Consider the following 144,179-nt stretch of genomic DNA (forward strand, 5'->3'; position numbering starts at 1 on the left):
CGCGCAACAATTTATATAATGATAGTCTATGGTGTCGCACTGCGACATGCGACATACTGCGACGCGACAGTCACAAAAAATCCATTCGAAATGGATTTTTCTGCTACTGTCTCAGTATGTCGCATGTCGCAGTGCGATACCATAGACTATCATTATAAAATTGTCGTGCGACATTGGTGCGACATCAATGTCGCACGACACATGTTGAAGTGTAGTTGTGCCCTATGTGTCTTGCGACTTATTGTCGTGGAACACATGTCGTCGTGTAGACCTAGCCTTACTGACAGGTAATCAGGGCCAGATTATAGGAGAGAAATGAGGCACGTTCCCTGAGGCCTTCACCACCTTGGGGATCTAGTAGGCCTCCACCATCCACTAATGGCCAAATGGTGATCCTACCCAGGGTTGGTCACACATGCACATGCCTCTCTTATTTTGAGTTGCTTGCTCAGATGCCTCCATACCTCCCACACACCTCAGTGCAGAGAGCTATGTACATACGAAGCCACATCTGATATATGTGGCCACCATACGGGGGTCAGGTGGGGTCTTGGTGAAAGAGCTATGATGGGGGACCCCCGACTCCTCAAAATTTTCCCCACAGCGGTCAAAGACCCTTAGTATAGCCTTGTCTGTAGCTAGATCCTGAGGAGCTTTGTGGAGGCCTCAAAGCATTTACAGCTCTCTCTAAAATGAGGCCTTGAACTTGGCTGAGAGACGGTCATGGTAGCCACGGATGAAGTTGATGAAACACACCTGCATTTTGGCTTTGATTATTTATTCATCTGTTTATTATGGGGCCACAATTAAACTTCATTGAATGTCCATATTGTACAGGAAGGGTATTGCCAAAGGGGAACGGGGAACTTAATATATTATGAGCCAGAGGAAGAAGTTCCTTCCCTAAACCAGACAAGGCCTTATTATCTCCATATATCATATTGACCTTGTTAAAGAGAACCCATCAGCTGGAAATCTATGAATAAATGGATATGTTGGTGTTTCCATTCGCCTTGTCAGCATGGTGTGTCTCTACACCGTCTGGCGCTGTCAGCACTGACTCAACAATGTCAGAATGTGTACAGAAAAATAAGTTCTAAGCCGAATCCTGAGCAGCTTGCATATTAAAGGGTCTGTGTGTGATGAGAAATCCCCTTTGAGACTGAACAACCCCTTTAAGGGCTCATGCACACGACCCTATGTATTTTGCGGTCCTCAAAAAAACGGATCTGTAAAAAATACAGATGATGTCCGTGTGTATTTCATATTTTGTGGAACGGCCCCTAATAGAACAGTACTGTACTATCCTTGTCAGTAATGCGGACAATGATAGGACGTGTTGTATTTTTTTTGCCGAACAGACATACGGAAACGAAATGCACACAGAGTAACTTCCATTTTTTTTGTGGACCCATTGAAAAGAATGGTTCCGTATACGGTCCGCAAACAAACGTAAGGGACACGGAAAGAAAATACGTTCATGTGCATGAGCCTTAAGACTGAATTCATACAAGTCGTTTTTGTGAATTTTTTATTGTTTTGCAGTTTTAGATAAAAACACAAGAAATAAAAGACTAGAAATAAAAAACACAACTTTGACATAACCCCATTAGAACACAGCCTAGCAATCATACAAACAATATTGTGACATCAGTAAGGCCTCTTGCACACAAATGTTTTTTTTTTCCCGTTTCCATTCCGTTTTTGCGGAATCCGTTTGCGGTCCGTATGCGGAACCATTCATTTCAATGGTTCCGCAAATCAAAAAAAAACGGAATGTACTCCGTATGCATTGTATTTCTGTATTTCCGTATATCCGTTCCGCTGAAAGATAGAACTTGTACTATAATTACCTGGAAATAACGATTCGTGGCTCCATTCAAGTCAATGGGTCGGCAAAAAATACGGAATGCATACGGAACACATCCGTATGTTATTTGTTTTTTTTACTGTTAAAACACATTGCTGTACATTACGGTAATGATTAATAATTTTATGTTTCTGTTTGCGATCCGCAAACAACGGATCGCATGCGGAAACCATACAGAGATTATTTCTGGATTATTTCTGGAACTACGGAACGGAAACACAATGGAAACAAATAACGGAACAACGGATCCGTTAAAAACGGACCGCAAAATACTAAAAAAGCCATACGGTCGTGTGCAAGAGGCCTGAAGGAAATAGGCCAGGACTGAGGACAAATGCTACTGTGTCACCAGAATAAAACTGCCTACAGATACAATCAAAGACTCTTCTGATGTCACCACAATAGAGAACAGCTTAAAAATGAAGACAGATTATTGTGATATTGTCACAATAGAAAAATGTTATGACCTCATACTGTTACATCATCATAGTAGAAGACAGCCTGAGATAAAGACTGCTGTGACATCATCAATATAGAACACATTCTGCGAATAGAGAGAAACTCTAGTGAGACATCGTCGCTGTAGAACACAGCCTAAGGCCTTATTCACATGGTCAGAGTTTGGCCAGTGTTTTGCACCAGTGATTGTGAGCCAAAACCAGTAGTGGTACCCACATGGCATATGCCATAGGCTATAATGGAACGATTTCCACCTCTTCTGTGTTTTTGACTCACGCCTGGTTTTGGCTCACCTTCTCTGATGCAAAACACTGACCAAACACTGACTGTGTGAATAAGACCTAAGTATAATGACACAGACTTTAGTGACATCACCAACATAAAACACATTCTGCGAACAAAGACAAACTCTAGTGTGACATTGCTACGTGCCGGGTCCGCAGGGGAAAACACGTGGGGCTCACGGTGGGCTGATGGGGGGGTAGTAGTTGTTTGTACTCACGGTTAGCAGAGCCTCCCTGGGCTGGCGTACAGTGGATGAGAAGACAGCACTAAATCCTCCGGGGCACTCTCTGTTGCAAGGAACACCAGTCAGATGGAAGTTGAGGTGCCATTGATGGTAGTGGTGTTTAGGGTGCTTGTGGCGGCTGGGCCCCTGGTTCGTGACGCCGGCACCATAAGGTGCAAATGTTAAGTGTAGTAGTAGTAATGAAGAGTCAGTTGTTGTAAAAGAATTCCAACCTTTACTTGAATCAACAGTCTCAAGGCAGATGTTACAGTCCATCAATAAAGTGCATTTATATGGCATAAGTACAATTGTATTCCACTTATCAGGTTTAGGCAATTGTTAGTTGAGGAATTCTCTTTAAAGCTGGCACTTTACAGTCAAGACTTCTGTAATTATTCTAGTCCAAACTATAGCACTCTGGTACTAAATATGTTGTTTTCTAGTCATCTTGAGCTATCCAATGAGGGTGTTCTCCCTCGTGGCAGGCATCAGTCTTCTGCTACATTATTTGCAGTAAACTCTCCTGAAGTAATCAGTTTTTGAGGTTTCCACTATATCCCAGAAGTCTTCTAGTGAATAAGGACAATTCTGCGCACTAATTATCCATTCGTGTCCCGGCACTCCTAAAGTTGCTCTCAGGCACTTGTGCTGATGAGGTCCATAGGCCGGGCTCAGCTGTAACCCTCACTAGGCTTACTTCATATCCAGACACAGACTCATGGTCTTGTGCTTGGCTGCTGTAGATAAATGTTCGCTGTACTCCCTTAGCCTGGCCATGACCAAGGGGTAGAAATAGCAGACTACATGGTGGACGATGCCTGTCTCTCTACTCCATACACACTGTACTAACTTCACTTCCTCTCTACAATCCAATTCTGTAATAACCCCTTAAGGACACGGCCATTTTTCACATTAAGGACTTGGCCATTTTTTGCAAATCTGACCAGTGTCACTTTATGTGGTGATAACTTTAAAACGCTTTGACTTATCCAGGCCATTCTGAGATTGTTTTTTCGTCACATATTGTACTTCATGACACTGGTAAAATGGAGTAAAAAATATAAATTTTATTTATAAAAAAATTTTTACCCAAAATTTGGAAAAATTTCCAAATTTCAATTTCTCTACTTTTAGAATAGATAGTAATTCCTCCAAAAATAGCTATTACTTTACATTCCCCATATGTCTACTTCATGTTTGGATCATTTTGGGAATGACATTTTATTTTTTGGGGACGTTACAAGGCTTAGAACTTTAGAAGCAAATCTTGAAATTTTTCAGAAAATTTCGAAAACCCACTTTTTCAGGACCAGTTCAGGTCTGAAGTCACTTTGTGAGGCATACATAATAGAAACCACCCAAAAATGACCCCATTTTGCAAACTACACCCCTCAAGGTATTCAAAATTGATTTTACAAACTTTGTTAACCCTTTAGGTGTTCCACAAGAATTAATGGAAAGGAACGCCATACGGTTTTTGGAAGGCAGATTTTGCTGAACTGGTTTTTTGACACCATTTCCCATTTGAAGCCCCCCTGATGCACCCCTAGAGTAGAAACTCCAAAAAAGTGACCCCATTTTGGAAACTACGGGATAGGGTGGCAGTTTTGTTGGTACTATTTTAGGGTACAATTATTTTTGATTGCTCTATATTTCACTTTTTGTGAGGCAAGGTAACAAGAAATAGCTGTTTTGGCATAGTTTTTTTTTTTGTTATTTACAACATTCATCTGACAGGTTAGATCATGTGGTATTTTTATAGAGCAGGTTGTCACGGACGCGACAATACCAAATATTACTAATATACAGTATGTGGTTTTTTTTTCAGTTTTTTATTATAAAATAAGGGGAAAGGGGCGTTTTTTTTCTTTTTTTAATTTATTAACTTTATTACTTTATTAATTTTATTAAAAACACTTTTTTAAACTTTTTTTTCTTTACTTTATTTCTGATGTTCACTTTTGGGGGTCTGATCCCCTCTGCAATGCATTACAATTTATCTGTATTGTAATGCATTGCCTGTTAGTGTATTACACAGTAATACACTAACAGGTTGCCTAGGAGACAAGGAGACCCAGCTCCCGTAGAAGGCAGTCCCCAATGCCGTGCAAGGCATTGGGCAGCCTCTGCACGGCATCAGGCTGCCTTCTGAGACATCGAGTCCCCGCCTGTCACGAGGGTATCAAGAGCCACGTCTGACTCCGTTATACCCGGGGTCAGGAAGTCGCAGCGGGTGGCTGCGCGCTCTATATCTAAAGATCACGTTGTTTCTTAGTGATTGTTTTCTGTGTTTGCCTTGCTATCCTTTTTGTCTCACTCAGGGATCCGTAGCTTCTCCTCCTCAGCTGTTTCTTGTCTGCCACTCCCAACTTCCTTATATTCTCCCCTCACACTTCTCTAGTTGCCAGTTATAGAGCTTCCTGCCTGGACATCTATACTGACCCACTGGAGTTGTGAATCCTGGTTGTCGTTCCTGTGTGCTACCCTCCGGATCCCTGTTGGGCTTCTTGTTGTCTCCTGTTGTCGCCCACCTGGGATTATATGTTGAGTCTGTGTTGTTTGTCCTCCCCTTGGTGTTTTCCTTTAGAGCTAGTGGTGCGGACTAGTGTTCCCACCGCCCTGTTCACTATCTAGGGCTCAGCTCAGGGAAAGCCAGGGTTTTAGGCACGTGATCGGCGTACGGGGGAGGAACCCGTCTAGGGACGTCAGGGCAGCCAGGTGCCAGCCGCAAGGTGAGTCAGGGGTCACCACCTTCCCTCTCACTTGGGCAGGGCCTTCCTCGTTCCCTCCCTCTGTGTCACGTATGTGATAGTCACGCCGATCGTGATATTATAACTGGCCCTTATTTTTTGAGAAAAAATAAAAATAAAAAAAATAAAAATTTTGTTGTTTTTTTTCTCTACTTAGAATCCAATATGGATCCTATTGCTGCCTTGGCAAAACAGCTTCAAGGCCTGTCTTTGGAGGTGGCAGGATTGAAGGCGTCTGTCCTCCAACAACAGCAGCAAATGCAGCAGACCGCAAGCCCAGCGGTTGCTATGGGTAACCAGGTTGTTACAGAACCCAAGGTTGTTCTTCCCGACAGATTTTCTGGGGGAAGGGACAAATTTGCGACGTTCCGTGAGGCCTGCAAATTATATTTTAAGTTGCGCCCTTACTCCTCAGGTAATGAAGAACAGCGGGTAGGGATTGTCATTTCCCTGCTTCAGGGGGACCCACAATCCTGGGCGTTCTCGTTACCCCCTGGTTCCCAGGCTCTCCGGTCAGTGGAGGGATTTTTTGGGGCTTTGGGTCTCATATATGATGACCCTGACCGAGTCGCCCTGGCTGAGTCGAAGTTACGGAGACTCTTACAGGGTGATCGGTCAGCAGAGGAATATTGCTCAGAGTTCCGTAGGTGGGCTACGGATACTCAGTGGAACGACCCGGCTCTCAGGAGTCAGTTCTGCTCTGGGTTATCTGAAAGGGTTAAGGATGCACTGGCGCTGTATGAGACCCCCCTTTCCCTGGATGCTGTTATGTCCCTCTCTATCAGAATAGATAGACGTCTTAGGGAGAGATCGAAAATTCCTGAGCAATTGGTTACCTCTCCCAAGCAACAGTTAGTCTGTACTGACTTAGATGAGCCTATGCAGCTAGGCGGAACTTCTCGTCAGGTCCGTCCTCCTGAGGTTCGCCGTAGGGGGGGGGGCTTGTTTTTTCTGTGGGGGGAAGGGTCATTTCATTAATGTCTGTCCCTCCTTTCTCAAAAACAAAAGACCGTCGGAAAACTACTAACCCCAGGCTGTGCGGAGGATGTCAGCCGGGGGGTATACGTTTCCTCCATACGAACATCTCAATTTGTGTTACCAGCGGTTATTGTTTTTGGTGTTAAGACGGAGTCTATTTCTTTTTTTCTAGACAGTGGAGCAGGGGTAAACTTGATTGATGCCCATTTTGCCCGCACTATGGGTTTGTCTCTCCGTACTCTGCAGAGACCTATTCCCGTATTCGCTATAGATTCTGCTCCTCTGTCTCAGAGAAACCTCACCCACATTGTTCATAATTTACACCTTCGGGTAGGGGACCACCATAATGAGTGTCTTTCATGTTACGTTCTGGAGGGCCTTCCCTCTCCTGTGGTATTAAGTCTTCCCTGGTTGGTAGCGCACAATCCAGTGGTGGATTGGCAGGGCAGGGAGATATTGGAGTGGAGTGAGCATTGCAGAGAGAATTGCTTAAATAACAATTGCTTAATCGCCTCCATAGCTTCCCTACCTACATTTATTTCGGACTTTGAGGACGTTTTTTCTGAAAAGGGTTGTCAGAAGCTACCACCTCATCGTCCTTATGATTGCCCGGTTAACCTGATTCCTGGTGCAAAATTACCCAAGTCCAGGTTGTATAATCTTTCGGGTCCCGAGAGACAAGCCATGAAAGATTATATCTCCGAGAGTCTGGCTAAGGGACACATCAGACCCTCTTCTTCACCCGTGGCTGCAGGCAGGGCCGGCCTTTGGGGTGTGCGGGCTGTGCGGCCGCACAGGGCGCCATAGTAACAGGGGCGCTGGGCAGCCGACAGCTCGCAATGTAATCTGCGGCAGGCGAGGCTGCACTTGTGTTCTCCCTCGGGGCGCCCCCTCCATCTCCCTCTCCCCTGTCTGACCTGCCTGCTGCCCCCGCCGCTGCCAATAAGAAGAGAGGCAGGAGGAGGAGGGGAGGGGCTGTGGCCACTGCGCCACCAATGAAAAAAACTGACCTGAAATACAAATACAGGAGGCGGGTGCTGGAATCAAATAGCCGGCACCCGACCTCTGTGACAGGGAGCTGCCATCAGCTGCAGTTGAGTTAACCCTTCAGGTGCGGTACCTGAGGGGTTAACTGCCGCTGATCGCAGCTCCCTGTCACAGAGATCGGGTGCCGGCTATTTGATTCCAGCACCCGCCTCCTGTATTTGTATAAGAAACGTTGGTGGCACAGTGCGCCCCCCCCCCAACACCCCAGTATAAGAAACGGTGGCACAGTGCGGCCCCCCCCCCCCAACACCCCAGTATAAGAAACGGTGGCACAGTGCGCCCCCCCCCCCCCAACACCCCAGTATAAGAAACGGTGGCACAGTGCGGCCCCCCCCCCAACACCCCAGTATAAGAAACGGTGGCACAGTGCGGCCCCCCCCCCCCCCAACACCCCAGTATAAGAAACGGGGGCACAGTGCGGCCCCCCCCCCCCAACACCCCAGTATAAGAAACGGTGGCACAGTGCGGCCCCCCCCCCCAACACCCCAGTATAAGAAACGGTGGCACAGTGCGGCCTCCCCCCCCCAACACCCCAGTATAAGAAACGGTGGCACAGTGCGGCCCCCCCCCCCCCAACACCCCAGTATAAGAAACGGTGGCACAGTGCGCCCCCCCCCCCCAACACCCCAGTATAAGAAACGGTGGCACAGTGCGGCCCCCCCCCCCCCCCCCCCCCCCCAACACCCCAGTATAAGAAACATTGGTGGCACAGTGGGAAGTGCCAGTGAGGGTTAAAAAATTATTTAAAAAAATTAACTCACCTCCTCCAGTTGATCGCATAGCTGCCGGTCTCCTGTTTTCTTCAGGACCTGTGGTGACGTCACTGAGCTCATCACATGACCCATTACCATGGTGATGGATCATGTGATGAGCACAGTGATGTCACCACAGGTCCTTTGACAGGTCATGAAGAAAGAACAGAAGACGATCAATTGGAGGAGGTGAGTTAATTATTTTTTAACCCTCATTGGCACTGCCCACTGCGCCACCAATGTTTATTATATTGAGGGGGGGCGCACTGCACCACCAATGTTTATTATATTGGGGGGGGCGCACTGCGCCACCAATGTTTATTATACTGGGGGGGCGCACTGCGCCACCAATGTTTATTATATTGAGGGGGGGCGCACTGCACCACCAATGTTTATTATATTGGGGGGGGGGGCGCACTGCGCCACCAATGTTTATTATATTGGGGGGGGCGCACTGCGCCACCAATGTTTATTATACTGGGGGGGCGCACTGCGCCACCAATGTTTATTATACTGGGGTGTTGGGGGGGCGCACTGCGCCACCAATGTTTATTATATTGGGGGGGCGCACTGCGCCACCAATGTTTATTATATTAGGGGGGCGCACTGCGCCACCAATGTTTATTATATTGGGGGGGCGCACTGCGCACAACGATGGGTTAGGGAAATTTCACAGCAGAGTGCGCATGCGCTGGGAGCCTCGCCGGCGGTTAGGGTAGGGAAAAATTATGGGCCAGTGCACAGGTGCGGTGATCGGATGGATGTTCTCAGCTGGACACCGGCCGACACTGCGCATGCGCTGGGAGCCTCACCAGCGGTTAGGGTAGGGAAAAAGCACTGGCCCGTACGTAATTTTTCCCTTCCCTAACCGCTGGTGAGGCTCCTGGCGCATGCGCACTCTGCTGTGAAACTTCCCTAACCTGTCGTTGTGCGCCTGCGCGGCGCTGCACACCTCCTCACGTCATGTCCGGTGCGACTGGAAGTGACGAGGGTAGGGAAATCTCACGAAGTAGGGAAGTATAACATTACACCGGCCTTTGGGGTGTGTGGGCTGGTAACTACTTGGTTGGATAGTCAGCCAGCCTATGCCATGATGCCAGCAACAAGCAGTGTTTTTTTTTTTTTTTGGGGGGGGGGGGGGGCGCCACAAGGTTAGCTCGCACAGGGCGCCTGAACACCTAAGGCCGGCCCTGGCTGCAGGGTTTTTCTTTGTTAAAAAGAAAGATGGGGGCCTGCGTCCTTGCCTAGATTTCCGTGAGCTAAACCAGATAACCATCCGAGACCCATACCCTCTTCCTCTCATTCCTGACCTTTTTAATCAGATTGCGGGTGCTAGGTGGTTCTCCAAACTTGATCTTAGGGGGGCCTACAATCTGATTCGTATCAAGGAAGGGGATGAGTGGAAGACAGCCTTTAACACCCCTGAGGGGCATTATGAAAATCTAGTTATGCCTTTCGGTCTGACTAATGCCCCTGCTGTCTTCCAACATTTCGTTAATGATATTTTTAGTCATCTCATCGGCAGGTTTGTAGTCATATACCTAGATGATATCTTAATTTATTTGGCTGATCTGAAAACACATGAGGTGCATGTCAGGCAAGTACTGCAGGTCCTACGGACGAATAAATTATATGCGATAATTGAAAAATGTGTCTTCGCCGTTCAGGAAATACAGTTCCTGGGATATCTATTATCTGCTTCAGGTTTCCGAATGGATCCTGGGAAGGTCCAGGCAATCTTAGATTGGGATCTTCCTGAGAACCTTAACCCCTTAAGGACACAGCCTTTTTACACCTTAGGACCAGGCCATTTTTTGAAAATCTGACCAGAGTCCCTTTAAGTGCTGATAACTTTAAAACGGTTTGACTTATCCAGGCCGTTCTGAGATTGTTTTTTCGTCACATATTGTACTTCATGACACTGGTAAAATGGAGTAAAAAAAAAAAATTTTTTTGCACCAAAAAATACCTAATTTAACAAAAATTTGAAAAAATTTTGCAAATTTCAAAGTATCAGTTTCTCTACTTCTGTAATACATAGTAATACCCCCAAAAATTGTGATGACTTTACATTCCCCATATGTCTACTTCATGTTTGAATTGTTTTGGGAATGATATTTTATTTTTTGGGGATGTTATAAGGCTTAGAAGTTTAGAAGCAAATCTTGAAATTTTTCCGAAATTTACAAAAACTCAATTTCTAGGGACCAGTTCAGGTCTCAAGTCACTTTGCGAGGCTTACATTATAGAAACCACCCAAAAATGACCCCATCTAAGAAACTACACCCCTCAAGGTATTCAAAACTGATTTTGCATACGTTGTTAACCCTTTAGGTGTTGCACAAGAGTTATTGGCAAATAGGGAGGAAATTTGAGAATTTCATTTTTTTGTCTAATTTTTCATTTTAACCCATTTTTTCCACTAACAAACCAAGGGTTAACAGCCAAACAAGACTGTATCTTTATTGCCCTGACTCTGCCATTTACAGAAACACCCAATATGTGGCCGTAAACTACTGTACGGCCACACAGCGGGGCGTAGAGTGAAAGGTGCGCCGTTTGGTTTTTGGAAGGCTGATTTTTATGGACTGGTTTATTTACACCATGTCCCATTTGAAGCCCCCTGATGCACCCCTAGAGGAGAAACTCCCTAAAAGTGACCCCATCTAAGAAACTAAACCCATCAAGGTATTCAAAACTAATTTTACATACGTCGTTAACCCTTTAGGTGTTGCACAAGAGTTATTGGCAAATGGCGATGAAATTTGAGAATTTCATTTTTTTGCCTAATTTTCCATTTTAACCCATTTTTTCCACTAACAAAGCAAGGGTTAACAGCCAAACAAGACTGTATCTTTATTGCCCTGACTCTGCTGTTTACAGAAACACCCCATATATGGCCGTAAACTACTGTACGGGCACACAGCGGGGCGTAGAGTGAAAGGTGCGCCGTTTGGTTTTTGGAGGGCTGATTTTGCTGGACTGTTTTTTTGGCACCATGTCCCATTTGAAGCCCCCCTGATGCACCCCTAGATTATAAACTCCATAAAAGTGACCCCATCTAAGAAACTACACCCCTCAAGGTATTCAAAACTGATTTTACAAACTTTGTTAACCCTTTAGGTGTTGCACAAGATTTAATGGAAAATAGAGATACAATTTCAAAATTTCACTTTTTTGGCAGATTTTCCATTTTAATATTTTTTTTCCAGTTACAAAGCAAGGGTTAACAGCCAAACAAAACTCATTATTTATGACCCTAATTCTGTAGTTTACAGAAACACCCCATATGTGGTCGTAAACAGCTGTACGGGCACACGGCAGGGCGCAGAAGGAAAGGAACACCATATGGTTTTTGGAAGGCATATTTTGCTGGACTGGTTTTTTTGACACCATGTCCCATTTGAAGCCCCCCTGATGCACCCCTAGAGTAGAAACTCCAAAAAAGTGACCCCATTTTAGAAACTACGGGATAGGGTGGCAGTTTTGTTGGTACTAGTTTAGGGTACATATGATTTTTGGTTGCTCTATATTACACTTTTTGTGCGGCAAGGTAACAAGAAATAGCTTTTTTGGCACCGTTTTTTTTTTTGTTATTTACAACATTCATCTGACAGGTTAGATCATGTGGTAATTTTATAGAGCAGGTTGTCACGGACGCGGAGATACCTAATATGTATACAATTTTTTTTATTTATGTAAGTTTTACACAATGATTTCATTTTTAAAACCAAAAAAATGTTTTAGTGTCTCCATAGTCTAAGAGCCATAGTTTTTTCAGTTTTTGGGCGATTATCTTAAGTAGGGTCTAATTTTTTGCGGGATGAGATGACGGTTTGATTGGCATCTATTTTGGGGTGCATATGACTTTTTGATTGCTTGCTATTACACTTTTTGTGACGTAAGATGACAAAAAATGGCTTTTTTTACACCGTTTTTATTTTTATTTTTTTACGGTGGTCATCTGAGGGGTTAGATCATGTGATATTTTTATAGAGCCGGGCGATACGGACGCGGCGATACCTAATATGTATACTTTTTTTTTATTTATGTAAGTTTTACACAATGATTTCATTTTTGAAACAAAAAAAATCATGTTTTAGTGTTTCCATAGTCTAAGAGCCATAGTTTTTTCAGTTTTTGGGCGATTATCTTGGGTAGGGTATGATTTTTGCGGGATGAGATGACGGTTTGATTGTTACAATTTTGGCGTACATGCGACTTTTTTGATCAATTTTATTACCTTTTTTGGGAAGTAAGGTGGGCAAAATTTCAATTTCATCATAGTTTTTTATTTTTTATATTTTTGGTGTTCACCGTTCGGGTAAAGTAACATGACCGTTTTATAGATCAGGTCGTTACGGACGCGGCGATACCAAACATGTGTAGGGAATTTTATTTTTTTCATTTTTTATCAGTGATAAATGTGTTTTTTGATTTTTACTTTTTTTTCACTTTTATTCACTTTTTTTTGACCCAGACCCACTTGGTTCTTGAAGATCCAGTGGGTCTGATGTCTGTATAATACAGTACAGTACAATATATATTGTTCTGTACTGTATTTTACTTACACTGAACAGATCTATGCCTTTCAGCACAGATCTGTTCAGCACCATGGACAGCAGGACGCCTGAGAGGCGTCCTGTTGCCATGGGAACCTTCCCCGTCTGCTCAGTACTGCTCAGAACTTCGCAGACGGGGAAGGGTAAGGAGGGGATCTCTCGGGGGGCTCTCTGGGGGCTCTCTCCCTCCCCATCGGGGGGCTGCAAAGGCACAGCAGCCCCCCGATGGGAGAGGGAGGGAGCTCCCTGCGCTGTTAACCTTTTCCATACAGCGGTCCGTACGGACCGCTGTATGGAAAGGGTTAAACGGCTGACATCGCATCGCAGATGTCAGCCGTTTATACCAGGGTGCCAGCAATGTGCTGGCACCCTGGTATCCCCACTAGACACCAACGATTATACAAGGGGAGGCGGGCGGGGGATCGCGATCCCGCCTGCCGCACCGCCCGCCTCCCGCACCGCCCACACCGCCCGCAACACCCCCCCTGCACCTCCCGCCACCATAAAAATCATTCGGGGGTGCAGGGGGGGTGAATAAAACTTTTTTTTAGGCATATAAAGTTTCTGATCCCCGCGGTCAGGGACCGCGGGGACCAGAAACTGCAGAAATCGCAGCAAACCGCAGGTCTGAATTGACCTGCGGTTTGCCGCGATCGCCGACATGGGGGGGTCACGGGACCCCCCCGCGCATTTAGCCTAGGTGCCTGCTCAATGATTTGAGCAGGCACCGGGTTCCGATCACTGCCAGCCGCACGGCAGTGATCGAAAATACACAGGGCGTACATGTACGCCCTGTGTCCTTAAGTACCAGGGCACAAGGGCGTACCTGTACGCCCTATGTCCTTAAGAGGTTAAAGCCCTACAACGGTTTTTGGGTTTCGCAAATTTCTATAGAAAGTTCATTAAAAATTATTCAGTGATCGTTAAACCCCTTACCGACATGACTAGGAAGGGGACTGATTTTTCCAAATGGTCTGACGCCGCTAAAAATGCATTTTCCTCTCTAAAAGAGAGGTTTACCTCGGCACCTGTTCTAATTCAACCTGATGTCTCCCAGCCTTTTATTGTTGAAGTAGATGCGTCAGAGGTGGGAGTGGGGGCTGTATAGTCTCAGGGTCCGTCTCCTGGCAAATGGCGTCCTTGCGCTTTCTTTTCCAAAAAATTATCTTCTGCAGAGAAGAACTATGATATTGGAAATAGGGAACTGTTGGCGATTAAACTGGCGCTTGAAGAGTGGCGTCACTTCTTAGAGGGAGCAATCCACCCCGTCACGGTGATTACGGATCACAAAAACCTTCTGTACCTAGAATCGGCTAAGCGTCTCACCCCTAGACAAGCTAGGTGGTCGCTATTCTTTACCAGATTTAACTTTGTAATCACCTATCGTCCTGGGGCAAAAAATATCAAGGCAGACGCATTATCTCGTCGTTTCCCTGGAGGGGGTAATGTTTGTGATCCGGTACCTATTTTACAAAGAGGAGTGGTTGTCTCTGCTGTACACTCTGTTCTAGAGGGAAAGGTGTTAGAGGCCCAGGGGGACGCCCCGGCCTCTTGCCCCTCAGAGAAATTGTTTGTACCGTTAAACCTGCGTCTTGAATTATTAAAAGAACATCATAATTCGGCACTTGCTGGGCACCCGGGTAGTAAAGCAACCTTGGAGCTATTATCTCGTCGTTTTTGGTGGCCAAGGTTGCGTCAGGATGTAATGGATTTCGTGTCTACTTGCTCTACTTGTGCACGCGCGAAAGTCTCTCATACACGTCCAGCAGGGTCTTTATTGCCTCTTTTCATCCCCAATAGGCCATGGACTCATCTGTCAATGGATTTCATTACTGACTTACCATTGTCTGCGGGTAAAACAGTTATCTTGGTAGTAGTAGACAGGTTTAGCAAAATGGTACACTTTATTGCGCTACCCGCACTTCCTAATGCTAAAACTCTTGCTCAGGTGTTTATCAGTGAAATCGTGAAGCTTCACGGGTCCCTTCCGATGTGGTTTCGGATCGGGGAACCCAGTTTATTTCTAAGTTTTGGAAAGCTTTTTGTTCCCGTTTGGGGGTACACTTGTCCTTTTCCTCAGCTTTCCATCCTCAGTCGAATGGACAGACTGAGCGTACCAACCAAAACTTAGAAACATATTTAAGGTGTTTTGTGTCTGAAAACCAAGAGTTGTGGTCATCATATTTACCGTTAGCTGAGTTTGCCATAAATAATCATTATCAGGAGTCCACTGGCAAGTCACCATTCCTTGGTGCATACGGTTTTCATCCCCAATTTTGTACTTTCAAAGAGGGGGGGTCTTCTGGGGTTCCCGAAGAGGAAAGGTTTTCTTCATCTCTTTCATCGGTATGGCAGAAGGTGCAAGCTAACTTGAAAAAGATGAGTGGTAAATATAAATGCATGGCCGATAAGAAACGGTCGCCAGGTCCGGACCTAGGAGTGAATGACTATGTGTGGTTGTCTACTAGGAATATTAAGTTGAAGGTTCCCTCTTGGAAACTGGGCCCTAGGTTCATTGGTCCTTATAAAATAGTAGCCGTCATTAACCCTGTGGCTTTTCGCCTGGAGCTACCTCAGACTTTTAAGATCCATAACGTCTTCCATAAAGCGTTACTCAAGAAGTATGTTCCACCTCTAGAACCATCACCGCTGCCACCTCCTCCTGTTATTGTGGATGGTAATCTGGAGTTTCAAATAGCCAGAATTGTTGATTCTCGTCGGGTCCGCCGCTCTCTTCAGTATCTGGTGCATTGGAGGGGTTACGGTCCCGAGGAAAGAATGTGGGTTCCAGCGTCAGAGGTAAACGCCAACAGGTTGATTCAGGCTTTCCATGCCTCTCATCCGGAGAGACCTGGTCCTGAGTGTCCGGAGGCCCCTCGTGAAAGGGGGGGGTACTGTCACGAGGGTATCAAGAGCCACGTCTGACTCCGTTATACCCGGGGTCAGGAAGTCGCAGCGGGTGGCTGCACGCTCTATATCTAAAGATCACGTTGTTTCTTAGTGATTGTTTTCTGTGTTTGCCTTGCTATCCTTTTTGTCTCACTCAGGGATCCGTAGCTTCTCCTCCTCAGCTGTTTCTTGTCTGCCACTCCCAACCTCCTTATATTCTCCCCTCACACTTCTCTAGTTGCCAGTTATAGAGCTTCCTGCCTGGACTTCTATACTGACCCACTGGAGTTGTGAATCCTGGTTGTCGTTCCAGAGTGCTACCCTCCGGATCCCTGTTGGGCTTCTTGTTGTCTCCTGTTGTCGCCCACCTGGGATTATATGTTGAGTCTGTGTTGTTTGTCCTCCCCTTGGTGTTTTCCTTTAGAGCTAGTGGTGCGGACTAGTGTTCCCACCGCCCTGTTCACTATCTAGGGCTCAGCTCAGGGAAAGCCAGGGTTTTAGGCACGTGATCGGCGTACGGGTGAGGAACCCGTCTAGGGACGTCAGGGCAGCCAGGTGCCAGCCGCAAGGTGAGTCAGGGGTCACCACCTTCCCTCTCACTTGGGCAGGGCCTTCCTCGTTCCCTCCCTCTGTGTCACGTATGTGATAGTCACGCCGATCGTGATACCGCCACAGCAGTGCGGGGACTCGATGGGCTCCCTCAAACACAAACCCCTTCTATGCCGTGGTAGCTATCGCCGATACGGGGTGGGGGGGGGGTCACAGGACCCCCCTCGGCATTGTCCCAGGGTGCCTGCTGATTGATTTCAGCAGGCACCCAGTTCCGATCACCACCGCTCGTACAGGTACGCCCTGTGTCTGTAACAGGTTAAACACTCCCAGGCTAAATATATATTATGTGGTGCCAGCACCACCTAGGGGTGAATGGGTGTAATCACATTGCCAGCCTGATAATAGGAAATACCATACAATGCAAACACATAAATAAGCAGATGTTTAAGGTGTCCCATTTACACACATATGTGGGACGCTGCATCATCACAATAGAAAACGTTGACAAATTAAAAGTAAACACTTTGGTGACATCATCACACAGCTTAGCAGTAATGACCCTTGTGATCTCAGGACAACAGAACACAAACTCTATTGTGACATCATCTAAATAGAGTAGACCACAGCCTAGAAATCAAGATAATGTGACAATTACTATTGTGACATCAGGACCATAAGACACTGCCTAGAGGCCCAAAACACATTAGATTATAATTTTATTAACTTATTATATGTTACAATGCATTTGGAAAGTCTTCAGACCCTTTTACCTTTTCCAATAAAAAAGTTTGAATCTTCTCAGTCCCCATAATGAGAACGTAAAAACCTACGTTTTGAAAGAAAAAAAAACTAAAATCTTGCACTGACATAAGTATTCAGACCCATTTCTCAGGCCTTAGTTGAAGCCCCATTGGCAGTGATTACAGTCTCCAGTCTTCTTGGGGATGAGGCCACAAGGTTTGCACATCTGGATTTGGGGATTTTCTGCCATTCTTTTCTGCAGATCCTCTCAAGTTCTGTCAGGTTGGATGAGGACCATCAGTGAGCAGACATTTTCAGGTCTCTCCAGATGTTCGATGATTAGGCTCAGGTCAGGGCTCTGGCTGGGCCACTCAAGGACATTCACAGACTTGTCCCTCAGCCGCTCCTGTGTTGTCTTTGGCTTTGTGCTCAGGGTTAGGGATGAGCAAATCGACTTTGGATGAAACATCTGAAGTCGATTTGCATAAAACTTTGTTTCAATACTGTACGAAGCGCGCGCTCCGTGCAGTATTAGAATGTATTGGTTCGATGAGCCGAAGTTATTACTTCGCAAAGTCTCGCGAGACTTCGGTTAATCACTTTAGAAATTAATTTCTACTGTAAAAAATTTTTTTAACGAACTTGGTTTCTGTTCCAAGTGAACTTTCGGCCCAGTCTGAGGTCTGAGCACTCTGGATCAGGTTTTCTTTAAGAATATCTCTGTACTTTGCTCCATCCAGCTTTCCCTCAACCCTGACCAGTCTCCCTGTTTCAGCCGCTGAAAAACACCCCCACAGCATGATGCTGCCACCACCATGCTTCACTGTAGGGATGGTATTGGGCAGGTGATGGGTAGTGCCTGGTATCCCCCAGACATGACGCTTAGAATTGAAGCTGAAAAGTTCAATCTTGGTTTCATCAGACCAGAGAATCTTGTGCAGCAAGCAGCTGAGGATCTGGTGCAGAGGATGGGAGTGGTAGTGGCCCTGATGAGATGTTGTGTCAGGGTGTACTCCCTAAGGGCTCATGCACACGACCGTATGTATTTTGCGGTCCGCAAAAACGGATCCCCAAAAAAAACAGATGACGTCCGTGTGCATTCCGTATTTTGCGGAACGGAACACCTTACCCCTAATAGAACAGTCCTATCCTTGTCCGTAATGCGGACAATAACAGGACATGTTCTACTCTTTTGCGGAACGGAACCACGTAAACGGAATGCACACGGAATAACTTCAGTTTATTTTTTGTGAACCCATTGAAATGAATGCAAAAAAAAAGAACGGACACGGAAAGAAAATAAGTTTGTGTGCATGAGCCCTTAGGCTGTTGCCTCCTGGGGATCGGTGCAGTGGAAAGATGGTTTGAAGAATCAGGACAGAAGTAAAACGTATCAAAGTCTCTCTTTACTTCTTTACTTGACAGCCTTCCCTGTATGCTAATTAATGTGGTTAGCTGTCAATCACTGAGTGGCCCCGCCCACATGAGTCCTATGCATAAAAAGAGCAGAGGTTAAAAAGCATAAATGACATTTCCTGACTCTTTGCCTGAAAACCATATATCAATCTGCTCAGCTTCTCCGGCTCTATAACATGCCGCCTACGGCTTGTACTGCATCTCGTGGAGACAGGTTCCCTTACTCAGTGTCGGACTGGGGTGCCTAGGGCCCACCAGTAAAATTTATTTTGGGGGCCACCGTACAGATACATTAATATGTTACCTGCTTATCCTGCAGCAAGATGCTACCAGATGATTGAATATGGGGGTCCCTGCAGCACCTCTGAGAAGGTAGGTCCTGGGGAGAAGAAGACACTGTCTAGCTTTCCTCTATACCTAGAAGTCATCTCAGCTCTGATCGTGTCTAGAATAATACACTGGGGAGTTTCTTTAATAATCTATAAGTTTTGTATATGAACATAGGCTGGTTGAGGTGCTGTACATTGAATATATGTATGTAGTGCAGTAAGTCTACTGTGTTATGTGCCACTTGTGCAGAGGGTGGAAGATTAGGGGTCCACCTTGCTCAGGGGCCCATCGGGGATTCATCTGTACCCCATTGGGCCAGTCCGAGCCTGCCCTTACTTATTGATGGCTGATTCTCAGGAGACGCCATCATTATCTGAACTCCACAGCTCCATCTATTGTGTAGTGGACAGAGCTAGTTACTGCAGCACGGCTCCCATTGAAGTAATGTTAGCGGACGATTTCGGAGGCGGCGATGAGGTGAGGGAGGCGGCGATGAGGTGAGGTAGGCGGCTCTATTGAAACGGAGGGCGGCGATTTCTAGTCGGAAGGCGGCGCTGGGCACCAGACGGGGATGGCTGCAGCCGGGCACCCTGCATGATGAGACGTCCCCTTGGACACATTTGGTACGCGAGTGACAGGTTATAAAAACTTGTTTTATATGCTAATAGAGCCACAGGCACATTTAACCACCTCAACCCCCAGTGCTTAAACACCCTGAAAGACCAGGCCACTTTTTACACTTCTGACCTACACTACTTTCACCGTTTATTGCTCGGTCATGCAACTTACCACCCAAATGAATTTTACCTCCTTTTCTTCTCACTAATAGAGCTTTCATGTGGTGGTATTTCATTGCTGCTGACATTTTTACTTTTTTTATAAATCGAAATTTAACGATTTTTTTGCAAAAAAATGACATTTTTCACTTTCAGTTGTAAAATTTTGCAAAAAAAACGAGATCCATATAGAAATTTTGCTCTAAATTTAATGTTCTACATGTCTTTGATAAAAAAAAAATGTTTGGGTAAAAAAAAAAAATGGTTTGGGTAAAAGTTATAGCGTTTACAAACTATGGTACAAAAATGTGAATTTCCGCTTTTTGAAGCAGCTCTGACTTTCTGAGCACCTGTCATGTTTCCTGAGGTTCTACAATGGCCAGACAGTACAAACACCCCACAAATGACCCCATTTCGGAAAATACACACCCTAAGGTATTCGCTGATGGGCATAGTGAGTTCCTAGAATTTTTTATTTTTTGTCACAAGTTAGTGGAAAATGATGATTTTTTTTTTTTTTTTTCATACAAAGTCTCATATTCCACTAACTTGTGACAAAAAATAAAAACTTCCATGAACTCACTATGCCCATCAGCGAATACCTTGGGGTCTCTTCTTTCCAAAATGGGGTCACTTGTGGGGTAGTTATACTGCCCTGGCATTCTAGGGGCCCAAATGTGTGGTAAGGAGTTTGAAATCAAATTCTGTAAAAAATGCCCTGTGAAATCCGAAAGGTGCTCTTTGGAATATGGGCCCCTTTGCCCACCTAGGCTGCAAAAAAGTGTCACACATCTGGTATCTCCGTATTCAGGAGAAGTTGAGGAATGTGTTTTGGGGTGTCTTTTTACATATACCCATGCTGGGTGAGATAAATATCTTGGTCAAATGCCAACTTTGTATAAAAAAATGGGAAAAGTTGTCTTTTGCCAAGATATTTCTCTCACCCAGCATGGGTATATGTAAAATGACACCCCAAAACACATTCCCCAACTTCTCCTGAATACGGAGATACCAGATGTGTGACACTTTTTTCCAGCCTAGGTGGGCAAAGGGGCCCATATTCCAAAGAGCACCTTTCGGATTTCACAGGTCATTTTTTACAGAATTTGATTTCAAACTCCTTACCACACATTTGGGCCCCTAGAATGCCAGGGCAGTATAACTACCCCACAAGTGACCCCATTTTGGAAAGATGAGACCCCAAGGTATTCGCTGATGGGCATAGTGAGTTCATGGAAGTTTTTATTTTTTGTCACAAGTTAGTGGAATATGAGACTTTGTATGAAAAAAAAGAAAAAATCAGCATTTTCCACTAACTTGTGACAAAAAATAAAAAATTCTAGGACTTCGCCATGCCCCTCACGGAATACCTTGGGGTGTCTTCTTTCCAAAATGGGGTCACTTGTGGGGTAGTTATACTGCCCTGGCATTTTCCAGGGGCCCTAATGTGTGGAAAGTAGGTAAATGACCTGTGAAATCCTAAAGGTTCTCTTTGGAATATGGGCCCCTTTGCCCACCTAGGCTGCAAAAAAGTGTCACACATGTGGTATCGCCGTACTCAGGAGAAGTTGGGGAATGTGTTTTGGGGTGTCATTTTACATATACCCTTGCTGGGTGAGAGAAATATCTGGGCAAAAGACAACTTTTCCCATTTTTTTATACAAAGTTGGCATTTGACCAAGATATTTCTCTCACCCAGCATGGGTATATGTAAAATGACACCCCAAAACACATTCCCCAACTTCTCCTGAGTACGGCGATACCAGATGTGTGACACTTTTTTGCAGCCTAGATGCGCAAAGGTGCCCAAATTCCTTTTAGGAGGGCATTTTTAGACATTTGGATACCAGACTTCTTCTCACGCTTTGGGGCCCCTAGAATGCCAGGGCAGTATAAATACCCCACATGTGACCCCATTTTGGAAAGCAGACACCCCAAGGTATTCAATGAGGGGCATGGCGAGTTCATAGACATTTTTTTTTTTTGGCACAAGTTAGCGGAAATTGATATTTTTATTTTTTTTCTCACAAAGTCTCCCTTTCCGCTAACTTGGGACAAAAATTTCAATCTTTCATGGACTCAATATGCCCCTCACGGAATACCTGGGGGTGTCTTCTTTCCGAAATGGGGTCACATGTGGGGTATTTATACTGCCCTGGCATTCTAGGGGCCCTAAAGCGTGAGAAGAAGTCTGGAATATAAATGTCTAAAAAATTTTACGCATTTGGATTCCGTGAGGGGTATGGTGAGTTCATGAGAGATTTTTTTTTTTGACACAAGTTAGTGGAATATGAGACTTTGTAAGAAAAAAAAAAAATAATTCCGCTAACTTGGGCCAAAAAAATGTCTGAATGGAGCCTTACAGAGGGTGATCAATGACAGGGGGGTGATCAATGACAGGGGGGTGATCAGGGAGTCTATATGGGGTGATAACCACAGTCATTGATCACGCCCGTGTAAGGCTTCATTCAGACGTCCGTATGCGTTTTGCGGATCCGATCCATCTATCAGTGCATCCGTAAAAATCATGCGGACATCTGAATGGAGCTTTACAGGGGGGTGATCAATGACAGGGGGGTAATCAATGACAGGGGGGTGATCAGGGAGTCTATATGGGGTGATCACCACAGTCATTGATCATGCCCCTGTAAGGCTTCATTCAGACGTCCGGATGCGTTTTGCGGATCCGATCCATCTATCAGTGCATCCGTAAAAATCATGCGGACATCTGAATGGAGCTTTACAGGGGGGTAATCAATGACAGGGGGGTGATCAATGACAGGGGGGTGATCAGGGAGTCTATATGGGGTGATCACCACAGTCATTGATCACGCCCCTGTAAGGCTTCATTCAGACGTCCGGATGCGTTTTGCGGATCCGATCCATCTATCAGTGCATCCGTAAAAATCATGCGGACATCTGAATGGAGCTTTACAGGGGGGTGATCAATGACAGGGGGGTAATCAATGACATGGGGGTGATCAGGGAGTCTATATGGGGTGATCACCACAGTCATTGATCATGCCCCTGTAAGGCTTCATTCAGACGTCCGGATGCGTTTTGCGGATCCGATCCATCTATCAGTGCATCCGTAAAAATCATGCGGACATCTGAATGGAGCTTTACAGGGGGGTGATCAGGGAGTCTATATGGGGTGATCACCACAGTCATTGATCATGCCCCTGTAAGGCTTCATTCAGACGTCCGGATGCGTTTTGTGGATCCGATCCATCTATCAGTGGATCCGTAAAAATCATGCGGACGTCTGAATGGAGCTTTATAGGGGGTTGATCAATGACAGGGGGTAATCAATGACAGGGGGGTGATCAGGGAGTCTATATGGGGTGATCAGGGGTGATCAGGGGCTAATAAGGGGTTAATAAGTGACGGGGGGGGGGGGGTGTAGTGTAGTGTAGTGGTGCTTGGTGGTACTTTACTGAGCTACCTGTGTCCTCTGGTGGTCGATCCAAACAAAGGGGACCACCAGAGGACCAGGTAGCAGGTATATTAGACGCTGTTATCAAAACAGCGTCTAATATACCTGTTAGGGGTTAAAAAAAACACATCTCCAGCCTGCCAGCGAACGATCGCCGCTGGCAGGCTGGAGATCAACTCTCTTACCTTCCGTTCCTGTGAGCGCGCGCGCCTGTGTGCGCGCGTTCACAGGAAGTCTCGCGTCTCGCGAGATGACGCATATATGCGTGACTGTGCGCAGCTCTGCCACCTCCGGAACGCGATCCTGCGTTAGGCGGTCCGGAGGTGGTTAATAAGGTCAGTTTCGGATTCAGGGTATTAGTAGGGACCTGGCCATATGTTTAGGTTATAGGCCTCAAATGTCATGACAGAATCCCTTTAAACTCCTCCACTGTATTTGCAGCTACCACTTCTGCAGGAAGGCTATTCCATGCATCCACTACTCTCTCAGTAAAGTAATACTTCCTGATATTACTTTTAAACCTTTGCCCCTCTAATTTAAAACTGTGTCCTCTTGTGGTAGTTTTTCTTCTTTTAAATATTCTCTCCTCTTTTACCTTGTTGATTCCCTTTATGTATTTAAAAGTTTCTATCATATCCCCTCTGTCTTGTCTTTCTTCCAAGCTATACATGTTAAGGTCCTTTAACCTTTCCTGGTAAGTTTTATCCTGTAATCCATGTACCAGTTTAGTAGCTTTTCTCTGAACTCTCTCCAAAGTATCAATATCCTTCTGGAGATATGGTCTCCAGTACAGCGCACAATACTCCAAATGAGGTCTCACTAGTGCTCTGTAGAGCGGCATGAGCACCTCCCTCTTTCTACTGGTAATGCCTCTCCCTATACACCCAAGCATTCTGCTAGCATTTCCTGCTGCTCTATGACATTGTCTGCCTACCTTTAGGTCTTCTGAAATAATGACCCCTAAGTCCCTTTCCTCAGATACTGAGGTTAGGACTGTATCACTGATTTTATATTCTGCTCTTGGGTTTTACGCCCCAGGTGCATTATCTTGCACTTATCAACATTAAATTTTAGTTGCCAGATTTCCTCGGGTAAAGGCCGTGATGAACTGAGACAGTAAGGTAAACGCTCGTTTATGGCAGTAGACTTTAATGCATGTGGAAAGGGTTAATTGCCACCGGCGACCACCATACTTTTGAGGTAAACTGGCAATCTGACAGACTGGGCATTGCAGAAAGTATATTGAGAGAGATTGCACACCAGTGGTTATTCTGGGAGGATTGCAAAGCATAATTAGAGAGATACTCAGGGAGGACTATTATTACCATCATTGTCACCTTCTATACACAGCCTTTGGGAAAAGTCTACTCTGTGAAATACTTGGGAACTGTGCCGACTGCATTTCTACTGTAACTCCCATTATCTGTTCAGTAGGGAGCCTCTATTTATTATGACCAAAAGGGACTTATCATTGCCTCCACCGTCCACTGGCCTTACATCTGTCCTCCAAGCCTTGGGTATGTCTCGAGGGGAAGAAGGGTTGCACCCCTCCAACCACTACACCCACAGCCTGGGGCAGCGTTGGAGTGAGGGATTAGCTACCGTGAGGACTATGACCACCCTCATTGCCACTGCCACCACTCTCATCCTCTCTGCAGCGTACCACTACGTGTGTGTGGGCACTGCTTAAAAGTACTTTTTGATCCTAACAATTGCATTGTACAGTATGGTATAACTTTGCATTTATGTATCTGCAAAATCCCTGTTAACAGGCCTATTAGGTGTAATTTATACATCCCACCACTAGATGGGGATAAAGTTCAGGTCCTATATATATCCAGGTCAGGCCTAGTGGGACAGGAGAGCTTTAGGCAGATTAAGAGTGGAGTTCAGTTGAGACCAGAGGTCAGTGTGAAGATCAGTAAGTAGACTTTTACTGAGAGAGTGGAAAGGTGCAGCAGATCCAGCACTTCAGCTCTAAAGAGAAGTTTTAGCCCAGAAAGGGACAAGGAAAAAGGACAAATTCAAATTCATCCAAAGGATAAAAGCCATAAACCAGGCATAAAGGACCTTTGGGACATTTTAGGTGAAGGATACCCTAGCCTCTGGCAACCTCACCAGAAGTTCCACTGACATTGAAGTAACCCACTGCTCCAAAGCCACGAAACCTAAACATCCTAAAACAGTGGATTTACAGAATTAACTCTGTACCATCTGGAGACTGCATATTTGTACTGCTGCAACCAAAAGACATCCAAAGTAAACGTTGTGAGTTGCATCTTACCACTGTCTACCTCGATATTACTACCTATGGTTGTACCACCATTAACGGTACTGGCGTCACGACAAAAACCATCAAGGGACTCAGCCGCAACAAGCACCCTAAGCACCCCTAACATCAGGGGGACCTCAACCTCCATCTTGGCTGATGCTTCCCTATCACAGAGCGTGCCCCGGAGGATTTCGTGCTGTCCACCTCAACACTGTGCTGCCAGCCCAGGGAGGCTTTCTGCTAACCGCGAGTAAACCGATGAACTGTGTGTTATATCATTTGGCCCCTCATCGGTCCACCGTGCACCTCGCGTGTTGCCCCTGCGACTGGCTGGCTGCATAACTTTTTATTGGCGTCACAAACAGGATGTTAACCCCTGCGCCATATTTGAGAGACTGTCGCATGTGAATAAGCCCCTTTATCTGATTGAGAGACTTTTGCTTATTGTGCGCTGTTTTGGGGTCCAGAACTGTTCAAACTGATTGCAAAGTATATGGAGGTGCTATACTAGCCCCCAGCATCAGCGCTGTAAAACGCTCAGGTGTGAACCTAGCCTAAATGTTAACCAGCTCCCTCCACTCCAAAATGGATGGAAATGTCTAGTTTTGGTTCTTGACCAATTTGAAACAGACAGACTCTCGCAGCTCAGAAATTGAGAACATCAGTGGACTCCAGTGGGCCCATATTTTGAAACTATAATGGCGCCCAACCAGAATGGGACACATGAGGTCAAGCAGAAGACAATCCCATCTGATGCTGTAGTGTAGCGGATCTAGAAGTTACACCTATTTTGGGTTATTTCACAACCTATTAGACCATATTTATGATATGACCATTGTGTACCACGATAATGCATATAGTGGACATGGCCTCTCTGGGTAGACACTTGCCTGCAGACCCCTCAACATATTCAGACCCCTGACAAGACCTCCTTAACCCCTTCTCAACATGTGACGCACTATTACATCACATAACGGGTCTTTAAAAATGGCAACCCAATGTCGCTGTTTCCTACAGCAGACACCGGCGGCTAATGTCCGCGACCAGCGGTAATGCAGATCGCGGAAGTTTAACCCCTCAGATGCCGAGGTCAAACCTGACCAAGGCATCTGAGTGCACTGAAAACCGGAAGCGCGTGCTTCCGGTTATGCTCCGGGTCCCCCGTGCGGCGATCGGAGGAGCCGAAACTTGTGTGCAGCAGCCCCTGTCTTTGTGAATGACAGGAGGCTGCTGTATAGTATTTCCTATGGAGCCCTTGCCTGTAATAGGGCTCCATAGGAAACTAGTAAAATCATCATAGACTCCAATGTATAATAATAGCAATGAAATGGTTGATTGTTAAAAAACACTAAACTAAAAAAAAGTGTAAAAAAAATTAAAGTTTTTACAAAAAATATATATATAAAAGTTCAAATCACCCCCCTTTCCCCAAAATGAGAATAAAAAATGTAAAAAATTAAAAAAATACACATCATGGGTATTGCCGCGTGCGTAAATGCCCATATTATCAAAATATGAAACTATTAATCCCATACGGAGAAAGGCAAAACTAAAAAAGGGTCAAAATGGGCGATTTTCCATTTTTTTGGTCTCTTCTGCTCCCACAATTTTTTTTATAAAAAGTGATCAAAAAGCCATACATGCCCCAGAATGGTATCAATGAAAAGTACACATCGTCCCTCAAAAAATGAGCTATCATACAGCTCCGCACACATACAAAAAAGTTATTGGGGTTGGAATATGACAGCAAAAAAAAATATTTACATTTTCAAGTTTAAATTTTTTTTTCAACGTCAAAAAAAGTACACATATGTGGTGTTGCTGGATTTGTACCGACCTGTAGAATGAAGATCACAAGTCATTTTTACCGCATAAAAAAACGCCTTAAAAAAAAAAAAGGGAAAAATTGAATATTTTTTTCCCACCACCTTTGGAATTTTTTTCTCACTTCCCACTACATTCTATGCAATTATTAAATAGTGGCGTTGGAAAGTACAACATGTTCTGCAAAAAATAAGCCCTAATACCACTATGTGAACGGAAAAATGAAAAAGTTATGGCTCTGGGAAGGCGGGGAGCGAAAAACAAAAAACGCAAAGTCAAAAAAACCTTAAGGGTAGAAAGGGTTAAATAAAACAATCCCCGACATCAGGACTTTGGTGGTGCCTAGGAGTGTAAAGGCCTGCAGGAACAAGAAAAGGTGAGTATTTATTGGGTCCCTGTCTCGTGGGTAAGGTGCTCCAATCCAGTACTGCACCCTAAAGGGTTACACTAGACGCTGGACTACTGGTGTTTGCAAAGCAGCTGCTCTGACTTTCCATATGTCACCGCACCCTGAGCAGGATGTGCACCTGTCCCTGCACCTTGTGTGCTTTTCTACTGACGGTGCCGCTGGGTGCGGTCGCTCTCCTGATGGGGTGTTCCCTTGTTACAGAATACTTCTATCAATAATATGTATGGGCTATCAGATAATCCACAAACACGTCCGGCAGGTCCTGAACCTCCCGTACACACGGATCTGGTATCGAGCCGAGGTCCCTGCTGTTCCCTATATGAGAAGATGTCATTGTGTTAGGACGTGGATAGTGAGGAAGGTAGCGGGGGCCTTACAGGGGTTGGCTATATTATAGCGATATGCCACCAATGTATGGGATGGGCGTCTGTAAACTGCTGGCAATTCATTCCTAACTTCTAGCAGGAATAATAGAGGAATGGCACAACATACAGACATAAGAATAGAGGCTCCAGAATTGTTAGTACACGGGGAATGCATATCGTTACTTTAAAGCCTCATGCTCATGAACGTAGTTTTCTTTTGTTTCCATTCTGTTCTTTTACAGATCCGTACGCGGAAACCATTCATTTCAATGGGACTGGAAAAAAATGGGCATTCCGTGTCTGTATGTCCGTTCCTCCAAAAAATAGAACATGTCCTATTCTTGTCCATTTTTCTATTTTTTTTTTGTGGATCCATGTTTTGCGGATCGCAACTTAAAAAAAATAATTGAGAAAAATCGCTAATCGTTCTTAGGGCTCATGCACATGACCGTAAGTAAATTGCAGTCCGCAAAACACGGATCCGCAAAAGAAACAGATGACATCTGTGTGACGTCCATGTTTTCCCCCCCCCCCCCCCCCCGATCCATTGTAACAATGCCTGTCCTTGTCCGCAAAATGGACAAGAATAGGACGTGTTCTATTTTTTTAAAGGGAACCTGTCACCTGGATTTTGGGTATATTGCTGAGGACATGGGTTGCTAGATGGCCGCTAGCACATCTGCAATACCCAGTCCCCATAGCTCTGTGTGCTTTTATTGTGTAAAAAAAAAACGATTTTATATATATGTAAATGAGGCTACTAACATTTCCGGAGCCCAGCCACGCCCACTGTGAAGCTCGTGCATTGCAAGATTACGGCGCTCTAGCTTTGTGATGTCGGGGAGCAAGGAGGAGATTCGGAGGATGCGGGGCGGTGCTGGGCTCAGAGTCAGAGAACGCTGGACTCATCTCTCAAGCATGGAGGAGACAGGACTCATCTAAGGTTCATTTACATATCTATAAAATCTTTTTTTTACACAATAAAAGCACACAGAGCTATGGGGACTGGGTATTGCAGATGTGCTAGCGGCCATCTAGCAGCCCATGTCCTCAGCTCTATACCCAAAATCTAGGTGACAGGTTCCCTTTAAGGAACGGACATACGAACACGGAATGCCCATGGAGTCGTTTAAATTTTTTTCCAGTCCCATTGAAATGAATGGTTCCATATAAGGATCTGTAAAAAAAACTGAACGGAAACTGAAGAAAAATAAATTTGTGTGCATGAGCCCTTAAAGAGGTATTCAGAGACCCCAGTGAATCTCAGAATACCCCTTTACTGTTCAGGGGATAGGGTAAGAAAAGGTGTAGCGCCACCTACTTTAAAGGGGTTCTGCACTTTGTTTAAACTGATGATCTATCCTCTGGATAGATCATCAGCATCTGATCGGCGGGGGTCTGACACCCGGGACCCCCACCGATCAGCTGTTTGAGAAGGTAGCGGCGCTCCAGGAGCACCACGGCCTTCCCACTGTTTACCGCCGGCCAGTGATGTCACGACTAGTATCACTGGCCTGGGCAGGGCTAAGCTCCATTCAAGTGAACAGAGCTTAGCCCAGGCCAGTGATACTAGTCGGTAAACAGTGAGAAGGCCGTGGCACTGCTGGAGCACCGCTGCCTTCTCAAACAGCTGATCGGCGGGGGTCCCGGGTGTCGGACCCCCGTCGATCAGATACTGATGATCTATCCAGAGGATAGATCATCAGTTTAAACAAAGTGCAGAACCCCTTTAATTATAAGACCTCATGCACACAAGGCCTCGTGCATGACTACAGTGCAGAACCTTCTTGTGCACCGTATTGCAGCCATTTAATTCAGCCCCATGTCAGGTTCTGTCGCATGGGTAGGGTATACCTCTAAGGCCTCATGCACACGGCCGTTGTGCAGCCATTCCGTGCACTGGAGACCGCAATTTGCGGTCCCCAATGCACGGGCCTCATCCATGCACCAGCCGCGACGGATCCAGACACTGTTTGTGGGCCGCAATACTGGCCACGATGGGCAACGGCCATGTGCATGAGGCCTAAAACTACAGAACCACAGGGAGTGCAGAGTGGACACAACACGGACAGAACACTGAGCCAATTCACATGTCCAGTTTTCTTTGGTCATCTTCAATGTTTTGTTCCAATTTTCATGCTAGATTTTCCAATTCAAGTCAATCTGTCTATGATCAAAACGGACAGCACGCGAACGCCATCCATGTGCGGTCTGTTTTTCTAGTAAATTCGAGGGGGCCTTCTTGACATGACAACTAGGTTTTCAGCAAGATCCCGCATTTCCAAGAGTGTCAAATGTAACATGGGAGTCATACATTCCTTCCAGGCCCAAGCGCTGTGCGCATATAAATACATTACGCCATAGCGATGTGTGACCTGAGCTGAAAGGGGCGCCCGACGCTTGAGGGTAGCACCCACAAATGATCTTAGTACCTGTATAGCGGCACTCTTATTAAATCATTTATTGTAGCACGTAGTTGGTTATGTTATTTGATCACTGTATTGTACAGTGTGACCTGTAGGGGGCGCCACAGATGGCACTTGAGGGTAGTGACCGTCAGCAATCTTGTTGCTTGTATAACGGCATTATTTAGGCATTGTGGTATGGCGCTCTAACTATGGATCTCGTATTTGGTCAGGGTGTGTGGGCATCACTTGAGCACTGTTTGGCGGTATTTACATGGTTTGTTACTGCTATTTAGACACTATGGGGGTCATTTATCAAACAAATACGCCTAAATTAGGCATATGTCTGGCGCCACCCGTCCTTTGCGTCGCCACCCGTGACTTCTACATAACTCCGGCAGATCCAACACCAGGCATAGCGGTTATTAAGACGCTGGTCCTAATAAATGTGCCCCTGTATTATTTTTGCACCGTATGGTGGCAGCAGCACTGTACAGTGTTCGTATTTAGGCAGCTGAATGGACTGATCAGTGTACGACACCGTAGGTCTCTGTTCACATCTGCATTGCGCTTTCCATTTATAATGCAGTGCCAGATCCGTTGCCAACTGTCCCGAATTTGGCAGGACTGTCCCTGATTTTCAGAGACAGTCCTGGCAAATTCGGACTGTCCAGGGCCAAAAATGAGCAGGGCTAAAGTAAACCCCGTCCATAAGTGAATGTTCCCGGTTGCGGATGGAGCGTTCCCAGAGATCGGGCTTAGATGCCCTTGATTTACCAGTTTAAACGTTGGTAAGTATGTATAGGACAGATACCAATGGCGCCTGACAGATTTCACTAACTGGTAATGGGGGTTCCACCAATGGCAAACAATGCTAGGAATCTGTGACGGAGGCACCTGCCCAAATGTGACCACTACACTATATGGCTCATAGAATTAGACACCATATGGTTATTTGTACACAATAGAAAGTACTACACAGTGCGCCATCCAAGGTAAGGTCGGCCCAGGGCCAAAATAACCCTATATGAGATCTGAGGCACACAGAGGCACAGCGAGGGCCTATAGGATTTCATATGAGTGCCATTGCAATCCGAGCAGCTACATTTTCCAATGGGATGGGGTGTCACACTACATTGTCATCATCTGGCTCCGGCTTTATAGAGATAGGTTATGTGATTCTCCTGCACCATGAAACAGTTAAATTGACATAATGATGCTGGGAAATGTGACTAATGATAAAGGATTAAATGGTCCATTATAGTACACTGGCTGAGTGCTCTTCAGATAGCATGAAGTCAGCTGCAATACCATTTCCCACCACTAGATGGTGGGGGAGACATGGTGATTCTATCTGTGACCTGGCCAAAAGTTTTCCATAACCTTATCGGGCCTTACATTGGAATTTACTAGACATGTAGGTGTAGTAAAGATTGGGCAGAGTGAAGGAGGAATGGAGCATGCGTGGTCCTGTTGTAAAATTGTTTCAATCAAAACCAGACCGGACGGCTTCAACGCATCCAATATCCCAAGAAGAAGCAGCAGCGCTCTGCAGGATCAAGTGAAATATTCAACTATGTTCACAAGCCAATGTTTCAGCTCTTCATCATGTTAAGATATTTCCTAGCTGCCCCCTCTCTTGGTGTCTCCTGAACCCAGTATTGTTGATCCCTTGGCCTCCGTCTGACTTCCCATTTCCATCCATGATCTTTTAGCTGGCCTCTCTCTGCTGCCCATGTCTAGCTTGTTGACTTCCATTTTCCCTGCTACCTTGCTTCCAAATTATTCTCTCCTCCAGCCATCTATCGGAGACTATGGTAGGTAACTGTGATCTAGGCACAATGTCCAAACCATCATAGGATTATTTAGAGTGAATGCCAGGGTTCCCATAGACTCCACATCCCAAGTATAGTTAGCGCCAGAGGTCATAAGGGGGTGTGCTGGACCTGGGCACACTGACTTGATGTGGCCTACCAGGGTTGCCAATCATTGATGACTGATTTTTCTTCTTTTTTTTTTAGTTTGCACTATGCATATGTAGTGACCCAGTGAATCACTGCTAAAAGGGTTAATATTGTGGATCACTGCGAAAACTAGTTGAGAGTCTGCCAATGAACAGGCAGCAGACAAGACCCGTTTTTGTAAGCTGCTGCAAAGTAGGCCTAAAGAATAGTCTCATCCAGGAAAACATCATTCCTGAGACTGGAAAACTGCCAGAAAGCAACCTTACTAAGAATTATCCACTAAGGGAAGGAATATTTACAGATGGTTGAGGACCTGAAGGTACCTTTACATGAGCCGATTATCGCGTAAATGATAGTAAAACGGCACATTTATCGAGCAGTCTAAAAGCAATGAACGATAGAGCAGTAGATTTATCGTTGGTTTGACACAAAAATCATTGTTGGATGTTAAAGATTTCATACGTGTAAACAGGGATCGTTCACTTCATGCACGATTACAGAAGACTAATTTGTCCACTGCACCATGCAACAGTCTGCTTTACAAACCATGGGATATAATTACGATTTTTTGAATGATAATCTGAGCATCTAAAGGGTCATTGTTGAAACATTCACCACCCCATGAAATGACTTACACATCGCTGAATTCTACCAATCATTTTATAGAAACATAGAATATGTCGGCAGATAAGAACCTTTTGGCCCATCTAGTCTGCCCAATATACTGAATACTATGAATAGCCCCCGGCCCTATCTTATATGAAGGATGGCCTTATGCCTATCCCATGCATGCTTAAACTCCTTCACTGTATTTGCAGCTACCACTTCTGCAGGAAGGCTATTCCATGCATCCACTAGTCCAGGACTGGCCAACCTGCGGCTCTCTAGCTGTTGCAAAACTACAACTCCCAGCATGCCCAGACAGCCTACAACTATCAGCCTACAGCAGGGCATGGTGGGAATTGCAGTTTTACAACAGCTGGAGAGCCGCAGGTTGGCCAGCCCTGCACTACTCTCTCAGTAAAGTAATACTTCCTGATATTACTTTTAAACCTTTGCCCCTCTAATTTAAAACGATGTCCTCTTGTAGTAGTTTTTCTTCTTTTAAATATTCTCTTCTCTTTTACCTTGTTGATTCCCTTTATGTATTTAGCAGTTTCTATCATATCCCCTCTGTCTCGTCTTTCTTCCAAGCTATACATGTTAAGGTCCTTTAACCTTTCCTGGTAAGTTTTATCCTGCAATCCATGTACTAGTTTATTAGCTCTTCTCTGAACTCTCTCCAAAGTATCAATATCCTTCTGGAGATATGGTCTCCAGTACTGAGCACAATACTCCAAATGAGGTCTCACTAGTGCTCTGTAGAGCGGCATGAGCACCTCCCTCTTTCTACTGGTAATGCCTCTCCCTATACACCCAAGCATTCTGCTAGCATTTCCTGCTGCTCTATGACATTGTCTGCCTACCTTTAAGTCTTCTGAAATAATGACCCCTAAATCCCTTTCCTCAGAAACTGAGGTTAGGACTGTATCGCTGATTTTATATTCTGCTCTTGGGTTTTTACGCCCCAGGTGCATTATCTTGCACTTATCTACATTCAATTTTAGTTGCCAGATTTCCTCGGGTAAAGGCCGTGATGAACTGAGACAGTAAGGTAAACGCTCGTTTATGGCAGTAGACTTTAATGCATGTGGAAAGGGTTAATTGCCACCGGCGACCACCATACTTTCAAGGTGAACTGGCAATCCGGCAGAGTGGGCATTGCAGAAAGTATATTGAGAGAGATTGCACACCAGTGGTTATTCTGGGAGGATTGCAAAGCATAATTAGAGAGATACTCAGGGAGGACTATTATTACCATCATTGTCACCTCCTATACACAGCCTTTGGGAAAAGTCTACTCTGTGAAATACTTGGGAACTGTGCCGACTGCATTTCTACTGTAACTCCCATTATCTGTTCAGTAGGGAGCCTCTATTTATTATGACCAAAAGGGACTCATCATTGCCTCCACCGTCCACTGGTCTTACATCTGTCCTCCAAGCCTTGGGTATGTCTCGAGGGGAAGAAGGGTTGCAGCCCTCCAACCACTACACCCACAGCCTGGGGCAGCGTTGGAGTGAGGGATTAGCTACCGTGAGGACTATGACCACCCTCATACTCTCCAACAACCTTCACCATGCCTTTCCTCCAGTGCATGGTATGACCTCTAAGACAGTCAGAGGTACCAATCCCTTATCAGCTTGCAAGTTTCCAGCCCCGACTCGCTGCCTACATCACGGAAAGTTCAGTTCAATATGTCAGAGGTCATATATACTCTACCGGCCAAACGTCCCACTATTGAACTCAGCATCAGGTTTGGTGCACTGGTGTAACTGGAGCTGTCACCAATTACACTTGAACCTTGGGCCCTCTGCTGACACTATGCGGGGCTCTCTTGTATGGGGAGGACTCTGCAGTCACTGTTTCTGTGTGGCACTCTGCTGACACTATGCGGGGCTCTCTTGTACGGGGAGGACTCTGCAGTCACTGTTTCTGTGGGGCCCTCTGCTGACACTATGCGGGGCTCTCTTGTATGGGGTAGGACTCTGCAGTCACTGTTTCTGTGGGGCACTCTGCTGACACTATGCGGGGCTCTCTTGTATGGGGAGGACTCTGCAGTCACTGTTTCTGTGGAGCACTCTGCTGACACTATGCGGGGCTCTCTTGTACGGGGAGGACTCTGCAGTCACTGTTTCTGTGGGGCCCTCCTGACACTATGCGGGGCTCTCTTGTATGGGGTAGGACTCTGCAGTCACTGTTTCTGTGGGGCACTCTGCTGACACTATGTGGGGCTCTCTTGTACAGGGGAGGACTCTGCAGTCACTGTTTCTGTGGGGCACTCTGCTGACACTATGTGGGGCTCTCTTGTACAGGGGAGGACTCTGCAGTCACTGTTTCTGTGGGGCACTCTGCTGACACTATGCGGGGCTCTCTTGTATGGGGAGGACTCTGCAGTCACTGTTTCTGTGGGGCACTCTGCTGACACTATGCGGAGCTCTCTTGTACAGGGGAGGACTCTGCAGTCACTGTTTCTGTGGAGCACTCTGCTGACCCTATGCGGGGCTCTCTTGTATGGGGAGGACTCTGCAGTCACTGTTTCTGTGGAGCACTCTGCTGACACTATGTGGGGCTCTCTTGTACGGGGGAGGACTCTGCAGTCACTGTTTCTGTGGGGCTTTCTGCTGACACTATGCGGAGCTCTCTTGTATGGGGAGGACTCTGCAGTCACTGTTTCTGTGGAGCACTCTGCTGACACTATGTGGGGCTCTGGTACGGGGGAGGACTCTGCAGTCACTGTTTCTGTGGGGCTTTCTGCTGACACTATGCGGAGCTCTCTTGTACAGGGGAGGACTCTGCAGTCACTGTTTCTGTGGAGCACTCTGCTGACACTATGTGGGGCTCTGGTACGGGGGAGGACTCTGCAGTCACTGTTTCTGTGGGGCTTTCTGCTGACACTATGCGGAGCTCTCTTGTACAGGGGAGGACTCTGCAGTCACTGTTTCTGTGGAGCACTCTGCTGACACTATGCGGGGCTCTCTTGTATGGGGGAGGACTCTGCAGTCACTGTTTCTGTGGAGCACTCTGCTGACCCTATGCGGGGCTCTCTTGTATGGGGAGGACTCTGCAGTCACTGTTTCTGTGGGGCACTCTGCTGACACTATGTGGGGCTCTCTTGTACAGGGGAGGACTCTGCAGTCACTGTTTCTGTGGGGCACTCTGCTGACACTATGCGGGGCTCTCTTGTATGGGGAGGACTCTGCAGTCACTGTTTCTGTGGGGCACTCTGCTGACACTATGCGGAGCTCTCTTGTACAGGGGAGGACTCTGCAGTCACTGTTTCTGTGGAGCACTCTGCTGACACTATGCAGGGCTCTCTTGTATCGGGGAGGACTCTGCAGTCACTGTTTCTGTGGAGCACTCTGCTGACCCTATGCGGGGCTCTCTTGTATGGGGAGGACTCTGCAGTCACTGTTTCTGTGGAGCACTCTGCTGACACTATGTGGGGCTCTCTTGTACGGGGGAGGACTCTGCAGTCACTGTTTCTGTGGGGCTTTCTGCTGACACTATGCGGAGCTCTCTTGTATGGGGAGGACTCTGCAGTCACTGTTTCTGTGGGGAACTCTGCTGACACTATGTGGGGCTCTCTTGTACAGGGGAGGACTCTGCAGTCACTGTTTCTGTGGGGCACTCTGCTGACACTATGCGGGGCTCTCTTGTATGGGGAGGACTCTGCAGTCACTGTTTCTGTGGGGCACTCTGCTGACCCTATGCGGGGCTCTCTTGTATGGGGAGGACTCTGCAGTCACTGTTTCTGTGGAGCACTCTGCTGACACTATGTGGGGCTCTGGTACGGGGGAGGACTCTGCAGTCACTGTTTCTGTGGGGCTTTCTGCTGACACTATGCGGAGCTCTCTTGTACAGGGGAGGACTCTGCAGTCACTGTTTCTGTGGAGCACTCTGCTGACACTATGCGGGGCTCTCTTGTATGGGGGAGGACTCTGCAGTCACTGTTTCTGTGGAGCACTCTGCTGACCCTATGCGGGGCTCTCTTGTATGGGGAGGACTCTGCAGTCACTGTTTCTGTGGAGCACTCTGCTGACACTATGTGGGGCTCTGGTACGGGGGAGGACTCTGCAGTCACTGTTTCTGTGGGGCTTTCTGCTGACACTATGCGGAGCTCTCTTGTACAGGGGAGGACTCTGCAGTCACTGTTTCTGTGGAGCACTCTGCTGACACTATGCGGGGCTCTCTTGTACAGGGGAGGACTCTGCAGTCACTGTTTCTGTGGGGCACTCTGCTGACCCTATGCGGGGCTCTCTTGTATGGGGAGGACTCTGCAGTCACTGTTTCTGTGGGGCACTCTGCTGACACTATGTGGGGCTCTCTTGTACAGGGGAGGACTCTGCAGTCACTGTTTCTGTGGGGCACTCTGCTGACACTATGCGGGGCTCTCTTGTATGGGGAGGACTCTGCAGTCACTGTTTCTGTGGGGCACTCTGCTGACACTATGCGGAGCTCTCTTGTACAGGGGAGGACTCTGCAGTCACTGTTTCTGTGGAGCACTCTGCTGACACTATGCGGGGCTCTGGTACGGGGGAGGACTCTGCAGTCACTGTTTCTGTGGGGCTTTCTGCTGACACTATGCGGAGCTCTCTTGTACAGGGGAGGACTCTGCAGTCACTGTTTCTGTGGAGCACTCTGCTGACACTATGCGGGGCTCTCTTGTATGGGGGAGGACTCTGCAGTCACTGTTTCTGTGGAGCACTCTGCTGACACTATGCGGGGCTCTCTTGTATGGGGGAGGACTCTGCAGTCACTGTTTCTGTGGAGCACTCTGCTGACCCTATGCGGGGCTCTCTTGTATGGGGAGGACTCTGCAGTCACTGTTTCTGTGGAGCACTCTGCTGACACTATGTGGGGCTCTGGTACGGGGGAGGACTCTGCAGTCACTGTTTCTGTGGGGCTTTCTGCTGACACTATGCGGAGCTCTCTTGTACAGGGGAGGACTCTGCAGTCACTGTTTCTGTGGAGCACTCTGCTGACACTATGCGGGGCTCTCTTGTACAGGGGAGGACTCTGCAGTCACTGTTTCTGTGGGGCACTCTGCTGACACTATGCGGGGCTCTCTTGTATGGGGAGGACTCTGCAGTCACTGTTTCTGTGGGGCACTCTGCTGACACTATGTGGGGCTCTCTTGTACAGGGGAGGACTCTGCAGTCACTGTTTCTGTGGGGCACTCTGCTGACACTATGCGGGGCTCTCTTGTATGGGGAGGACTCTGCAGTCACTGTTTCTGTGGGGCACTCTGCTGACACTATGCGGAGCTCTCTTGTACAGGGGAGGACTCTGCAGTCACTGTTTCTGTGGAGCACTCTGCTGACACTATGCGGGGCTCTGGTACGGGGGAGGACTCTGCAGTCACTGTTTCTGTGGGGCTTTCTGCTGACACTATGCGGAGCTCTCTTGTACAGGGGAGGACTCTGCAGTCACTGTTTCTGTGGAGCACTCTGCTGACACTATGCGGGGCTCTCTTGTATGGGGAGGACTCTGCAGTCACTGTTTCTGTGGGGCACTCTTCTGACACTATGTGGGGCTCTCTTGTACAGGGGAGGACTCTGCAGTCACTGTTTCTGTGGGGCACTCTGCTGACACTATGCGGGGCTCTCTTGTATGGGGAGGACTCTGCAGTCACTGTTTCTGTGGAGCACTCTGCTGACACTATGCGGGGCTCTCTTGTATGGGGGAGGACTCTGCAGTCACTGTTTCTGTGGAGCACTCTGCTGACCCTATGCGGGGCTCTCTTGTATGGGGAGGACTCTGCAGTCACTGTTTCTGTGGAGCACTCTGCTGACACTATGTGGGGCTCTGGTACGGGGGAGGACTCTGCAGTCACTGTTTCTGTGGGGCTTTCTGCTGACACTATGCGGAGCTCTCTTGTACAGGGGAGGACTCTGCAGTCACTGTTTCTGTGGAGCACTCTGCTGACACTATGCGGGGCTCTCTTGTACAGGGGAGGACTCTGCAGTCACTGTTTCTGTGGGGCACTCTGCTGACACTATGCGGGGCTCTCTTGTACAGGGGAGGACTCTGGAGTCACTGTTTCTGTGGGGCACTCTGCTGACACTATGTGGGGCTCTCTTGTACAGGGGAGGACTCTGCAGTCACTGTTTCTGTGGGGCACTCTGCTGACACTATGCGGGGCTCTCTTGTATGGGGAGGACTCTGCAGTCACTGTTTCTGTGGGGCACTCTGCTGACACTATGCGGAGCTCTCTTGTACAGGGGAGGACTCTGCAGTCACTGTTTCTGTGGAGCACTCTGCTGACACTATGCGGGGCTCTGGTACGGGGGAGGACTCTGCAGTCACTGTTTCTGTGGGGCTTTCTGCTGACACTATGCGGAGCTCTCTTGTACAGGGGAGGACTCTGCAGTCACTGTTTCTGTGGAGCACTCTGCTGACACTATGCGGGGCTCTCTTGTATGGGAAGGACTCTGCAGTCACTGTTTCTGTGGGGCACTCTTCTGACACTATGTGGGGCTCTCTTGTACAGGGGAGGACTCTGCAGTCACTGTTTCTGTGGGGCACTCTGCTGACACTATGCGGGGCTCTCTTGTATGGGGAGGACTCTGCAGTCACTGTTTCTGTGGGGCACTCTGCTGACACTATGCGGAGCTCTCTTGTACAGGGGAGGACTCTGCAGTCACTGTTTCTGTGGAGCACTCTGCTGACACTATGCGGGGCTCTCTTGTATGGGGAGGACTCTGCAGTCACTGTTTCTGTGGAGCACTCTGCTGACACTATGCGGAGCTCTCTTGTACAGGGGAGGACTCTGCAGTCACTGTTTCTGTGGAGCACTCTGCTGACACTATGCGGGGCTCTCTTGTATGGGGGAGGACTCTGCAGTCACTGTTTCTGTGGGGCCCTCTGCTGACACTATGCGGGGCTCTCTTGTATGTGGAGGACTCTGCAGTCACTGTTTCTGTGGAGCACTCTGCTGACACTATGTGGGACACTTCTGTATGGGGGAGGACTCTGCTGACCCTGGTTACAAGGGTAATCTGCTGATTTTATGTTAGGCACTTTGATGGCACTGTTTTACAGAAGGCAATCTGCTGGGACTATTTTACAGGGGCACTCTGCTTCCACACTTTTTAGGAAGCCTTTTTGCTGTTGGTATTTATTAATGGATTTTCTGCAAATTTAATATTGATGACTTATCCTTAGGAAAGTACCTATAAAAGACTACCAGACCGCATGAAGTCCGTAATACACTTTATTTGCAAAATTCATAAGAAAAAATACATGTATTAAAAACAAGTGCAGGGAAATGGCGGCATCAACCGGAAGCGGGCACAATGGTAACAATTCATACTAATCCAACAACAAAATCCAAGTTAAAGTGCAAGTGTAAAAAAATACAAATATGTAAAGGACAGAATCAATTACCCATAATGTGCCTCCTCCGGGATGGCGCTGAGCCTCTATTTTGGTTCTTATCCTTAGGAATCAGCGACCCTCAGGAATCAGCCAATCAGCTGTTTGAAGAGGCTGTGATTCTCAGACCTCCTCACAACAACCAAGCACAGCGCCGTACATTAGATAGTGGCTGTGCTTGGTATTGCAGGCCGGGCCCATTTGAATGAGACTAAGCTGCACATAGGCCATGTGACCAATGAACGTGATGTAAGTGGCCTAGAAAGAGGTCACAGCGCTCACCGGAGCACCGCAGCTTCTTCAAGCAATCGATGAGCGGTGTGTCGGCAGCTGAAGATGGCGTTATGATGCCCTGACGTCAGTCTTCACATGTATTTTGTCTGTGCCCCTGGTTCCAGTCTCAACAAGTCCTGATAAGACATTTAGTCTATTTCATGAAATAAGAATGATGACAAATAGCTACGGACAGCTGGCGGGACAGCGAGAGCGAAGAGCGGGATGACCAGTGCCCGGGTGACACATTTGGGCAGCATGGCAGCTGTCGCTGGTACTTCAAGTAGAATATCTCATCAATTTAACAGTCTGTCTTGAGTTACCATAGTTTCTTAAGGTCCAAGTCTGTACTCTTAGAGGGACGCTAATAAATAACTAGTGAAAAATTATATCAGTGGAGTGAATGAGATCTCCAGCGAGATTACAAAGCAAACATAGGCCGGGCCCATGCCTGACCCAACAATCCTGTATATAAAGCCAGACTATCTGCCTCATTTATCAAAACTGTCTAAGGCCTCTTTCACACGGGCGTCATGTTTTTGGCCCGGATAAGATGCGGGTGAGTCGCGGGAAAATGCGCGATTTTTCCACGAGAGTAGAAAACATTGTCATGCGTTTTGCACGCGCGTGAGAAAAATCGGCATGTTTGGTACCCGAACCTGGACTTCTTCACAGAAGTTCGGGTTTGGGTTAGGTGTTGTGTAGATTATATTATTTTCCCTTATAACATGGTTATAAGGGAAAATAATAGCATTCTTAACACAGAATGCATGGTACAATAGAGCTGGAGGGGTTAAAAAAAAAAAAAAAAAAAAAAAATTTAACTCACCTTAATCCACTTGTTCGCGCAGCCCGGCTTCCCTTCTGTCTTCTTCTTTGAGGAATAGGACCCTTGATGACGTCACTGCGCTCATCACATGGTCCATCACATGATCTTTTACCATAGTGATGGATCATTTGACGGACGATGTGATGAGCGCAGTGACGTCACCACAGGTCCTTTTCCTGTGCACAGCAAAGAAAAAGACAGAAGTGGATTAAGGTGAGTTAAATTATTTTTTATTATTTTTTAACCCCTCCAGCCCTATTGTACTATACATTCTGTATTCAGAATGCTATTATTTTCCCTTATAACCATGTTATAAGGGAAAATAATAATGATCGGGTCTCCATCCCGATCACCTCCTAGCAACCGTGCCATGAAAATCGCACCGCATCCGCACTTGCTTGCGATTTTCACGCAGCCCCATTCACTTCTATGGGGCCTGCGTTGCGTGGAAAGCGCACAAAGAGGGGCATGCTGTGATTTTCACGCAACGCTCATCTGCACAGCCCCATAGAAATGAATGGGTCCGGACTCAGTGCGGGTGCAATTAAAAATTGCCTTTCATCTTATGTGTATAGGGAGCTTTACACGAGAAAGCCACTGCTGTTCATAAGCAGTTCCTTCTCCATCCCTAGAAGATAGACCTTAAGGTTTATTGCACACGTGTGCGCTCCGTGCGCATTTCTCAACACGGACGCGGACCCATACACTTCAATGGGTCCGCAAATCCGGAGATGCGGAATGGTGTGGAACGGAAGCACGGAATGGAACCCTACGGAAGCACTACGTCCAGTACTTCCGTTCCACGGGGCGCACACGTTTGTGTGTAAGAGGCCTTATAGGACTAAGCTCAGGCCAAATGGGGTTGTCTTCTACTGGTCCTCTAGTGTGTTAAAGCCTGGGCCCAAAAGAGGATCCGGGCTGACTATAACTATATATTTTGACACTATCAGCTATCAATATCTGATTGATGGTGGTCCAAACACTGGGAATCCCATCAGCCCCCAGTACAATTCTGCCCCTGTTCAAGAGTTTCACTGTAATGGAAAAGGGCAAAGGAGCGCATTTTACCAAGCAATATATCCCTTTGACCCCTTCAGGACCCTGGGATTTTCCATTTTTGCGTTTTCGTTTTTCACTCCCCGCCTTCCCATAGTCCTAATGTTATTATTTTTCCATTCACATAGCCTTATGGGCTTATTTTTTGCGGGACAGGTTGTACTTTCTAATGGAACAATTTACGGTTGCATACCATGTAGTAGGGAGCGGGAAAAAAATTCCAAATGGGGTAGAATTGGGAAAAAACGCAATTCTGATAAAGGTTTTTATTTTTTATTTTACACTGTACACTATGCTGTAAAATTGACCTGTTTTTTCATTCTCCAGGTTAGTACGGTTCCAACAATACCACACTTAAATAATTTTGTTGCATTTTAATACTGAAAAAAAAAATTCAACCTTTGAGGAAATATATATATTTTTTCATAACCATATTCTGATCACTATAAATTTTTTGTAGCTATGTGTACGGGGTGTGTGAGGGCTCATTTTTTGCGGGACGATCTGTTCTTTTCAGTGAATTTTAAGTGTGTGCGACTTTTTGATCACTTTTTATTAAAAAATTATTAGGTAGTTGAAGTGACAAAAAATGGCAAATTGGCTGTTTTTATTTTTTTCCCGCTACGCCATTTGCCGTATGCCATTAATATTGCTATATTTTAATAGTATGGGCATTTTCGCACGTGGCGATGCCCATGATGTTTATTTTTTTTTATTGATTAAAGGGGTATTCCCATCTTGCTACTTCATCCTGACCTGCAGCCAGCTCTGCCGTTCACTTCCTGGTTTCCTGCTGCTAAGGCTGGGCCGGCCACGCCTCCTTATGACATCACTCAGAGCTCAGTCCTTGCGTGCTCATTCATGTGGATTGTATGTGTCATCAGCAGCCTGCAGTGTCTGTGAAGCCCCTCCCCCCTGCTGGGGAATCGTCACTCAATTCCATAAATGTGGCCCCTTTGTTCCATCCACTCCACATTTGTCTTCCCCCTATGTGCCTAGAATCCATAATGGAGTTCCTCAATTCCTGTTGATTCCCTGTATTATCATATATTATTATATCGTTGGTGGATTTGGTGGTGCATATAATATTAAAAAAATAATACTCACCTCTCTTGAACTTGCCTCCGGTCCTCTGATCCCTCTATGGCACGTCCTCACGCTCCTCTGTAGTTTCAGAAGTCTTTGGGTGGCCGCGCATGCGCAGATCTATATTCTTTTGCTCCGCTCCTAAAATTGAGCCGCGCATGCGCGGCTCTGTTTTAGACGCGGACAAAGGGATAAGCATCAGCACATGCACGGCCGCCCGGAGCCGTGCTCGTTCGCGATAACATGAAGAGGCCGTGCACTGGATGGAGCTACTTCTTCTGCGCAAGTGCGGCCCATGGATGCGGCGGCCAAGAGGTGTCCGTATCCATAGGATACCAAACATATACAATGAGGTAGGAAATTTTATATATGATATATTTACAAAAATGCTCAATGGGACATATTTATTAAACTAAACTATGATCACTGAGATGGGAATACCCCTTTAAGTATTTTTATTTTAAGGAAAGGGGGGTGATTTGAACTTTTTTTTTTTGTTTGTTTTTTTTTTTATATTTGTAAAAACTAAATAGCCATCATTGAAGACTTCAATTGCACTATATCTATACAAGGCTGCCACCTAGTGGCCTGTATTGATATATACATCTAATTGACTCAGAAGCCGGCTTGGGGCTTCGGTCAATTAGATCGTAGTAACAGGTCCCCCTATCTCAGCCGGGGAACACAGTTATCGGACCGGAAGCGTGCGACTTCCGGTCACGGTCTGCGCAGATGCCGTGGTCACATTTGACCACGGCATCTGAAAGGTAAGATGTATGCGATCAGCCTTATGGCTGATCGCATACATGTTCCGCGGGTCTCTGCTAAGGCGCCCGCTGCACGCGCCATGTTTAGGGATCGGACCCATGACGTACAGCTACGTCATGGGTCAGATCCGGCAGGACAGTCCCAGATTTCAGCTAGTATCTTGTGGTCCCAGTACGGCTACGGCATGTCCTGATTTCAACTGTATCTGCATCCTGAGGACACAGATACAGTTGAATGCAATGGTGAAGTAGAGAGGCTTCAGCTCCCTTAACCATTCAGGGGCTTGTGCTCTCGCCAGCAGCAGGCATGATGCAGTGATGTCATCGCACCTACTGAGCTGGGCAGGAGAGCATACAGGCTAGGGATCATTCCCGCAGCTTGTGCACTCTCTTGCTCAGTTGAGCAGGCGCAATGATGTCACCACGTCACGCTTGCTGCTGGGGAAAGCATGATTTGCTCCATTCATTGGGAGAATGGGGCTAGACGAGTATTACTTTTTTATTTTATTAAACACTAAGGCCCCTTGCAGACGAGCGTGAGCGGATTAGGTCCGGATGCGTTGCGGAGGCGTTCAGTGAAAAATGCGCGATTTCGCAAGCAAGTTCATTCAGTTCTGTATAGGATCGTGTTCAGTTTTTATCATGCGGGTGCAATGCCTAAGGCCTCTTTCACATGGGCGTTGCGGGAAAAGGTGCGGGTGCGTTACGGGAACACCTGCGATTTTTCCGCGCGAGTGCAAAACATTGTAATGCGTTTTGCACTCGCGTGAGAAAAATCGCGCATGTTTGGTACCCAAACTCGAACTTCTTCACACGTTCGTGTGTAAGAGGCCTAATAGGACTAAGCTCAGGCCAAATGGGGTTGTCTTCTACTGGTCCTCTAGTGTGTTAAAGCCTGGGCCCAAAAGAGGATCCGGGCTGACTATAACTATATATTTTGACACTATCAGCTATCAATATCTGATTGATGGTGGTCCAAACACTGGGAATCCCATCAGCCCCCAGTACAATTCTGCCCCTGTTCAAGAGTTTCACTGTAATGGAAAAGGGCAAAGGAGCGCATTTTACCAAGCAATATATCCCTTTGACCCCTTCAGGACCCTGGGATTTTCCATTTTTGCGTTTTCGTTTTTCACTCCCCGCCTTCCCATGTAGTAGGGAGCGGGAAAAAAATTCCAAATGGGGTATTTTTTATTTTACACTGTACACTATGCTGTAAAATTGACCTGTTATCTTCATTCTCCAGGTCAGTACGGTTCCAACAATACCACACTTAAATAATTTTGTTGCATTTAAAAAAAAAAAAATTCAACCTTTGAGGAAATATATATATTTTTTCATAACCATATTCTGATTCTTCACAGAAGTTCAGGCTTGGGATCGGTGTTCTGTAGATTGTATTATTTTCCCTTATAACATAGTTATAAGGGAAAATAATAACATTCTGAATACAGAATGCATAGTAAAAATAACTCACCTTAATCCACTTGCTCGCGCAGCCCGGCTTCTCTTCTGTCTTCTTTTTTGCTGTGTGCAGGAAAAGGACCTGTGGTGACGTCACTCCGGTCATCACATGGTCCATCACATGATCCATCACCATGGTAAAAGATCCTGTGACTGACCATGTGATGACCGCAGTGACGTCACCACAGGTCCTTTTCCTGCACACAGCAAAGAAGGAGACAGAAGAGAAGCCGGGCTGTGCGAGCAAGTTGATTAAGGTGAGTTTAATTATTATTATTTTTTTAACCCCTCCAGCCCTGTTTTACTATGCATTCTGTATTCAGAATGCTATTATTTTCCCTTATAACCATGTTATAAGGGAAAATAATAATGATCGGGTCTCCATCCCGATCGTCTCCTAGCAACCGTGCGTGAAAATTGCACCGCATCCGCACTTGCTTGCGGATGCTTGCGATTTTCACGCAACCCCATTTATTTCTATGGGGCCTGCGTTGCGTTAAAGACGCACAAAGAGGAGCATGCTACGATTTTCACGCAACGCACAAGTGATGCGTGAAAATCACAGTTCGTGTGAACAGCCCCATAGAAATGAATGGGTCGGGATTCAGTGCGGGTGCAATGCGTTCAACTCACGCATCGCATCCGCGCGGAATACTCGCTCGTGTGAAAGGGGCCTAAGGCCTCTTTCACACGAGTGAGTTTTCTGCGCGGGTGCAATGCGTGACGTGAACGCATAGTACCCGCACTGAATCCTGACCCATTCATTTCAATGTGTCTGTGTACATGAGTGTTTTTTTTTAAGCATCAGTTCTGCGTTGGGTGAAAAATGCAGCATTTTCCATATTCTGCGTTTTTCACGCAGCCCTGGCTCCATAAAACGCATCGCATCCGGAAGCAAGTGCGGATACAATGCGTTTTTCACTGATGGCTGCTAAGAGATGTTGTTTGTAAACCTTCAGTTTTTTATCACTAGCGTGAAAAACGCATTGCACCCGCGCAGAAAAAACTGAACACAATCGCAGACAAAACTGACTGACCTTGCTTGCAAAATGGTGTGAGTTTCACTGAACGCATTCGGATCTAATCCGTATCGTTCTTGTGAAAGAGGCCTAAAAGGGGCAGTACTACTGTAAGTGGGGCACTAAGGGGGCAGCATTGTTGTAACGGGGGCTTTAAGGAAGCAGCACTACTGTGTGGGCGCACTAAGGAGGTATTCTATTAAGTGGGAACACCAAGGGGATATAAGTACTGTGTGGTGGAATTAGGGAGGCAAAACTACTGTGTGGGGGGCACTAAGGGTGCATTCTACTGTGTGAGACACTAAGGGGGCATAACTACTGTCTGGGGCACCCAGAAGGTATAACTACTGTGTGGGGGCATTAGGGAGGCATAAGGGAGGCATAACTACTATGTGGGGGAGTAAATACTGTATGGCGGCATTAGGGAGGCATAACTACTGTATGGAGGCACTAAGGGGGCATAACTACTGTGTGGGACACTAAGACGGTATAACTACTGTATGGGGCATTAGGGAGGCACTAAGGGTGCATTCTATTGTGTGGGGCACTAGTGGGGGCAGTAATTGCCATAACTACTGTGTGGGGGCATTAGGGAGGCATAACTACTGTATGGAGGCACTAAGGGGGCATAATTACTGTGTGGGGCGAATAGGAGAGAATAACGAATGTGTGGGCCACAAGGTTATGCTAAATCTTAGCCCTTTAGCGATCTGACATCCACTTCTAAGGAATATTAGCTGCCACCACTTGTCATATTAAGCGGACAAGACGTCTTAAACTGGGTAACTCCCAATTACCCCCTCCAACCCACTACTCTCTCCAACCTTCACAGGGTTACTGCACCAATATACAGAATGCTGCTTCTGAGGTTGTGAAATCGTTAGAAGGCTCTTATTAAGGCCTCATGCACATGACCGTTGTTCTGGTCCGCATCCGAGCCGCAGTTTTTGCGGATCGGATGCGGACCCATTCACTTCAATGGGGTCGCAAAAGATGCAGACAGCACTCTGTGTGCTGTCCGCATCCGTTGCTCCGTTCCGGAGCCCCGCAAAAAAAATATAACCTGTCCTATTCTTGTCCGTTTTGCAGAAATAATAGGCATTTCTACAATGGGCCGCCCATTTCGTAAATTGCGGAAGGCACACGGGCGGACCGCAAAAAAACTGAATGGTTGTGTGCATGAGGCCTAAAGTGAAGTTTGCCATTTTTTCATTGCTTCACTTACCCCAAAAAATTTAAGAAAATGTGATCAAAAAGTCACACACACTCCAAAATGGTATCAATAAAAACTACAGATTGTCCCGCAAAAAAATTGAGTCTCCACACAGCTCAGTAGACATAATTATAAAAAAAAGTTATGGGGATCAGAATATGGTGAAGTAAAAAAAAAAAAAAAGTTTACATTTATTTTTACTAGGGATGAGCGAATCGACTTCAGATGAAACATCCAAAGTCGATTTGCATAAAACTTTGTCCTGCAAAAAATAAGCCCTCATACTGCTATGTGAACGGAAAAATAAAAAGGTTATGGCTCAAGGAAGAGAGGGAAGAAAAAAGAAAATGCAAAAATCAAAAAACCTCCGGATTCTTACCCTGGGTTCAGACCTGAGCGTTCTGAAAGGAGCGCTCTGTATGCGCGATTGTACGGGCGTTTACAATCGCTCATACAGAGACAAGCGAACACACATTGTCGCGCGTTCCCGAAAGTCTATGTACGGGAACGCGCGACAAAACGCCCCAAAGTTGCTCAAGTACTTGTTTGAGCGTTGGGCGTTTTACAGCGCGATCGTACGCGCTGTAAAAACGCCCAGGTGAGAACCATTCCCATAGGGAAGCATTGGTTTCTCCTTGTTGAGCGTTTTACTGCGCGTAGGAACGCGCAGTAAAACGCTCAGGTGTGAACTTAGGGTTAAGGGTTAATTTTGGCAGTCGGACCTCACCGATCAGAGACTGATAGTATATAACATGTTTATTACCGTCATATTACGGGTAGCGTTGAGCGAACTTGTGTTTTAAGTTCGGCGTCTAAAGTTCGGGTTATCGAAGAATCGTGTTATGGATTCCGCGTGTTTCGTGTTAGCGGAATCCATAACGCGATTCTTCGATAACCCGAACTTTAGACGCCGAACTTAAAACACAAGTTCGCTCAACACTAATTACGGGACATAGTGCTCATTTTTGCGGTCGCCATTCTTCTTTAGACCAAAGATGATGGATGAAGGTTGGACGTAAAAATAAAAATGTTATGGCTCAAGGAAGATAGAGAAGAAAAATGAAAACGCAAAAAATGAAAACAAAAAACCAAAAAAACTCCGGTACCTTAAGGGTTAATTCTGGCAGTCGGACTCCACAGATACTACCAAAAGTGAGGGGTGGATTTGGGCGCACACCATAGACTCCACGGCCGATGGCTCTCCACATTCCCAGGATTCTCCTCCACATTTCCTATTGTGTTGCAAATGAGAAAGAAAGGGAAATAACAAAAAGTTCCTCCAAAGAGAAAAACAAAAAGCGCACCCAGTGTATGGCCCTGCAGATGTGCTGAGGGAGCCCCCGCTGGGCGCCCTTCCCCTGCCCAGGAGCTGTGTGGGCAGGAAGCCCTGTCTGAACAGCTGCACAATACACTTTACTTTGCAGGTTTCCCATCACTTTTTTTTTTTGTTCTACTAATTCCCCTTCAATTTAGGACTGAACCATTCAACGGTAGGGGGGAGGGGGCGAAGGCAAAACTGCCCTGAATTCTGCTAATCTGCTATTTCATCTCAGTGGGTGTTGAAGCCCCCCTCTGTTTTTAGTACATACCGCAGAGGGGGTGGATGTAGTGCAGCAATTTTATTTTTATCATGTGCACACTAGGCATGCGGTTTTGCATGCAGGCAGGTTTACTAAAGGAATGAAACCTGTTGAGTGGTTAGAATTGGCAAGAATAGGGCTTGAATAGTGCCACCGATAGAGGGTAAGGGGGGGTGGCACATGCACTGGTTATATTGGGTGATAGGCATGCATTGTGTGGGCTTTGACCCTCCCTGCTCTGTGCAGTAGTACAGTCTGCTAGGGGGAGGGAGAGCAGAGACATGCCAGACAGCTGATCCTCTGCTACACAGGCAGAACAGGGAGAAGGCATCCTCCCTGCAGGATCACAGAGGCTCACTCTCTCACAGGGCAGGATTTAGGGGACCTGGCATGAACCCCCAGCAGTGACCGCTGCTGCCAGGACAGGGGGCGCATTGCTTTTTTGCTGTGGTATCTGGACCTAAGCTGCCAGCTGCAGGATGGCATTCAGCCCCTGGCAGATGTTGTCACCAGTCCAGTGGGCAAAATGGACATGGTCAGCGGTGAGAGGTGGCGGAGGGGAGACAGGAGAGGATGAGGAGGAGCAGGATTCTGGGTGAGTAGTATGGAGAACCCCAACAGTTAAATGATGTCTCTGTGTGGTCGGAGATGGTTAATGCTGGTTTTTACATAGGACTGCAGAGTTATGCAGCCTGCAAAAAGAGTTAATGACAGATTCGGCACTGCTACATCTGTTTGTGCCGCATAGAGCATTGATTGGCACGGCAGCGGACGATAAAGATGTAAAATGATAAAGTATATACTACCCATGATTTACGTAGTAGCGCCATCATACTACGCTGCGCTGTACAGTTCTTCCTGTGTATGAATGGGTTAACCGTGGCCATTCCGGTTGTCGTTTTGGTTTCTATACATCTGTGTATACTGCTAGGTCATTTCAGCTTCCCTTAAATTTGCATGCGTGTCCATACCGTAATCGATGGGAATTAAAGGGGTTTGCTGATCTTAGGGGATGGACCCCCGTGACCATGTCTTATCCCAGGGTAGTGCTGTGGCACTACAGGGGGTATGAGATGGGACACATATTGGTTTTGTGGATGACCGTGGGCCCCCCTGACCTGGCAGCTGTACTGGACACTAGAAGGGAGGGGGCACCAGTTCAGGCCTTATTGTCAATTTTTATGTCCCCAAAATACCAATGGTCACGTGTCAACAGGTAGATGTGTGTATATCAGGTCATGCGATCATATCGTCCATGGCCACCGGTTCTGTATGTATGCCCATGACTACTGGATGTGACGCCATATGACCGACCTGCGCCCATGGTCATATAGTTCACATGGGTATTTTGCTGCGAGGCTCAAGGGTTCGGATTAATACATACCTTTTTATTGGTAGGTTGCTGAAGAGGCCGCCTCTTCTAGATTCTCAGAAACCCCTTTAAAGGGCCTGACCCATCTGGAGAACGCCTTGCCTAATGGGACATATGGTCTTCATAGGATCCTGTGCAGAGGACCTGCCATCATGAACTGGTCAACTCAATGTGACCATGTATTACATGGGAATGGGCGGCTTATACTACGACTGAGCTGCAATACCACAAGCAACCTGAGGACAGACGTGGTGCTGTTTCGGAAAAGCAGCCACGTAATAAGTAAAAATGGAGCCCCAGCTTTATAGGGCATCTTAAATATGATTGTCTGTAGCAGTTGACCCCTTTAATTTATGCTCAATAGTACATCGCTGTAGTGCTGCTGTAGTAATAGTAGGTAATAAAATGGGAAAGCATAGTTCATTATAAAGATGGCCACCAGATAGGCATGTGGACAATCATTTCTGTGTAGACACATTTCAAAAAAATGTCGACTCAAAACCACCATGACGGTGGGGTATTTTTCACGCTGTCTGAAGCTCTCCCCTGGCCGCATTAGATGCGCCACAGTTATTAAGGGGAAGCATGCCTCTTAATATTTTTGGCAAGATCTACAACAGGAAGGGAGATTATAATAGATAAATGATAGATAAATGTGACGGGCCTCTTACTCCGGGTCCTCACCGCCCGCTATGTTTAAAAGTGGTAAACAGTGAATAAAGGCCCCAAAAAGTTTCAAAAATTAGCAATTTTGTAAATGTCTACCATTGTTCTTATTCTTGTGTTGGGCAGGTTGTCATGTCCCCATATGTGTGCCACCATATTGCAATTTTCTAACCACATGGCTGTGGCTTATGGTAACAAAAAATGGCGCCATATAACAGATAAATATAGGGGTAAATTTATCAAAAGTGGCCCATAGCAACCAATCAGATTTGACCTTTCAGATGCGGACCCATTCCGCCGACATGTGAATGGACCCTAGGTCACATTGTATGTAATAGTATTGTGTACCCTCGTAAGTGCATATTCGTGAACACCACATACCAGGGCATACATTTCATACAGCCGCTATGGGGCCCTTGCCTGGTTGGCCCCATACCTTTGCTACTGGGTGGCATAACCCTGGGCAGAATTCCTGTTGTTGGCATACAAGGTGGAGGAAAGTGGAAAATAAACACCGGGTGGCAAGGCCTGGCGCCATTACAAGGGACCTAATTTGGATGGATCAGTAGGCACGCTGCCGATGCCCATTATTCTCCTCTGGTTGTCACCGTCACAGAGAATCTGCAGAAAGGCTGAGACACTCAAGAAAACAGGAAGGAAATGTGACTAACTGCTAACCGCTCCATTGTCAGAGCTGCAGTCATGTGGTAACGTGGGTCTTCAAAAGGCACTCACTGGGTTTTAAATAAAGTTAGTTGAATTGAAGACATTTTGGGGGGAGATTTATCAAACTGATGTAAAATAGAAATGGCTTAGTCGCCCATAGCAACCAATCAGATTCCACCTTTCATTTTTAACAGCTCTTTTGGAAAATGAAAGGTGGAATCTGACTGGTTGCTATGAGCAACTGAGCCAGTTCTACTTTACATCAGTTTTGTCATTTGAAGGATTGTGGATTGTGATCACACACAAAACTTTATTTATAAATTTCAAGAGTACAACTGCACATTCTAGGTTCATATATCAGGTTGAGTGCGGCGTGTGAATCCCAAGGACGTGCCCCTTGTATGGAGTGCGGCGTGTGAATCCCATGGACGTGCCCCTTGTATGGAGTGCGGCGTGTGAATCCCATGGACGTGCCCCTTGTATGGAGTGCGGCGTGTGAATCCCATGGACGTGCCCCTTGTATGGAGTGCGGCGTGTGAATCCCATGGACGTGCCCCTTGTATGGAGTGCGGCGTGTGAATCCCATGGACGTGCCCCTTGTATGGAGTGCGGCGTGTGAATCCCATGGACGTGCCCCTTGTATGGAGTGCGGCGTGTGAATCCCATGGACGTGCCCCTTGTATGGAGTGCGGCGTGTGAATCCCATGGACGTGCCCCTTGTATGGAGTGCGGCGTGTGAATCCCATGGACGTGCCCCTTGTATGGAGTGCGGCGTGTGAATCCCATGGACGTGCCCCTTGTATGGAGTGCGGCGTGTGAATCCCATGGACGTGCCCCTTGTATGGAGTGCGGCGTGTGAATCCCATGGACGTGCCCCTTGTATGGAGTGCGGCGTGTGAATCCCATGGACGTGCCCCTTTTGTGCGTCACTCTGCCCATCATTTTGAACTTAGGGTGATCCATATTTCCGTATCCAATGCAAGAATCTGCAGCACATATAGGGAAACTTTGTCTATTTCTCTGCTTGCTGCAAAATGTCTGTGTGTTGCCTTTAGCTGAATTGCTGCAATCGATACAGCAATAGTAACAATTTCAATCCAACATTGCTAGTTTTGTCACAATGTATCAGTCTTGTGTCCAAGCTGTTTCACTCACAGAGGATTGTGTAGACTGGATACATTGTAGCAACACCCCCCCCTCTTCCCTCCCCATTTATGAAATCCTGTGGATGAAAACCAGAACTCCTCCATTCACTGACAGCAAGCAGAGATCTTGACAATGGTGAGAAATTAGAGCAGTCTATTAGCGATTAAAAAAAATTTCTTTTCTTTTTCATCATAGTAATGGAGACCGGTGACACTTGTGCTTCCCTGTCAGTCTCCTCGGGGGTGTGGGGTCATTAGTTGGGTTGTCACCTGCTGACAACTGTGCGAGGTCAGGTCAGACAACAGCTGCAATGCCAGAGTTCAGAGGACGGCATCGGCCATGGATGGGCTCACATATCCTGCTAATCCACACATACCTCGGGGCATCCTCCATGATGTGCGTGGTGCAGACTTTGTTTTCTGCTTGTGTCCTTGGCACTGTTTATGGGGTTATTGTATTACTAGGACCATATGGTTGTCATGTAACTGCCAGGACCCGAGGGCAAAAAACAAAATTCTGTGCGGTTGTTTTTGACTCCAGGTGACTAGGCTAACATATAACCGCCATACCGCTCCCATGATACCCAGCTTTATCAGAAGCCCGAATGGCAAGTCTGCCTAGTTACACCGTGATCTATCCACCAACCTCTGTTGGGCAGATTTGTTTTACAGGACTCTAAGCGCTCATGCACACGAACGTATTTTCTTTCTGTGCCTGTTCCGTTTTTTTTTAAAATTCCGTTTCCGTATGTCTGTTCCCTCAAAACATAGAACATGTCCTATTATTGTCCGCATTACGGACAAGGATAGGACTGTTCTGTTAGGGGCCGGCTCTTCCGTTCTGCAAAATACAGAATGCACACGGACATCATACGTATTTTTTGCAGATCGCAAAATACATATGGTTGTGTGCATGAGGCCTAAGGCTGGGTTCACATGACGTTTTGTGCCTCCATTTGACGTGTACGTTAGAAAAAAAAAGATACAAAAACTCGGCACACCAAGTTCTTGTATCCTACACAGTCTGTTAGAAAAACGTATACCGTATATTATTTTTATTTTTTAATTTTTTTTACAACGGTAAAAAAAAGTACATATTTTTTATTTTATTTTTTTATTCAATGGAACGGATGCTACCTTATGGCATCAGTCTGAGGCATCTGTTTAACATATACGTTAAATGGATGGGAAAAACTTAATGTGAACCTCGCCTAAGAAAGGTGGGTTACAGCCCATTGGGGAACGATATTGGTGGCCATATTGGCTGTTTTTGCAGAAATATGTAAATCAACTTTAGAGGACATAGACAAGAACGGTCCTAAAAGGGTTTTCCTGGAGTTCAATATTGATGACCTATCCTCAGGATAGGTCATCAATATGTGATTGGTGGGAATCTGACTGCCAGAACCTCCCCCCCCTCCCCCGGCGATCAGTTGTTTGAAGAGGCCATGGTGCTTGGGTGAGCGCTTTATTGTCACGTTTATTGGTCGCGTGGCCTAGGAGCAGCTCAGTCTCATTGAAGTGAATAGGCCTGGGCTGCAATGCCAAGCGCGGCCACTATGCAACTTACGGCGCTGTGCTTGGTAAGCTGTGAGGAGGCCACAATGCTCACCGAAGCTGATCGATGGCGGTACCAAGAGTCAGACCCCCACCAATCAGATACTGAGACCTATTGGGAGGATAGGCCATCAATATTGAACTCCCGGAAAACTCCAATAAAGGGTAGTTATTATTGACAGCCTGTCCTCTGGATACGTCATCCATATCAGATTGGCAGGGGTCCAACACCCAGGACCCCGCCGATCAGCTGTCAGAAGATTCTGGCGCTCTGTGACGGCTGCGGCCTCTTCCTAGGCCATGTGATGTCATCTCACATCCGTTGCTTGGCCTAGTTGGGGCTGAGCTGCAATACCAACCACAGCCACTATCCAATGTGCGGCGCTGTGTGTGAAAAGCTGCCGGGCGCTGGCTGAGCTCACGTCAGCCTGGCAGCTCTCTGAAACGGCTGATCAGCAGGGGTACCGGGACTCGGACCCCCACCGATGTGATAATGATGACCTGTCCTGGGGATAGGTCATCGTTTCTTTGATAATCCCTTTAAGTTCCTTTATTAAATCTTTTAACATTGTCACATCTTAGTACTTACTGTGCCTGAGCGGCCATTAAGGATCCCACTTGAGTTGTCACCCACTTTCCTATGGTACTGAAGGAATTGGCAAAGAAATGCAGATGTATCATGCGTAAGTTGGCATGTTTGCTGTGCAGATAAGGCAGTATGCTTGACCGAGCTGAGTGTGTATGGGGGCGGTCAGTAGTAGTGTTTATGGGGGTCAATTACTGTATGTCGGTGTAGGTAGATATTCCGTTCTGCGCTCTGCAATCACTTTTATATGGCGCCGACATATTCCGTGGTGCTTTACAGACATTGTCATCACTTGCTGTCCCCCTATGGGGCTTGGAGTGCCCCCGAGGAAACCCACGTAGACACGGGGAGAACATACAAACTCCATGTAGAAGTTGTCCTTGGTCGGATTTGAACCTAGGACCCAACCACTGAGCCACCGTGCTGCCCATGAAAATCCAGCTTTCCCAGGAACAGATGTCACTTTAGCCTCTATCAGAACTTGAGCAGTTGAGGGAGGAGGACGCCTCCAGGACTTCTGTCTTAGATAAAGTTTACTCTTGGCTGTGAACTCTTAGCTGCTTTTGGGGACACAATTCTGATGTCTCATTAGGCAAAATCTGTTTGTCTCTTAAGGAACAATGCCAAGAATCTAACAGAACTGGTTTCCTGTCTTCTGCAGATCAGACTCGGAAGGAAACTTTGACACACCTGAAGCCGAAACTCCGATCCCGTCACCTGTCAAAGAACAAACTCAAGGTAACCGGCCGTCCGAACGTGAATCTGATGTGCAGCCTGTGACTGTGCGGAGTGTGAAGGTGTCTCCTGGGGTTGGGGATTCGCGCTCTCCTCTACACGTTTGGGTATTTGTATGTTCAGACAGAGGATTGTGCCTCCATGATGCTTCTGCGTTCAGCCTCGGAGCCGATAACCCCCAACTGTCCTAACTTCACGACAATTAAAAGGAGAAACTCACCTGTCCTGTCCACGGTCCTGTTGTTCCCCCACAACTGCCCAATTTCAGGCTGCTTCTGGTCCCCGCCAGACTGGAATTGGCATGGTCCTGTAACCACTGCGGCCACCACTGGTTTCAGTGGTAACATATACTAGAATGGCGTGGCACTAGGACGTCAATAGCAATGCTGTGACGTTGTAGAATGTGACCGCTAAGGCCATTGGACCAAGCCATTTAAGGTCCAGCAGTAACCAGAAGCAGCCAGGATCGGGGCAGCTGTGTGAGAACTGCAGGACCACGGACCGATGAGTTGATTTTTTTAATTGGCCAGGAGAGGTTATGACCATTGCGGTTGTCGGTTCCTAGGCTGCACTTTAAGGTGCTCGGCTAAGGTGCCCGTCCCTGCCAATATCAACAGAGCCAGCTGACCAAACATGTATTAGATCCTTCAGCAATGTTTATTCAGCAAATCTTAAGAGGGATGAGGCCGCGACGGTGACAAGCCTCCCTAGTGTCACAGGTGATGCTAGGGAGGCTAGTCCCCGCCGCGGCCTGCTATTGGCCCAGACGCTGTATGTTTTTATCCGCGCGACGGGGAGATGCAGCTTCCATGCCGGTATGAGAAGCGACGTGGGTGCCGGGCAGCGAGGTATGGGCACTTTTACACTAGCGTTTTTGTTTTCCGGTATTGAGTTCCGTCCTAGGGGCTCAATACCGGAAAAAAACGGATCAGTTTTATCCTAATGCATTCTGAATGGAGAGCAATCCGTTCAGGATGCATCAGTTCAGTCCCTCTTACGTTTTTTGGACGGAGAAAATACCGCAGCATGCCATCCAAAAATACTGCGGATCCGGCATTAATTTACATTGAAGTGTATTAGTGCCGGATCCGGCATTAAGTGTTCCGGCAAAACGGATCCGGTTTTCCGGTCTGCGCATGCGCAGACCTTTAAAAATGCAAAAAAAGAGTAATACCGGATCCGTTTTTCCACATGACACCGGAGAGACAAATCCGGAGAGACAAATCCGGATCCGTCTGACAAATGCCATCAGTTTGCGTCCGGATTGCCGGAATCCTCTGCCGCAAGTGTGAAAGTACCCTTAGTACAACCTCTGTGAGGGGCCCGGGGATACAGAACTTGGATAACCCCTGTAATTGAATCAGTGATACTTTCTGTATCAATTCCCTGCCAATTGTAAGATCTCTGATTGCTGTGGTTGAATGGGGGCTTGTCATCCAGAGGTTGAAAGGCTTGCAGCTTCTCAGTTTTACTGATTTAATGATATCATACCTTACAGAAGACACAGAGTTAATTGTTGAAATTTATTACCTAAGCATTCTTATGCCAAAATGTACTCTTCTTACTTGTGGATTGTATTCCTATATGTACGGCAACTCTCATCGTTTACTCGGTAAAGATAGACTTTTTAGATATTGTAACCAAACAGGCCTGGTCATTGACTCCACCGTCCCCCTCCGGCCCTGTCATCATCCTACCCTCCTGCCTTACACCCTGCCAGTCACCCAACATCAAGATCACCCCAACGATCACCAGGCAGGAGCCTCTAAAAATAGCCCAGGGCGTGCTGCGAGGGAATAAAGGGTGTGCTGTCCATTCACTGCACAGCACCAGGGAGCGTAGGTTTGAGGACAGCCACCATGAACCACCACAACTTCAACTCCCACCCTCCTCCCGGCTCTCCCCCTGTGGGTCCCTGCATGTACATTATAGCATATTTGCCAACTCTTCTGAAATGTTCAGAAAAAGGGGAGACCTTGCGGAGTCTCGGAAGACCTGGTAAGTCTCCTGATCGCGCCTGGAGGACCGATTTCTCCTGAAAAGCAGCCCCCCATGAGCTCTGACTGTATGTGGCACCGGGACGCTGTCCTTTGTGATGTAACTGGATGAGAAGGAGGAAACAAACTAACGATTGTGGCAACATGTAAATGCCATTGTATCGCCGATCACCACTCGTTTCGGCCAATTGTCGGCCTGTGCAAATGGACCCATTTCTCAGCTGTGAGAAGTGTTAGGCCTGTGCAGGTTTTCAGTATCTGGATGAATTAATTCACTGACAGCAAGGAGATGTGAACTGATCTACAAAGTATTGAGAAAGCAGTAGAACTTTTCACTGTACAATGGTTAAAGGGGTTGTCATTGTGCAATGAGTGCCTCCCCCCGGGGCCCTTTAAGAAGGAAAAAAGTACTTGTTTTCGGGATGCCAGTTGCAGTGAAGCAAAAAGGGCACAGGGCCCCTTTTTACTGATACTGTGGATGGTACCCAGGTGTAGGAATGCCAGAGTGGTGTAGGGTAGCCTACACTGTCCCTTGATGTCTTGTGCACGTGTCACAGTTCTCCTACCTGGATACGCTGGACCCCAGGCGTTGGCTCTGAAGCAATGAAAAGGGTTGTTAATGAAAGGGATGGAGAAATAAATTGAGTCCAGACCTTGTAATGATAACAACTTTACTTTGCATAAACGTTCCTCAAAACAGTCTCAAGCTTTATCTTGGTTCCCAGCAGGCGGTAGCATGCAAACTCTGGCAGGCAAACAAGTCTGCTACATCTGTTGCTCTCTGGCTTTGCTGTGCTGACAAGCTTAAATAGAATCTCTGCTTCTGCAGGATACTGCAACTTCTCTCTTGTAGTCTGACTCTAGGTTTGTCCAGGGAAAACTCCTCCTGGCTTCAGAGGCTCCAAGCTGTGGCCTCCACATCCAACAGAGCTAAAGGTGCTCTAGCTGGCTTAGATAGGGCTTGGCATAGGCACATCAGACGGTGACGTGCCCAGCCCTTTGCTTTCTTCCCCAAGCAGGGGGTAAGCTAGACTCACTCTAACTAACTCTACGTAAATGTAGCTCTGCCTTGTTTTCTGCCACCTTCTGGTTAACTAGGTAAATTACATGATAAATTAACAGTTACAAGAAATAGATATGCACAGTGTGACTGTCCTGCAATAAATACACAGAATGACATTAGGTTAACCATAGGAGACAGTAGCGGGTGCAGAAGTGGTAATGGCACTCTGGGTCAATACAATTGTCCAAGGCTTGTCTGAAATCACATTAATAATGGCCATCAATACTGCTACATTTTTATATGTTGCATGTGTCAAGCCGGACCTAATATGGGTTAATGCTCTGGCAGCATTAACCCCCCGATCCAAGGCCTCTGGTGTATGCGTGCACACAGAGCCGCCGCACTGTACTCATAGGCCTGTGAATTCACATTTTCATGCTCCATTCTCTGTATCGTGTAAGTGATCATCTCCTCTCCAGAATATAAAAGCCTTCACGCTTCCCGACAGCTTGTTTTTCTTGGTTTATGAATCAGTTATACAGCATGTGGGCGAATGACTCATAGGATCTGAGGAAACTAAAAATATTCACATTCTACACAATGACTCCAGTCCAAACCTTAAAAGGGTTGTCGGGGAATATATTATTTCCTGGACATCCTCTTTAATACTCACATTAACAGTATATACTATGTCATCTGATATTAAAGGGGTTGTGCTAAGTTTGCATATTATTCCCTATCCACAGGGGAATGGGGGTCTTGTTCCCCCGATCTAATGGTATAGCAAGCCAGGCATATGCCCTGGCGCTCCATTCATTCTCTATGGGACTACCAGAAGTAGCTGAATTCTGTACGGTCTCCAGCAGACCCATAGAGAATGAATAGATCGGCAGGACATGCGCCTGGTCTGCTACTCCATTAGGATGGGGGATAGGGACCCCCGTTCTCCTGTGTATAGGGGCTAACGGCTTTAATGCTTACTTTATATGTTCACATTACCTCTACCTTTTTATTTCCTTCTGTTATTCAATATAGCCTTTTTGTATATCTCCCCCTCCTATTACTCCATATAACCTCTCCTACATCTCCTCCTATTACTCCATATAACCTCTCCTATATCTCCTCCTATTACTCCATATACAGTGCCTCGCAAAAGTATTCGCCCCCCCTTGACTTTCTTTTTCGTATTTTGTTACATTACAGCCTTAAGTTCAATGTTTTGCTAATCTGAATTTTATGTGACGGATCAGAACACAATAGTCTAAAGCCTCATGCAGACGTCCGTGGAACGCGGTCTGTGAGATACCGGACTGGCATTGCAGTAGCGCACAGCGTCATTGGTTGCTATGATGCCGTGTGCTCCTGCAATGCCAGTCTGGTATCGTGCGAACTGTGTTCCACGGACGTCTGCATGAGGCTTTAGTTAGTGAAGTGAAATTAAAAAAATATATAAATAAAACTATCGTTTAGAAATAGAAAACAGAAAACTGGCCCGTGCGTATGTATTCACCCCCTTTGTTAGGAAGCCCATAAAAAGCTCTGGTGCAACCAATTACCTTCAGAAGTCACATAATTAGTGAAATGATGTTTACCTGTGTGCAATCTAAGTGTCACATGATCTGTCATTACATATACAGTTGCAAGAAAAAGTATGTGAACCCTTTGGAATAATATGGATTTCTGCACAAATTGGTCATAAAATGTGATCTGATCTTCATCTAAGTCACAACAATAGACAATCACAGTCTGCTTAAACTAATAACACACAAAGAATTAAATGTTACCATGTTTTTATTGAACACACCATGTAAACATTCACAGTGCAGGTGTAAAAAGTATGTGAACCCCTAGACTAATGACATCTCCAAGAGCTAATTGGAGTGAGGTGTCAGCCAACTGGAGTCCAATCAATGAGATGAGATTGGAGGTGTTGGTTACAGCTGCCCTATAAAAAACACACACCAGTTCTGGGTTTACTTTTCACAAGAAGCATTGCCTGATGTGAATGATGCCTCGCACAAAAGAGCTCTCAGAAGACCTACGATTAAGAATTGTTGATTTGCATAAAGCTGCAAAAGGGTTATAAAAGTATCTCCAAAAGCCTTGCTGTTCATCAGTCCACGGTAAGACAAATTGTCTATAAATGGAGACAGTTCAGCACTGCTGCTACTCTCCCTAGGAGTGGCCGTCCTGTAAAGATGACTGCAAGAGCACAGCACAGACTGCTCAATGAGGTGAAGAAGAATCCTAGAGTGTCAGCCAAAGACTTACAAAAGTCTCAGGCATATGCTAACATCCCTGTTAGCGAATCTACGATACGTAAAACACTAAACAAGAATGGATTTCATGGGAGGATACCACAGAGGAAGCCACTGCTGTCCCAAAAAAAAACATTTCTGCACATTTACAGTTTGCACAAGAGCACCTGGATGTTCCACAGCAGTACTGGCAAAATATTCTGTGGACAGATGAAACCAAAGTTGAGTTGTTTGGAAGAAACACACAACACTATGTGTGGAGATAAAGAGGCACAGCACACCAACATCAAAACCTCACCCCAACCGTGAAGTATGGTGGTGGGGGCATCATGGTTTGGGGCTGCTTTGCTGCGTCAGGGCCTGGACGGATTGCTATCATCGAAAGAAAAAGTGAATTCCCAAGTTTATCAAGACATTTTGCAGGAGAATGTAAGGCCATCTGTCCACCAGCTGAAGCTCAACAGAAGATGGGTGTTGCAACAGGACAACGACCCAAAGCATGGAAGTAAATCAACAACAGAATGGCTTAAACAGAAGAAAATACGCCTTCTGGAGTGGCCCAGTCAGAGTCCTGACCTCAACCCGATTGAGATGCTGTGGCATGACCTCAAGAAAACGATTCACACCAGACATCCCAAGAATATTGCTGAACTGAAACAGTTCTGTAAAGAGGAATGGTCAAGAATTACTCCTGACCGTTGTGCACGTCTGATCTGCAACTACAGGAAACGTTTGGTTAAAGTTATTGCTGCCAAAGGAGGTTCAATCAGTTATTAAACCCAAGGGTTCACATACTTTTTCCACCTGTACTGTGAATGTTTACATGGTGTGTTCAATAAAAACATGGTAACACTTAATTCTTTGTGTGTTATTAGTTTAAGCAGACTGTGATTGTCTATTGTTGTGACTTAGATGAAGATCAGATCACATTTTATGACCAATTTGTGCAGAAATCCATATTATTCCAAAGGGTTCACATACTTTTTCTTGCAACTGTACACACCTTTTTTTGAAAGGCCCCAGAGGCTGCAACACCTAAGCAAGAGGCATCACTAACCAAACACTGCCATGAAGACCAAGGAACTCTCCAAACAAGTAAGGGACTATGTTGTTGAGAAGTACAAGTCAGGGTTAGGTTTTAAAAAAATATCAAAATCTTTGATGAGCCCCAGGAGCACCATCAAATCTATCATAACCATATGGAAAGAACATGTGTACCACCCCAGAGTTGTGTTACTACACGCATCTACCCCGCTACTATCTCCTAAGTGCCTTTATACTGTCATCTGATGTAATTTACATTATGTCTTCCACAAATGTGCATATAAATCCATGTTAAATTCAATTGTTCCTGTAATTTGCCTGGTTACCAGTAGGTGGCAGCAACACATTGGCAAGTACAAGTCCCAGTTTAGTGTATCTAGGCTGGAATGGATTATTCCAGCTTAGCTCCCCCTCTGTGAGAGAAGTGGGCAGTTCCCACATCTTGCAGCATGGGTGGAGAAGGAAGTTAGTCAGAGTAGCCTTCAGTTCTGCTGGATGAGAAAAGCAGAAAACTATAGACAACCTCCAGAGTTCCAGGAAGAAAGCATCCCCTGAGAATCCATCTGTGAGATAAGTCCAGAGTCCTAGGAGAAGCCAATTCCTCAGCTAGTATGTCCCCATACAGCAGAAGTTACCAGATAACCCTGCCATAGTTACAGAGCCACCAAGCAGACATTTATCCTGCAAGCTCCACATTTAAAGCAGAAGTACTCATTCCTGCCAATCATTGCCAAAACCTGCTGGGACCAAGAGACCAAAGCTGTATACTGCTTGGATGAAAGTTATGTCAAGTAAAGCAACGTTTGAACTTCATCTAAAGGTCTGGACATCATTTCTTCTGCAAAATTCCTCTATTACTCCTACTATTACTACACTCAAATTTGTTGCAAGTGAGCCAGGAGTCCGGCTGTACCCAGGTAGGAGACACCTTGACACAACTACCACCAAGCTATAGAGACCTTATAGGCCATTACACCACTCTGGCATTCCTGATCTGTGACTTGAATTATAACGCCTTGGAAGGGTCCTGGGATAGCACCCTGAGCACGCTGCAATTGGTGTCGCAACAAATGCAGAACATTAACAATCCGTATCCTGGCCATTGCACATGGCACAACAGCAAACCTGCAAAGAGACGGCCGCCCACCAAAACACACGGACCAGGCAAGAGGGCGTTAATCAGAGAGGCAGCACAGAGAGCTAAGGTAACCCTGGAGGAGCTGCAGAGTTCCACAGCAGAGACTGGAGTATCTGTACATAGGACGACAATAAGCCGTACGCTCCATAGAGTTGGGCTTTATGGCAGAGTGGCCAGAAGAAAGCCATTACTTTCAGCTAAAAACAAAAAGGCACGTTGTGAGTTTGCGAAAAGGCATGTGGGAGACTCCCAAAATGTATGGAGGAAGGTGCTCTGGTCTGATGAGACTAAAATTGAACTTTTCAGCCATCAAAGAAAACGCTATGTCTGGCGCAAACCCAACACATCACATCACACAAAGAGCCCCATCCCCACAGTCAAACATGGTGGTGGCAGCATCATGCTGTGGGGATGGGACTGGGAAACTGGTCAGAGTGGAGGGAGAGATGGATGGTGCTAAATACTGGGATATCCTTGAGCAGAACCTGTACCACTCTGTGTGTGATCTGAGGTTAGGACGGAGGTTCACCTTCCAGAACAATGACCCCAACACACGGCTAAAGAAACACTTGGGTGGTTAAAGGGGAAACATGTAAATGTATTGGAACGGCCTAGTCAAAGCCCAGATCACAATCCAATAGAAAATCTGTGGTCAGACTTAAAGATTGCTGTTCACAAGCTCAACCCATCCAACTTGAAGGAGCTGGAGCAGTTTTGCAAGGAGGAATGGGCAAAAATCCCAGTGGTAAGATGTGGCAAGCTCATAGAGATTTATCCAAAGCGACTTGGAGCTGTGATTGCCGCAAAAGGTGGCGCTACAAAGTATTGACTTTAGGGGGTGAATAGTTATGCACATTGACGTTTTCTGCTATTTTGTCCTATTTGTTGTATGCTTCACAATAAAAAATAAAAATAAAAAACATCTTCAAAGATGTGGGCATGGGGGGGCGTGGCCAACTGCCGACATGAGCGCACGCATTTGAGAGCCGCTCCGTGCCCCATACTTAATCCTGAGTAATCCTGCCAAGCTGACTGCCTCAAGTACCGAGTGGCAAGTGCAGAGGAGACGGAGGAGGCCAAGGAATACAGACATGGGTCCTAGCAAGGCTCAAACGGCGGCAGACAAGCTGAAAGAGTATGCCAGGAACGAGGCCCAACATGGCGACCAGGCGCCCTCTACCCCGCGCGCCGCGGTGACTCGCGGTCAAGCTGCTGCGCAACTGCCACCCGAGGACTCTGCTGATCCTGAACCCACCTTGAAAGCGGTCTCGAATCAGCTCCTCCTGGCGATATCCGCCTGCCAGTCTTCCCTCACGGGCAAAATAGAGGAGGTGAGAGTGGACTTGGGCCTACTACGCCATGATGTCCAGCAGCTCCGGGAGCGGGCGCGCCAAACGGAAGATCGGGTATCCGCCTTGGAAGACCTCACCAGACCCATGAACGTCCGTCTGCAGGAGGTGGAGAGGTCGGTGGGCCTGTGGCAGCAGAAATGCGACGATTTAGAGAATCGCGCTCGGCGCAACAATGTAAGAATCCTGGGCATGCCGGAGAGGGCGGAAGGCCCGGACCCGGCCTCATTTCTGGAGCGCTGGTTTAGGGAGCAGTTCCCTGAGGCCCCATTTTCGGCCGCGTACGCAGTTGAGAGGGCCCACCGGGTACCGGCCAGACCCCCTCCCCCAGGAGCTCCGCCACGACCGCTGCTGGCCCGACTGCTCAACTGGAGGGACCGGGACCTCATACTCAGCCAGGCGAGGAACAAGAGAGTCATCAAACATGATGACGCAAGGGTATCACTCTTCCCGGACTTCTCCGCCATCCTACAAAAGAAAAGGGCTACTTTCGTCGCGGTGAAGCGACGCCTGCGGGACTTAAACATTCAATACTCTATGGCCTACCCTGCACGTCTCCGAGTGGTGGACGGAGATCGCTCGCATTTCTTCACCGATCCCAAGGAGGCGGACGACTGGATCCTACAGCGACCACGACCGCGCTGACAACGGCGATTCAGTAAGTTCTCACTGGCAGCCTGAGAGGCCTGCTGACATGTTGCGGCGCCATGCACGCCACCCGCTAGCCGCACCTTCGGCCGGCGCGTGAGGTACACTTGCGCTTTATTGTGGCCCGAACGGGTACAGACTCCTTTCCTTTTCCGTTTTTTCCTTTTATTTTTCTCCTCTTCCTCATTTAAAGTGCTTAGGCTGGGCAACATCACCCGGAAAGACTTTATCATCACAGTGACTCTTTCTCACTAGTCATTGCTGGCCCAGTTCAGCTTGGACATTTATCCTCCTGGAAGGCACATTTCGGCTACCTGCATAACCTAACACCTTACCACATGCAGGTCCCCGAATACACAGCCACGATATGCCACAGCACATATGACAAGATTCAGTATATGTTTAACTATGTTTGTAGTATAACAAAAAGTTCTCTGTTTCAGGCACGGACACACCTTTGCTATGCGGGAAGGGAGACTCGGGGTATGGGAGGGAGAGGGGGGGATAATGCCCGCCTGATGGGTATCACATTGCTCGATCGGATATATATGTCAATAAGCTGGTTATTATGGGGTCCCTGACGGTGATGTCCTGGAATGTGAGGGGCCTGGGGGCCCCGGATAAAAGGATATCCGTCTTTTCACAGATCAGGAGGCATGGCCCTCACATTCTGGGACTTCAGGAAACTCATCTGACCTCAGAGACGGGAAGGCGAGTGTTAAAACCATGGGTGCAGTGGTCTCTTCAGGCATACGGGACCTCTCATGCTAGAGGGGTTGCCCTCATGATACATAGGAGTGTGAAATGGGAGGTTAAACATTCTGTAGCTGACCCGGAGGGACAGTATGTTTGTGCTTTTGGATTTATTAATAACGTTGCACATGTTATTGTTAACTTATACAACCCCCCGCCTGCCAGCATGTCCCTCATTCAGACAGTGCTATGCTATGTGGCTCAATACCCCACAGCACGCTTGATATGCATGGGGGACTTTAACATGGTGATGCAGGAGGAGCGGGACAGGTTTCACTCGGACCGAGGGGAGGAAGCGGCAACTGCTTCTGACACCCCTCTGTCTCGATTGATCGCGGAGGTTGGATGGCTGGACATGTGGAGACTCCGACACCCCTCACTAAGAGAGTACTCTTGCTATACCCCCGCCAGGGGTGCCCTGTCTAGAATTGACTACATCTTGGGGAATGCTATGGTGTATAATGACTTAGAGGACATAGAACACGCACCCCAGGGCCCGTCAGATCATTCCCCGGTACTGGCCCACATCAGACTGCCGCGGTCGGGCACTGCGGGGGGAAAGATGCGAGTGCACCCCTTCTGGCTGTCCCTGCTGACTCCCTATGACAGAATTCCGGATCAACTGGAAATGTTCTATGAGGTACAAGGGGAACATACAGATGACTTATTGCTGTGGGAGACCATGAAGGCGTACCTTAGGGGGTGTCTTAAGTCCTCCATTTCGTACATAAAGAGGGAATCCAGGAGAAAGGAAGTTGAGTTGCACAACAGATGTAAGGATGCTGAAGGAGCTTTTAGACTGGACCCATCAGAAGTAGGAATGGATGGAAAAAGGCAGAACTTATATGATGCACATTAAAGAGAAAAGTGAGAGGAAGTTATTCTTCCAGAAACAGCAGGCCTTTGAGGCAGGAAATCAGGCGGGAAGGCTGCTGGCGCTAATTGTCAGGAATAACAGCGCGTCTCCCCCGGTTCTCCGACTCCAGGATCCCGCGGGGGACACGGTGGATTCAACTGAAGGTATACTGGAGTGCTTTAGGAACTTCTACCTAAACCTATATACATCAGCAGTAGGCTATGACAGTCAACAATTGGGAGATTATGTAGCGGAAGTGACTCACCCCCTGCTCAGCGTCGAGGCAAGGGATATGCTAGATGCTGACTTCACCCTTGAGGAGGTCCAGCTAGCGGTTAAGAACTTACCCTCCGGGAAAGCTCCAGGGCCTGATGGGATCCCAATAGAGGTGTACCGCAAGTATCTTGAGATTCTGGGCCCAGGGCTCCTGGATGTGTACAGGGCATCCCATGACTGCCACCGCCTGCCTGAGTCCTTCTATGATGCCACTATAGTGGTTCTTTTGAAGCCGGATAAAAATCCCTTAGAATGTGGCTCTTATAGACCCATATCATTGCTGAACTTAGATTACAAAATACTCACCCGTCTCCTGGCTACCAGGCTGAATAAGGTGATCACCACCATCATACATGGCGATCAGGCGGGATTCATTCCCGGCAGGACGACATCTGACAACGTAAGAAGGGCTCAGGCAGTGGCGCAAATAGGGGCTCTGGAAAAGAAACAGTGGGCGCTAGCTTCCCTAGACACAGCTAAAGCCTTTGACTCTGTGGAATGGCCTTTCCTGCTGCAGATCCTGAAAAGTTTTGGGTTTGGCCCGCAGTTTATCAAATGGATAGCAATTATATATCAGAGCCCAAGAGCAAACATACTTGTAAATGGGGTGCAATCTGAGTCTTTCCCACTTCGGAGGGGGACGAGGCAGGGGTGTCCCCTCTCGCCTCTGCTGTTTGCTGTAGCCATTGAGCATCTCGCTTTAAGGATTAGACAGGATGACTCCTATCGTGGGGTGACAATAGGTGAAAGGGTGGATAAGGTGGGACTCTATGCTGATGACCTTCTCCTATTTATGTCCGAGCCTGAAACCACACTACAAAGATCCATCACCATAATTGAACAATTTGGGGTCTTCTCGGGCCTGCACATAAACTGGACAAAGTCAGCCATTATGCCCCTTTGGCCCCATAGCTGGCCGTCACGGGTACATAATTTACCTGTGGTAGACCACTTCAAATATCTAGGCATTGTCATAACTAAGGACCCACATGGCTATATAGCCAAAAACATCACCCCACTGGAGACCATGCTCGCAGATAAGATTAAAACTTGGAAATCACTGCCCCTATCAGTGATGGGGAGACTCAACTTAGTCAAGATGATACTGCTCCCCAAGGCATTGTACCTCCTCACCCATGCCTGTATGCCTATACCCCGAACCTTCTTCAATAAGTTGCACTCCTCAGTTGCCACCTTTGTCTGGGGGACAGCCAGAAGGAAGTTGTCCATCAATGTACTGCAGCGCCCTAAGCTACAGGGGGGGGCCGCCTTGCCTGACTTCTTCTTGTACTATCTCGCCAGCCAACTGAAATACATAGTATCCTGGATGTCCCCGGGGACAATTCCTGGGGCTGAGTACTACCTCCTGGAGCATCTCCACATGTCCACCCTGTGGCCTGTACTGGAGGACCTCAGGACTGTACCTGGTAAAATTCTGCCACTGCATAAGCTAGCGAATCAAGTGTGGGCGGCGGCAAAGCTGCACTCATTTAAAGACATACCTGACGAAATCCCCCTATGGGACAACCCTATGTTTACGCACCTGGTGAATTTGGAGGGCTCTAGAGTGTGGCAGACGTCTGGGATTACATTGTTGAAAGACCTGTATGTTAACGGGACCCTGCGCTCATTCCAGCAACTGCAGGAGATGTTTGAGCTGCCCCGAGTCCACTTTTTCAGATACCTCCAATTGCGCCACGCTTTAGCGACGCAGTTTGGAACCAGGGGCGCCGAGATATCGAACTACCCTTTAATTGGTGTTTTGAGGTCCCAGGGCCCCAGGGGTGTCATTTCGGCACTATACACACACTTACTCAATGCCTGGATTGCTCTTCATCCCCTGGGGGTGGTGGATAGATGGAGGCTGAACATACCATCTCTAACGGCCGAGGAGTGGGAGGAGGCACTGCAAGTGCCAGCTAGGGTTTCCCCGTCCATCAACAACAGATTGACTCAGCTTTTCATACTACACAGAAGCTATCTGTCCCCTACCAGGCTGTATAAAATGGGTAGACTCCAGCACACCGAGTGCCACAGATGCCATACCCCTGGCGCTGACTTCTGGCATTTAATGTGGTCGTGTCTTTATTTACAGAGGTTCTGGAAAGAGGTACTGCAGAAACTGTCCACCATACTCCCCTCTCCTGTCCCGATGTGTCCCAGGATCTGCATCCTGGGGGTGTTAGATGAGGAGGTGTGGCCCCACTATCAGAGGAGGTTCCTCGACGCCACACTATTTCTGGCTAGGAAGGCTGTAGCCTTGAGATGGATGGCAGATGGGGCACCCACTGTCAACCAATGGATATCACTAGTTAATCACACAGCTGCCATGGAAAATGTTGTTTACATTCATAGGAAACACCCAGAGAAATTCCATAGGATATGGGGGGATTGGTGCTCGTCCTCTGTCTTTGCAGCCCACTCACATGTATTCTGTGTCGGGCGGGCCCGGTTTTGTGGTCCCTGGACCTCTTTGAGACTCTGCCTTGCTAATAGAAGTGAATCTGTTTTATTATGATAAAATGTGATGCCTTGGTGTGCTCCCTAACCCTTTACTGCATAACAATGTCACATGTTGCCTCCCCTGCGAGGGATGGACTGATTCTGAATATGGAAGTGTCGTGCCTTTTTGTTACTCTTCAATAAAACGAGTTTAAAAAAAAAAAAAGATGTGGGCATGTTCTGTAAATTAAATGATGCAAATCCTTAAACAATCCATGTAATTCCAGGTTGTGAGGCACCAAAATACAAAAAAAGTTAAGGGGGTGAATACTTTTGCAAGGCACTGTAACCTCTCCTACATCTCCTCCTATTACTCCCTAGAACCTCTCCCTACTGTATATCTTATTCTATATCTTGTGGGGTTCTGGAGAGGGTTACCCATTCCCCTATGTTCTGGGCCTATTTATGTCTTGCTCACACTGAATATTGGGTGTTTGTCAGGGACTACATACCAGCCCGCACTGGAAATAAATGTCAGGAACATTCTCTACCGAGAGGATTCCTGGCATTTTTCTAGGGCTGCCTCAGAAGGCATCTGACTGTTTAACCCTTTGTTGGTCAGGTGCCTGTTATCTCTATAGAACTGATAATACTAGATGCATTACATGAAAAAGTCCTCCTTGACCACAGTCCATTCAGGGGTCAGCTTCAAAATTTTTTATAGGATAGCTGCCTTACATCTGGTGGCATCAGAGGCAGAGCTTGTTAAGAGTTCATCTGCATCCCTTTCATTCCAGAGGAGCATGTATGGCCTATGATCCTCCTCGCGTCGATTAATGTGCTCTCCCAAAGGAGAGAGAGTGCCCCCCAAATCCTGAGTTAGGCCTCTCACCCAGTTAAGCCAGTACTCTCTGATCTGCACTGATGAGGGGCAATCACCTCGAAACAGCTGTCTGCAGATGAGATGCTGGCTTATTTAATATCCAAGTCATGTCTCAAGGCCTATTTAAAGTGTCGAACATTGACTTATAGGATAGCTGCCGTACATCTTGTGGCATCAGAGGCAGAGCTTGCTAAGAGCTCATTTGCATCCCTTTCTTCCCTAAATTCTCAGGGAAAGAGATGGAGTGCCATGGGCTCTTAGGCCACCTGCACACGTTGCGAATACGTGTACCAGCAAAGCGTATAAGAATAAACCTCTCTTGTCCACTTTGCTAATTTTTCACGTGCAGAAATTGAATTGCTGTGTGGATTTCAAACTAAATACAATGTCAATCGTGTTTGGGGTATTAGCTGTGGATTTTACCTTTTTTAATGGAAGGGTGAGACCTGCGGCAAAACCGGATCAAATCTCCGAAGCATAAAAATAGCAGAGGTTTAAATGAATAAAGTACAAGTTCATCGACCTAGGAAACACACAGTCTGTGTGTTGTCTGCATCTGCAGCTCTTCTGACCTGAACCAACTGCATCATTGTAAGTTATGATACAGGCAGTTCCTATCTGACCATGGATCTAATATACTGTACTCCCGTAATAATATCAGCACACTGTAATAGTCCCGCGATCAGACATAGAATGACTGCTCAAACAATACATTGTACACGCACTGCATTTGATTAGAATTTTGGCTAGAAGGGTCTTTAACTTTTTTTCCTGCAGCACCTCCGCAGGTGAAGATAAGCATTACACACTTCTCAGGTCCTCCAGAGTGTGAAAGGCAGTTTTAGCTGTTCTACACAGGGCCGGACTGGCCTGCCGGAATACCAGGAAATTTCCCGCCAGGCCGGCAGACCTGAGTGCCGCAAGACCGCGGCCCTGGTGACAAGTGGGGGCGGCCGGCGGCAGGGCACAGCAGCGGGAGATGAGCGCTTCCATTGTGGAAGCGCTCATCTCCATAGTCATCTGTATCGCCGTCCTATGCTGCGGCAGGGGAGGGAGAGGCGTGTCCCCTCCTGTTCCTCTGATAGGCTGCCAGCACTAGGCCGGCAGCCTATCGGAGGCCGGTGCAGGCGGCGCGATGACATCATCGTGCTGCCTGAGCCTTATAGCGAGGGACACAGGCCGGAAGAGGCCTGCATCGCATCGCTGGAGGTAAGTATACGTGTTTTTTTTTTTTTTGTTTTTTTTTTATATAGGTACAATACTGGCACATTAGGGGGGACTACTGGGCTGGCACATAAGGGGGACTACTGGCACATAAGGCGGGGGCTACTGGCACATAAGGCGGGGGCTACTGGCACATAAGGCGGGGGTTCTGGCACATAAGGCGGGGGCTACTGGCGCATAAGGGGCGGCTACTGGCGCATAAGGGGCGGCTACTGGCGCATAAGGGGCGGCTACTGGCGCATAAGGGGCGGCTACTGGCGCATAAGGGGCGGCTACTGGCACATAAGGGGCTGCTAATGGCACATAAGGGGGGTTACTGGCACAATAAAAGGGGGCACTCTGGCTACTGGCACATGATATGGGGGGGCTCTGGCTACTGGCACATGATGGTGGGGGGGCTCTGGCTACTGGCACATGATGGTGGGGGGGCTCTGGCTACTGGCACATGATTGGGGGCACATCTATTGGGGCATTTATTACTGGCAAATTATTGGGTGGCACTATAGGGGCATCTACTGAGGCTAAAAAGAAGGGGTATTTTATATGGGGGGCTCTGTATAGGGGCATTTTATACTGGGACACATGGGTACTATGGGGAAGGGGGGAGAGGAGTACTATGGGGTCATCTACAGGGTCACTGAGAAGGGGTATTTTATATGGGGGCTCTGTATAGGGGCATTTTATACTGGGTCACATGGTGGGTACTATGGGGAAGGGGGGAGAGGAGTACTATGGGGTCATCTACGGGGGCACTGATAAGGGGTATTTTATATTGGCACATTATGGGAACATTAGCTCAACTGGGGGCATTACAAAGGGGTATGTTTTGCACATTTATAAGGAGAATTATTACTACTGGGGGGGGGGGGGGCATTATGGTGGGCTTTATTACTCCCCCATGGTATGACCCCCTAGTAGCAGCACCATCCTCTCCCTGCTCTGCTATCCCTCTGCCCTTTCTCCAAATCCTTATTATGAAATCTTTCTCATTAGGATAAAACACATCAGCTCCGCCGAGCCCCCGGCCAAAGTGTGGAAGTGGTGTCCGAGATCCCCAAGGGCCAAGCCAAGTAACTAAGTTTTTATGTGAAATATGTTTGTTTGTAGTTGATCTTTATTATCGATTTTACATTGCAGATTTTTTTAATTTTTTTTTGCAGCATATGGGTGAGATTTTATAAATATTTTTATTATTTAGTCGAAAGGGGGGGGGGATGGTAACAGGACTGCCGTAGAATATCTAAAATAGCTGGTCAAGTAAAATGTTGCATGCAACAATCATTAAATAGGTGGCCAACAAAAAAGGGGCGGGTCAAAGGGCGTGGTAAAACACTGTCTGAGCATGCTGAGAGTTGTAGTTTTGCAACAGTTGGAGGCATCCTGGTTGGGAAAACACTGATAATATGAACAATGGGGGTTCTACAAAAGAGCTATCGTGGGGCAAAGTTCATATTCGTGTTTACACACGTGTTTTAAAATGAATGCTTTCTCCTATTATAAACAAGTAAATAATGACGCGATGCTGTGGGGCTGGTATGCAACTTTTTCCAGGGCTGGTTTTTATCCCCAGTCCGGCCCTGGTTCTACACTATGGCTAATAGATGAGGATCCTAAACATTGAGCCCCACTATGTCAGAATAGAGTATTTAGGTTACATTTTTATGTGGGAAATGATGACTCGCACTCATTTTGTAGCATTGAATATTCTAGGTGACTTGAGGTCAGGAGACTATTTCATAAAGGATGTATGAACAATGTAAGTAGTGTCTGAAAGGCAGGCGAGGGACATGGGAAAATCCGTACAGAGGAAGACAAAGCTGTGAGTCCCAACCACAGCTTTCTACCCCACCCATCACTCAGGTTTCTGAGAATCTGCAGTAACTTTAGTGCATAATATGTAGTGTGGTGGGACTCTGGTGGAGCTTGTAAATCAGGATGCACGGCTTTATCTGAAGATGATGTCAGGGTTTGAGAAACATGGCTGATTCTTCTGGAACCAGTGTCTCACCTGTCCATGTGTTGTATCTGGTAATGCAGCTTGGCTTCTTTGACGTGAATAGGGCTGATCTGCAATACCACACACCGCCTGTGGATAGGTGAGGCACTGTTTTTAGAAGAAATCCATGTTTTTAAATCCTAAACTACTTCTAAGGCGATAGTCTTGTAGAACAAAAAAGAAAGAAAAAAAGTAGCAGCACTTATGAATCTATAGCAAAAAGTCTCTATGGTGGTGGTGCCCGCAGTGTTGGATACCAGTCTGTAGTATCCCCAAATCAGATATAAATCAAAAATAAAACTGCAGCACTCGCCGACCTTCCATTCATGCTGGTTTATTCACCAAAAATTGCAATGTTTCGACCTTCTCTGTCTTTCTCAAGCAAAAAAAAAGCTTTTGCTTGAGAAAGACCGAAAGGTTGAAACGTCGCAACTTTTGGTGAATAAACCAACATTAATTGAAGACCGGCGAGTGCTTCAGTTTTATTTTTGATTTATTCTGGAGTCTTGTAGAACAGCCACATTCTATAGAAATGAACACCTTTTATGTAGTCATGTTGGGCACCTCTAAAGCAGGTGTCTCAGGGTCAGTCTGGTTCCACCAGGAGCGTATTGGCCATAGACCTTACAGGGAAATTTCCCGGTGGGCCAACCCCTGAGCTCTCCTCACAGCCGGCCAGTGGAAGTTTTTGAGGATATATTTTGTGCTGCTGGCAGTATTTTGTGATGGACTGTGGTATTTGGCTCTGTTGGAGTGGTATAATGTGCCTCAATATGGTATTGCTGGCACTGCCTTCCATCACTTTGGACCCGACTACAAAACAGGGCCACTTTTAGTATTTTTTCCAGGGCCACTTTAAGTTGCCAGTCTGCCCCTGGGTTCCACCACCTCTTACCCATGCACATAGACAACCTGTGCTTGGCTTCCCCATTTCCGTAGTTAAACAAATGTTACCAAAGAACAAAGAGTTGAGCTAATATGAAGGTAATCCTGACGAATGGGGGATTACGGTAGCGGAGATGCAGGACTAGCAGTAGCACTTGGATCCTGGTTCCTAAGGGAGCCCAAAGGACCATTGCTATAAATGACACATGGTAGGTCCACAGATTTTGGATTGGGGTTTGATATGGTAACTACCTGGTTTTACCTTGTTCGGCAGAATTAAAGGTATTTAAAACCGGCTTTTACATTTAATTGCTGTAATTATAGTTTTTACATATGACAATCCTGGTTTTTGGCTTCACATGAAAGCAGTGTATTTGTAATGTAATTACAGACTAAAGCTCCCCGGGGTCATTCTTACAGAGTGCTTGTGTTGTGTGTTTGGAAAGAGAAGAGGCATTTTAATATATTACAGATATGGGAAACATGAATTATGATGCAAGTCCTTATAGTCATCCCTTTTTATGCACTTTTTGGAATTACCTTTTCATATGCTTCAAATTCTAAAGACCCTTTATATATGGGATATTGTGCTGATCCCTCATTTGATACGAACATCTGGCACTAGGATATCTAGACTTAATATTTATTATGGGTGCCAGCGGTTCAGACTTCTTGCACATGAATACTGTTTCTCTGGAATATCCTGTCTTCTCGTTTGATCTTTTGATTCTGGATAATAAATGCCTCAAAGAGGCTTGGTTCTTACCTAGAAGGAGAACAGTGGTCCCACGACCCTTGCTTGCTTATCTGTGTCTGCCTCCATCTCCGTAGTGTTCGATGAAGGAGTCCATGTGCAAGCAGTGCTTGGTTTTCTCTATAACTCCCATAGACATTTATGGAGAGGGACTTCATTGGACACTGCAACAGGTTTGAGTCAGTAAACAGGGAGCAAGTTACCCTAAATATCCTGTTAGTTGAGGTTCCCCCGAGGTGGGATCTCAACCTTTTGTGCATTTGCAACGGGTTGCCTCCACCCAGGGCCCTCCTATAACGCATCCCAGGTGTAGGAATGCTGAGTGGTGTAGTGCGGCCTAAATATCTCTCTATGCGTGTCACGGTGCTCCTACCTGGATACCGCTGGACCCCAGGCGTTGGCTCCGCAGCAATGGAAAGGGGGAATAATTGAGGGATTGGAAAGAACTTGAGTCCAGACCTTGAGATGAAGTTCAACAGCAGCTTTACTTTGAATAAACGCTTCATCCAACAGTTTTCAGGCTTTGTCTTAGTTCCATCAGGCTTTAGCATAAACTGGCAGGCAAACTCAACTCTGCTCTATTCTTCTCTCACTCTGCTGTACTTGACAAGCTAACTTGATAACTTGGTTTCTTCTCTGTGCTGCACTTCACACTTATAATCAGACTTCGTTTCAGCCGAGGAACTAATCTCCTGGCTCTTGAGGCTTCTATGCTTCAGCCTCCCTGGCAAGCAGAGCTTAAGGTGCTCTGGCTGGCTTGGGCATGTCCAGCAGAGAGTTGCCCCTGCACACCCTTCCCCTTGCAAGGGGTTAACTACACTACTCTAACTGGTCCCTACCATTCCTGCAGGAAGTAGGACTAGCCCACTTCCCTACAGAGGGGAGTTAGAATGAAATAGAGGGTTCCATTCTATCTAACATAGCTCTGCCGTGTTTGCTGCCACCTGCTGGTGAACCAGGCACAGGACATGAACAGTTACATAACATTATTATAAATTTACAGTGTTCAGGGACCTGGAAATAAATATATAGATGACATACAGGGTAGACCATAAAAGACAGTAGCAGGGTGCAGAAGTGGTAACACCACTCTGGGGTGTTACACATTTAAGGAATGTAACGTGCACCCATAATAGAAATGCCTTTTCTTGTCCGCAAAACTGACAAGAATAGGACATGTTCTATTTTTATTGCTGTCCGTATCTTTTGCGGCCCCATGGAAGTGAATGGATCCGCATCAGATGCGAACCAAACAATGTTAGTGTGCACGAGGCCTTAAATGGAACATAATTCAATTCTCATTGAGATCCTCCGCTGTTCTTGTAGGACAGACATACTAGTTCCTCTAGATCACGAGACACTATTTGTGACCCATCTTTACTCTAGTGGGGTGAGATTCCAGAATGTGGGCTCCCACTCAGTTGACTCTTTTTTTGACCTTTCACAAGCCTCAATTTAATTAAATATATTCCTATACTAAAGTACTGGTCTTTTGGAATCCTTAGGCCTCTTTCACACGGGCGTTGCGGGAAAATGTGCGGGTGCGTTACGGGAACACCTGCGATTTTTCCGCGCGAGTGCAAAACATTGTAATGCGTTTTGCACTCGCGTGAGAAAAATTGCGCGTGTTTGGTACCCAAACCCGAACTTCTTCACAGAAGTTCGGGCTTGGGATCGGTGTTCTGTAAATAGTATTATTTTCCCTTATAACATGGTTATAAGGGAAAATAATAGCATTCTGAATACAGAATGCATAGTAAAACATTGCTGGAGGGGTTAAAAAAATAAAAATAAAAATTTAACTCACCTTAGTCCACTTGTTCGCGGCCCGGCATCTCCTTCTGGCTTCATCTGATCTCTGTGCAGCAACAGGACCTGTGGTGATGTCATTCCGGTCATCACATGGTACGTCACATGATCTTTTACCATGGTGATTCACCATGGTAAAAGATCATGTGACGTACCATGTGATGACCGGAGTGACGTCATCAAAGGTCCTTGACCTATAATTAATGCTCACCACAGGTCCTATTCAGTAAAGGGGACAGAAGGAGATGCCGACATCGCGATCAAGTGGATTAAAGTGAGTTAAATGAATTTTTTTTAACCCCTCGCACCGCATCCGCACTTGCTTGCGGATGCTTGCGATTTTCACGCAACCCCATTCATTTCTATGGGGCCTGCGTTACGTGAAAAATGCACAAAGAGGAGCATGCTGCGATTTTCACGCAACGCACAAGTGATGCGTGAAAATCACCGCTCATGTGAACAGCCCCATAGAAATGAATGGGTCAGGATTCCGTGCGAATGCAATGCGTTCACCTCCCGCAACGCATCCGCGCGGAAAACTCGCTCGTGTGAAAGGGGCCTTACTGTGTTTAGAAATGTGTATTTGCCCACTCGCATCAAATTTTCATTCATCTTAGATTTGAATGTCTGTGTGGAGTTTTATGTTGACTCAATGTTTGGGTTTCATCTGAAATTAAATTATAAGCTACACTAAAAATTCCTGTGGATGTCCACAAAAGGGTGCAGTCCACTTTAAACAATTCTTTTGCAAAGTTCTTCAACAATAAGCTGATCACAGGCTGGAACCCTTAGAGTTTGGTATAATCTGTGAGGGTACCTGGTGGCAAATTTCATTTCCCCTACAGTGCCTCTACAAGAAAAATTGAAGCATGGCACAGTTGTTTTTTAAATGAATAGGTTTTCTGTGTAACACATGGATATGCCAGGTCCTCCAGAGCACGAGACCTTCCTTTATGCTGCTCTATGCTATGCCCTAAAATACACTCACCTAAAGAATTATTAGGAACACCATACTAATACGGTGTTGGACCCCCTTTTGCCTTTAGAACTGCCTTAATTCTACGTGGCATTGATTCAACAAGGTGCTGATAGCATTCTTTAGAAATGTTGGCCCATATTGGTAGGATAGTATCTTGCAGTTGATGGAGATTTGAGGGATGCACATCCAGGGCACGAAGCTCCCGTTCCACCACATCCCAAAGATGCTCTGTTGGGTTGAGATCTGGTGACTGTGGGGGCCATTTTAGTACAGTGAACTCATTGTCATGTTCAAGAAACCAATTTGAAATGATTCGAGCTTTGTGAGATGGTGCATTATCCTGCTGGAAGTAGCCATCAGAGGATGGATACATGTTCTCATTCTGTTTACGCCAAATTCGGACTCTACCATTTGAATGTCTCAACAGAAATCGAGACTCATCAGACCAGGCAACATTTTTTCAGTCTTCAATAGTCCAATTTTGGTGAGCTCGTGCAAATTGTAGCCTGTTTTTCCTATTTGTAGTGGAGATGAGTGGTACCCGGTGGGGTCTTCTGCTGTTGTAGCCCATCCACCTCAAGGTTGTGCGTGTTGTGGCTTCACAAATGCTTTGCTGCATACCTCGGTTGTAACGAGTGGTTATTTCAGTCAACGTTGCTCTTCTATCAGCTTGAACCAGTCGGCCCATTCTCCTCTGACCTCTAGCATCCACAAGGCATTTATGCCCACAGGACTGCTGCATACTGGATGTTTTTCCCTTTTCACACCATTCTTTGTAAACCCTAGAAATGGTTGTGCGTGAAAATCCAGTAACTGAGCAGATTGTGAAATACTCAGACCGGCCCGTCTGGCACCAACAACCATGCCACGCTCAAAATTGCTTAAATCACCTTTCTTTCCCATTCTGACATTCAGTTTGGAGTTCAGGAGATTGTCTTGACCAGGACCACCCCCCTAAATGCATTGAAGCAACTGCCATGTGATTGGTTGACTAGATAATTGCATTAATGAGAAATAGAACAGGTGTTCCTAATAATTCTTTAGGTGAGTGTATATGAGGATCCACATCTATGAATTTCCCCAAAAAAGTGCATTCAATGAGGGCTTTAAAAAAAGACAACCTCTATGGCGATGGGAATGCTCAGAATTGTACTTTGACCACTTTTTTTATTTTTATTTTTTAGGTTTTGTTCTTGTTAAATAATCAACATAAACCTTGCATTTTTCCCCCTGTTGTAGGTTTGACAGAAACAAAGAAAGATGTCACCAAACTCCTATCTCAATTATCTCTTAATGAAAACAACAATATATCAAGTAATGGAACCTCAGAACTAGACTTTGAAACCAAGGTTGACAGATTTACAAGTGCACCTGATGTCTCCTGTGACAATGCCACCAAGACATCAAGTAATACAGTCCAAGAATCTATTCCCGAGAATACAATGGTGCAGCCACCTGAAGATCAATGTGTAGTTAAATGTCTTTTTCCATCAAGTGACAATGATACTCAGAAAAAAATGGTAGATGGAGAACATGTGGAAGCAGGTGATGAACAGTTTGGTAATAATAATGACCTACAGAAAGAGAATAGTTTAGTAATGGATTCTTCTGAGAGAAATGTTGACCAGGACTCTTTAAAGGAATCTTCTGAAAATGTCAAAAAAGATCCACCAAAGGAAGTTCGGAAATCTGTCAGTAAACTTCCATCAAAGATACCACAGGAAAACATTCAAAAGAAAATAACCAAGAATGGAGATATCACTACCAACCTAGAGGATGTCCCTCTTTCAAAATCTTCCTATAATTTTGACCCTAACCAGTGGGATGACCCCAACTTCAATCCATTTGGTGGAAAGTCTGCATTGCCTCCCTCTCCTACTGTCACTAGGGCACCAACTGGATTCAAAGACTTCAATGATGACTCTCTGGATCATCCTAAGCCTTGCAAGACACTGTCCAGCTCTGAAACCGATCTTTCCAAGGAACCTAAAGCAAGGAAAGGAACTGGAAGTGCCCAATCTTCTCCAAAGTTGGGAAGATCACGTCTAATCACGTACGTATGACAATACCTGTATCTTTTGACAACTTTCTCTTATGTGATCGAACTAGCATATGATTATATAAATATGTTTTCAAAAATGTATTTATGATTTGTGATGAAACTGCTAAACTAAATATGCTACCGTGTAACCTTTTTAGATGTATTGTTGAAGACCACATGTTTACAGTCACATCCGTTTTTTGAGAACTTCTCTTATTTCTAGCCCGTTCACTAGATTATTTTAGGGTTTCAGGAAGCATTTAGTTATCTTGGTACTTAATAGATTAAAATTTACTTGGATTTGGGGATAAAATATTTTAGTGGTGTTGTTTTCTTATATAGCCTGGTATAGGAACCTTGTAAAACCTTATACAAATGGTAATAAAGGATTGTACAACATTAGAAAAAATGGTAGCTGTTTTCAGAAATGGCACCACACTTGTCCATGGGCATACATGGCAACAGTCTAGATTTTGACCATAATGGGGGCAAGGTTTATTTGAAGACCACACAAAATGGGCATTCTAGTCGGTTTGGGGCCTTTCTTGGGGCTTAAATGTTCCGATTTTGTCCACGAAAATGGCCAGTATGCATGTGTTGTGTCTGGTCTTGCAACTCGGCCAAATTCGCAATACTGCATACAACCTTTTGGACAGGTGTTGGTTGCACTGTTTTTGAAAGAAATTGGCCATGTGTGGCCTAATCCTGTACGACCCTCTTTAATAGTCCACATTGTAGGACTATTTTAAACTCCATGGTCCTAGTTATATACTTTTATTTTATTGGAACAAATTGTATTAACGGGTTTTTCATGCAGATTCCTTCTTTACCCCCGCCTGTTACTTCACATAACCTCTCTCTAACACCATATGGTTTTATAACTTCTCCTCCTATTCCCTCCTTTGCTCTGCACACTTTCTGCTTTTATGAATTTTTCTTCCTTTACTCTTAAAATGTACTCTGTCAATAGAGGCAGCCATGTGGAAGGTTAGTAGGTTAGGTAGTAGGTTAAAGACCTGTGGAAAGTTGCTCAGCGTGGAAAGTTGCTGCCTCAATTGTGTGTATTTTGTATGGGTGCATTTTAAGGTCTCCTGTTTACGGATCCAATTGCTCGACCAACCATATAACTCCTTTATTACTGCATCTACTAATATAGCCCTCTAATGCCTCTATTCATGTCAAAGAAACCAAGCTGGCTGTTGCTATATCGCAATTCCTCAGTCTCTCCCGGTTGAACTGTCCTCTCCTCTTCTTTTTTTTTTTTTTTTTTTTTTTTCTTTCCTTATTTGCCTCAGGACTTCTGAGCAAGTGAAATTTCTCTGTTTTCTGTTGTAAGTATCATCTGTATCTTGTCCTGGGATTGGAGTATTTTTTAGACTCGTATGCAAAGCATGTTCTGTGTAGACATGGACCAGAAAACAGCACATCAGTGGCATTGGAGAAGGGAACATGGCGTCCAAAGAATTTTGTTGGTAAGAGGTTGTATGAAGTAGCAGAAAAAATTACATGGGGAGGTTACTAAGGAATAATTATAGGAGCTATAGGGAGACTTATGGGATCTTAGGAGGTGTCGCGGGGAGAAGTTGTATAGAGAAGTATTAGGTGGAAGTTATATGGGTTAGGTAACGGGAGAGCTGGGAAAGTCATAGGGAGAAAATACATGGAGGAGGAGCAGTTGTATGGAGTAATAGGATGAGCTTAGGTAGAGGTTAGATAGTGAGGTATGTGTAAAAATAGGAACCGGTAAAGCCAAGAAAGGCTAATTGGTTGGACTCATCAGCTTAGGACCCTCATAGTCACATGGTGTACTCATATTACTTTCAACATAAACTTTGGATGTATTACCTTAATTTGCATTGGCATGTGATCTCTCTGGTATAAGAAGGTACAAACCATCATGTCAGACCAGAACCTTGCAGAGTTGTTGGCGTGTATCAGTTGTATAATCTAGTCCTTAATGTGGCCATACACATTTGATCAACGTTTGCAGAAACCTGCCAATTTTGGGTTAGACTAGCCAACAATGTGACTGTGGGTCTCCCAACTTTCCTCTGAAGGCAGATGACAGAGGAAATCTTGACCAGATTTTTTAATACGCATCATATAATTTGTACACTGGCCATCTTCATTGAGAGAACCCAATCTAGAAGACCATTTGTCAATACAATTTTTTGGGTTGTTGTCTCAAAGTGGTTTCCCTGTATTCAGATTTTGGAAATCCAGGAAATTCATATTTTTCTTCTATAAGGCATAGTATAAATACACAAATGGTTTCCCTAATCACCATGGAAACCGTATATTGAAATGGTTTGTGTCCATGGTTACGAATTCTTCCACTGCAATGTCTGATATAAAGGTACCCAATCTGCTCATGAATGTACATTTTACTTATAGGCCTAAATTATTTCAGATGACCATAATATAGTTGCCTATTATGGTTTGTATTACAGCTGACATACCTGGACCTCCAAAGTTCTATTAGATTAACCTTTTTTTTAAATAAAAAAAATTTGTAGTATATGCTTTGTCTACCCAACAAGTGCTGTGTAGTACACAACAATGTACACAAGGCTGTTCTCTATGACAAATCCTCTCATAAAGGTGCAAGACCTCTACAAACCTTGCTCAGCACTCCAAGCCAGAAGGCCCTGCGGAGTGCAGGATCGATGGCCATTGGCCTCCATTCACCAAAGCCCATCTTGCTACTGCCTTCTACCTGGGCTGCCATCCTAGTATCCTCCAGGAGCCAAAGTAGAGGTTTGGCTGAGGTTTCGAGATGATGACTTCACCTCACAGACCTCCAGTAGGGCCTTTGCATAAGAGTACCATACCCCAAAAGGATCTTGTCACAAACCAGCACAGAAAGTGAAAATGCAATCAGATGGATATTAAATAAGGATCTGTACCATGTCATTATCACTGAACATCTAACCGGAATTATAAAGTCCTGCATATCCATTCTGGCCACAAGGCAAATAGAGATGTGGGCACTCAAAAGTGAGAAAGTGTGTCCAAATGTGCCAACGCTCAGTTGTATCTCACCACCAGTTAATTCACGCTCCCCAGGGTTACCACTCCTCTGGTACTTCTGCACCTCAGGCTCAGATTAATGCATGATCTTTGGTGATATTAATTGGATCAGGAGAACTATGGGGTGTTGGAGTTGTAATATTTGTTAATATTCTGAAGACTCAGACCGTTGAATTATACAGTCTTTGTGATTACAAAGCAAGTCCCCTCTTGTGACTGATGCTATGGAGACCTTACATGGGGTTGGAGATCCGTTCTGTTCTCCTCTTCTTCTTTTTTTTCTTGAGCTAGAAAAAGCCAACAGCTTCCTGTGCCAGCCCAATAAACCGCACCCGGCTCTTCCTACTGGCAGACAGCACAAATGTGGAACTAGAGGACAGATTAGCATGCTGACCAGGCTTGTCTTGCATGGTACGCTGCACTCATTAGGGAAGTAACGAGCCTGAATAGCATTGCTAATTGTAAAAGGCACAACATTTCTTTCTGCTGATTTTTATCATTTACAATTTTTCGATTTTATAATCTTCTATTTGCCACGAACACCCATATTGCCTGTAGGCTTTGGCTGAACGTCTCATGCACAACAGTGCTACCTAATGGATAAAAAAAATCAGCAGACCAAGAGAGCTGGCAATAGAAACTGTTTAATTGGCATCAAAAGAGAATTAAATAATAATCCCTAACTATGCTCGGTTCACATTACCGTCATGGATTGTACTGAATCCATTTTTCAAACTGATCTCAATTCTGAAGATTCCATTCAACATAGGGGTATGCGGGGGAATGTACAATGATGTCCGTAGGATAGGCCATCAATTTGTGATTGGTAGGGGTCCCAGAAGTCCAACATCCGTGTATCACCCAATAATGGCCTATCCTTAGTATCATGTTTTATCACATGAAAAAGCTCTTTATAGGGTTTTTCCGGGTCTTTGTCATTGGCTTAGGATTGGTCATCAATATCAGATTGGCAGCGGTTGATCAACTCTTCGAGTAGACCGCTGCTTACCGAGCTCAGCGATGTCCATTGCTTAGGGGCTGTGCTCGGTATTGCAGCCCAGGCCCATTTACCTGAAAGGGCCGGAGCTGCGTCTAGGCCATGTGACCAATGAACGTGATGGTCACTGGCGTAGTAGGAGTCCAGAGTCTCGCAGCCCCTTAAAACTGCTGATCAGCGTGGATGCTGGGTGTCGTACCCCCCCATCGATCTAATATTAATGTCTTCTACTGAAGATAGGATATCAGTTGGCTCAGTTAGCCCTGGTGCCTTACAGCACTGGGGACCTAGGTTTGAATCTGACCAAGGACAACATCTGCATGGAGTTTGTATGTTCTCCCTGTGTTTGCGTGAGTTTCCTCCGGGTTTTCCAGTTTCGTCCATATACGCCAAAGATATACTTATAAGGACTTAGATTGTGTCCCCTATAGGATGGCGGAAAGCAATAATGTCTGTGAAGCGCTGCAGAATATAGTGCGTAAAACAAGCGTGTAAAATAAATAAATAAAATCTCAGAAAATCTTTTATTTGGGTTTTCTGGTTCAGGATGTTGATGGCCTATCCTCAGGACAAGCCATCGATATCAGTATGGGGTGGGGAGGCCCAACTCTTGGCAGACCCGCCAATCAGCTGTTTGAAGGGGCCACGGCGCCAAGTAGATGACGTGCAGGCAGGTGGCCCCATGTAATCAATGAAGAGGCTGCAGCGATTCAAGTGTCCACATCCCCTTCAAACAATATATTACATATTTGCCGGGTAGCGGCCGGATCCATTATAGTCAATGGGACCGGCGGGGCAATTGCGGTACATCCGGCAATGCTGGATCTTTAGAGCCTCCACAGGCTGTGCTCTGCTGGAACAGCCTACTGCAACTGATAACGTTGATTTGAAAGTAGCCTAAGATGTCTGGTCTCCTTCTCCCAGGGTCACTCTGGTAGTAGAAGTGCTTCTTTGGAAGCTGTGGTCTCAGAGACAGAGGTTCTCTGATCTTGGGCCTGGTCTTGAGGAACTCTCACACAAATGTCCTTTCTGTAGCTCCTCTCAGACTAAACTCCTTTACAAACTAACCAGGGGACGGACTAAGTCCATCACCCTGGTAACCTAAACAGCCTGCCAGTGTTAACATAGCTATCGGTGTACATAATCCATAAACAAATAAGTACTTTAACCCTAAATCACAACATTTCACCCAATAACTATTTTTTTACGTAATTGTCCCTTTTTCACTCATCCTCTGGGGTACTGCACTTCCTGCTGGATCCACTTCTGAGATCTGCTCAAAAACTGTATTGGCTTTAAAAATGGTATAAAATCATCCTTATAAAAAAAAAAAAGGTAAGAAAAAAAATGTACCAGTCTTAAAAGCAGGTGAATGGCTCCACATTTGTCAATATGTAAATGCAATTTTTTCACTGTTGCGTGATAAAAAATTACAACATTTTTTCACCGTTTTTAGTAGAGTGTGACTCTTTCACAGCAGTGTAAATGTATCCAGGAAACTTGGCCTTGTCCCCTCGGATATTTCCGATTCCCCTAGGGGAAGCTCATGTGACAAAAATGCCAGGCATTCCAGCTATTTGTTTTGTATATTGATCCTACATCAAGGTTTTCCTCGTCCTCCACCTACCGATTTAATAGGGCCACAGTACCCTGACCAAACCATACCAATCTGCAGTGAAAATTCACAACATAAACAGACGTGCTATAGATTTAACCCCTTACCGCTCAGTGCTGTGCTGTTTTATGGCTGCAAGTAGCCAGTTAACGCTCAGTGCCGTAATAGTACGATGCTTTGATGGCTCAGGAGCTTTGTCTGCTCCATCACTTGCGGGTGACAGAGTTAACTTTGATTCGGCCGTTTAACCGCTTAGCATTGACAGCAGGACCTAAGTGGTTAAAGAGAGGGGGGGGGCGGGACCAGGAAGTAGAGCGCAGAAGGGCCCGGAGTACCAGCATTGGGGGATTGGTGTGGTGTTCTGCCCCCTTTTTAAAAAAATAAAAAATAAACATGGTTAGGACATACCTATTTAAAGGGACTTTTATGAGATCAGAATATTGAATGCCTACCTCAGGATAAGCCGATCAGTATCAGATTGGCGGGAGTGTCAAGAGTCAGACTCCCGCCCTTCTTTACTGATTGAAGCCATCAATTGTTTGAACCCAGAAAATTCCTTTAAAGTGTTGTAGGAAGGCTGTAATCTGAGAAGAAACCATGGAAGTAAGTGTTCAATTTCCATACAAGTGCCACCACAGGGGATTTGATTCTATGTATTACACAGTTCCATTTAAATAAATGGGTTGTCTGTCCTAATGGAAGACATGAAAGGTCCTCAGAGTGAGGGGGGTGCTCCATGCGCTCCACAGTGAGGGGGGTGCTCCGTGCGCTCCAGAGTGAGGGGGGTGGCTCCGTGCGCTCCAGAGTGAGGGGGGTGCTCCGTGCGCTCCAGAGTGAGGGGGGTGCTCCGTTGCGCTCCAGAGTGAGGGGGGTGCTCCGTGCGCTCCAGAGTGAGGGGGGTGCTCCGGCGCACCAGAGTGAGGGGGGTGCTCCGTGCGCACCAGAGTGAGGGGGGTGCTCCGTGCGCTCCAGAGTGAGGGGGGTGCTCCGTGCGCTCCAGAGTGAGGGGGGTGCTCCGTGCGCTCCAGAGTGAGGGGGGTGCTCCGTGCGCTCCAGAGTGAGGGGGGTGCTCTATGTAGTTGCTCTTGGTTGAGGATTCTAAACAGATGACCCCCTCTAGTTAACTTACGATTCCCAAAGAGGGTGTATGTCAACAGTTCTTGTAAAACTGGACAACCCCCTTTTAATCAGTGTGTGATGAAAAAAATTGTATTCTTCTATTACACTTTGGGTTTTAATTCTTCACAATTTTCAAAAACTGCTTTCTGTAATTATGGATCGTCATCGTTGAACCCACCATCACCTGTGGGTCTTTGACTAAGGCTTATGTTTTGGCTACCTGCCGCAGAAAATAAAATTGCTAATTTTGACGCCATTTGTGCACAAAAATTGACAACTTCTTGTGGCCTTCTGTTGCTCCCGCGACTCTCGAAAGTGTGCGTGGTTATCTAGGCAAGTAGGTTACTCCATAAATGGCACAATCTCATGAGGTAGCGTATAAAGGAGTAACATCTCTAGACCAAAAGTGCTTCTTTTTTTTAAATTTTTTTTTTTTTTTTAAGATGTGCCAAATTCCTCAAACAACATGCGGCTTTCATAAATTTGCTACAAATTATGGCAACACAGGGTTGAAGCAAAAAACACATCAAAATTCCCCCTCACAACTCTCTCCTATACAGTATGTCTACTTGGTGCAAGATCACCTTACTTCTTGAGTTTACTGCTATGAAGCTGTATGGAGTGGACACCTTTTAGTTAAGATCCGTTCACTTATTAGTTTTTCTCAAAATAAATGAATTTGTAGACTTCCATCTACTGCCCTTAGCTTTTGAAGGAAACATAAATAAGGAGGACTATGGAGGACCTAATGATTGCTTATCTCTCAAAGATAATGAATTCCTCCAACCAACTGCACCTAATCTTCTAAACTTCTTCTGGGAAACCTTTAATCTGTTAAAAGTTAAAAGTTCTTTTGGAAATTGAAATCATGATTGGCATGTCGTAAAGCCCTTTCCTTTGAAGCTTTTTCTTCGTTCTTTAGATCTATGAATCCCTCAAGTTTTTTTCCTTTTTTTTTTTTTCTTTTCTCCATTACTTTACACGTTTGAAATGTGTGTTAAATCTTCCTTTGCCTCCATAACCTCTTGTCATAGTAGATGATATTTTTATTTTTTTTAACTTTCTAGCTGCTGCCTGACATTGAGCTGTTTTCCTTAGTGGCTAGTTCATTGAAACAAGCCAGATGTTGAAAGGCTTTGCTATAATTTGCTGCTTTCTCACTTTTCCCATGTGGCTTCTACTGTTTGATTTCTGATATGACTTTAAAGAACAGCTGAACGTTGGAGGAAATACGAGGCAGCTGTAAGACAAGGTTTTAAAGAACAGGGTGTATAGCGCAGCAGTGGGGCTATAGCCAATAAAGCGCCTATCGGAGACTGCATGAGCTTTAAAAAAAAATACCAGCATGAAAAACAATTCCTTACTAAATAAGGATGCTTTTTGTATGTGCTGCCCCCTATAACCTGTGTACCGCTCCTATGACCCTATGTACGATGACATAACCATCTTGTATTACTTCCCATATTGGTGAGCTAAGTGATACTGGATACATCTTCCATTGTTTTCCTCGTGGTACTGAACCTTTTATCTCCAAGCATGGCAGGATGTCTACAAGAACATGCATGGACACAGTTGGGTCAACCTGTTTGCCGAATCTCAACACCTAGACTAGTCTGTGACCGAGGCTGAAATCCTTCAGTAATAAAATTCTTTATTTTTTTAGGAACAGCTGTAAAGTGCAGAGTTATGAAGGATCCAGTTTGGTGTTAGATGTTTGCAATCAGGTAGGTAGACCTCATACCTTGGGTAATGTAATTTCTAAATTACCTTCATTGAATCCTGGTTATAACTTTATAAGTAAATGTTATAAAATAATAAATCAAAGGTTCCTCCCTTCTTATACCTCCTGCCGGTCTACTGTGCTACTTTGCCTTCAGCAATGATTTCACTACATTAATGTGACTCCTGCAGCCAATCAGTAGCCTTAGCGATCGTCTGGTGCTGAGAAAAATGAGGTTTTAATACATGCAAATGAGCCTCTAGGAGCAACGGGGGCGTTGCCGTTACACCTAGAGGCTCAGCTCTGTCTACAACTGTCGCGCCCGCTCCACTTTTAATTGACCGGGCCGGGCAAGTGTAAACCTCATCACAACTGGCCCTGTCAATCAAACTTACCTGCTCCATGCTGCTCCGTCCTCCGTTGTCTTCATCTTCTGGTCTCATGCCGTTTACATCCGGTTGGCCATAGGCACGGTCACATGCACCGATCCAGTCAATGGCTGGCTTTCAGCCAGAAGCAGCACATCACCCCTGAAGCCAGTCATTGGCTGGAGTGGTGCATGTGACCATGCCTATGGCCAACCCAGTAAATGCCGCAACAAGAGTATGCTTTACATGGAACACCGCTGAGGATAGTGAGACACGTGGCATTACTGGTTACTCAATGCCAGGCGGATGCTGCAAAAGCAAATACAATTTTTAGTTTGATTACAAATCTTTGTCGCGGGTTCCCTGAAAACAGATTTTATACTGAAATTTTACCTTGTACTCACAGCAAGAAGATTGTTCCCCCAGCATCGAGAAGCGAGAAGGTCATGCTACAGATGAGGAGAAGCTGGCTTCTGTTCCAGCACCTAAGCCGACGGGCACTGGGATCAAAAGCCAACAAGAGGAGAACAGGAGTTCTTTGAGTGCCCCAATGACTCTACCTCAGGTAAGGGGGCACAGTCAGTAGCTGTTGATATCTCTTCGGACTACCCTATTTACACATACATTCAATTTGGCCAAGCGTGTATGTGTTGTCAATGAGAAGGCAGAAAGCCGCTACCAGACACTTCTGGTGGTGGCTTATTATCTCCAAGGAGAATATAAGGATTGGTGAAAATATTCAGTTGGCCCAATCCTTCTCTCCCCTGACATTATCTGTTGGGGAAAGTCGGAGCTCCCCTTACACATTACTGATGTGTCCAGGGGTCTTAGCTCTGTTTGCCTATATTTGACCATTGCCTCTCTGTTTTTACTTCCAGGATCAGAAAAGGCAATCATCTGTGGAGGCGTCTGAACCTTCACCTCAAGTGAGTATCTATATGATATACCATCTAAGTGATATCATATATTTCCTATATCCCTTGGATGAACCAAACCTGGAGGTGCAGTGATTATGGACTGCATGGTTTATAGGTCATACCCCATTTTTCAATCCACAGAATGTAGTCCTTTTTATATACCGAGAGCTGAAAACAAATTCTACTTACACAGTGCAACGGTGCTGCTGGATCCAGATTGGATATCCTCCTAGACCGCCATATGAATTCCATCTGTAGAATTGGATTTCATATATTTCTTCAAATCTTTATCTTTTCTTATAAGACCGTGCTGGGAAGTTCAGTGTGTTTGATGCTGCCCCCTTGTGGAAAAAAAAAAGGATTGCAGCTGATGTATTTAAAAATGTTTTGCCTTCTGCGGTTTCAACACGATGTGTCACTTTGTGAATGCATTGAGGCAGATTTACTAAGCGTTCCTCCCCAACAATCGCCTGCTCGTCAGCGGAGGAGACCGCTGCATTGACATACAGAGATCTCCATAGTATGGGGCGCAATGATCGCTAATGCCATCGCTTGTCCCCATACTGACTTTTTGTTTGGCAGCAGCAAAGCATGATTACACAGCACAATCTGCTGCCGGCAAACAACGATTTTTGTGTCTACACAAATGAACTATTACCCAAAGAACAAGCATTTGGCTCGTTAATTGGGTAATTGGCGGCACTTTTCCTATGGACGTTCATTAGCGATTATCTGGCGGATTCTCAGGCCGTGTGAAGGGCCCTTAAGGCCTCTTTCACACGAGCGTGACGGATTGGCATCCGGGTGCGTTCAGGGAAACTCGCACCATTTCGCAAGCAAGTTCAGTCAGTTTTTGTCTGCGATTGCTTTCAGTTGTTCAGTTTTTATCGCGCGGGTGCAATGCACTTTGATGCGTTTTTCACGCGCCATGATAAAAAACGGAAGGTTTACAAACAACAACATCTAGCAACCATCAGAGAAAAACGCATTGCATCCGCACTTGCTTGCGGATGCGATGCGATTTCACTTAAGCCCCATTCAATTCTATGGGGCCAAGGCTGCGTGAAAAACGCCGAATATAGAACATGCTGCGTTTTTTACGCAACACAGAACTGATGCGTGTACACAGACCCATTGACATGACTGGGTCAGGATTCAGTGCGGGTGCTATGCGTTCACGTCGCGCATTGCACCCGCGCGGAAAACTCGCTAGTGTGAAAGGGGCCTAAGTCACAGCTGGTATTATGGTCCTTAGGTAGGTTCACAATTCTACAGGTTCCCTTTAAGGCCTCTTGCACACGGCCGTGGTGCGGCTGTGCCGTGCATTGGGGACCGCAATTTGCGGTCCCCAGTGCATGGGCAATGTCTGTGCGGTGGCCGGGACGGATCGAGACCCATTCAACTTGAATGGGTCCGTGATCCGTCCGCACCGCAAAAAAATAGAACATGTTCAATATTTTGTGGTGCGTAGGCACTGACGGAAACAGCACGGAAGCACTCCGTAGTGCTTCGGTGGGGTTCCGTGCCTCCGCTCCGCACCGCAGCTCCAGATTGTGGACCCATTCAAGTGAATGGGTCCGCATCCGTAATGCGGGTGCACACAGCTGGTGCACGTGTATGCGGGCTGCAATACAGCCACTGCCTGGCAACGGCCGTGTGCATGAGCCCTTAAGTTGAAAGCCACCAGTAATCCTTAGGCCCTTTCACACGGGCGAGATTTCCGTGCGGATGCAATGCGTGAGGTGAACGCATTGCACCCGCACTGAATCCGGACCCATTCATTTCTAAGGGGCTGTGCACATGAGCCGTGATTTTCATGCATCACTTGTGCGTTGCGTGAAAATCGCAGCATGCTCCTCTTTGTGCGTTTTTCACGTAACGCAGGCCGCATAGAAATGAATGGGGTGGCATGAAAATCGCAAGCACCCGCAAGCAAGTGCGGATGCGGTGTCGATTTTCACGCACGGTTGCTAGGTGACGATCGGGATGGGGACCCGATCATTATTATTTCCCCTTATTACATGGTTATAAGGAAAAATAATGGCAATTCTGAATACAGAATGCTTAGTACAATAGGGCTTAAAAAAAATAAAAAAAAATAAAAAATATTTAACTCACCTTAATCCACTTGTTCGCGCAGCCGGCATCTCTTCTGTCTTGTTCTGTGAGGAATAGGACCTTTGACGTCACTACGTTCATCACATGGTCCGTCACATGATCCATCACCATGGTATGGATCATGTGACGGACCATGTGATGAGCGTAGTGACGTAATCAAAGGTCCTATTCCTCACAAAGAAGACAGAAGAGATGCCGGCTGCGCGAACAAGTGGATAAGGTGAGTTAAATATATATTCTTTTTTTAAACCCCTCCAGCCCTATTGTACTATGCATTCTGTATTCAGAATGCTATTATTTTCCCTTATAACCATGTTATAGGGGGAAAAAATACAATCTACACTACAACTAACCCAAACCTGAACTTCTGAAAGTCTGTTTTTTAGCACGCGCGTGCAAAACACATTGCACCCGTACGATAAAAACTGAACATCGTAACGCAATCGCAGTCAAAACTGACTGCGATTGCATACCTACTCGCGCGGGTTTGCCCGCAAGGCTCCAGGACGCATCCGGACCTAATCCGGACATACGCTCGTGCAAGGGGCCTTACTGGCTAAATCAACCTGACCATGTCTCAATAATGTGTTTTCTTTTTTTTTGCAAGTCTATTGCTTTAGGCCTCATGCACACGACCGTTGTGTGCATCCCCGGCCGATGTTCCTTTTTCCGTTTTTTTTCGCGGACCCAGTGACTTTCAATGGGTCCGTGGAAAGTCCGGAAAATGCACCGTTTTTGCCAGCCCGCATCCGTGATCCGAGTTTCCTGTCCTTCAAAAAAATATTGACCTGTCCTATTTTTTTGACGGACAACGGTTTACGGACCCATTTAAGGTCAACGGGTCCGTGAAAAATTACGGATGCACACAAGATTGCCATCCGCGTCCTTCATCCTTGTCCGTAGGCTACTTTCACACAGATGGATCGCTGATCCGTCTGCATAAAGCTTTTTAGATCTGATTTTTCACTTCGTGAAAACTCTGATCCGACAGTATATTCTAACACAGAGGCGTTCCCATGGTGATGGGGACGCTTCAGGTTAGAATATACTAAAAGAACTGTGTACATGACTGCCCCCTGCTACCTGGCAGGTGCTGCCAGGTAGCAGGGGGCAGCCCCCCTCCCTCCCCCCCTGTATTTAACACATTGGTGGCCAGTGCGGCCGGCCCCCCCTCCCCCCCCTCCCCCCCCCCTCCCCTCCCTTGTATTTAACACATTGGTGGCCAGTGCGGCCGGCCCCCCCTCCCTCCCTTGTTTTTAACACATTGGTGGCCAGTGCGGCCGGCCCCCCCCCCCCCCCCTCCCTCCCTTGTATTTAACACATTGGTGGCCAGTGCGGCCGGCCCCCCCTCCCTCCCTCCCTTGTATTTAACACATTGGTGGCCAGTGCGGCCGGCCCCCCCCTCCCTCCCCCCCCCTAATTAAAATGACCGACCCCCATCATTGGTGGCAGCGTAGAGTTCCGATCTGAGTCCCAGTTTAATCGCTGGGGCTCCGATCGGTTACCATGGCAGCCAAGACGCTACTGCAGTCTGGGCTGCCAAGGTTACTTAGCAATTTTAGAAGCATTATACTTACCTGCGATGTCTGTGACCGGCCGGGCGCTCCTCCTACTGGTAAGTGAAAGGTCTGTGCGGCGCATTGCTTATAGCTTATATTGTGGATCGGTGTTTCAGCAAAAACCTTCAGTTTTTGCCAATTGTACATCCACATCCATTCTGTTTTTCCGCAAAAAAAAAAAAAACGGAAGGAGGAATGTATGTTGCTAGGGTACTGAAATTTATTTATTTTTTCTATTTCTTGAAAACAGATCCGCAACAAGTTGCGGATGACATATCGATGTATCCGCATGTCATCCAGAACGGAACAACGGATGTGGACAGCACACTGAGTGCTGCCCGCATTTTTAAATGAATGGGTCGGCATTCCGTTCCACAAATTTGAGGAACGGATGCGTATTACCAAATACTGACGTGTGAATGGACCCTTATGCACATTCTGCATCCGTTTTAGGCTACTTTCACACTAGCGTTTTTGCTAGATAATACAACCGTCTGCATTCGTTATGAACGGATCCGTTTGTATTATCTGTAACATAGCCAAAACGGATCAGTCATGAACGCCATTGAAAGTCAGTGGAGAATGGATCAGTTTTCAATTGTGTCAGTTTCTTTCCGTCATGGATGCGAGGCAAGACGGATCCGTCATGACCCACAATGCAAGCCAATAGGGACGATCCGTCTTGCTCCGCATCCCATGACGGAAAGAAAACCACAGCATGCTGCGGTTTGCTCTCCGGTATGAGAACGGAACGGAATGCATTTGGAGCGCTCCATTCTGCTCAGTTACGTTTTGTCCCCCTTGACAATGAACAAAACGGAAGCATTTTTTTCCGGTATTGAGACCCTATGACAGATCTCAATACCGGAAAATATTAACACTAGTATGAAAGTAGCCTTAGCTATTTCCATGTGAAATCTGTTTTTTTTAGATGGGGGGGAGGGGAGTTTTACATACAGGACTTTTTTTTTTCTGTCTAAAAAAACGGATCTCAGACAGAAATAGCTAAAATGGATGCAAAATGTGCATAACGGATGCTTAAAATACAGGACAAATCAGAAGAACAGAAAATGAAACAGTGATGAGCCTTAGGGTCCATTCACACGTCCGCAAAATGGGTCCGCATCCGTTGCGGACAAGATTAGGCATTTTCTATTATAGTGCGATGTCCGCAAATTGCTGAATGCACATTGCCAGTGTCCGTGTTTTACGGATCCGCAAAACATTTACGGCCATGTGAATGGACCCTTAGGGGTCATTCAGACGGCCGTATGCTGTCCGCAAAAATGCGGATCCGTTTTTTGGCGGACAGTGCAGCATGTCCGCAAAAGGATTGCATTCCGTTTTTTTGCTGATCCATAGACTTCAATAGGGCCATGTCCTGATTTTCACTGACCAGTATAGGACATGTTTCATTTTTTTTCTGAGCCGTGCAATGGAAGAAAAGGGGACCCATAGAATTGAATGGGACAGCATCTAATCTGCAAAAAAATGGATCCGCATTTTTGCGGACAGCATACGGCCATCTGAATGAGCCCTTACGATGATTGCACAACAGTGTGTGACGGTGTATTTATAGGCTGAGTCCTATTGTGATCATGTCACAATGGTGTATGTGCTCCTAGTTTTGTTTTCATTCTGAGCATTTCCTCAGTTAGGATACTTTCACACTAGTGTTTCTATTTTCCAGGGTCCCTTTTTAGTGAAAGTTTGTTGTGACGCCAGTTGCAGTGAAGCAACAAGGGCACAGGGCCCCTTTTAGTGATATAGTGGTTGGTATCCAAGTGTAGAAATGTCAGAGTGGTGTAGGGTGGCCTAAATGTCCTTAAGGTGTTGTGCACGTGTCACGGTGCTCCTACCTGGATACCCTGGAGCGCTGTTATCCGAAGCAGAGCAGATAAGGGGAATAATGAGGGATTTGAAGAATAAATTGAGTCCAGGCCTTGTATATAGTGGAACAGCAACTTTACTTGAATAAACGTTTCTTCAAACAGTTTACAGGCTTTGTCTTGGTTCCAGCAGGCTTTGGCATGAATGGTGGCAGGCAAACTCCTCCCTGCTACGTCTGTTACTCTCTGGCTCTGCTGTGCTAACAGGATAGCTATAGAACTCGGCTTCTTCTTATGCTGTACGTAACTTGGTAATCTGGTCGGTCTCTAACTTTGTCCAGGGAACACTTTATTCCTGGCTTCAGAGGCTTTTAGCAGTGGCCTCCAGATGCAGCTGAGCTGAAGGTGCTCTAGCTGTCCTAGATGGGGCTTGTCCGGGACGGGCTCCTGCTGCACACCCTCCCTTGGCAGGGGGAAAAACTGAACTTGACCTCTACCCTAGAAGGGGTAGGCTAGACGGACTCTCTAACTAGCTAAACTCCTCCCTAGAGGGAGATAATAGAATGGAAAGGAAGGTTCCATTCCATGTAAGATGGCTGTCGTGTTTGCTGCCACCTGCTGGTGAACCAGGCATATTACATGTGAACAGTTACAAAATAAGAAATATAAATACACATTTTGCAGGATCTGGAAATTAATACCTGTGATGACATGTGGTTAACCATAGGAGACAGTACTGAGGCACAAAGGTGGTAATGCACCTCTGGGGCGTTAGTCTCAATACCGGAAAAAAAAACGCTTCCGTTTTGTCCCCATTCATTGTCAATGGGACAAAACGTAACTGAACAGAATGGAGCGCTCCAAAATGCATTCCGCATGCTGCGGTTTGCTTTCCGTAAAGACAGATCCGGCATGACCCACAATGCAAGTCAATAGGGACGGATCCGTTTTCCTCTGACACAATAGAAAACGGATCCGTCCCCCATTGACTTTCAGTGGAGTTCATGACGGATCCATCTTGGCAATGTTAAAGATAATACAACCGGATCCGTTCATAACCGATGCAGACGGTTGTATTACCAGCCCTGGCCCCATAACAAAGATTAAAAGGGGCTTCCCTCCTCTCATGAGGGTTATCACTATTCCCATAACCACCTGGGGCAATAGGATTGGTGCTTTTTTTGCCCCCTCTCTTTCATTTCCTTGATCCTTTGGTTAATTCCCCATGCCCTTGATGAGAGGATATCACTACAGCCTCTCAGCATCTATTAGGAAAAGGGACGCAGCCAGGCTGTTCTGTGTCCCCTCTCCCCAGGGGCCCCACAGCAGCCTCATGGTCCTCCTTTATAGTACCTAGGTTCTTGCTCTGATTATGACTTTGTATACGAGTCCTAACTTTTCCTAACACGTTATGAATGAAGGTCACAAGACAAGATGTTCATGCACAAAAGAGGATGGTGGTGTTACCATGGCAACACCAGAGCAAGCACGATATGTACTTTACTGCTGCAGTTTAGCCCCCAGGTGAATTGAGATATTAGAAAGTGTTTAAAATGTAGGCGATTGCATTCATAAATGTATAAAACCTCTTTGTAATCGATAAATGGCCCATGGACTTTTGGGGAATGACCCCTGAGCTCAATGCAGGGGGGCCTAGCTAAAGAAGAGAGCTGATCTCTACCAAACCATCCACTATACAGGCGTTGTCACTACTAGAAAGCTATATTCTGGTCTACACACCTTAGGTTACTGCTCTTTAAAATAAATAGCCAACGAGTGCGTACATTGCTGACATGGGTCCGCAAAAGCTGTTTTCACCAGCTAATAGATGGGGTCCCAAGTGGGAGACCCCACCTCCTCCATCATGACACCCATATGCCCTTTTATTCTTTTTTTGTTTTTCCGGGACTTACATTGTGCTGTTATTCATGATCTAACACCAGGTGGCAGCAGTTCTGCACTTCAATATGTGCAGCCACTTGGTGCCCAGCATGTTGTGTAGCTTAAGCTGCAGACTTAACCCATTGCATGACACAGGCTGAAATTCACAGTCAATAACCGTGGCAAATACATGATGTATAGGATTTGAAAATCCATCACGTAGCCCAAAATCCACCCTGTTCGCATGCACTATAGCGTAATGCTGATTTTCGGGCAAGGAGAAAGTAGTGTAAAGGTAGGTAGGTCGGGATTATGAAGGAAGGAAAAGATGCAAAGGACCTTTTGTCCACATGTGAAATCGCACCACTAGTCTACAGTCTGACCAATGGTTGTGCTCAATTTATTTTTTCATTGCTACCTGAAGGGGCGACAAAACGCCAATCTGCCTTAGTCAGAATATTCCACATTACTTTGCCCTGGGTGAAGGAAAGCCTAAGTATGCTTCAGCGACTTACTGACAGCGTCGTATAATACTACAACACCCATCAGATTGGGGGAAATCTCCTCGTATACAGCGGGTGCCGAGATCCAGATGGGTCCGATATCTGTCCTATCAGATTGTGTAGATTCTGTGTGCGCTTAGGGGCTGCAGATTAGGACAAATCACAGGACTCAGCATTCTCAGAGACACTTTTAAACAGGATGATCCCTTCAAGGGCATTTAGGGGGCAGAGCTTATCCCGCAGTCAGAGTGCCACTGCCATCTATCTGACTCACCTGTCGGAGCTACTGATATTTTGAGGATTTTTTTTTTGTGTTGTTTTTATTTTTATTTTTTTTATTTTAATGACTTTTAAACCACAGATCAGTAGTCTCCAAACTGTAGTTCTCCAGCTGCTGCTAAACTACGACTCCCAGCATGCCTTGAGGTGTAGTTTTGCAAGTCTGAGACCACTGGTATGATGTTCCTGACGGGCAGCTTCACACATGGGGAAGGGAGGTAGCGGAAATTAGGAAAAACGGGGCTGCTTGTGAAATACCAAATGCCGCCTATGGAAAATTAGTGGCAAGTTTCTGAGAGAAGGCAGCCGTGTTTTTTTTTTGTTTTTTTTTCTCCTCCTGTACAAACCCTTTAAGAGGAAAGACTTAATCAGCGGCTGACTTTTTCCATTTTATGCAGATTTTACTTTTGTGCAATTAAAAGTTCTACTGCACTTTGTGTGTTGAATACTCTATAGTTTCAAGACCTCTGCTTGCTTTCAGTAAATTGAACCGACCCTAAGGGTTAGCTATGATATATCCAGTCTAGGCAATTCTCTGTGCGCTAAAAGGGTTTAAAGGGCTTGGCTCCCATGAAAAAATATTCAATTTTTTTTTCCCAAGCCAGCACCTGGATCTGAATCAGATGACTGTATGAATGAGTCTGCATCCGTTCCACAATTTGCGGAACGGGTGCGGACCCATTCATTTCAATTGGGGCCGCAAAAGATGTGGACAGCGCCACCGTGTGCTGTCCGCATCCGTAGTTCTGTTCCGCGGCCCCGCAAAAGAACATGTCCTATTCTTGTCCGCAAAAATATCATAGGGCCGGCCATGTGTGGTCCGCAAAATGCGTAACGCAAACGGCCGATATCCGTATTTTGCTAAACACTACAGTCGTCTGAATGAGCCCTAATAATGTAATACTATGTCATTAAAAATGAATTATAGCCAGGGAGTTATAATAAAATGTAACTGTATAGCGCCACCTGCTGCTCGCTCTTTTCCTTATTTCTCTGTCCACCTACTGCTCAGTTCCACCTTTTTGTACAGTTAGAAGCTGTGACCGTTACAAGGGGAGAGCCGACGCACCCCTGAGCTGTGACAGAGAGAGAGCTGCAGCGAAAGGCCCCCCCCCCCCTAATCCACCAGCTTGAATTAAATCTATTAGAGCAATGAATGTGGAGATCTCTGGATCCAGTGAGGTACAGGGCTGGTTCTAGCTTTGTTTTAGAAAGAGATATGTACGATGTGATTTCGTTTTTATACCGTTAATTAATTAAAGGATTCTTGAGGAATCTCCAACAGACCTAATTCTGAGAGTTTGCTATAGTTGTATCCAGTCTAGACAACTATTTGAAGTCTTTAAAGGGGGTATTCTATGGCGTCAATATTGTTGACATGTCCTTAGGATGGGTTCATCAATATCAGATTAGTGGGGGCTGACTCCCGACAACCATGCCAGTCTTCTCTTTGAAGGGACTATGGAACTTGGTCTCTTTATTTTGTATCGGGCAGGGCGCCATACACTATGTAGTGGCTGGGGCCAGGTACTGCAGCTCAGTACAATTCACTTGAATAGGACTGAGTTGTAGAAAGACCATATGACCAATGAAGATGACCTGTCACGTCCAAAGAAGAGGCCACATGTTCACCTGAGCAGCATAGCCCCTTAAAACAACTGATTGGTAGTGGTGTCGAGCGTCAGACCCCGCCGATCTGATGTTAGATAGGTAATCAATATTACCGTCCGGGGCCACCCCTTTGAGTCTCTTCATAATGGTCACTGACGGGAGACAGACAGTGAAAATGGCAGATTTATGAAATTGGTCTACAAGAAAATGGTCTCTGTTTCCCATGGACAACCAATCACAACACAGCTTTGATTTCTTATGGTGCTCTTGCAAAATGAAAGCTGCGCTGTGATTGGTTATAAATCTGCCCCAGAATTTTTGAAAATGGAAAAAAATCCCTTACACATGAAGTCTCCATAAGGGAGTGACACAGGAGTTTTCTGTCTCTGCAGGAGCAGCAGCTTGCTCAGTTTGGGGAGTCATAATCCCCTGGACGCCTTCTATCTGATGTGACCGAACTGCGGTGCTTACTCTCATCCGAGAGGAGGTAACTTCCATCTGAGACTTCACGGACCCATTTCTGTCTTCATTCGGCGGCCATCTTTACTCCCGCAGAGATCTCATCACTGTCATTGACCAGAATGTGGCTTTATATCGGATGTGGGGGGCATAGTCGTGTCCTAGTCATATCGTCCCTTCCACTGCTTTATTCACTTCTACTAAGGCTGGGCTGTCCGGGTGTTTGTATGTAGCTGTGACGGACAGCATCTACCGTTTTGTGTATGCATCCCCTTTACACAGCAATGTGCCTCTGCGGTTACAGACTACAAGCCAACGCTGTTTGTGTGTTACTCCTTTTCCTCTGCCTGCTCTTCTATATAACACATGAACATAATGGGGAACTATCTGAGCGATAGGTACCCCAAAAATGGAGAACATTCTTTATATCCCACCCCTGCTCTATAGCCATGAATGAGAAAGTTCTGTAATCATTATTATCCGTTATCTGTAGTACTAGTTTCAGCCATCACCTGTTACGTTGTCTGTGCACATACGTGTACCATGCCACTTACATGATCACGTCGTTGGCCCATATTTAATCACCTAAAACAGCAATTCCTTCCAAAATTGGTACCCATAGTACAGATCATGAATTGCAAATATAGGGTCTGTTCACGTGGCCAGTTGGCGACGCAGAAATGGTCTCCGATTGTTTTTAGTGGAAGGCAGCGTTTTTTATAGCCACGGCCTCGCCAAGAACATGTCCTTTCTTGGGGCAGTTACGGCAAAAATGTGGCCACCAGTGCTAACGTGGCATCTCATTGAAGATATTGGGAGACAGTTTCCATGTTGCCACCTGGCAGGTTTTTGGCAAAAGTATCTGCATCAAATGGCACTCGGCAAAATACTTTGTCTGAACAGCCCCTTACCCCTGAACCCTGTATATAATGATCCACAGGATACATGTCTGGTCTCTGGGGGGCCTGCCAACAGAGGTCCTGGAGTCCCATGCATGACCACCTCTCCATTCAGCTCTATTTGACTGGTGGAGGCCGAGTGGTATCTCAGTCAGTCCCATAGAAGTGAATGGAGCAGCGGTCACACATCACACATTCATATGGGGACTCCTGTTCTCTGGCTTGCTTGGGGTCCTAGGGGATAACCGTTCTTTGTGGGAAAACTTCTTTAAAGGAGACATATTATTTTACAAATCTCTTGACATGTCCTAGTGACATTTTTAGAAGTTTTGATGAGGATCGGTGTACTGACAACCCTACTGATCCATAAAACAAAGTGGCTAAGCATTGTTTCCCTTGGAGCTGCAGTTGACTTTGCTTGGCTGTCTATGGAGAGCCTAGGATGCTATGTACCAATCCTTATACTTCATGCTTGGTTTCATAGTCGATGGATCATAGCACTCATCTTACCACTTAATTTCTGTGATGAGTAGGAGTCTCGGCACCTGGACCCCACCGATCAAAGCTTCCAACATGTCGCCATGATAGCAGCTAAATTTTAATCATTTTGTAGAGCCCTCATACTGGAGATCAGACTCATTTTACCTGGATTTATCCTCTAAAATTTGATGAAACCATGATGATCCTGAGATTTTTTTTTCTTTTTGAAGATTTTTTTTGATTATTATTTTTTTTTTAAATTATCTATCTATAGCAGAGTTAACACTCAAACTCAACTCAAATTGCTTAACTCATCGTGATATCCCAAAACATTGAAAAGCAATAGAAGGTGTCGGCTTAACACAACTAGTTTAGTTAAAACTTCTAGTTAAGCATGTGTGTTAACTCCACTACATCTGTACACACACAAACACAATGTGGAATTGCTGTTTAGTTTCATTACATGGCGGTTGTATATCTCTCAATACATCTGACCTGCTGATAATACCCCTCTCTTTCTATCTAAAGATCATTATGAAGGGAGATTGAAGCCAAGGACTGGCAGGTGAGGTATGAGCAGAGCCATGCAGAGGTGCTGGAGATGAGGTAATGTCACTGTCCGTGTGTATTGTGGGATTTGACTGGTGATATTGTCATTGTGTTTATTGTTTCTATGTGTTTTGCAGGAAAATTGTTGCTGAATATGAGGAAAACTATTGCACAAATGATTGGTGAGTGAGGTCATCATTTCAAATGGGTGGTTTGGTCTCCATCTACAAGATATAACTCGAGATGTCGAAAGGAGGCAGTAATGGTAGCACTTTTGGCTCTTAAAGTTATTGCCGTAATTACTGCCTCCTTTCAACACTGTGTCTAGGTGGTGGTTCTGGAGATGCCCATGGAGCCATACAGAGACAGGACCTAAACCCATGTTGCGTGTTTGGCACAGCGTGAGTGTCTTAGTTGTTGTCTGTAGCCTCCAAAAATGTCTTGGATGTTTGATATACGTGGTGCCAAACACCCATACTCTTCAGTGGAAATTTCCCCACAGTGTTTTTATTGATTTAGCCGCTAGTTTGTAGGGAGCCATGGTAGGAACTCCACCACAACACATAATAAAGATGTCTGCCACTGTTTATATTCCCTATCAGGTTTTGGATACTGGAGCCATATATTGTTGACTTTTTATCTCCTTGTATGAATGCTTCTGTCTCCTTCTTTCTGTAATATTCTGATATTATACAAATCTAGAAGATGAGCAGAGGAGTAAGATGTCTCCCAGAAGAGTCTACAACAGGTCACCCTAGAGAAGGAACAAGCCCTCGCGGATCTGAAACTCGGTAGAGCGATCTCTATCTGACCTTTTCAGGAGATACGAGAACCTCAAAGGTGTCCTAGAAGGATTCAAGAAGGTGACTTGGCTTGGCTTTGCTTTCATGACATCAGATTGTTCATCTCACTTTAGTTTATAACAAAGGTCCTATTTTTTTTACTGCTCCAGAATGAAGAGGCTCTGAAGAAATGTGCACAAGATTACTTAGCAAGAGTAAAGCAAGAGGAGCAGAGGTACCAGGCCCTGAAAGTCCATGCAGAAGAGAAGCTGAACAAGTGAGTGATCCTACAACCCTGTATGTAGCTTAACTTCTAAAAACCAATGGGGATGTTATAATTATGGAAAACTTCTGTGTGCCATCCATTAACCTTGACATTCATTAATGGCCCACTATAACTGGATCATATAGCAAAAGTCAAGACAACCAAAAGTAACCCTTAAAGTAAGGGAATATAAACACATACACATGTTTTACAAGTTCCAGCTGAAGGAAGCCACAAATTCCAAGTCTTGGGAAACCTAAAACCAGTTAAACAACCCTTGCTCAAAGTACCTTTAATGGGCCAAAGTGTTTACTATATCAATTTTGCATTGTCATCTGCAGTCCCTGAACCCTCTGTTAGGTGAAATCAGGCCTCCCTTTCTTATAGACAACTGCATAAGGAGCCTGCACCCACTGCAGTAGGTGTGAATTCTATTTACCATTTGCTGGCCGAAAATGGAAGAGGTCACATGAATGAAAGAGATTCTCCATTAGGACAACATCTGTACATATGGCCCCTCTCTAAGCAAAGTAGAGGGGCCTAACAAACAGTTGTGCTTGCTCTGGGGGGTCTTATACATGGATGTCCAGATTTGTCCAATTAGCTGATCATTGCTGACTCTTGAGACCCTGGCAAACATTAAAGGGGTGTGTGGAGTGCTACATTATCAGATGACCGGGGTCCAACCTGCCGATCCGCTGTTTGAAGAGGTAGCAGCTCTCATGCAAGTGTTGCCTCCCTTCACTGTAATTACAACTGCTCACCCGTTCACTTTAGCACCTCCCGGCCATCTTAGGTTGATCACTTATCTAAGGATAGGTCATCAATATGTAGCATTCCACAACTCCTGCAAGAGGTTATCTGTGTTCCCTGTGAGATTTCCATGACTTCTTGTTTCAGCAACTTGCAGGAAATCCTGCAGACTGAGAGACACAAAGGATAAGATAATCTTGTGATTATTTTTACCATTCGTTTCTAGCTTTAGTGAAAAATGTATACCGTCTGGTAACCATGTTGGCCGCATGGAGATCTGAAGTAGTCACAAGCAGGCTTGATTCTCAGTGGCTGGGCCACCTTCCAGACCCATCTGATATCTTCAGTGGGACACACACTAGACCACATTTACCGTTTTCAGGGTGCTATCCAGGTGAACAATCCACCCACACTTTAACAAAGGTCCATGATTAGGGAGGACTTGCAGAGTTTCACACATGGATTGGCCGAGAACAACCCTTTTGGGGGCAGCTTGTACCTTAGTTTTTCTGACTATTAGCAGCTAGCAGTTTAATGGTGGTTCAGACTAAGATACCACACACCCTCCACATTAAAAGTGGCCATGCACATTACGAAAAAGGTGACTGACTTGGTTTAGTGTTCCGATTTGGCAAATCCATAGCTAATTTGGATTATGTTTGTTCTTGTCAGAGCCAACGAGGAGATTGCACAAGTTTTCGCACCAAGGCCAAAGGAGAGAGCGCAGCTTTGACAGCAGGACTACGGAAAGAGCAGATGAAAGTAGTGAGGTCGCTGGAGAGAGCACTGGCAACAGAAGGTGCTGAGTTTATCTCCAGTGTACACTAAGTATTTAAAGGGGACCTAATGATCTGGTTGAATCACCAGTTACAGCAATGTCTACTTCCCACTCTCCTAATGGCAGCATGTGTGTATGTTTGAGGACATCATTGTATTTTGGACCCAACATGAGGTCTCCATGGTCACATTGGACTAATTGGGCACCAGGGGGACATGTTGTCATTTTTTTCCTCCCAGTAGTATTACCTCAGGCTTTAGTCCTGCACTTTAAGTGAAAGGCCTTACTAATTGTAATAACTAGAATGGAGCTACAAGGTTCTGCTAACCTGGGTAACGAATTCTTTCACACTGGTCCCTCAATTGCAAGTTTCCAATGTGTGTTGCACATTATAGGTTTTATCACCACAGAAAGAATAAAATCCTTGCATTATGCTGTGGAGAATTTGCCAAAAGGATGTCCCCTTTTCGACATCATTTACTGGGACCTTCTTTGCTCAATTGTAGCTGCTGAGCGAGCATTTGGAGCAGAAAGCAGGAAGAATTACCTGAAATGAAGGAGAACTATTACTAGCAGGTGGGGCAGGAAGTCTGCGAGGTGAAGCCTCAGCTGCAGAGCAGGAAGTGATGTCAAGGATGAGGGATCCGTCTTGGCAACTTCTGCTGTACAACTCGTAATATACAGCAGTTGTTATTTCCTGTGGAGGACCTATAGGGTCCAGCATGGGCGGACTGGCCATGGACCCTATAGGGAAATTTCATAGAGGGGCGCCAGCCAGATGCATAAAGATCTGATGCTCTCAGCATTAATTAATGTAGGAGCATCAGGCCAGTGGCCACAGGTGCCATCTTGAATTCAACTGTATTGCAGTCCTAAGGACGATGATACAGTTTCATGCTGTTGCTCAGGCAGTAGTATTCCGTGCTGCACTGTGGTATCTGGTTCTGGCTGGAGCAGTATATTATGCTACACGTGATATCTGTTCTGCTGAGTCAGTATTTTGAGCTGCACTGTGGTATCTGGTTCTGCTGAGGCGGTATTTTGTTCTGCACTATGGTAGTGCTGTTGCCCCACCTTTTGAGTCAGTTTGGACCCCCTACAACATGGGGCCACTTTTTACATATTTTTCCAAGGCCACTTGAAGTTTCCAGTCTGTCCCTGGAGTACAGAGCACCTGGGAACATCAGTTTAAGGGTCCAGAAGGAAAGAATTAATGTTCTTGTAGCTCCATTTTACTAATTATAAAATATTCGCTGGAGATTCAACTGAAGTGTCATAGATTTGTTGGGTCTTCCTTGTCGTATGAAGGAAGGGAAATATACCCACTTTAAGCTCATTATTGCCTCTCACTTTGCCATCCCGATTGATAATGTATATCCTATACATAGGACACTTGAAGTGAAATTTTTAATCTGTTTTCCAGAACCAAGAGATAGAAGAGCTGACAAAGATCTGTGATGAGCTAATCGCCAAGATGGGGAAGACTGACTGATGTCCCTCCCACCACCTCACGATGATCTTCCTTGCCCCCACATTGGCTCCCAACCAGCATGAGTCCTGTAACGTTCAGAGACTGTGGACCCAACTCCTCCCAACGAGACCTGTAACTGATTGCTCCTGCCTTCTAATACCAGCAGGAAGAACGCCCTTGGTGTATATTTCTGTATGGACTAATGAATCCTCCTTGTTCTAGTGCAGAGCATGTTTGCCCGTGTACCAGGCTTTCCCCCCGATTCTTATTTGTTGGCATCAATATGATAGGTGCTGCTGGCACTGGTGCTTGTCAGTAACCCAGGTACAACTGCTGTTGTGGTGCTAGCATGAAGACCATTAGATGCCCATAACTGATGCCCAGCTGAGGGTGACTAGGATTTTGTAAGCCTCTTAAGCAGTAAATGGCTTTTACTATGCAGTAAATCTTATCTGCAATGTTGACAGGGAAACTATAGTATACGCTTACCACCCCTCAGAGTCCCGGTAATCACCTATTGTATATGACTAAAACCTATAGAGGTATCCATCTGTTATGGGCAGTAGTCCATGCATGCACCAGTCAGCAAAGGGTCAATGTAAATGCCACCTAACAGTACCATACACTTTACACTTTTCACCCGGTCTGATGCAACTCTGCGTCGTATGAGTGTCTCTTAAGAGGATTGGGCAGGATTTAGCTGTGCTGACGATGATCATAGAATATTGGCTGGTCCAATAGATAACAAGAAGCCTTGAAGCTCTGTTGGGGGCTTATTGAAGACCACAGAACTGTACCTGTTTTGGACTTGAAGACAAATAACATGTGACCTCCTTTAAAGGGATTAGAGACTTCACAATTTGACCATAAAGGTGGAACTGTGGGGGAGAGTTCCATGAACCAGCTGAAGGGCCTCCTCACCATTGCTCCACCTGCTTGACTGAAACTAGGAATACTGTACTTAGTTTATGGGTCTACTGTATCCAGCCTCACAGAAGAAGACAGAAGGGAGAGGTTTAGATTAGTAGGACCAAAAGAGCTTGGTTGTGTGGCTACTTGGATTGGCTGCAGCTTTCATCCTGTTATCTGTTGTATACAGTAGATACCTATATAGCCATGCACTTGCACCTCCAAAATATATTGGCAGTGCAGTCCATGCCAGTGCAGGCAAATGAGGGACAACTTGGCTGTCCCATAATTAGGGAATTCAGCCATACTAATGCTTAAGAGAGTTAATGGTAGGGGGTAGTGTTGATGCGAACTTCTGTTTTAAGTTCGGCGTCTAAAGTTCGGCTTCCGGTTTAGCGGAGGATCCCGATTTGGATTCCGAATTCGTTGTGGTCCGTGGTAGCAGAATCAATAATCGGCCATTATTGATTCCGCTACCACGGACCACAACGGAATTCGGAATCCATATCGGGATCCTCCGCTAACCGGGAGCCGAACTTTAGACGCCGAACTTAAAACAGAAGTTCGCTCAACACTAGTAGAGAGCAGTTCAGAAGTGGAGAACCCCTTTAAGAGGCCAGGTAGTCATATTGTAGGATGTAGATGTAGTTTTGCACAGAACAAGGCCAATTGTCACTTGGTCTCCATGAAGTCTTAAAATCTGTCAAGTTTTCTCTAAGAGTTAGGTTTGATATCTTCTCCCGTTCCCCCAAAAATTGCCTTGTGGAGGTCTAAGGATCACTTAGCCAACTGTCTCAATCATGCCATCCGTGGGGCCTTCATGGAATTTCGGTTTTCATCTCGTCTGCATCATGGCCCCAAGGAGCTTGACCATGCTCAGCTGATGGTTGCAAATTCATTTTCAAAAACCCCCAGTGGCCGTTTGTGATCAACAGGGGGAACTGTGGTTCTCGAAAAATAGTCATGTGGCATTCATAAAGTGGTTAACAACGCAGAAGCTGAGTCCACCAGAGAGAGAGAGATCCTCTTAGTGAGTGGCTAATAGAGGGGTTCATCAACATCAGGCATGCTCAACCTGCGGCCCTCCAGCTGTTGTAAAACTACAACTCCCAAAGTGCCCTGCTGATTGCTGTAAGCTGTTCGGGCATGCTGGGAGTTGTAGTTTTGCAACAGCTGGAGGGCCGCAGGTTTGAGCATGCCCGCTCAACATCCATAGGCTTATAAAGAGTGTATGAAGAGGTTGTTGATGAGATAACCCATTTATGTAACATATTAGGTTAGAAACATGGCCTCAATTAAAGGGATTTTTTGGTCCCTTGCATATTAGATTGTCAGGGTCCAAACACCCAGCAGCCCCATCGATCAGTTGTTTCAGATATGCACCAGAAGCCTATAGAGTGGACAGAACCGGAAGCACAAGGTTCCATCCACTGTAGGTAGCCATTGCGGGGTACTGAATGGGAGTTGAGCTGCAGTGTGCCAGAGGTGGTATCTACACAGGGGACAGAGCTTTTCTGGTAGCTGCCAAAACAGCTTATCCGTGGTGGTGCCAGGTGTCTGACCTATCCTAAACATAGGTTATCAATATCCAAGTACCGGAAAAAACCCTTTAATGAATTTTCATTTCTTTTGCCTGGGGGTCCCTCTTCAATCCCCCATTTTCCTGACGCTCCTAAGGGTATATTCACAGTGTCTGTGTGGCATATTGGCAGTATATGTCGGGACAGTGCAGTGTGAATAAACCCCTAGGCCAGGCACGTCCAAAACGGCGGCCCCTCCAGCTGTTGAAAAAAAAAACTCCCAACATGCCCTAATAGCTGTAAGCTATCCAGGCATGCTGGGAGTTGTAGTTTTGCAACAGCTGGAGGGCTGCAGTTTGGACATGCTTGTCCTAGGCGCTAATGACTTTTCAAATCCTTTCAAACTTTCATATCAACTTTGCCTTTGTACCTTTAGACAATAGCCTTAAAACTGTAAATCAAGGCACACGTTCCCCGAAACATCGCCACTCACATCTATAGGGGATGCACGGTATTGCAGGTCATCCCTATTTAAGTGATTGGGCGGAACTGAAAAATCAGAGACACCCTATGGAGGGAAGTGGCCCTGTTCTGGGAGAAGAAGAAGAAAAGCAGATCCTTGTACGTCCCCGTTAAGCACCTCCATCCTCCCCCGCTGGCTATTTCAAGATGACTGTGCCCTTGAAGGGTCATGAATTTTCTGCTGCTATCCTTGTTTGCAAAAATGAATATATATTAAAAAGGATATATTTTTCCAGATGTGGAAGCCAAATAACCCTTTGCTTATGCGAGGTCTAGCCTGTTCTGAAATACCGCAATCTGGCTTCAGAAATATATATATATTATATATAACCGCAGGATATTTTTATATACAGCGAGATCTTTTTATATGTGCAGATGACTGACTATCTCACACAGACAAGAAGCGTGACTAATATATGAAGACATATATGTATAACAGTATATATATATTTTTCCTTGTGTGTATAAATGTGTCTCTGATCCGACGCTGGCTTTTTTTTATTTCTGTGTAGACACTGGGGGGGGGGGGCATTTATCAAGTAAATTGTGGATTTAGATAAAGGGTGGATTTGAGATAAATTCATCAACCTTGGGGCGCAATTATGGATGTAAAAAGACTAATTAAGAGGTGGCTCGTGGGAGAGAAAATGTCTCTGTAGTATATTTGGCGCTCATCATCCATGTATGATTTCTCATTTTGCCCCATTGTGGTTGATACGCCGCTCAGGCCGCTAGACTTTATTTTTACAGTTTGGTCCCCACATTGTACCTCCTCATGCATATGGCCATATTATGGTTCTGTACAAGTTCTGGAAAAGTAATATGGCACCCATTAAAGCTTACGGGCTCTACTGTACCGCCCTATGCTTCTGATTTCATACAAAGGATTTTCGCTTCAGTTTATAACGAATGCAGGTGAAGAAAATACTGGCCTGCTCTGACATAGGGGTTGTCCCACAAATGTTCGTGAGATAAATGTTGGATCGATGAGGCTCCCTTAGTCCTCTCTCTCTGAATGGCCCACTGCTCCATTCACATCTATTCGACTGATGTAGAAAGCGCTTTGTCAGGCCCCATAGAAGTGAATGGAGCGGTTGACTCATGCACCCTGCCCTTCCAGTCAGAGGAGTGGACTCAAGGACCACAGCTCCACGTAGAGACGCTTGCAGTGGTCCACAGAGTCGCTAGCGCATCATAGTGCAGAAACCATAGGGACGCCATGACCTTTACATATTCAGAGTGTTTTGGAAACGCTCCAGTTTAATTCAGTCCTGGAGATGAGATCTTGGAACCAAGTATTATACTTTATACCTTACAGTAGCCTCATGGAGGTTCTTCTATAGGGGCACATATAGGACCCATGTCTGAAAGCATGTAAATAACAAAGATGAACCACACCACAGGGGTCTGATCACTGTCATCTAATGGAGGTCCTATCAGAATATCAAATGGGGGGCCATAATTATTCTGAGGATGAGAAGCTTCAGTGCTGGAGACTCTGCCCCTCAGAGCTCACAGATAGCCGCAGCGCCGCCTTTCTCTTTGTGCTGGTATTAATCGTCGTAATCGTGTCATGGTCAGACGTCTAATCCTATAACAAGACATTAACACCGGCTCCTCTCCTAGAACGTCCTGCAGCAAGCCAGCGGAGACTATGAAGGCCCTGTTCCACCTCACCCTGGTCCTCTCGCTACCTCTGGACAGTAAGTGTAGTCTTTATGGTAATTTCCAGATTTTCTGGGGAATTTTTAGTAACTGAGCCTTAACCACAAGGAAAGTTCTGCACACAGCAGGGTACTGGCTTCCAGTATTAGAGCATTCCTACACGTGTTCTCATTGAAATTTCTGCAACTTCCCATTCTCTTGCTGCAGGAGAAGATGGCAGAAGGGACAGCAGGACTCAACTGTTTAGATAATTCGGCAGGTTTATCTGCAGTTCTACAGAGATTGAGCAGAGTGCGACATGACTGTGCAAATCCGTATGGTGGCCATAAACTGGTAGCTGAATACACTGATCAGCCATAACACTGAAAACACTGAGAGGTGGAATAACTAGTGGCAATGGCACCTGGCAAGGGGTTGATTATCTTAGGCAGCAAGTTCATGTGAACAATGGGTAGGCATAAGAATCTGAATAAGGGCACATTGTGAAGGCTAGATGACTGGGTCAGAGAATCTCTAAAAGAAGCAGGTCTTGTGCGTTTGTTCTGGTGTGCAGCGGTTAGTACCTACCACAAATGTCCAGGAAGGACAACTGGTGAGCGTCTCATGGGAGTCATGGCTCATTGATGCGTATGGGGTGCCACGGCTAGTCTATCTGGTTCAATCCCACAGAACTACTATACTATAATATTGCTAAAAAGTTCCTGTTGGCAATGATAGAAAGGTATCGGGACACAAGGGGTAATTGCAGCTTGTTTTTATATGGATCTGTCTAGCTGCAAACCAGTCCGAGTGGCCTCGATGGCCCCCTGTCCACCACCAAAGTGCACGTTCGCATCAGAACTTGGACAATAGGAGTATTGTAAGAAGGAGGCCTGGTCTGATTTTTTTTTTATATCATATATGGTTGAGTGCATTAAGTCCTTACCTGTGGAAGAGATGGCATCACCAGAATGCACTATGGGAAGAAGACAACCTGGTGGAGGCAAAGTGATGCTTTATTCAATGTTCTGCTGGAAACCTTGGGTCCTGGCATCGTGTGGATGTGACACATACCACCTACCTAACCACTACCAAGTACCCACTTAAGACGGCGGTATCTCCTAATTGGCAGTGGCCTCATTCGGCAGGATATTACCATGGCCATGCTTGCAGTTTTGCTTCAGGAGTAGTCTGAGGACATGACAAAGAGATCTAGGTGGTGAACTTGACTCCAATTTCCCAGATCTCAAATAACGAAAAAACAATTTTGAGCAATGGAAGCCTTACCTTACAATTTACATGGCTTAAGGGATCTGCTTCTAATGTCTTGGTGCCCGATACCACAGGACACCATCAGAGGTCTTGTGGAACCTATACCTCAACATGGTCAAAGCTGTTTTGATGGCACAAGAGGGAACTCCACCATATTAGATGGATTTAATGTTACTAGCAGATCGGTGTAATGTACGGTACTATATGTGAGAGTGTTTCCAAACCTGAGGCTCCCAACACAATTGAGTCCAGCTACTTAACATTATCCAACTGCTACTGGACAAGTGAATGAAAGGTTTCCATTTAGGACACTATCACTGGTAAAAGCTTCCTGTATTCATAAATGATATCATATGTGGTTATTTCTGAAACAACACTTTGTATAAGAAGACTTCTGGTAACCATTAGGTTGACATCTTTGTGGTCTGGCTGACAGTTATACCTATGGAGCTGTGTGTGACGTCCAGCTGTATGTCACTAGCAGTGCGCACATTTCAAATCTATTACATTTTAAAGAGGGTCTCCACCCCAATTTTTTTTTTGCATTGTATAGGTTTCTTCTTGGTATCTATATCTGGTATTTTCTAATTGCTCTTACATATACTTACACTTACCACCTATAAACTAGAACAAGGGGTGTCATTGTCTTTGTTGCCACTAGAGGGGCGCTATAAGAGACATTGTAAACAGCATTCTGTTATACTAAAAGTATTTGCATGGATCCTTCCTATCATATATCCATATATATATATCATATATGTAAGGCATTGTGTTTGTTACACTGTACGTGTTTTTTTTGTACCTTGGAAATAATTCAGAGTATGACCTTTCATGCAGTCACCTGTGAAGTCCATATGAGGTTCATACAATGGCCATTGAGAAGAAGACACCGGTGGACATCTCTGATTGGCCAGCTGTAATGGTGGACTGTATGACCAGTAAAAAGACTCCAAAATGGGAAAATGCTGTATGGTTAAAATAGCTGTTTTTTTCGTGTTCCTTCTGTAAAGGTAAAACCTTGAAATGTCACAGCTGCGTGGCTTCCACTGAAGAGGAATGCTACCGGCAGGGTCAGGGTAGCACGTGTGTCCACCAGTATGCAGAGGTCTGCTCTCCACCATCATCGCACCAAGTAAGTACTATCCTTCTGTGGGGTTCTCGAAGAGTAACACATATTCATAGCTCGTTACCCCACATGTTTACATGCACACAGTGCCCAGACAATGCCACCATGCAGTGCCCGCACAATACCACCATACAGTATACAAATGATTATCTCCATATAGTGCCCACACAATACCACTAGGGATGAGCGAACTTCATATTTTGAAGTTCGGGTTGGGGTATATGCTGAATTGCGTTATGGATTCCGTTACCACGGACCATAACGCAATTCCATGACGGAATGCATAATGGAATGAATAACGGAATGCCTCTACGGCCACTCCGTTATGCATTCCGTCATGGAATTGTGTTATGGTCCGTGGTAACGGAATCCATAACGCCATTCCGGCATATACCCCAACCCGAACACACGAACTTCAAAATATGAAGTTTGCTCATCCTAAATTACCACTATACAGTGCCCACACAATACCACCACAGTATACAAATGATACCTCCATACAGTGTCCAGACAATACACCATAATGTATACAAATGACATCTTCATATAGTGCCATTATGACACTGTCATAGATTTCACGCATAATACTACCTTTTAAGGCTTAATAATACTGCCATGCAATGGGTAAATAATACCTTAGTACCGTATACAAATAAGACTTCCATATAGTGCCCAAATAACACTGTCACTGCCAATCCCATAGAACACTACCATTCGGGGTCTAATAATACATTAATACAGTATACAAATAAAAGCACCATGTATTGCCCACAAAATGCTGCCATTTAAGGCCTAAATTACAGTATACAATAATTACAGTATACAAATAAATTAAAAGCAGTGCCCACATACACTGTCAATGGTTAAATAATACTGCCATGCAGTGGCTCAATAATGCATCAAAACGGTATATAATGATATCACCATATTGTGCCACATACACTGCCATTTATTTCCCACAGAATACTACCATTCAGTGTCTAAATAATACCTCCATATAGTCTATAAACTATTTTACTATATAGTGTCCACAAAACTCCGCCATGTATTTCCCGCAGAGTGCTGGCCAACCACGGCCTAAATAATCCCTCCATACAGTACACCAATTATATTGCCATATAGTGCCCACTTACACTGCCATATATTCCCACTGAATACTACCATTCAATTCCTAAATAATACCGTCATACCATACTAAATAGTGATGGGATTAATGATAAAATCCTGGTGTCCAGGGCAGTAAGACTTTACATGGTCCATTCTCAGGTTTGCCTCTTTGGGTCCAGACTATGGAAGCCCCCAAATGAAACACCAACTTTGTCACCTATTTAAATCAACCCCCTGGGGTCCCTCCGATTCAGTGTTGCTCCTACTGTGAAATACTGTATAGCGGTTGTTTTACTTTCTGTTCTTGACACATGATGTACATTAGTGACTTTATCTGAGGACATTCCTTTCATTCTCAATGCTCTGGAGTCACTTCAGACTATTTTTAGGCCAATCATGAGTTGTAGAAAGCTCTGCAGATAAGGAGCTATGTGTAAGCAATTGTTCCTGCAGTTGTGAGGCCGGTGGTGGAGAACGTCACAAGTCCACACTCCCAACCTTCTCCTAAATAGTTGTGGTCATCTTCTGGTAGGAGGTCTTGTTTAATTAACAAGAAGTTGTGTCCCTGGTCTCCGGGGGCCATTTGTATCTCATGAACACTGGTCATCAGGCTCATGAGTGGTCATATGCTGAGAGTTCAGTCGAAGCTCCCGCAAAGGTCCTAAAGGGAATCTGTCAGCTACATCCACTGTATATACTAAAGTCTGCCGCGGCCATCTTGATTGAAGATCTAGTGCGAAATTTTGCACGGTGCGTGATGACGTCATCATGCTGGCCGACACCCCTGGATATGAGCATTGGAGCATTTCATGCTCTCCTTATGCCTTGTGCTGGATCGCGCAGGGCAAGGGCTTTTTTGTTTACAGTAGCACACTGCTAGGCAGAGGCTTCCGCCCATTCCCTGTGACGTCACCTGCTCTGATGGGCAGGCTTTAGCACTGCCCTAGCCCTTTTACAGGCTAGGGCAGTGCTAAAGCCCGCCTATTAGTGCTGGTGACATCACCGGCTCACTGCTAGGTGGAAGCCTCTGCCTAGCAGTCCCCATTAAGAGCCCGGTATGTCACCGAACTCCATAAAATGCCTTTACCCTGCACGAGGATAGCATCAGGCAGGACGGAGGGATGAAAATGGAGTATGTACGGGTTCACTCTGAACCCGGACAACCCCTTTAACCTCTTTAATGCCCCAGACCGTCCGGGATGCTGGAATAAACACTTCACTGTTCTAGATCAGTAGGGGTACTTACATTCACACCTTTACTACCCTAGACTACCAGGCATACTAACACTAACACCATTACAGTCATACACCACTAGACATACAGACAATAACCCCTTCAGTGCCCTAGACCACAAGGAATAGAAGTAAGCAATACTAACCATACCACTGTGCTCAACCAAGATGTTAAATATACCTGTATGACTGCCCCAAGACCACCAGGGATCCTACATTAACCTTGTTACTGCTCAAGACCACCAGGGATACTGGGATTAATCCCTTTACTGTCCTAGATCACTATGGGTACTGACATTAGCACCTTCACTACCCTAGCCCTACCAGAGATGCTAACACTAACACCATCATACACCACCAGCCATACAGACAATAACCCTTTCAGTGCTCTAGACCACCTGGGATGTAGACATTAGCCTTTACTCCACTAGACCTGGGTGCTGTTTAATACTATAATGTTTGGATGTATTATAGCAAGTGGGGCTGCATTACTCCTCCCTTGCGTGTGATCTTGTCCATTCCTTCTGGTGTATATTATGTCCTCTCTTTGCAGACAGCATCATCAAGTCCTGCTCCTACAAGTCATTCTGTGACCATGCTCGGCAGAGTGGAAATGGCGCTACCATCGAATGCTGTTTCTCCGATGACTGTATGGACCACCCAAGGGCAACAGTGCGGGCCTGAAAAATTCTGCCAGTTTACCCAGCGTTGCCCCCCATCCTCTTTTTCTCAGCACTGCTGATCATGAGACCCCTGTGACTGGGCATCAGGTCAATCATATAATGTGCTGTGAAGCTCACGGAGAATTACACCCTACAAACAACAGGTTTCGTGGAACCGGAGATGAGTTGACAAACACCACACATATCTGTGTACTGAATCATACAAGGGAATACACCCGATTTTGAGAAATATTCAGATGTAGCAGAGCTGAATCTGTCATTGAACTCTTTAGGTTTGCATTGCTAGTGCATCATGATTAGACAATGTATGCTTGCACTCCTCAATAAAACCAGAGATAACACGTTGTGCCAAAGGCAGGCCCAAAATATTCTGACAAAACTCAGCTCTGCTACATCTAAACACTAAAAACTGCAGCATGCAAACCTGTGATTCCCTCCCTTACAACCTTTCTTATTATGGATATACAATATGTATATATACCAGCTCCCAGTGAAATGATGGTGGTGCCCGTTCAGTGTCCCAGGGTGTCCCCCTTGTCCTGTAAGTGGCAGTCAGCAGAGCCTGTAGCTTACTGTTCTGGTGTAGTGCATGTATAGTACTATGTATGTATAGTATGTAACTAGACTGACTTATAAAATATGTAAATGACTGCCATTTTTTTAATTGATGTTTTACATCCATAAAGCTGAGTGTGCATTCAACTAATAAATGTATCACACTGCGGACTGCGGCTGGGAATCTTTGTACCCTGAGGACGCCCCATTGAAAAAACGAAACTGATCTCCTTCTCACATGCAACATCTGTGCAGATTCTGCAGACGGATCTAGACCCATTCCCGTGATTAGGAATGAGCGAATCGACTTCGGATGCTTCATCCAAAGTCGATTCGCATAAAACTTTGTTTAATACTGTACAGAGCGGGCTCTCCGTAGAGTATTAGAATGTATTGGCTGAAGAACCGTGCAACCAATTAGTCCGCAGATTCCTTTCATTTAACAATGAAGACCGCACTGTATAGTCCTCCTTCATTGTTAATGGTCTTGCATCACCTTTAAACAGGGACTGTGCTGGTAGGGGTTTTGGCTGGTTAGGTGGGGGCACAATATGCATATATTGCAGTTCTTCCCTGCAATCTCCTGCAGGTTATTTGACAGTAAACACAGAATATTCATCATCTCTGGCATACCCACTTCTCCAACCCCAGCGCTCTCCTGCCCTACAGGTGGGAGCCCTTCTTCTGCTATCTGCTTTTCCTCCTTTTCCACATCATCTAATATCGATGAGAATATATCATCAGGAACATCCAGGCTCCTCCTCTCTCTGCATCTTGCTGACTTTTCTAGCACATGGAGACCAAGAAGGATGATTTAGAAGAAGTAAAGCCAGTAAATGATGAGGATGGTCATCTTAAGACCTGGCCCCCCTAAGGGGTGCAGACTGGATGGTATTGGTTGGCATGCTGGCAGTGGAATAATAAAGGCTTGCATCTTATTGGTATTGAATTACATATCTTAGTTCACTGCTGATGCAGGAATAGGTAAGTAAAACTGATGCAGAATAAGTCTCCCTGCACTTTCCCTGCAGTCCCCCTACAGTCTCCCTGCACTTTCCCTACAGTCTCCCTGCAGTCCCCCTACAGTCTCCCTGCACTTTCCCTACAGTCTCCCTGCACTTTCCTACAGTCTCCCTGCAGTCCCCTACAGTCTCCCTGCACTTTCCCTACAGTCTCCCTGCAGTCCACCTACAATCTCCCTGCACTCTCCCTACAGTCTCCCTGCACTCTCCCTACAGTCTCCCTGCCCTTTCCCTACAGTCTCCCTGCAGTCCCCCTACAATCTCCCTGCACTGTCCCTACAGTCTCCCTGCACTTTCCCTACAGTCTCCTACAGTCTCCCTGCACTTTCCCTACAGTCTCCTTGCAGTCCCCCTACAATCTCCCTGCACTCTCCCTACAGTCTCCCTGCACTTTCCCTACAGTCTCCCTACAGTCTCCCTGCACTTTCCCTACAGTCTCCCTGCAGTCCCCCTACAATCTCCCTGCACTCTCCCTACAGTCTCCCTGCACTTTCCCTACAGTCTCCCTGCACTTTCCTACAGTCTCCCTGCAGTCTCCCCCTACAATCTCTCTGCACTCTCCCTACAGTCTCCCTCTACAATATTCTTCTATTAATCGTTTTCAGCAACACTGTCCCTAGCACATGAGCGCTTGCCACGTCTTTCCCTATGCTCAGCTCACAGAACAATGGTGGAGACTGCGAGATGAGGGTTTTATAGGAATGTGACATCACAGGGGATGGCTAGCTGCAGAGTGGCCTGGCTGCACGGCATTTTGGGTGATCTCGTGTTCCTGGGCTTCTTACTTTCACTTTGTAACACATGCAGGCGCCAAACGTTGAACCGAATTCCACTTCAAATGCTTCACTTCGCTCAATAGTACTAGAGATATTACTGTTGCTTAACCACTAGACACCAGGAACATAATGTTTGTCACCCACTAGAGACCAGGAATATTTGCTCACCCACTAGGCTCAGGGATATTACTGTTGTTAACCCACTAGGCTCCAGGGATGTTACTGTTGCTCACCCTCTAGACACCAGGAATATAATGTAGTTAACCCACTAGACACCAGAATCTGGAACTCCAATGAACCTTCAGTGAAGATGTTATTTTCACATGGAAAAGCTTGAAACAGTAATGAATGTTCCCAGGATGGCGGCCATATGACATTACTCCAAGGCAGAGCAATTACTCATCCAGGTACCAACCATCAGAAAGACTGGTATTCATCCAAGCTCTCCAGCTACTTTCAATGATATTCTTTGGACACAAAACTCAAAGTTAGACCCAGGACTCATCAATAGACATGCTTCTCTGATTAGAAAGAGGTGGAATGGGGCAAATAGTAGAGGACTGGATTTCTAAAATATATCCTTATATAAATTTGGCAATTTTTTTTTGCACCAGTGAAGCTATATTGTAGCTATTAGTGACGCCATTCAAATGTCAGTCAAATATATGAAAATAGCAGTCCTGGGCGGGAAATGTCTATGTGTACAGAGCCAGACACACTGCAGGGAGGGAAATATAGACAGGAATAAACTGATCACATTTGCATCGGGATTTGTGTAACATTGTTATATTGATGAAATGTAGAAAGTGAACTGTTGTGTTTTCATCTATTCTATTATCTATCTACCGATCTCATATCTATCTATCCATCTGATATCTATCTATCTCATATATATCTATTATCTATCTATCTATCTATCTATCTATCTATCTATCTATCTATCTATCTATCTACTATCCATCTGATATCTATCTATTATCTATCTATCTATCTATCTATCTATCTATCCATCTGATATCTATCTATTATCTATCTATCTATCATCTATCTATCTATCTATCTATCTATCTATCTATCTATCGATCTATTATCTATCTATCTATTATCTATCTATTATCTATCTATCTATCTATCTATCTATTATATCTATCTATCTATCTATCTATCTATCTATCTATCTATCTATCTATCTATCTATTATCTATCTATCTATCTATCTATCCATCTGATATCTATCTATTATCTATCTATCATCTATCTATCTATCTATCTATCTATCTATCTATCTATCTATTATCTATCTATCTATCTATCTATCTATCTATCCATCTGATATCTATCTATTATCTATCTATCTATCTATCCATCTGATATCTATCTATTATCTATCTATCTATTCTACAACCCCAATTCCATGTAAATGTACATAAAAAGCAGAATGCAATGATTTGCAAATCTCATAGACCCACATTTTATTCACAGTAGATCATAGAATACATCAGATATTGAAAGTGAGACATTTTACCATTCATGAAAAAATAAAACTAATTCTGTTTTATTAAAATTTTTTGGGATTGGGCTAGTATCTACCGTATTTCTTCCTGCAAAAAGAATTTCAGTTAGATTTTTAGATCCATAGATATGCAGGCCCCATGTAAAACATCACAATATTATTTGTGATGTCCGGCATCTTCTCGTTACAGGTCAGTAATCACACACTTATTACTTTTCTGTTTTCTTATGTTTGGTGGTCTTACCATGTTACCTACAAAATAAAAGCCCCTCGTGCTTAAACAATTGGTGCGGCCAGGAATATAAAAAAAAAATACATTTACATTTTATTTTCAGACTTCTCAAAAATATCAGCTCACGAACTCGCATGTGAAACTTTCACCACAATGAACGTCTGTTCTAATTAATAGATCTTATTTTGGCCAGAATTTCAGTTTCGGTTTCTTGTTCTCTATATAAAGAGGAACCTGCCGACATTAAACAGAGATTTTATACCGTTATGTAAGGGTCACATTTCCTGCAACATTGATATATGTAAGCACATGTGGGCCCATGACATTACGGTATATGTTAGACCTGTCATGCACCACCCCTCTGCATTAAACAGTGTATAGATGTAGAGGACCCCTCACCTCTCCTGACATGTCTGTTTTAGTATCTACTTGCATGCCCCATGTAAGAACAAGTCTGAGAGACTATTCCTATACTCTATGTTGTGCCAGAGGCAGAGCTATGCAATAATGTAATGAAAAAGAAGACCTGTGATGCATGGAAAGAAGTGAAGGATCAATGTAAGTGCCAGGGAAGTGCTGGAGTTGTAGTCCTCTCCTCTTATACCTCCTGTTATGCAATATAAGAGTACAGTACAAGATGAGGTATGAGGAGGGGACTAAAACTCCCAGCATGTCCAGCTTGTTATGTAATATCAGAGTACATTACAAGAAGAGGTATAACAAGAGAGGACTACAACTCTTAGCATGTCCAGGCCATTATTATGTAATATCAGGGTACATTACAACACCCTGGATATGCTGGGAGTTATAGTCCTCTCTTCTTATATCTCCTCTTATAATGTACTCTGATATTACATAATAAAGGCTTGGATATGCTGGGAGTTGTAGTCCCATCCTCTTATACGGTCCCCCTGTAATGTGCTCTGATATTAAATAATAATGGCTTAGACATGCTGGGAGTTATAGTCCTCTCCTGTTATTACCTCCTGCGGTAATGTGTTCTGCATTAGGGCCGGGACAATGGATAGGGAAGGGTAGTCGTCTGCCTAGGGCGCCACTTCGCTACCCATAAAGGAGGACGCACTCATGGCCGTCCAACTTCACAAGCCTTAGGCCGCTAGGCCTCAAGCCTGTGAGGCAATAGAAGGCCGCAATGACACCAACGCAACCTCCTGCTCTGGGTCTTGCATGATGACGTGATGTCATTGGGACCGGATGCATCAGGACGCAGCAACAACAAGCCACAGATAAAACTGTGGTCTGCATCGCAGACAGCGGCGGGGGGGGGGGGAAGGGAGGGAGGTGTTTATTTTTTTTTATACTAAATGTCCGCACTGCCGGGGGCACCAGGAAAGGGGGGAAGGAGATCATTATATATACCTGCCACTACTGGGGAGGAATGGAGGAGCATTATATACTGGCACTACGGGGGAACATTATATATATACTGGCACTACGGGGGGAGCATTATATATTGGAACTAGTTGGGGCACTACAGGGGCACATTATGGTTATATTATTACTACCCAGCACCCCATGCCGATCAGCTGTTTGAGGAGACGGCGTGCGTTGTGCACACGTACCGTCTCCCTTCTCTCTTCCTGCTCACTGCTGTGTGTCTATGGGACAGCAGCAGTGAACAGTACGCGCCGTCTGCTCGAACAGCTAATCAGCAGCGGTGTCAGACATCGACTGTGTTTTTAGCACATTATTACAAGATTTGGGGCCCCACTTTTGATTTTGCCCAGGGCCACATTTTGTCTAAAACCGGCCCTGGGTTCCGATCTGTGCTTCCCCACCGCATATCCGGATTTGCGGACCCATTCAAGAGAATGGTCCGCTTCCGTGATGCGGAATGCACATGGCCACAGTACGGCCACGGGGGACACACGGCCGTGCGTAAGAGGCCTTAGTGTGAGTCCAATACACTGCAGTAGACTATACAGTGTACTGCAGTGTATTGTAAACCTTCAGACCCACTGATCTTAAAGAGCCAAGTGGGTATGGGTCCAAAAAATAATAATAAATTAAAAAATACTCACGTACTTTTACCACACGGAGAACACCATAAAAAAGAAAAACTATGATGGAATTGCAATTTTGCCCACCGCACTTTCCAAAAAATGGTATAAAAAGTGATAAAAAAAAGTCATATGTACCCAAAATTAGTACCAATCAAACCGCCATCTCATGCTGCAAAAAATTAGACCTACCTAAGACAATCGCCCAAAAAAATTAAAAAAAATATGGCTTTCAGAATATGGAAACTTTTTCAATTTTTTTTGTGTAAATCCCAATAAAAAATAAATAAAAATAGACATATTAGGTATCGCCGCGTCATTACGACTTGCTCTATAAAAATATCACATTATCTACTCTGTCAGGTGAGCATTGTAAATTATATATACACTCACCTAAAGAATTATTAGGGACACCATACTAATACGGTGTTGGACCCCCTTTTTGCCTTCAGAACTGCCTTAATTCTACGTGGCATTGATTCAACAAGGTGCTGATAGCATTCTTTAGAAATGTTAGCCCATATTGATAGAATAGCATCTTGCAGTTGATGGAGATTTGAGGATGCACATCCAGGGTACGAAGCTCCCGTTCCACCACATCCCAAAGATGCTCTATTGGGTTGAGATCTGGTGACTGTGGGGGCCATTTTAGTACAGTGAACTCATTGTCATGTTCAAGAAACCAATTTGAAATAATTCGAGCTTTGTGACATGGTGCATTATCCTGCTGGAAGTAGCCATCAGAGGATGGATACATGTTCTCATTCTGTTTACGCCAAATCCGGACTCTACCATTTGAATGTCTCAACAGAAATCGAGACTCATCAGACCAGGCAACATTTTTCCAGTCTTCAACCGTCCAATTTTGGTGAGCTCGTGCAAATTGTAGCCTCTTTTTCCTATTTGTAGTGGAGATGAGTGGTACCCGGTGGGGTCTTCTGCTGTTGTAGCCCATCGGCCTCAAGGTTGTGAGTGTTGTGGCTTCACAAATGCTTTGCTGCATACCTTGGTTGTAACGAGTGGTTATTTCAGTCAACGTGGCTCTTCTATCAGCTTGAATCAGTCGGCCCATTCTCCTCTGACCTCTAGCATCCACAAGGCATTTTTGCCCACAGGACGGCCGCATACTGGATGTTTTTCCCTTTTCACACCATTCTTTGTAAACCCTAGAAATGGTTGTGCGTGAAAATCCCAGTAACTGAGCAGATTGTGAAATACTCAGACCGGCCCGTCTGGCACCAACAACCATGCCACGCTCAAAATAGCTTAAATCACCTTTCTTTCCCATTCTGACATTCAGTTTGGAGTTCAGGAGATTGTTTTGACCAGGAGCACACCCCGAAATGCATTGAAGCAACTGCCATCTGATTGGTTGAGTAGATAATTGCATTAATGAGAAATAGAACAGGTGTTCCTAATAATTCTTTAGATGAGTATATATTGGAGACAGCAGAACAGATGCTCCATAAATATGGCGCTCACTCTGAACATCACATTTCTGAATGTATTTCCACTGGACTACTAGTAGTTTATATATATATATATATATATATATATATATATATATATATATATATATATATATACACTGCTTCCCTTCAAACAGTATAATTCAAAGTTGACTGCCTGCAGCCACCACTAGGGGGAGCTCAGTGCATGGGAACTTAATCGCATGGGAATCTGTGTCTGAAACAGGAGAAGCAGCTCAGCGTTGGACCCCGCTTTCTCTGGGGCCCATAGCAGTCGCATGGTCTGCCTCCATGGTAGGTATGCCTTTCACCCCAATGTAAGTGTGTCATCTGTGGCAGTGGGCATTGCGGCCCCCTCAAGAACCAGGACCTGGGTGCAACTGCTACCCCTGCACACCCTCTAGGTACAGATTATATATAGTTCACAGGGATATAAACGGGGGGCACTGTTTCCCATGCTAGGGTCTGTTTAGGTTAACTATAGACAAACAATACATTTTGGTTTATCGATTATCGGGGGGAGGGGGGGGTATTTCCTACATCAGTCTTGATCTACCTTGCACACTGGGTTCACTTACTGTCACAAGGTTAGAGCAGAACTTCACATAAAACTATCATCACATCTAGGCGGTAACTTAGAAGGGCATGGGGGAGGGCTGCGCCTACTAGGGGGTAACACACAGATAGAACGAGCATTATATCTTTAAACTTATCTAGAGTTTACATAATGGCCACACCCCAGGGGATTCCCTTAAAATGGATTTCTCCTTCAGACGGAGGCAGAAGTTGGGGATATCCAAGTTCTGCGGATGATTATGCATAAGGGGTTTTCTATAATATTGGCTTTTTTTTTCACTTTCCTTTGTTTTCCCAAAAATGATAATAGTTGAAAACTGCTGGGAAATACATCATTTACTGACCCTGACCAGCCCTGGTTCCTGACGACCTCTCAGAGAAGATGTACTGCCGCAAATAGAAAATGACTCCTCATTATTCACATTAGAAGCTAAGCAAACCACAGCCTTACCAGTTCCTCAAAGCCAACCCCCCCCTGATCTGTTCCTTTTTTGCGGAACAGATCTGGACCAGATCTGGACCCATTCATTTTCAATGGGTCCTGAAAAAAAAATCAGACATTGAGCTGTCCGATTTTTTTGAGGACCCATTGAAAATGAATGGGTCCAGATCTGGTCGAGATCTGTTCCGCAAAAAACTGAACAGATCAGGAAAGAAACAACGGACGTGTGAATGGACCCTAAAAAGGGGTTTTCTGGTTCAGAAGATGGATGGACTATCCTCAGGATAGGATATCAGTATCAGATAAAACAGCTGTTTGAGATGCTGAGAGTCGGACCCCCACTGATTGGTATTTTGATCCACAAAAAAACCCTTTAAAAGGATATGTCCCCTCTCCTGACATACTTGTTTTAGTGGCTACTTTCATTCCCCATGTAATAAGAATTCTGGAGCCTCTATTCTTATGAGTCTATGTTGTGACATTCCTTTAATGATTCTGCTAGAAATTATGAATGAATTGCTAGCAGTTTTCAATGAAGGTCCAGATGGGTGTTACCCGTTGGGGGTTGTCCCTGCACAGTGTGACACAGGCAGCACTGATTGGATGATGTCAGACTGTGCAGGGACACACACCAGCTGGTAACACCCATCTAGACCTTCAGGACAGACTTAGGGCTCATGCACACAACAGTATTTTGCGTTCAGTATACTGGCCGTTTTTGAGTTCAGTATGCGGTACATATACTGAACCATTCATTTCAATGGTTCAGCAAAAAAAAACTGAAGTGTCTCCGTATGCATTCCGTTTCAGTATTTCCGTATTTCCGTACAGTGAAAAGATAGAACATGCCCTATTTTTGTCCGCAAATCATGGTGCTTGGCTCCATTCAAGTCAATGGGTCCACAAAAAAAACGGAACACATACGGAAATGCATCCGTATGTCTCTGTATCCGCTCCGTTTCTGCGGAACCATCTATTGAAAATGTTATGCCCAGCCCAATTTTTTCTATGTAATTACTGTATACTGTATATGGCATATACGAAAAAACGAACCGGTAAAACGGAAAGGAAACAAACAAAAAACGGAACAACGGGTCCGTAAAAAAACGGACCGCAAAACACTGAAAAAGCCATACGATCGTGTGCATGAGCCCTTATGGAAATTCATTCATAACCTAATAGGAATAATACTGAAAATGGCATAACATAGAGCCGTAAGAACAGAGGCTCCAGAATTGTAATTACATGGGAATCCAAGTAGTTACTGGAACAGACATTTCAGGAGAGGTGACGGGTCCTCTTTAAGGGGATTTTCTGAGACTTTAATATTGCTGTGCTATCTAAGGCCTCTTTCACACGACCGTTTTTATTTTTCCCCGTTTACGGGCCGTTTTTTACGGTCCGTATACGGAACCATTCATTTCAATAGTTCCGCAAAAAACCTGAATGTACTCTGTATGCATTCCGTTTCTGTATTTCCGTTTTTCCGTTCCGTTGAAAGATAGAACATGTCCTATTATTGCCCGCAAATCACGTTCCATGGCTCCATTCAAGTCAATGGGTCCGCAAAAAAAAACATGTATCCGTATGTCTTCCGTATCCGTTTCGTTTTTGCGGAAACATCTATTGAAAATTTTATGCCCAGGATAATTTTTTCTACGTAATTACTGTATACTGTATATGCCATACGGAAAAACGGAACGGAAAAAAGGAACGGAAACACAACGGATCAGTGAAAAACGGACCGCAAAACACTGAAAAAGCCATACGGTCGTGTGAAAGAGGCCTAAACCATAGCATTAACCCTTTAGCAGTGAGCCAGCGGGTCACTGGATCCTCACTGCTGGTTTGGAACAAAGTAGCCTGCACCATTCTGTGTAATAGTCTGTGGGCAGCTACAGCACTGCTTGCTGTAATACAATAGAATGTCTCTGTTCTCAAAACCATATCTTCTTTGCCCCTATGAAATGCAGTGGTGTAACTACCTCGGTAGCAAGCATAGCAGGTGCTATATGGGGCCCCACAGCTAAGCAGGGCCCTGCTTGGCCACATCAGTTGTAGCCAAAGTCGCCATATAGTCCCGACATAAAGCTCTATAGCAGGGATCAGTAAACTTCAGCACTTCTGCTACTACATAACTACAACTCCCAGCATGCACACTTACTCGGCTGTCCTTGTTACTCACATAGAAGTGAATAGAGTATTTTTGAAATTGTAGTTTCAGAACAGCTGGAGTGCCGGAGGTTGCTGATCCCTGCGCTATAGCATATGTTATTCATCGTTAAAGGGTTAAATTCAATCCCTTCCCACCATCGAACAGCTGGAAAGCTCAAACTAGCAACTACAATAATTAAAATCACACATTTGAACTCAATTGCACCCAAAGTTCTGGGAAAGTATTTTTCCACATTGTGACCGCAGTGAAAGCGCTCAGCGCTCCTAATTATACAGACGAAGGCCAAAATAGTGGTGTTTTGCCGCCATTCGGTGGCACCCACCGTGTTTTTTTTTATTTTGTACTGCATGGAATGGTGCAGCACACCCCGCTATTCCATACAGACCTATTTAGTACCACACGTTATACGTTTTTTAACATGGGCGACAGACACTACTCAGTGGTGTCCGTTAAATGCGTGTTGCCGAGGTTTCCATTGGGAGATCCTGCTGATGAAAGCCTCAGACAAACAGTGCTAGCGCGGTGTGAAAAGACTCTGAGATCACACACGCATCCAAAAACCGCAAGGACGATTGCTGGGATCCGCATGTAAGATATCAACAGCAGTCAGTGACCCCATCAAGTCCGTTGGGTTTTGCTGAGGTGTCCATTGTTGTGATGGAAAAAAGAGCATGCAATGCTGTTTTTGTAAAAATATGACAATATACAATGCAAACGTGAGCAGATCCTACCCCAGAGAATTCACATGCGGTAGAGATGCAGCAGACATTTCTGTGACTGTCCCATACATGTGAATTGGGTTGTTTTTCTAGCAAGGACATGGTTTTCTGCAAGCTCTGAATAGAAAAATGGGTCAATTGCCGAAATTTTTGCAACATATCTGCCAAGTGTGACAGATACGGGTTATCGGCTACTGCAGTGCAGCAAGTGAATGGGGCCAGGGGCGGATTGGTCATAGACCCTCCATGGAAATTTCCTGATGGGCCCATGACCACCCAATCCCTCCTCACGGCCGCTGGCCAGGTACATAATCTAAAGCTCTCAGCATTAATTAATGCTAGGAGCATGGTGCCCTCCTGAACCCAACTGTATTACCGTCAGTGATACAGTTGAATGATGCGGCAGGGGCAGCAGTATTTTGTGCTGCATTGTGGTATTTGGTTCTGCTGGGGCGGTATTTTGTGCTGCACTACAGTGTTGCAGGCCCTGCCTACGTCTATTGTCCCCGTCTTCTGTCAATTTGGACTCGCCTACAAAATGGGGCCACTCTAAGTTCCTAGTCCAGCCCTGAAAGAAGCTCAGGCCCGATTCCACACATAACCTGTGGACAAATGTGGCGCTGTTTTAAGGGATGAAAATACGAAGTAGATATTTATCTGCTCTAATAAAACTCCTTTATTCTTCAACAGTCTACTTCCAGTAATGCAGCTCTCTGCACTCAGGTGGAGTATGTCTTGGGCGGTTCTCGCTGCTTCTCTCAGTTATCATCTTATACCGTAGTTCGGACCTGACCTGTACCCACTCCCAGTAAAGTAAACCAGGTGCGCATATTACTAAAGCTCCTACGATCAGCAATACACTTCACTTGAGGACCTGTCAGCTGTAGCCATGTGACCACAGGTCCTCCTCACATATGGCACAACAGCATATGCAATGCAATAAAATTCCCAGGTCCTTAGCTGCATTCTAGTTGGGTTAGAGGCATATCATCATCAACAGACATAGACACAGTACACATCATTGGTGTAACTAGAAATGACTGGGCCCCACAACACATTTTTGAACGGGCTCCTTCCCTTCCCCCCTACCTTCTTCACAACCACCTCCTTTCATGCTACCACCAGACCAGGCTCTCTCAGACCAGACCAGCAGCTACTTCATCTGTTTCCAACACTGTATGTACTGTCACTGTATATAATGTCATTGTACAATACTGTTGAGGGGGGCCCTGAAAATAAAATCTTTTAGTCCTCCTCCTGAGTGGGCCCCTTCTGAGTCTAGGCCCCAAAGCAGCCGCTTCCCCTGCTACCCCTATAGCTACACCCCTAGTAGACATTAACACATTAACATTGGTCCCGGGCATCTTTTCACACAATAATAACCTGCAAGCAGGGGCATACACAAATCTCATTGGGGCCCAATACCAATATTTTATATGGGCCTCCCTGCGCCACACTTTGCCAGTAGCCGTACGTCAATCACTCCCAGGCAACGTAGAACACAAAGAGCAATGCCCCAGATTTCTGATGAATTTACATTTCTTTTTTATTGAGAGGAAGAAATTTTAATTAAAATAATTGTAATCAAATGAATGTCACGGCCATGGCTATGACCGTGACTCCTGAACCGCATGCGGTTGTCAGCGGTTTTCTTTGGTGTTCAATCACAGGTGAGGTCTGTGGTATTTGCCTCACCTGTGGTTGCCGCTGGCAACAGTGTGTATGTGGCAGCGTAGCAGGCTGAGCTGTGCCATTGCAGCTCGCTACGTTGTGCATGCGGTTTTGAGTTATGTGTGTATGTGTGCACTTCCTTTTTATGTTATTGTGTGCACGTCTCCTTTTAGTGGTGTTTTCCCTTCCCTGGTGTTGGAAGGGTTAATCTCCTTCCTAGTGTGTGTGTGCACTGGGTGTGTCCGACTGTGGGGTGTGGCTTCTTGGCCTATAAAGCCTCACTGCTTTTGCAGGCCTGCAGGTTGCTTCAGCCATGCTTAGCTGAGAGCAGCCTCATGTCTTTATTACCTGCCAGTAAGAGCCACCCCTGTGGTCATAACCATAATGTCGCTTTTAGTTATTTCTAGTTATGTGTGTTGTCCGTGTGATGTTTTATATGTGATTTTGTGCAGCTATGGATCTGGGTCCCTGTGTGGGGATGCGTTTATGATCTGCACCCTGCTAACACAGGGATCCAGTCAGCAAGGCTGTGGCAGGTAGGTGGAACTCTTTGTTCACCTGCCATATCCATAGAGCTGTTTATGTCTCCCCTTTTCCTGCAGCTTGGCCGTTGAGACTCCTGCTCCTCCGTGTCTAGGAGGAGTGGGCTTGTCTTACTCAGCTCCTAGGTGAGGGTCATCTTGAGGGCTAGCAGGGACTTTTAGGTTCCGGAGCATGGGCCCTCCTACCATCAAGGTTGGCTCATGTAGCTAGGAGCCAGGGTCAGGTTAGGGATGCTTTAGGAGGTGACCTGCTCCCTAATCCTGTCTTCATGGCCAAGCAGCCGTAACATCACCGGGCTGCACACGGCTGAGGATTTCCCCCATCCTCAGCCGTGACAATGAAATTGCCCTTGGCCTCACCCACTTCATCTGACTTCTATGATGGAAACAGTGGTACAGGTGCTTCATGAATATGACCTTCATTTTGAACATCGTATTTCTCAATGTATTGACGCCAGAAGAGTAGCATAAAATCACTGATAAATTTCCACACAGCTCTAAATCCCCAGATTCTCTTCGCATAATTTATTACAAAACTGGGTGACTGCAGCCACCACTAGGGGGAGCTCTGTGCATAGGAATTTATACAGTAACAATCTCTTTGCACTGAGTTCCCCCTAGTGGTCTGTCTCCAGTCACTGCCTCCAAGGAGAAGAGAATTTTCTAATATTATCTGTCTGCAAACTGCAGATTGTCATAAATAAAACTATTTCCTTCTGTCCTCAAACACTTACCTTAGATATTGGGATAATTTCCTATCATATATCACTTAGCGGAGCTTTACTATAACTCCACCCACAGCTGTATTTTCCTTTCCACATGGAGTTAACATCTAGACCAGCAAATCCAGAAAACCGCTCTGACATTTTTAAGACTTTAGTAATTAGGAATTCACAGGGAAGTTAATGCTCCGCAGAATGACTCATCTGAAAGCTGTGTCAGCGGGGAAATCCAGTCTTATAACCTGAAGCTACAGTATGTGGCGGTCTTGGTCTCAGTGAGATTCTGAGAATTTATTTTTCATTTATTATTATTATTATTATTATTAATTTATGGTTCTATGATGTGCCTGGGTAAATATTAACGCCTTCAGGACCCTGCCATTTTTCACCTTAAAGGGGTTGTCTCATCATGGACAATGTGGGCATATTGCTAGGATATTCCCCCATTGTCTTATAGGTGCGGGTCCCACCGATGGGATCCGCACATATATCGAGAAAGGAGCCCCGCAAGGTGGTGGCTGGAGGACTCCGGTCCGGCTACCACCAAGCCGGCTCCCCATAGATGTGAATGCGAGCGTACCGCACATGCGCGGCACCCGCTACCATTCATTTCTATGGGGCCGACGGAAATAGCCAAGCCAGAGCTCGGCTATTTTCACCGGCCCCATAGAAAATGAATGGAGGGCGGCTGTAAATGCGCAGTGCTCCCTCCTTCACATGCGGAGCTCTGTTTGCGATATAGGTACAGGCTCCAGCGGTGGGACCCGCACCTATAAGACAATGGGGGCATATCCTAGTGATATGCCCCCATTTTTTATGATGAGACAACTCCTTAAAGGACCAGGCCATTTTTTGCAAATCTGACGTGTCACTTTTTGTAGTGATAACTTTAAAACGCTTTTACTTATCCAAGCCATTCTGAGATTGTTTTCTCGTCACATAATGTGTTTCATGACAGAGGTAAATTTGAGTCAAAATATTTCATTTTTATTTATAAAAAAACATACCAAATTTACCAAAAATTTGGAAATATTCAAAATTTTCTACATTTTAATTTCTCTGCTTACAAAACAGATAGTAATACCTCCTAAAACAGTTATTACTTTACATTCCCCATATGTCTACGGTACTTCATGTTTGGATCATTTTGTAAATCAAATTTTCTTATTTTGGGAGATTAGAAGGCTTAGAAGTTTAGAAGCAAAAACTTAAAATTGTTAAGGAAATTTCCAAAACCCACTTTTTAAAGACCAGTTCAGTTCTGAAGTTACTTTGTGGGGCTTACATAATAGAAACCACCCATAAATGGCCCCATTTTTGAAACTACACCCCTCAAGGTATTCAAAACTGATTTTACAAACTTTGTTAACCCTTTAGGTGTTCCTCAAGAATTAAAGAAAAATGTAGATGAAATTTCAGAATTCTACTTTTTTGGCAGATTTTCCATTTTAATCAATTTTTTACTGGATCAAAGCAAGGGTTAGCAGCCAAACAAAACTTAATATTTATTGCCCTGATTCTTTAGTTTACAGAAACACCCCACATGTGGTCGCAAACTTCTGTACGTGCACACGGCAGGGTGTAAAAGGAAAGGAGCGCAATGTGGTTTTTGGAGGGCAGATTTCACTGGGATAATTTTAAGTTGCCATGTAACATTTGAAGACCCCCTTGATGCACCCCTAGAGTAGAAACTCCCAAAAAGTGACCCCATTTTGGAAACTATGGGATAAGGTGGCAGTTCTGTTTTAGGGTACATATGATTTTTTGTTGCTCTATATTAAATTTTTTGTGAGGTAAGGTAACAAAAAAAAGCTGTTTTGGCACAGTTTTTATTTTTATTTTTTTTACAGTGTTATCTGACAGGTTAGATCATGTGCTATTTTTATAGAGCAGGTTGTTACGGACATGACATGACGAAAATATGACTACTTTTTTTGGTTGTTTGTTTCAGTTTTACATAATAAAGCATTTTTGAAAAAAAAAAATATTTTTTAGTGTCTCCATATTCTGAGAGCCGTAGTTTTTTTTATTTTATTGGCAATTATCTTAGGTAGGGTCTCATTTTTTGCGGGATGAGATGACTGTTTGATAGATTCTATTTTGGGGTGCATATGACTTTTGGATCGCTTGGGTTTATACTTTTTGTGATGTAAGGTGACAAAAAATGTTTTTTTTACACAGTTTTTATTGAGTTAGATCATGTGATATTTTTATACAGTAGGTCATTACGGACACGGTGATACCTAATACTTTTTTTTATTTTTTTCACTTTTAACACAATAAAAGCATTTTTGAAGCAAAAAAATTCATGTTTTATTGTCTCTATATTCTGAGAGCCATAGTTTTTTTATTTTTTGCCTAATTACTTTATGTCAAGGCTCATTTTTTGCGGGATGAGGTGACGGTTTGATTGGTACTATTTTAGGGGGCAAACGCCTTTTTGATCGCTTGGTGTTGCACTTGTAAGGTGACAAAAAATGATTGTTTTAGCACAGTTTTAATTTAATTTTTTCTACGGCGTTCAGGTGAGGGGATGGATCATGTGATATTTTCATAGAGCCGGTTGTTACGGACGCGCCAATACCCAATATGTCTGGTTTTCTTTTTTTTTTTCTTTTTTTTACAATTTTATGTGTTTTTTTGGGGGAAATTACTTTTTTTTTTTTAATACTTGAAACTTAATTTTTTTTTATTGTGAAAGATGACAATTACTCTTAATTTGATTTCCCGTAGCCTCCAAATTGGCACTGATATTAGCTTGATCCCGCCTCCCAGGGACAGGAAACAACAGCGGAAGCCCAAATAAAAAGACACCTCCTCCTTCCTACTCTAGTTAGTAACAGAGAACCGAAGATAATTTATAACATAAGCACATCATATAAATACAATCTGTAATTTCAAACCAACAAATATATGTGGTTTTTTTGGGGGTTTTTTAGGGGGGAAACCCCCAGTGCCGTTGTGGAGGCTCCGGGAAATCAAATTATCAGTAAGAGTAATTGTCATCTTTCCCTAACGTCTCCACACTGGCACTAATAGGAGATTTTCAGAGAAGAGATTTTTAGGGAGGGACCACAGCAGAAAGGACTTTACATCAAAATGCCAGATCCTGGTTAGCCATAACACCAAGTTTATAGTGCCTAAAGAAGGTTATGTGGATAGACCATGTGGCTGCCTTACATATCTGATCAACAGAGGCAGCCCCCCTTTCAGCCCACGAGGTGGACAAAGCTCTTGTGGAATGGGCCTTCAACCCCAAGGGATGAGAATACTCTTTTCGTTTATAACAAAGGATGATGGTAAGTTTTATCCACCGGGCTATAGAAGCTTTAGAGGCTCCAAGACCCTTATTCTTCCCTTGAAACTGAACAAGGAGATGGTCAGACTTTCTAAAAGAATCTGTGGCCTTAAGGTACACTAGAAGACATCTCCTGATGTCTAGATGGTGAAAAAAAAAGTTTCCCCACCTGAAGCTGGAGATGCACAAAAGGAAGGGAAAACTAATCCCTGCTGGCAGTGAAATTTTGAAAAACCTTAGGCAGAAAAACTGGGGAGAGCCTGAGAATCACCCTATCATCCAGAACTATAAGGTATGGTTGTTTACAGGAAAAGGCCTGGATCTCCCCCACCCTTCTGGCCGTAGTTATGGCAAATATGAAAGTTGGTTTATAGAGTCAACAATTTTAGGGATAATTCTAAAAGAGGCGCATAGACATGAGAGCCGAGAGGACCAATTTTAGATCCCAAGGGGGAACATTCACAAAAAAAAGATGGACAGATTAGGGGAATTTCTGCCACTTTGATATCCAGAAAGGCACTACCGTAAGAGCTGAGACCTGACCTTTTAAGGTACTGGTTCTAAGCCCCTTATCGAATCCTGACTGCATGAACTCTAAAATCAAGCCTACATCTAAAGAATTCTAAAGGATCCCAACAGCCACCCGCAAATAACAAAAAAGCATTCCAGGTCCACAGATCAATCTTTGAAGTGATCTGCTTTCTACTATGTAGCAGGTTAGATATGACAGCCTCAGAAAGCACCTTCTTTTTTAACAAGTCCCATTCAACTTCCAAGCTGTTAAATGTAGATGCTGCATGTTGGGATTAAGCGCAGGACCCTGATGGAGGAGATCCGGAATCTGAGGCAGAATCCAGGGTTCCCCTGCCGAAAGGTATTGAAGCAGGAGGAACCAGGACCTCTTTGGCCAATAAGGGGCAATCATTATAACCTGTGCCTCTTCTTCCCGTATTTTCATCAGAGTACTTGAAATCAGAAAGAATGGTGGAAATGCATAGAGAAGACCTCTGGGCATTTGAACGAGAGAGCATGTATTTGATTTCGATTCTCCTGGGCAGGGGCGTTGCTAGGGTCTCAAAAGATCCGGGGCCCAAGCCCAAATGTATATGGCCCAATTCTCTAAGTCAACCAACCGACCCCTAAGCCCTCTATAGCTATACAGCTATACAGCAGCACGTACCTCTCACATCCAGTTCCTCCCAGGTGACGACTCCTCTGATGTAGATCTTCTCCGTTATCATCTTCTCCATTCCGTCCGGACAACTTCTCTCAGCCGCGCCTTGTCTCTACAGAGTATGACACACAGACATCTTAGCTTCCTCATTTTTCTGTACCCCAAATACTATCCTGAAGAAAAATGAGTGCCCCCCATAGTAATAGTGCTCCTCATAGTCCCACCAATAGTAATTTCCCTTCTAGAATGCCCTCATTAGTAATACTGCCCCCTACAATGCCCTCAACTGTGATAATGCTCCCCAAGAGTGCCCCATTAGTTGTAAAGCCCTCCAGTATTAATAATGCCCTTACAGAGCCCCTAGTAGAAATAAGGCCCACCTATTGTTCCCCCAGTGGTAATAAAGCTAAGCTATCTACTGACCCCTCAGTAGTAATAAGACCCCCCACAGTGCTCTTAGTAGAAATAATGCAGATTTATAAGTCCCTCCTTTAGAGCCCCCAGTAGTAATAAGAACGTCTAATGTCTCCTGGATTTAAAATGCCCCCACAGTGCCCCCAGAATTTATAATGCCCCCTACTGTTATAATGCTCACCCTGAAGTGCCCCAGTATTTATATCACCTCCTACTGTTATATCGCTCGCCCTGAAGCCCTCCCAGTATTTATAATGCCCCCTGCAGTGCCCCCTGTAGTTATATCCCTCTGTTTACTGTCCTCAAAAATGATATTTCCTCAGCCCCTCCACCATACAGTCCCATGTAAATAACATTATTTCCCTTCTCTGCCATAGAGTGCCGTGTAAATACCATCACACCATCTCTCCAGCCCCCTCTAATATACAGTCCCATGTCAATAACATCCCTTTCTATCTACAGCCCCCTCTAAAATACAGTCCCATGTAAATAACATCACACCATCTCTCCTGCCCCCTCAATATACAGTCCCACGTAAATAACATTACCCCCTCCCCAGCCGTCTTAAACATACAGTCTCATTTAAAGAACATAACCCCCTCCCCAGTCGCTTTCAACATACAGTCCCATGTAAATAACCACCCCCTCAATATTCAGTCCCATGTAAATAACATCACTTCCTCCCTCAGTCACTTTCAACATACAGTCCCATGTAAATAAAATCACCCCTCCCCAGCCACCTCCAACATGAAGTCCCATGTAAATCACAACACCCTTCAACATTCAGTCCCATGTAAATAATATCACTCCCTCCAAAAGCCGTCTTCAACATATAGTCCCATGTAAATAACATCACCCTGCCCCAGCCACCTCCAACATGCATTCCCATGTAAATAGCATCACTCCCTCAACTTTCAGTCCCATTGCTCTGCCTCTCACACTGAGTAATCTACCCCTTTACTTACCTCTCCTCACGTCCCACACTCTAATGGCCCAGTTCTCTATGGCCTTATGATAATCCCACATGTTATTGGCGTGGGCGGTGACCTCTTTGGGGACGATAGAATTAAGTCCATCGAACGACCCATGTATTATGGGCAGCGGAGTGGAAACTCCGACCGCCTCCGCCACGGCAGCTGGCATAGGGAATGCCCGCAGTACCCTTGGAGAGGGTCGCCGTACTTGCGAGACAGAGATCTCCTCGGGTTCCGGCTTGGCTTCGGGGTCCTCATCACTCCAGCACATGCCATCCCAGTCCGGCTGCAGTTGACGCACCATCTTGTCTTTCTCAGGGCTGGTACAGACAGGAAATGGAGGGGTTTCAGAGGAGGAGCTTCCACTTCCTCTCTTCTTGCAGTAACATTGCTCCCGGTGGGCAGGGCTAGATTCTCCCGTTCTAACTGGGGGCGTTGCTAGACTTTCCCGCTTTAGCTGAGCATGAAGAAGCTGCACCATCACAGTCAAAGATGGCTGACTAACCCTTCGGATGCCAACACGCACTTTGCTGCGCCTGTCGCTCCGCAGTAAACACAATAAAGTCATTTTTAAAAGTGTCTTTGTAAATCCAATAGGCTAGTTCATAGGCACACAAATTTAACGGATTCGGATCCTGTTCGTGACGCCAAATTATGCAATAGACGGGTGGTGGTGTTCACTACTTGGGGTCTCTTAACGTTAAAGTGTTTGTCGTGACGCCAGTTGCATTTCAGCAACGAGGGACGGAGTCGCCCTTAGTAGATGGTGCTGATGGTGGGTACCCAGGATAGGAATTCCAGAGTGGTGTAGGGTTGGCCTAATGTCCCTTAAAGGTGTTGTACTTGTCATGGTGCTCCTACCTGGATACATGAAGCACCAAAAAAAACAACTATATCATAAATATCTCGCATGGAGTTATTCGTATTATCACCTACACAGCTCAGAGAGCAACCACACAGAGAGTAATTTTAATTAATTATTCTTTATTGGATATCCAACATGATAGATGGTATATCAATTAAAAAACATATACAAAAGACAGTACATACTGGGAACAGATAGGTGTTACAATAAATGTATAAAAACAGAGTAAGCTCCAAACCAATAAGGGACTAGTATCCCCCCGTACACAGTAGCGCAGTATCAGCTAGGTGGGGCACATATAGCAATAGAGGCATCCAGAGCATACATACACCAACACTCCAAACATTTAAGGGAGTGTAAGCCTGGATGTCGCCCACAACAAGCGGAGACTGCAGGAGATAAGGGGGGAAAAAAACACTGTTTAAAGTGCAAGTGCAATAAATACCTACTGACCCTGGTCTGAAACAGCTGCTGTTTCAGACCAGGGTCAGTAGGTATTTATTGCACTTGCACTTTAAACAGTGTTTTTTTCCCCCCTTATCTCCTGCAGTCTCCGCTTGTTGTGGGCGACATCCAGGCTTACACTCCCTTAAATGTTTGGAGTGTTGGTGTATGTATGCTCTGGATGCCTCTATTGCTATATGTGCCCCACCTAGCTGATACTGCGCTACTGTGTACGGGGGGATACTAGTCCCTTATTGGTTTGGAGCTTACTCTGTTTTTATACATTTATTGTAACACCTATCTGTTCCCAGTATGTACTGTCTTTTGTATATGTTTTTTAATTGATATACCATCTATCATGTTGGATATCCAATAAAGAATAATTAATTAAAATTACTCTCTGTGTGGTTGCTCTCTGAGCTGTGTAGGTGATCCTACCTGGATACACTGGAACTCCAAGTGTGGCCGTCCGCTGCAGTGAAAAGGGGGTAGTTGAATGGTGGGATGAAGAAATAAATTGAATCCAGACCTTGTAATGAACTTGACAACAGCTTTACTTGAATAAACTTTCATCAGGCAACAATCTTCCAACTTTATCTTGGTCACTAGCGAGCTTTGGCATAAATTCTGGCAGGCAAACACTCTCAGCTCTACTACATCTGCTACTCTTTAGCTCTGCTGTGCTGTCAGGATTAAATAGGAACTTTTCCTTTCTGCTGTATGCTGTAACTTAACTTTATCATCTGGTCTGTCTCTATCTTGCTTTATCCAAGGAACTATACTTCCTGGTTTCTGAGGCTTGTAGCTTGGGCCTCCAGGTCCAAGAGAACTGATGGTGCTCTGCTGGCCAAGGCAGGGCTCGCCCAGCGGGGACGAGTTCCCCTGCTTGCTTCCCCTTAGAGGGGGTACTCTCAACTCCCTCTAACTAGCTGAACTCCTCCCTCTCTAGAGAGGGCTAGAATGGACAGAAAGGCTCCATTCTAGGCAAAACTAGCTCTGCCATTATTGCTGCCATCTGCTAAAGGACCAGGTACATTACACTTAACATAACAGTTGCATAGAAATAAATACACATTTTGCAGAATATGGAAATAGGTGCATAGAATGACATTAGGTTAACCGCATGAGATAGTATAGAGGCGTCAAAGGTGGTAATGCCACTCTGGGGCATTATATATCTATACACACAGCTTGGTTCTGTTACTGTATCTATACACACAGCTTGGTTCTGTTACTGTATCTATACACACAGCTTGGTTCTGTTACTGTATCTATACACACAGCCTGGTTCTGTTACTATATCTATACACACAGCTTGGTTCTGTTACTGTATCTATACACACAGCTTGGTTCTGTTACTGTATCTATACACACAGCCTGGTTCTGTTACTATATCTATACACACAGCTTGGTTCTGTTACTGTATCTATATACATGCAGGGGTCCCTTAAAGGGAAAGTGTTTGTCATGATGCCTGTTGCATTTCAGCAACGAGGGACAGGGTCCGCCTTTTAGTAGGAATGGTGGTACCCAAGATAGGAATGCTAGAGTGGTGTAAGGGTGGCCTAATGTACCTTGGTGGTGTAGCACGTGTCACGGTGCTCCTACCTGGATTCACTGGAACCCCAATTGTGGTCGTCCACTGCAGAAAAGGGTAGTTGAATGATGAGAGTGATGAAAAGAATTGAGTCCAGCCTTGGTATATTGTTGAACAATAGCTTTATTTGAACAAACTTGCATCAGAAACAATCTTCAAACTTTGTATTGGTCATCAGCAGGTTTTGGCTTAACTCTTGGCAGGCAAGCACATTCAGCTCTGCTACATCTGTCACTCTTTGACTCTGCTGTGCTGACAGGATTAAATAGAAACCTTTCCTTTCTGCTGAACTTGACTTGCTGTAGTCTGACTCTCTCTCTCTATCTATCTTTATCCTTATTCTTATCTTTATCCAGGGGACTACACTTCCTGGCTTCTCTTGAGACTCTTAGGACTTTTCTCTGGTTCCAGCAGAGCTGATGGTGCTCTGCTGGCCTAGGCAGGGCTCCCCTAGAAGGGACGAGCTCCCTCCTGCACAACCTCCCTCTTGCAGGGGGTCCTCTAGACTGACTTTCCACTAACTAAACTTCTCCCTCTCTAGAGAGGGCTGGAATGGACAAAAAGGTTCCATTCCAGATAAACTAGCTCTGCCAATATTGCCGCCATCTGCTGGTGAACCAGGCACATTACATTATACATAACAGTTTCATAGGAAATAGAGATACACATCTTTGTAGGATATGGAATAAATACACATGATGACACCAGAGCAACCACAGTGATGTGGGCAAAAAGAGTGTATGTAGCAGGGCGTTACATACACAGCCTGGTTCTGTTACTGTATCTATACACACAGCCTGGTTCTGTTACTGTAGCTATACACACAGCTTGGTTCTGGTACTGTATCTATACACACAGCCTGGTTCTGTTACTAAATCTATACACACAGCTTGGTTCTGTTACTAAATCTATACACACAGCCTGGTTCTGTTACTAAATCTATACACACAGCCTGGTTCTGTTACTAAATCTATACACACAGCCTGGTTCTGTTACTGTATCTATACACACAGCTTGGTTCTGTTACTGTATCTATACACACAGCTTGGTTCTGTTACTGTATCTATACACACAGCTTGGTTCTGTTACTATATCTATACACACAGCTTGGTTCTGTTACTGTATCTATACACACAGCTTGGTTCTGTTACTGTATCTATACACACAGCTTGGTTCTGTTACTAAATCTATACACACAGCCTGGTTCTGTTACTAAATCTATACACACAGCTTGGTTATGATACTGTATCTATACACACAGCTTGGTTCTGTTACTGTATCTATACACACAGCCTGGTTCTGTTACTAAATCTATACACACAGCCTGGTTCTGTTACTATATCTATACACACAGCTTGGTTCTGGTACTGTATCTATACACACACAGCTTGGTTCTGTTACTGTATCTATACACACAGCTTGGTTCTGGTACTGTATCTATACACACAGCCTGGTTCTGTTACGATATCTATACACACAGCCTGGTTCTGTTACGATATCTATACACACAGCTTGGTTCTGTTACTAAATCACTACACACAGCTTGGTTCTGTTACTGTATCTATACACACAGCTTGGTTCTGTTACTGTATCTATACACACAGCCTGGTTCTGTTACGATATCTATACACACAGCCTGGTTCTGTTACGATATCTATACACACAGCTTGGTTCTGTTACTATATCTATACACACAGCTTGGTTCTGTTACTGTATCTATACACACACAGCTTGGTTCTGTTACTGTATCTATACACACAGCTTGGTTCTGTTACTGTATCTATACACACAGCTTGGTTCTGTTACTGTATTTATACACACAGCTTGGTTCTGTTACTGTATCTATACACACAGCTTGGTTCTGTTACTGTATCTATACACACAGCCTGGTTCTGTTACTAAATCTATACACACAGCCTGGTTCTGTTACTATATCTATACACACAGCTTGGTTCTGGTACTGTATCTATACACACACAGCTTGGTTCTGTTACTGTATCTATACACACAGCTTGGTTCTGGTACTGTATCTATACACACAGCTTGGTTCTGTTACTGTATCTATACACACAGCTTGGTTCTGTTACTGCATCTATACACACAGCTTGGTTCTGTTACTGTATCTATACACACAGCTTGGTTCTGTTACTGTATCTATACACACAGCCTGGTTCTGTTACGATATCTATACACACAGCTTGGTTCTGTTACTAAATCACTACACACAGCTTGGTTCTGTTACTGTATCTATACACACAGCTTGGTTCTGGTACTGTATCTATACACACAGCCTGGTTCTGTTACTATATCTATACACACAGCCTGGTTCTGTTACTGTATCTATACACACACAGCTTGGTTCTGTTACTGTATCTATACACACAGCTTGGTTCTGTTACTATATCTATACACACAGCTTGGTTCTGTTACTGTATCTATACACACAGCCTGGTTCTGTTACTGTATCTATACACACAGCTTGGTTCTGTTACTGTATCTATACACACAGCTTGGTTCTGGTACTGTATCTATACACACAGCTTGGTTCTGTTACTGTATCTATACACACAGCTTGGTTCTGTTACTGTATCTATACACACAGCTTGGTTCTGTTACTGTATCTATACACACAGACTGGTTCTGTTACTAAATCTATACACACAGCTTGGTTCTGTTACTGTATCTATACACACAGCCTGGTTCTGTTACTGTATCTATACACACAGCTTGGTTCTGTTACTGTATCTATACACACAGCTTGGTTCTGTTACTGTATCTATACACACAGCTTGGTTCTGTTACTGTATCTATACACACAGCTTGGTTCTGTTACTAAATCTATACACACAGCTTGGTTCTGTTACTGTATCTATACACACAGCTTGGTTCTGTTACTGTATCTATATACACACAGCTTGGTTCTGTTACGGTATCTATATACACACAGCCTGGTTCTGTTACTGTATCTATACACACAGCTTGGTTCTGTTACAATATGTATACACACAGCTTGGTTCTGTTACTGTATCTATACACACAGCTTGGTTCTGTTACTGTATCTATACACACAGCTTGGTTCTGTTACTGTATCTATACACACAGCTTGGTTATGGTACTGTATCTATACACAAAGCTTGGTTCTGTTACGATATCTATACACACAGCTTGGTTCTGTTACTGTATCTATACACACAGGTTGGTTCTGTTACCAGGGCCGGCCTTTGGGGTGTGCGGGCTGTGCGGCCGCACAGGGCGCCATAGCAACAGGGGCGCTGGGCGGCCGACAGCTCGCAATGTAATATGCGGCAGGCGAGGCTGCACTTGTGTTCTCCCTCGGGGCGCCCCCTCCATCTCCCCCTCCCCTGTCTGACCTGATTCCTCCTCCCCTGTGTCTGACCTGCCTGCTGCCCCCGCCGCTGCCAATAAGAAGAGAGACGGGAGGAGGAGGGGAGGGGCTGTGGCCACTGTGCCACCAATGTTTCTTATAAAGTTATACAAATACAGGAGGCGGTGCCGGAATCAAATAGCCGGCACCCGACCTCTGTGACAGGGAGCTGCGATCAGCTGCAGTTGAGTTAACCCTTCAGGTGCGGTACCTGAGGGGTTAACTGCCGCTGATAGCAGCTCCCTGTCATAGAGGTCGGGTGCCGGCTATTTGATTCCGGCACCGCCTCCTGTATTTGTATAACTTTATAAGAAACGTTGGTGGCACAGGGCGCCCCCCCCCAACACCCCAGTATAAGAAACGTTGGTGGCACAGTGCGGCCCCCCCCCAACACCCCAGTATAAGAAACGTTGGTGGCACAGTGCGGCCCCCCCCCAACACCCCAGTATAAGAAACGTTGGTGGCACAGTGCGCCCCCCTCCCCCCCCCCCAACACCCCAGTATAGGAAACGTTGGTGGCACAGTGCGCCCCCCCCCCCCCCCAGTATAAGAAACGTTGGTGGCACAGTGGGAAGTGCCAATGAGGGTTAAAAAAAAATAACTCACCTCCTCTAGTTGATCGCGTAGCTGCCGGTCTCCTGTTCTTTCTTCAGGACCTGTGGTGACGTCACTGAGCTCATCACATGGTCCATTACCATGGTGATGGATCATGTGATGAGAACAGTGATGTCACCACAGGTCATTTGACAGGTCATGAAGAAAGAACAGGAAACGATCAATTGGAGGAGGTGAGTTAATTTATTTTTTTATTTTTTAACCCTCATTGGCACTGCCCACTGCACCACCAATGTTTATTATATGGGGGGGGGCGCACTGCGCCACCAATGTTTATTATACTGGGGTGTTGGGGGGGGGCCCACTGCGCCACCAATGTTTATTATACTGGGGTGTTGGGGGGGGGGC

At 45.4% G+C, this 144,179-nt stretch overlaps 1 protein-coding gene across 1 annotated transcript; it reads left to right on the plus strand.

The window, feature by feature from the left end:
• The first annotated feature begins 49,574 nt into the window (after nt 1-49,574).
• On the plus strand, nt 49,575-107,848 carry TACC1 (transforming acidic coiled-coil containing protein 1). Its single transcript, XM_040415890.1, is given in 18 exon segments — nt 49,575-50,164; nt 56,223-56,299; nt 79,830-80,643; nt 89,056-89,116; nt 89,887-90,045; nt 90,353-90,406; nt 90,980-91,086; nt 102,556-102,621; nt 102,702-102,723; nt 102,725-102,746; nt 103,267-103,287; nt 103,290-103,348; nt 103,350-103,427; nt 103,517-103,623; nt 105,037-105,061; nt 105,064-105,153; nt 105,155-105,163; nt 106,566-107,848. Coding segments are annotated over 18 exon segments (1,956 nt in total). The 5' UTR covers nt 49,575-50,048; the 3' UTR covers nt 106,635-107,848.
• The last annotated feature ends 36,331 nt before the right edge of the window (nt 107,849-144,179 follow it).

This window comes from Bufo bufo, chromosome 1 (genome assembly GCF_905171765.1).
Source record: "Bufo bufo chromosome 1, aBufBuf1.1, whole genome shotgun sequence".
In the NCBI taxonomy this organism is placed as follows: Eukaryota; Metazoa; Chordata; class Amphibia; order Anura; family Bufonidae; genus Bufo; species Bufo bufo.